The sequence below is a fragment of the Microtus oregoni genome, unplaced genomic scaffold (assembly GCF_018167655.1).
Source record: "Microtus oregoni isolate MIOR12 unplaced genomic scaffold, Mior012 000050F_ref0000143, whole genome shotgun sequence".
NCBI lineage: Eukaryota > Metazoa > Chordata > Mammalia > Rodentia > Cricetidae > Microtus > Microtus oregoni.
Genome location: NW_024543256.1, coordinates 14,278,261 through 14,404,244, shown reverse-complemented (window position 1 = coordinate 14,404,244; position 125,984 = coordinate 14,278,261). Strand labels below are relative to the sequence as shown.

The window sequence follows — 125,984 nt, the reverse complement described above, 5'->3', positions numbered from 1 at the left end:
AAAAAGATGCATCAGTGCATAAAGGTGCTTACTGTCAGCCCTGAAGAGGCAGGTTCAGTCCCTAGGACGCACCGGGTAGAAGGAAATGATGGACTCTCACAAGTTGTCCTCTGATCTCTCCACACTGCTATGCCATGAACATACATGCACTCACAACTTTTTAATGTAGAAAAATATACCATATTAGAGATTTTTGTTGAAGAGGTAGATTTCACTTGCCTATTTAAAAAGTATTTTAAAAAGGAAGTACTTGGGGCTAGAGAAATGGCTCAGCGGTCAAGAGAGCACTTAATTCTTTATTGTTATGACCCAGGTTTGGATCCCAGAACCCACACTGGGCAGCTCACAGACACCTATATGCCAAAGGATCTAACACACTCTTCTGGCCTCCTCAGATGGACATATGCAGAGACACCCAGACACAAACAAACACACATACACAGACACACTAAAAATCTATTTTAAATGACCATTCTCTTGAAAACCAAGTTAGCTTTGCCTTTCTGTGCCGTGCTGAGGGTAGAGCTCAGAACCTTCCGTGTGCTAGGCAGCGCTTTGGCAACTGAGCTATCCTTCCCAGTCCACCTTCTCCTTTAAGCCTATATGTTGGCGTAGGATAGAAAATTTCAGTCTCCTTTAATTAAATCTCCTTCTAGCAAAGAGGATGAGAGTGAATTTCGATCAGTGGTATGGGTGCGAAGGAAACAAGAAGGCAGGGTGCTGGCCAGAGGCCAGGAAGACCCTTGGGTCCGCCTCCCTGTTCCTGAAAGGGAGTAGTGATCCTCCACGGAGCAGCCCCAGAGCTTCGTGGTTTCCAAAGAAAGGCTGGGATGGAGAAGGTTGTGCATGTCCCATTTGAGAGGAACTGACAGAAGCTGCCTCTGCCTGACAGGAATAGATATTTGGAGGAAACAGGCCCTCAGTCTTGTTTGGGCCCAGTTTCTAGTTGCAGGAGCCCAGCGCAAGCTTAATTAGTTTCTGTGGCCCAACTGCAAATGGGGCAGCTTGATTTGCACTTGTTAAACTGGTACGGCTAGGAGTCAGGATTTTTATAGCTGCTTTTTCAGCAGCACCTCATTAATCCTCACAGCAGCAGAGGGAGGCTGAAGACTCCGTCATCTTCATTTTAGAGAACGGTCCCAAAGAGCTGAAATGACTTGAACCCCATCATCTAGCAAGACAGCCACTGTGCTGAAAATAGAACCAAGCTGGGATTCGGGGGTGAACTTCTCAAGTCTGTCCACAAGTCATCCCTGCTTTGTGCACTGCGGATGCAGCAATCTCCCTCTTGCTAGGGAACCTACATCACCTTACTCTCTGCTCCAGGCTGACCCTCTGCTTAAATCTATTGTAGAGCTAAACATGATGGCGCTTAAATGTAACCCCAGCATTCAGGAGCCACCCTGGGATACACACACACACACACACACACACACACACACACACAGAGAGAGAGAGAGAGAGAGAGAGAGAGAGAGAGAGAGAGAGAGAGAGAGAGAAATCTTGTTTCAAAATAACAAGTGTGTAAGGGGCAACATTAGGAGGTTTGTTTGATGGGTATTTATTTTATTTTATTTTATTTTAAGACAGGGTTGCTCTGTAGCTTTGGAGCCAATTCTGGCCCTCGCTCTGTAGATCAGGCTGGCCTCCAACTCACAAAGTGCCTCTTGCCTCTGCCTCTCAAGTGCTGGGATTAAAGGCATGCACCACCACCGTCCGGCTTGGTTTGCTGTGCCTTAGTGTTTCTTCCTGGCTCATTCCTCTAGGGTCTGTATCTCTGAGGTGCTTGATCTCTACTTGGTCTCAGCTTTGTGGAAACGAGTCAGTCCTAGACAGCCTGGCTCTGGGATCTGTGCCACCAGCTCATCTCATTCATCTGCTAGAAATGGAATATATATATATTCTGTCAAAGCATGTCTAGGAATCGGGAAGAATGGAGATGGATGCCATGTAGTTAGGTAAGGAAATGCAGCCAGAGTTATTAGACAGGTTTAGAGTGTATTTGAAATGCTAAGTAATCTTTAAAAGTAGCCAAACAGTCCTGCAGTGGTGGAGCACAATTTTAATCCTAGCACTAGGGAGGCAAAGCAAGTTCCAGGACAGGCTCCAAAGCTGCAGAGAAACCGTGTCTTGAAAAACAAACCAAACAAGCAAACAAAAAAGGAGCAAAATAGCCAAGTTAAACAAAAGGAAGAAAGAGAAGACAATGTCAGTCAACGTTTATGTTTTTCACCATGATTTCCTGTTGGTTTTGGTGTTTGAGGGGCGAGTTCTTAGACATGGCAGAGCCTCACATAGCCTAAGCTGGTCTTGAACTCCTGTCTCCACATGCTGAGTCCTGGGATTCTAAGCATGAGTCACCACACCCAGATTTTTTGTTGTCATGTTACTTTTAGCGTCATGATATCTTTTTTTTTTTTTTTGGTTTTTTTGAGACAGGGTTTCTCTGTGGTTTTGGAGCCTGTCCTGGAACTAGCTCTTGTAGACCAGGCTGGTCTCGGACTCACAGAGATCCGCCTGCCTCTGCCTCCCGAGTGCTGGGATTAAAGGCGTGTGCCACCACTGCCTGGCAGCGTCATGATATCTTTATTTAAAATACTTAATATGTCATACAAATGGTATTTTCCTTCCAGATTTATATGGTTTTTTATTTCAAGACAATGTTTTGGTAGCTTTGGAGCCTGTCCTGGAACTAGTTTTTGTAGACCAGTCTGGCCTCAAACTCACAGAGATTTGCTTGCCTCTGCCTCCCAAATGCTGGGATTAAAGGTGTGTGCCACCACTGCCCGGCACTTATATGACTTTTGAGACAATCTCATGTGTCAGGAATATGGGCCACACTAACTATGGTGCTTGGCTATGTCAGCCAGCATACTGTCACATACCCTTAGACACTCAGAACCCAGACTGAGGATCATAAGTGGCCCCGTAACACTGGGCAGATGGAAGAAGTTAAGGGACTACTGGTAGCTCACATGCTATTTTGTTTGTGGCTTTGGAAAACACAACTGCTATATTCACAAATGACCATTTCCATAAGCTTGCAACACCCTTGGTTCCTTGGAAGGCAACTGGCACAAGCACAGGCTGGTAGAGTGAGGCCAGGGCCAGGCTGGCTCCCAGCACCCTGCATTTCGCCCTTGCTGGTTATCCACACCTGCTGCGGTTGCCTAGGCCACGAGCAGTAATTACGTGCCATTTTCCAATGAGTGTGGCCGCATTCATGCCTGTGTATCCATGGGGATGCTTCAAATGTGGGGCCAGGCTGAGCACTGAGGAAGAGCAGTTGAAAGCATGGGCTGGGTAGAAAAATGACTATCTTTGTCCCATCTGTGAGATCTTGAGATAGCGACTAAACCTCTGTGGGCTTCAATTTTCTTCTCTGAGCAAGGGGGATAGATGATTATCACCTCTCTCACGGGAGTGTTGTGAAGATAAAAAGGGATCATGCATGTACAGTACTTAGGCGGCTGCCTAGCATATGGCAAATGTTCAGACACAGGGTTTTTTTTTCCTTCCAATTTAATGGCAGGGATAATTTTTTATTAATTTCTCTCTCTCTCTCTCTCTCTCTCTCTCTCTGTGTGTGTGTGTGTGTGTGTATACTTGTGGGAACTCCTGTGTCATGGTGTATGTGGATGTGGACGGAAACCTTGTAGGATTCAGTTCTCCTTTTCCACCAGATAAGTCTCAGGGATCAAACTCAGTTTACTAGGGCTGACAGCAAATGCCTTCTCCCACTGAGGCATCTTGCTGTGCCTCAAGTGTGTGTGTGTGTGTGTTGCAGAAGGAAATAAAAATAAGCCATCAACACCTAGAGCATCATAGACAAGAGAGCAATGAAGCCACATGGGAGCTCACCCCTGAGGGGTAGGTCTGAATGAAAACTATAGGCCTATGCCTAGGGCATGTCTTCACTGGGGACTTGGTACATGGAAATGTGGGGGCCTTCAGGAGCCACTGGCAGCACAGGTGCCAGTAAAACAAGCAGTCTGTCCCTATGAGAAGGCACCTGCATTATTCCCACCTAATTGTGGTTTGCAGCAGGATGGGGGCTGTCCACCTGAGAGACCTTTTGGACCCAGAGCCGAACCCTCAAACTCACTTTCTCCTGTTCCAGGGAGGACGTCCTCCTTGTTTCAGTTGCTCGGCCCCAGTCTGGCTTTCAGGCTACAGGACTGGGAAGGGGATAGAGTTATTCTTCTCATCGCATTGACTGCTAGAAGAAATTTGATACCAAGTTATAAAAGTACACCCCTTTCCAGTGCTGGCAAATGATTTTCTCCTATCCTTTTGGCAGCAAAAATTCTGGCTGAGGCAGGTCTTTTCAATTCATAGCTGATTAAATTGCCTATTATCCACAATGTCTTGACAACAGCTTGAAAAAAATGTGACTGTGCCAGCCCCGACCAGCCCTCTGGGCCCAGGCCAACTGTCTGAACGCATTTTTACTTAATTGGCTGCAGTCAGAAAGGCAGGAGTCAGGTTCTGAGGGAGTTGCATTGCGCCATTGGGTAGCATCAGCTCCAGGTCCCAGCTCCAACTCAAGATGACCAGGAAGATGCTGGTGGGACTATGTCCTCCCCCAGTGCTCCAAGCTCCTGCAGGGAGTGACCCTGGGTCCACACAAAGTGAGACAACAGTCACTTCAGGAGAGTTCAGAAGTTGGGGGAAGAACTTGGTTAAATTCAGCTAAACTGATGGGTCACTGGGTTATAGCATCAACACCTGTGCCATTTTATTTTCAAAGAGGGTTGGCTATATAGCCCTGGTTGGCCGAGAACTCACCATTTAAACTAGGCTAGCCTCAAATTTGGTGTCCCAGTTTCCTGAGTGCTGGGATTACAAGCATGTGCCACCATGCCTGGTTTCCAGCTTCTCTCCTCTCTCATTTCTATCTCTCTCTGAGACAAGGTCTTATATAATCCAAGCCTAACACATACCTACTTTCCCAGGATGTCCCTGAACTGATTCTTCTGTCTCTACCTCCTAAATGTTGAGTTGAGATTAACACCACCACACCAAGGTTTTAAAAATGATTCATTTTTGTTCCTCTCTCTCTGTGTCTCTGTCTCTGTCTCTCTCTCTCTCTCTCTCTCTCTCTCTCACCACACACACACAAGAGTGTCCACAGAGGCAAGAAGAAGGTGTCAGATTATAAGTCGCCTGACATGGGTGCTGGGAATTATACTCAAGTCCCCTGGAAGAGCAGTATGTACTTTTAACTGCTGAGCCCTCCCTCCAGTCCCTCTGCCCAGTTTGTATGCAGTGCTGCTGATTCACCACACCTGGGGTTTTCTTTGTGTGTGCTAACACATCCTCTACCAATTAAACCACAACTCCAACCCCCAGCTCTTCTTCTAATAGAATGCCAGATTGCACAGCCATGTCTCAACTGCATTACCCTGGACTACTGATTCCCTGGGGAGAATGTGTCCTTTTCACATAGTACAGAAGATTGAAGGGGCTCTTTGATGATAGCCATCTAATCTGACATCCATTTACACAGCAGACCTTTATGAAGACCTACTATGTGCTGGTTCTATGTGTGCAAAGATCCAAATATAGAACCGAGTAAGATCACCGGGCTCTTGCAGTGTGACTGGTGCAGGGCCTGACACTCATTTTGGGTGTTATCTACTTTCACTGTAAACGAGTGTTCCTCTATATGCAAACCTTGGTGTCTGAAGCAGCATCCAGAAGAGCTCTGCTATCAGTGTCCATGATTTCTCCCACATATGCATCAGAGAATCTGCAGAGTGGCCCAAACAGACTGTGCTGCCTCCAGCTCCTTCTCTCTCAATTCTTTGCTTCCAAGCCTTTTAGCCAGGACCTCTGCAGACACAACAAATGTAAATTTTCGCTAGAAGGATTTTGTGTGTGTGTGTGTGTGTGTGTGTGTGTGTGTGTGTGTGTGACTCCTCAGGGCCACTGTATGTGATGTCAACAAGGTAATGGAACTGGATGGAGCTGAAATCAGCAGGTCATGTGTCCTGGGGTTATCATCACTCAGAAGGAGGTTTTTCTACCTTGTCATGGGTAGGCATGCAGCAGGATAACCTACCTGCATTTGTCATTTGTGCAAAGGGACCCTAGAGTTACTGGGAACCCGCCTCTCTCTCTCTCTCTCTCTCTCTCTCTCTCTCTCTCTCTCTCTCTCTCCCCCTTGGGTTTTCGAGACAGGATTTCTCTGTAGCTTCGGAGCCTGTCCTGAAACTAGCTCTTGTAGACCAGGCTGGCCTTAAACTCACAGAGTTCCACCTGCCTCTGCCTCCTGAGTGCTGGGATTAAAGATTTATGCCAATACCTCCTGGCAGGATTCTGATACTTCTATCCTATCTAAACCAACCCCACCTCCCACTGCAAAATCATCCAGAGCCTGTTGCAGGAGATTTCCCCATCCTAAATGCCAGAAAACCAGAGCTGAGCTCAGAACTGGTCCTCTAACTCTCAGACTCTTTGATCCACTAGGAGCGGAGCACACTGTGCTTTTGTTGAGACAAAACCCTTCATTTTTGAGGTCACAACTGTGGGGCCAGGCAAACCAGAGGTTCCATGACAGATAGAAAGTAAGAAACATCTTACATTTGTAGCCATCAGGTGTTTTCTAAGAGAAACAAGGATCCACTGTGCGTGGGAGGAGTGCGATCCTTCGCTCTTATCACCCAACTGAGCCCATGTACCAGGGGACAAAGATGCAGGAGGAACCAAGGTCTACTCCCAATTAACAGTTCAAGGAGACAAGGACATCCAGAGAAAGGCACTCCAAAGACTTATTGGGATCATAAGATGAATAGATTTAATCATTCTTGTTGGAAAAACAAGACATAAATTAGTGTAATATATAATTTATATATTTATGTAGTATATATATTATATACAGACATTTAGAAAATGTTCCCTCTCCGTGAGGCTGAGGGAGAGGTGAATGACCGCGATGAAATGACAGTGGCAGGGTCTGAGTGGCGAAGGTGTAGGTAGGATCAAGAAGTTGGGAGAAGAGGAAGACCATGCCAGAACTCTGCTGGCAGTGGTCGGGCGGGAAAGGGTTCCCCACTGGCTGCATCTCTGGCCCATTAAACATTTTGGTCCTGTGGGGGGAGAGACAGGGAAGGGAGGCTGGCTTCTGTAAAAGGGTGACCCTCCTCCTTGCGGGGAGACCTTGCCACTCAGGAGGCTTTATTGCGCGGGGATTACAAGGATAGGCAGGGGCTCGGCACAGTGTACATCTTATAAAACTCACATAAGAACAAGAGATTTCACATAGGCCTCTCACACAGTGATGAAAGAGAGACCGACACTGGGTGGGAGTGTGTGGGAAACAAGCAGTGATGGAGAAGTGGACAAGAAGCAATCTATACAGAAGAAACATTGGCTTTCTTTGCCTCCTACAGTAGGATAACTGTAGGGACTCCGTGTCTTCACTCCCAGAAGGGCTGGGGCGGGGTGGGGGGTGGGGGTGATGGCGGCAGCGGCAGCAGTGGTGGCAGCAGTGACGGTGTTGGTGTTGGTGGTAGTGGAAGCAGCGGCAATAGATGAGTGTCAAGGAGATACTACACTGTGAATTCCCTTCCAGATGGTTCCAGAGAGGGAGAGGTGCTGGTCTGCACCGGGTAAGGCGCTCAGCTTCTTTTCTTAGAGACACAAATCCACAGGGTCAATACACAGCCAAAAGCATATACTCAGGATTAACATATCACGCTAGCTTCCAGAAGTTTAAGATATAGTCATCAACACCCCCACCCCTCCCCCCTCCCCCCACCCCCCATCCCAATCCGTAGCTACGTCAAACTCCTAACTCTATCTGGTAGAGATGTTGAAAGAGGAGCCACATACCTCAGGCAACAGCTCCTGCACAGGGCTGGGCTGAGCCGGGCAGGCTCGGACACCTGCGCTGGGGTTCCCCAGAGCAGACATTTTCACCAGGTACCTTACCCAAAACAAGTGAGGTGATCTCAGAGGCTTGCTCCCTAATGAACTGAGCTGTCCTGCCCATCAGTGAGGGGCAGGGCACTTTGGGGTTGGCTGGTATAGAGCTATTGAACCTGGGGGCAAGGGCTCCCAAGGCTGCCAGCCTGTTGAGCCAGCCACTGACAACCCGTAGTGGCTGTATTCTGCACATCTCCCACCTGGGCACTGGCCCTTGAAGTGGCTCCTGCCAGATGCTAGGGAGCCCATGGTGGGTTGGAGCATCTGGAACAAGCTCCCTCTCTCCTTGGCTTGGCGCTGTGGCCTACTGCTATTGTCACTGCCCTCTGTGAGGCAACAGATGCTAGGAGGAGCTCCAGGTTCTGGCTCCCCTGGTGCCCAACTCAGAGCAGGATGTGAACCTGATGTCACCTACCAGCCCCAGAGAAGAGATAAAATACAACTCTTTGGTGGGCATAATGGCGAGGGGCCTTTGCCCTCACAGTGACGCCCAGAGGCCAAGAAGGGGTGAGGACACCCAGGGCAGCAGCTAAGCCTGCAGCCCTTAATAAAGAGCCTTGGTCTAGGGAGTTTTCACTCCTCAGAGACTGTTAGGCTCTTGGACCCTGACTGGCCCAACACACACACACACACACACACACACACACACACACACACACACTCACCACAAGATGCAAAGACCACAAAGCTCAAACCTGGGACCAATGGGTGGGGAGGGGACAAGCCTAGGCAAGTGCCCTACTTAATAAGGGTTTTTAAGGAGTGTGTGAATGTGCTCATAACAGTCGATGATGGGGAGCCTGGTGGGTGCCCTGTGGCTGCTGGCAGCGACAGTGGTGGCAGCGCTGGCTGCTGCTGCTGCTGCTGCTGTTGTTGCTGTTGCTGTTGCTGCTGCTGCTGCTGCTGCTGCTGCTGCTGCTGCTGCTGCTGCTGCTGCTGGTTAAGGTTCCTGGCTGTGGACTCCTCAGCTGCATGCAGCAGGAAGGTGTAATTCCTCACGACTTCTTCTACTTTGGCCAGCAGCTCCTGGCGCTGGGCCTCCGAGCGCACGATCAACACCAGCCGCACAAAGGTCTCAATGAGGCTGCTCAGCACCTGGAAGCTGCCTGTGATGGCCGCCAGCATGTGAGTGGGGCTCTTGTCCACATTGGCTACCCGGCGGCAGGAGGCCCGGAGCTCCTTGAACTTGAGAGCTAGCTCAAGCTTGTACTCAGAAATCTGAGAGACATAGGGCTTGGGGGCACGTGCCTCGGGGCTGGCCACACACTGCCGCAAGACTGTCAGCAGCTCATTGGTGTCCAGGCGGGCTGCCAGGAAGCCGTCAGGGAGGCCATAGGCATGAGCCCGTAACGCATTGATTTTAGCCAGGCTCCCCTCAAAGGTGGAAACCTGAAGGTCGATTTCCTGGGTGTGAGAGGCCTCGGGGCTGCTGCTGCAGGTGGCGGCATCCAGGACCTGCAGGGTTCTGCTCACCACAGGCACCACCTGCTCGTCCAACTTCATGCCAGGCAGAATCTTCATGGGAATGGAATAGGAGAGCTCGTCCTTGCCGTCGCTGGCATCATCTGCCATGTCACACTTGCGGTAATAGAAGCAGTAGCGGATAGAACAGCACTTGCTGGTTTCACTGTCCTCATCTAGATCGGCTGGCCTGCGGTATACCTCCTCTGGCAGTGAAAACACAGCCATTTGCCTGGGGCCTTTGCTCTCAGGGGCCACTTGGACGTAGGAGGGCTCTCCAAGAGTTGGTGACTCTGCACGCTTGCCTTTTGGACCCAAGACTAGTGGGAGGCCTGTATCTATCTCCTTGACCTCTCTAGGCAGCATTCCCAAGGGGGGGTGCGGGTAGACATCTGAGGTCAGGGAGGCCCTGTCACCCTGGTCCAGCTCACTGTTACTGTAGCGGTGCATCAGTTTCCTGTAGTTGGGGTCTCCCAAACACTCACCCCCCGAGGCACAGGTGCTCAGGCAAGAAACACCACTCTCAGGGTCTGACCGGCACTCACGGGACTCCAGACTGGTAGAACGGATGCGCTGGGCATTGATGGGACTACCAAGGATCAAGCCTGGGCCAGCTTCTGGCTGCCTCTGGGTAGGCAGGACCCTCTCCCTCTCCCGAAGGCCAGCAGGCACTGGGGTCTGGGCAGCTTGAGGCCGTCCTCCTCGGCAGATGCGCTTGCAGTCACAGCTGCGTCTCTGTTCACGAGACATGCCAGGTCCCTGCTGCACAGGGCTACTACGCAGCTGGCAGCTGCAGCGGCCAGGTGCTGGGGGTTGCAGGTACTCTGTGCCTGAAATATCCCCCTGGCTTGGTGGCTTTAGAAGTTCCTCAAGGAACTCCAATTCATACTGCTTTACCTTCTGCAGCTGGGCCTGTTGCTCATCTGTTTCTTTCTTCTGGCGGGTAGGAAAGGTGGCAGAGAATAAGTTGCGCAGTCGGAAAGGACCTCGGGATGACTTGGGCTTTGTGGGGCCTTCAGAGGCCGCATGGGCTCCATCCAGGGTCGTTTCAAGCTTCCTAGAGGGCATGGTGCTGACCTGACGGCTGGTGGCCAGAGGCCTCATTGGGCTCTGGCCTCTAGGATGGTAGCTGGGACTGGGGCCACGGGCCAGGCTGCTGGGGCTGTGGCTTCGAGCCTGGCAGCTAGGGCTGTAGCTTCGAGCCTGGCAGCTAGGGCTGTAGCTTCGAGCCTGGCAGCTAGGGCTCTGCAGAGCCATGGGATAGCCAGCCCGGGGAACTAGGCTGGTCTCCTCAAACTTGCTGCTTTTGGATATGCTCTCCAGGTGCCCTTTCTCCCCAAGGCCAGAGACTGTGCTCTGCTTGTTAGGGGGAGGCTTAGCACCCTCTGGCCCAAGCTTGCCTGCCACCTCCCCGGTAGCTTGCTTGCCCACCGAGTCTCGACTTGCTCTGGATAGATAGCTCTTAGGAGGGAAACTTTGAACAGGAAACCTGTCCTCTTGTGGGGAAAGGTGGAGGTTGTCAGGCCGGCTGCTTGTGGATGCTCTGGGGCTGGCAGAGATCTCTGCGCCCAGCTGCTGCTGAGAATTCCGTGTGGTCTCCAGGGCACCAGGGCTCATTTTAAACTTCAGATTCTTGTTGGCATTGCTGCTCATCAGGCTAACTTCTGGCCTGCTCATGGTGACCTCAGGCCTCCCCATGCCAGCCTCTAGCCTTCTCTCCCCTCTGTTGGAGGGTGTTGCCAAGGCTGTGCCAGGAGTGGCTAGACCCTTACTGTGTACTACCTGCTGTAGGGTAGCCGAGATGATGGCTGGGGTCACATTGCCTTTTGGGTCCAGCATAAGCTTAGGGCTCAACCTGACTTCCTTGGGCAAGTTTTCCCTTAGCTCTGAGACCTGCTCTTCACCGAGGGATGGTGTGGCTGCTCTCAGTGACATCTCTAGGCCTGCCCTAGTGTGGCCTGGCCCTTTGTCCTCAGGAACTGGGGGAAGCAGGCTCAGATTCTTCTGCTCACTAAGTTGTGGGGACAGGGCTGGATGCACGGCCAGGGAGTATGTTCTCTCTCCCTGCACCTGGGCTTCTGACTGAGGCAGCTTTCTCCAGGCACCAGGGGGACCAGGACTCTGGCCAGTGACAGCTGGCTGGAGGGATGGGTTGGGATCTGGGGGCCCAAGGGCATAAGGGGCGGTGAGCACAGCCTGAGCTGAGCAGCTCTGGATTCTGAAGGGCAGGTCCTTTCGGGCAAGGAGGCTGTCCTTGTTGAGGTGCTGGGCCAGGAAGTAGGTGGCATTCTGGTGCTGCTTCATGGCCGACATCATCTCTGACATATCTGTGAGCTCTGAAGAGTTGGTTTCATGGCCCGAGTCCAGCGATGATTCAGGAGTGATTGTGGCCAGCACAATCAGACCTAGAGGAACAAGAATGGGACTTGTCACGTTTACTAGTATCGAGGTCTTTTCCAACCATATCTCGAGTGTTCCTGGAGAAGTGGTAGGTAGCAGCAGTATTTCACGCTGGGGAAAACCCAGTCAAGCCAGAGAAAACTGTAGGGCTGAGGGGGAGGAGCCAAGAAGAGTGCACACAAAGCGGAACAAGATGTGAGAAGGGGGTGTGAAAGGTTGGAATCCAAAAAAAGGAATACCAAAAAAGAAGATCTTGGCAGTTTGGTGGTAAATTAACATGTAAAACAACATGCCAATCAGTGCTGTTTTTAGATTCAACAGCTAGGAAATTTCTGTTAATTGTCCTGAAGAGAGTTGGCAAAGAGAGGTGCTGTTCGGCTCCTCCTCATCTGGCCAGGCCTGTCTACAGTTCTTGCAGCTGAGGCCGTTTAGCCGAGCTTCTCTCTCTGGCAGTCACGTGGGCCTTGGACCTGGACACCAGTTTTGGAGCACCTGATGTGTGAAGACCAATGCCAGCCTGGGTTGGGGACAAACATTCAGGGGGCTACCCAAAGATAAGGTTTTTAAAAAGGTGTGTGTGTGTGTGTGTACACATATGTGTGCCTTTCAGGAGATGGATTTGCAGACATCTATAATAGAGAATAACAAGCATGCAGCATGGTTCTTCTACCAATTAATAGTTAACAGATAGCTACTGATTATTGATCCCTCACTGGGGGGGGGGGTGGTAGTGCGACTAAGTGTTCTGTCTGAGTGATGTCATTTAATCTTCATGCTGTGTGTTGCAATTGCCATGGTGACACACCCAAGAGAGTAAGTGCCTTGCCATGAGTCGCACTGCCTGTGAGTAAAGAAACTAGGACTCTGTTGCATGTGCCTCAGAGTTCATGTTCTCAGACAGGCTAAAGACCCCAGCCCTGCGTAGAGATAGCTCTTGGCAGTCCTGATCACAGGTCATTTTGGAAATGAATTGGTCTTTTGGAGCATGTTGCTGTTCTTTGTCTGTTTTTTGGGTCTCTTCTATCTTCCTGTTCCTCAGTCCTGGCCTTGATCTATAGCTATTGTGGGTTCCATGTGCAATAACTGTCTAGAGATATGCGATCATGAGGGACAGAGCTCTAACTAGAACTGCATCTCTTCTCTGCAGCTTCCTTTTTCTTAGACCTAAGCTATTGCTGCCAATTCATTGCCTTTGATATGCCATCGTCACTCAAACAACTGTTTGAAAAGAAGCAGTGCTACCTACTGGACATTCCTGGACCAGAAGAAGGAAGAGTCAAGAAGAAGGAAGACTGGGCTATTTATTACCTGCAGTCTGTTGGGGTGGAGGATGGGGTCCATCCTCTGAAGCAGCCAGGGCTTCTAGAGCCTGCAGAGTAGACACCAGAGCATCATCCAGCTCCTGGGCATGATCTTGTACTGTCCGGGTCTGTACACTGTCAATCAGCGTCACTGGAATCTCATCATACAGGAGCCCACGCAGGTGACGTCCTTGCTCCTGACTTTGAACAGCTCTGCGCTTGGAATCATCCTCATCAGAGCTGTTGTCTCGGAAACCAGGGGGTGGAGCTGCAATGGCAGGCAACAGAGAAGTTGTCTCATCTTCCTCTTCCTCTTCTTCCTCACTTCCTGGTGGTGGGAGGGACATTAGGTCTACCATATTGTCCCGAGAGGAGCCAGGCCTCCCACCTTTTCGAGGCCCCTGCTGCTCCTGGAGTTTGACTTTGCAAGAGTCACAGTAGAAATTCAGGGCTTCAGCCCCAAGGGAATTGTCCAAAGTGTAGGACCGGGCCCTGCTGGCACAGGGTTCATGGTCTAGGCTGGCTGCATCGAAGTCATCAGGAATCATCTCATAACCTTGGCCAGAGCTTTTGGATGTGGGGTCCGATTTGGTCCGGGGTCTGGTTTCTTCAAAGAAGATTAGGTTCTCGTTGACATCTGTCCTGCTTTCTTGCTCCTTCCTTTGTTCCCGCATGTGGAGGTAGCAGAAGCTGACAAGCTCAGGGTCGGCAGGTGGGGTCGCGCATCGGCTCGACTTCCTAGGGCTGGTGCCCACGCTGCCCACATAACTACTCTCCTTTTTCCCCAGGTGGCCCCCAGTGACAGGGCGATGGGCGCTGTGCATGGGATCTAAAAACCAAAAACAAAAAAAGCATGGTTGAGCCTGCTGCTGAGGATGGTAGCTGAGCCCCTTCGGCAAAGAGAGAGAGAGAGGAAGAGAGAGAGAGAGAGAGAGAGAGAGGAGGGGGGAAGGAGGGAGAGAGAGAGGGAGGGAGGGAGGGAGGGAGGGAGGGAGAGGGAGGGAGGGGGGAGGGAGGGAGGGAGAGAGGGAGAGGGAGGGAGGGAGAGAGGGAGGAAGGGAGGGAGGGAGGGAAGGAGGGAGAGAGGGAGGGGGAGGGAGGGAGGGGGAGGGAGGGAGGGAGGGATGGAGAGAGAGAGAGAGAGCCTACTGCTAGAGATCTAGAGATTAGGGAGAGGGGATCAGATGGACCATGTCACTGCTGATACTGAAAGCAGAGTGAATAAAATGTGATGGCCAGGGATGCAAAAGTCTCATCAGCTCTGAAAAGGGAAAAGCATGCTTTGAGGTCAGATACCACAAGATTTTCCGTGGATCTGGCTGTTTGAGAATCTGCTGGAAACATACCTAAGGAGATGAGGTTTGCTTTATGTTTATGTTAGGATCTGTTCCCTTTTCTGTCACTGCCCCTATACTCTTTGTCAAGCCATACCTACTGCCAATACTCTGTAGCTCTCCTGTTATCTTGGATCTCTTCTAGTCCAAGAAATTGCTAATGAGAAGTTACTGTGTTTGCTGAGAAGGTGTTAAACCGGCTAGTACAAGCTGAGCATGGTAGCTCACACTTAGAAGACTGATGGAGAAGGACTACCATGTGTTTGAGGTAACCCTAGGCTACACTGTAAGCTGCAGCCTGGGCTATGATATGAGACTGTGTCTCAGAAACCAAGGAGACAAACAAGCAAAAAAAATCAAAATTAAGCTGGGCGGTGGTGGCGCACGCCTTTAATCCCAGCACTCGGGAGGCAAAGGCAGGCGGATCTCTCCGAGTTCGAGGCCAGCCTGGTCTACAAGAGCTAGCTCCAGGACAGGCTCGAAAGCTACAGAGAAACCCTGTCTTGAAAAACCAAAAAAAAAAAAATTCAAAACTAAACAGACAAACCTCCAACCTGGCTAGTACAAGTCCCAAGAACTTGCATTTCAAAAGTGCCTATGCCAGGAGCCCATCAGAATTTGTAGTGTGTAAGAGAGGTATGGTGGGGTGTTGTATGTGGAATGAGCATGGGACATGATTCCTATAATCCTTAAAGCTTACTACTGTCCTGTATTCATGCTCTTGATAGCAGGTATGTGCATCCGAGCCCTATCCGCAGCAAATTCTATCTCTGAGTATGTTCTCTATCATACTGTTTTGGGAACTCATCTCACATCATCTAGGAGGCTACACTCAGGCGATGCAAGCCTGCTCTGCTAGCCGCAGACAGGTGAAAAGCCATCACAAAGCTGGCCGTGATAGCACATGCCTGTAATCCCACATCTTGGGAAGTATAGGTAAAATGATCAGGAGTCATTCAAGGAAGTCCTCGGCTACACAGTGAGTTTGAAACCAGTTTGGGATTCAGATGACCTTGTTTCAAACAAACAAACAAACAAACAAAACCAAACTAACTAATCAAGACACGATAAATTACATGTAATCCCATTCTTTATTCCCAAACCAGTGAGGCAGGTATCAATATCCCCATTTAACAAAGGAAGGGACAGACATAAGGTCACATGAGTTTTAAGCAGCAACCTAAGATTGAGTCCAGGTTGGAGAGGCTTCAGAATTTGTATAGCTAATCATCATGGTGGCCATGGTATTGGAAAACCAAATATTAAATGCTTTTCAAACTCCAGATCAAGGCCAGATCAATGTGTCAGTGTTACCTTTTACTAACATGTATAGCTAGGACAGAAACATATAGTACAGGCACCCAGCAATTGAGTCCCTAATACATGATGGTAAAACTGGTCTGAATTGAAAGAAGTACCTGCAATTCAAGTAGATAGAGTCTTAAGAATACTGTGTTTCTGAAACTGGCCTTGAACTCCTGCCCTTTTGTTTTCACCATCCAGCACTGGAGAGACTGAGGCAGAAAGATCACCATGAACTAATCAGAGGCCAGCCTAAGCTATATAGTGAGTCCTGGGCCAGTCTTGGCTATAGCGAGGCACTGTCTTCAAAATAAAACAAGGAGAAAAGTAAAAGGGGGCCAAAATACCCCTCAGCTATTCTGAGGCTAGTATTATCTTAATACAAAAACCGAAGAAAGACATCACAATTAAACTATAGACCACTGTATCTTACAAGCAAAATGTCTACAAATATAGACACAAAATCCATCAACAAAATACCAGCAAATGGAACCTAGAAACACATAAAAAGAATTACTTAGCAGTAATTGCATACTAGTGGGTATTTACTGCATCAATGCAAAGTCGTTTTGACATGAAAAATCAATTATTTTAAAAATTTATTTTATGGGGCTGGAGAGATGGCTCAGTGGTTAAGAGCATTGCCTGCTCTTCCAAAGGTCCTGAGTTCAATTCCCAGCAACCACATGGAGGCTCACAACCATCTGTAATGAGGTCTGGTGCCCTCTTCTGGCCTGCAGACATACACACAGACAGAACATTGTATACATAATAAATAAATAAATATTTAAAAAAAAATTTATTTTATGTGTATGGGTATTTTGCCTGCATAATGTCTATATATCACTTGAGTGCCTGGTGCCCATGGAAGCCAGAAAAGAGTATTAGACCCCCTGGGACTAGAGTTACAGAGGGTTGTGAGATGTCAGATATCTGCTGGGAATCAAACTTGCGTTTTCTAGAAGGGTAGCCAGTGGTGCTCTTAACCACTGGCCAATCTCTTGAGCCCTGAAAAATCAATTATTAATTCATGCAATATAGCATGATAATAGAGAATAAAATAGACATGCTCATTTTGAAAGGTATAAAAACATTTGAAAAAAACCAGAGCCTTATAGGGATAAAGCTCAACAAACTAGACTCGAAGGGAATTTCTTCAACATAGTAAATGTTATTTGTTAAAAAAGCCCTTGACAGGCTGTGGTGGCCTTTAATCCCAGCACTTGGGAGGCAGAGGCAGGTGAATCTCTGTGAGTTCAAGACCAGTCTGGTCTACAGAGTGAGTTCTAGGACAGATAAGGTTACATAGACAAACCCTGTCTCAAAAAAACAAAAAAGAAAAAAAAAGCTTTCCCAGGAGTCTTAGGATATAGCTCAGCTGGGAGTGCAGTTGCTTTGCATGCACCCAACCCTGGGTTTGTTGCCTGCACCACATTTAAAAAAAGAAGAAAGCTGGTTAAAATGCCGCATGCCTATAATCACAGCATTCGGGAGGTGGAGGCAGGAGGATCAGGAGTTGAAGATAATCCTGTCATCTTTGGCTATCCAGCAAGTTCAAGGAAATTTTAGAATATATAAGACTCTGTTTCTGCTAGGCATGAAATCAAAGGGGGGGGGGAGAAAAAAAAGGAAGAAACGTGATACATATACACAGTGGAATTGGTTCTGTTTTTTGAGACAGGGTCTTTTGTTTCCAGGGATGTTCTTGAACTTCTGATCCTCTTTCCTCTGTTTCATGGAAGCTGATGTCATCGTTAGATATCATCACACCCAGTTAGTGTAGTGCTGGGCATTGAAGTCAGGGTTTTATGTATACGAAGCAAGCACTCTACCAATTGAGCTATATTCTTAACCCTTGGTGTGTGTGTGTGTGTGTGTGTGTGTGTGTGTGTGTGTGTTTGTGTGTGTATGCACTTGAACAAATGGAGGCCAGAGGTCAATGTTAGGTGTATTCCTCAACTTCTCTCCTCCTATTTTACACTTATTTATTCATTCAAAAAATATTTTAAATTACATCCTCCCCATTGTGTGTGCATATGAATGCGTGTGTGTGTGTTCATGCGCACATCAAACATACTTGCTCATATGCATGCATGCATGCCACAATGTGCTTATGGGGGTCAAAGGGCAATTTGCAGAAGTTGGTTCTCTCCTTTCATCCTGTGGGTTCCAGGAATGGAACTCAGGTTGTCAGACTTGGTGGCAGGTACCTTTACCAACTGAGCCATCCTGCCAACTCTCTGGTTCTTAAGATAAGGTCTCTCACAGAACCTGAAGTTCATTAATTTAGCTAGACTCACTGGCCACCTTGTCCCACAGCCTCCTGCCTTCGCCTCCCCAGTGCTGGGATTATAGATACATGCCACTGTGCCTAGCCCTTACGTGGGAACTGTGAATCAAATTCAGATCCTTGCTTTCATGGTAAGTAATTAATGGATATCACCTCTGCTTTTCCCCATAACCCTTGGAGGGATAACAAGGTCTGCTATGTATTTCTGACTGACCTAGAATAAAGGAAATGAGTGAAAGATGAGGGGGGTATGGGAGGATAGTGGGGAGAGTTATTGATGAAATTATAACAATATGTACACATGAAAACGATGTAATGAGAACTATTATTTTGTATGTCAATTAAAAATATTTTTTTTTGTTGAGACAGGGTCTTTCTCCATGGTCCTGGCTGCCCTGGACCTCACTATTTAGACCACATTGGCCTTTAACTGAGATATTTCCCCTGCCCTGTCTCCTGAGTGCTGAGATTATAGGTATATACCACCATGTCTGGCATGAAAAATGTTTTTTGAAAAGTAAAATATTCGAAAATGTTTGATAAATCTTTAAATATTATACATGATTGCTATAATCACAGATGTCACAAACCAGTGGACAGGGAAGATGGAGAAGGGTCTTGGGCTTTTGTAGGTGAGGCAAGGACCTAGGTCAGGAAATTTGGCCTACACTATGAGATGACCTTAGTGGAGCAAGATTTCACTTATTTTGTGTTTGGTCATTTCTTGGTTTTGAGATAAGGTCTTGTGTAGCTCAGGCCAACCATGAACTGCTGTGTAGCAGAGGATGGCCCTGAAACTCCTGGTTCTTCTGCTTCTGTCTTTCAAGCTCATTGGCTTGCATACCTCGACTTGCTTGGTTTAAGATTTCACCTCTGTCTGACTCTCAAGCCCCCATGTGCTCACTGTGGCCCCTGATGCATCATCCCAGAATTATTGATGTTATTGTTGCCTGATGTGGGTGCCCCTCTGTATGCTGTGAATGTGTTTTATTACCATAGTTAATACAGAAGTTGCTTTGCCCATGGCAGGACAGAGCATAGCCAGGCATGGAATCTAAGCAGAGATAAAGGGAGAAAGAAGGTGGAGTCAGGGAGAAGCAAGATGTGAGGTAACAAGCCATGAGCCTCATGGTAAAATATAGAATAATAGAAATGGGTTAATTCAAGTTGTAAGAGCTAGTTAATAATAAGCCTGAACTAATAGGTCAAACAGTTTGTAATTAATATTAAGCCTCAGAATGCTTATTTAGAAACTGGTGGGTGGGATATAGCATTCTTATAGTATGCTATAAAAAGTGTTAAATCATTATTTAAAAACATACTTTCTTTTGAGACAGGGTAACATCACTGGATGGCCTGGAACTTGCTGTGTAGACCAAATTAGCCTTGAACTCATGCAGATTTGCCTGTTTCTACCTCCTCAGTACTAGTATTAAAGGTGTATGTCACCATACTGAACCTAAAAATACATTATTTATAAACCCATATCAATATAAGAAAATGATTTTTGAGCTGATAGTTCTGTGAAACTTTGAGCTCAAAAGAATAGTTAAATGACTTACTACACATAATGAGTATCAAACACTTGGAACATTTTTTTAAAAAAAATAGCAAGACTTGTATACTGAAGTTTGTAAGGCATTAGTGAAACAAATTAGACAAGTAAGTGGAAAAATTCTACATTCACGGACTAGCAGGCTTCATATTGCACCACTGTCAACTTAAGATGGCAATACATCTCGAACTGATCTACTGACTCAACATAATCCTTATCAGAATCCCAGCTGACTTTGTAGAAAATTGACAAGTCAATTCTAAGAGTCACATTGAATCTCAAAGTACACAGAATAAACTAAAACAATCTTGAAAAAGGAGAAAAAGGAATGAAGATAATGATTTCAAAATTTGCTACAAAGCAATAATAATCAAGATAATATAATATTGACAGTCAGTGCAATAGCATTAAATGTGCATAAACAAACTAACATATTTATGACCAATGGTCCAATTTAAAAATGTACAAAGGTTTTGAATGGATATGTCACTAAAGAAGACACATTGAGGCTGAGGAATTCCATCTGGACGGAACCTTAATCTGGCGATGGATGGAGATAGAGACAGAGATCCACACTGGAGTACTGGACTGAGCTCCCAAAGTCCCAATGAGGAACAGAAGGAGGGAGAAGACGAGCAAGGAAGTCAGGACCAAGAGGGGTGCACCCACCCACGGAGACAGTGGGGCTGATCTATTGGGAGCTCACCAAGGCCAGCTGGACTGTGACTGAAAAAGCAGGGGATAAAACCGGACTCTCTGAATATGGCGGACAATGAGGGCTGCTGAGAAGCCAAGGACAATGGCACTGGGTTTTGATCCTACTTCATGTTCTGGCTGTGTGGGAGCCTAGCCAGTTTGGATGTTCACCTTCCTAAACCAGGATGGGGGGGGAGGACTTTGGACTTTCCACAGGGCAAGGAACCCTGACTGCTCTTCAGACTTGAGAGGGAGGGGGAGAGGAGTGGGGGGAGAGGGAGAGGAGTGGGGGACGGGGAGAGGAGTGGGGGGGGAGGAGTGGGAGGCTGGGAGGAGGCGGAAATTGTTTTTTTCTCAATAAAACAAAAAAACAACCCAAAAAAAACAAAACAAAAAAAAGAAGACACATTGAAGGCCAATGAACCCATGAAAGATGCTCAATATCATTGACCACTCACGAACTGCAAATAAACATCAGTAGCTGTCTCTTCTATCCACTATGATGACTGTAACAAGACAAGTAATAACAAATATTGGTGAAGATCTGATGAAGTTATTCTTCTCTACTATTATTGGTAGGATTTATCATTTGACTGTATGCTCTGCACCTAGGCTTATAATGAAGAGAAATAAAAACCTACATCCTCAAAAAAAGTTGGACATGAATGTCCAACATCATTATTTTTAATAGTTAAAAGGTAAAAGCAACCCAAATGTCTATCAACCAATGAACCGATAAATAAGATGTATTCTATATAAGCATATTATATAATTAAAAGGGAACAAAGTATAGCTGTATGATATAACATGAATAACCTTTGAAAATACTATGCTAAGTGAAATAGCAAAGCACAAAAGACTATTGCATGATAACATTTATGTAAAACACTCAGAACAAGCAACATTATAGAGAGAAAGCTTCAGAGCAGTGGCTGCTTGGCATGGGTAGCAGACAGGATACAATATGTGGAGGGATTCTTATTCCTGCATATTGGGTTTTTTTCTCTTTAGGAGCGGTAAATTTTTTTTTATACTTGGGGTTGAACCTGATGCATCATGCATGCTCTTGTTACTTCTTATTTTGAGACAAGCTAACAGTAACTTACTCAGGTTGGCCTTGAACTCACTTTATAGCCCATGTAGTCCTTGATATTCCATACTCAGCCTAACCAGTAGATGTGATTACAGGACTGTGCTATCAGACCCAGCTTAAGTGATAAAAATGGTCTAAACTAGATGGTTGCTGACCCTATAAACATGCTAAATATACATTACATTAATATAATATATTTATATATGTATATTTATAATATATATATATATATATATATTCTCCGTGTAATATAGCTCTAAGCTGTCCTAGAACTCGCTTTGTAGAGCAGGCTGGCCTAGAACTCACAAAGATCTACTGCCTCTGCCTCCTGAGTGCTAGGATTAAAGGCATGTGCCATTGCTGCCTGGCTATACTAAATATACTAAAAATGGGACTGTACCCAGGCATGTTGGCACAGGCCTTTAATCTTGCACTGGGGAAGCAGAGGCAGCAAATTTTTGTGAGTTTGAGGTCAGGCTGGTCAACATAGCGAGTTCCATGCAATCCAGGGATACATAGTGAGACCCTGTCTCAAAACAAATGGATCTATAAATTTTAAATGAAACATTTTTTTATGGCTTGGAGATTATATATGGATAATTCTGCTTGTAAAAATAAAACCTCTCATCCAGGCATGGTGGCACATGCCTTTAATGCCAGCACTTAGAATAGAGATGAATGGATCTTTGTGAGTTCAAGAATAGCCTGGTCTATATAGTGAGTTCCGGACCAGCCAGGATAATATAGTGAGACCATTGCTCAAAAACAACAACAACAAACAAACAAACAAACTGTAGTGAGCCAGACAGGATCGCCATTACAAGATGGCGCTGACATCCTGTCTTGTTGGAAATAAACAATTCCATATTTGGCTATGCCTTTGAGAGCTGCGTGTCCCCCACTTCCCACATGCGCGGTGGATGAGGATCCTTGAGCCTATCCCGATGCGGTCTGGTGTCAGCTGTTGGTGGCAGCCAATCACAGGGTGACCCATGTGCCAATTCCCTATTTAAGCAGCTGCCTTACTGCCCTTCGCCCCTTCGCTTCATGCTGTCTCTCCCCTTAGCTCCCTGCCCCTTCGCTTCCTACCCTTCCCTTCCTGCCCCTCGTTTCCTGCCCCTTTTGTTTCATGCTCCCCATCAATCAAGGGTACTCCAGTAAAGCGTGATCTGAGTGGAATCCTGATGTGGTGGTTGTTTTTTCTCGCCGGTTGAGAAGTCCGCCACAAACAAACAAAAGCCTGATTCCTCCACAGATCTGGGTGTGGTGTCATACTCCTTTCCCAACTTTTCTTGGATCTTCCCCACTTCTTTATCTACCAAGAAATCTTCAAAAACGAAAGTTAAAAAACAAAACCAAAAAACGTGGTGACTTGGCACATGATGAACTTTGAACTCTTAAGAAAAGATTTTTTTTTAAAAAGTGTTTTGCATTGTGAAAGGACTTTATGTAGTTTATGTCACGTTATCTTGTCAAATCTCTCAGAAGGTGTGTAGTGTCTATATTATTATTACTCCCCCATTTTAATGACAGGTAAACTGAGGCTGTTTATGTGATCTGTCCATGTATATACAGTGAAGGTACGACGGAGAAGGGATTGGGACCCAAGTCTCTCTGCCTTTACATGCCAAGAGTTTTCTATAGAGCATGTTATTCACCTTTATTTTATTTTTTAAATTTATTTATTATGTATACAGTGTTCTGTCTGTCTGTATTCTTGCTGGCCAGAAGAGGACACCAGATCTCATTACAGATGACTGTGAGCCACCATGTGGGTGCTGGGAATTGAACTCAGGACCTCTGGAAGAGCAGGCAATGCTCTTAACTCTGAGCCATCTCTCCAGCCCCTGTTATTCACCTTTATACAGATTCAATGTAATCACACTGTGTGGGCTTGATTCATGTCTTACTGGCGGATGCAGGAAACCCTGGATCAGTTGAGGAATTAGTTCTTAACGATCCACCTTCCATCCAGGCCTCTGAGAGTTAAGGAAGTGCAAAAGGGCAATAAGCCCTTGGTTTATGATGTGTCTCTAGCTGAAGGCATCATCTGCAGGACTAGAAAAGCTCCAGATGATAACTACCTAGGAGACAACTGAGCCATCAGGGTAGCCACCTGGCAACGCGCTGCTATCAGAGGTGGCTCCCATGGCTATAGCCAATAAGCAAGTGACAACTCTTGTCTCTTAGATAAAGACTGGAGTTCTAAAGATGGTTGGCTTCCCTGAAGGAAGAAATATTTTCCCATACTACCCTGCCAAGGTCAGGTGATGTCTAGCCCACCATTGGTATTATGACTTCCAGGAGAGAATGTGTCTAGGGAATCCCGAGTCTCCTCTAGACAGGTTACAAGTACCGGGGTAAAGTCAGGTGCATTTGGTTGATGGTTGGGACAGCTTGCCTCTCACCTTGTAAATCTATCTGAATTGCTCATCAGCTTTCCCTAAGCAGGGGGGTGGAGGTGCCCTAGTTTACCCGTCTGTACTCAGTCACTCACAAGGTCGACTCAAAATTGCTTGCAAAGAATAGGGCAGAGAATTGACTAGAATTATGCTAATATATATGCTATGAATATACAATATATACATGAGACATGCACATATTTACACTATACATACAGCCAATACAAGTTTGACTCAAGCAGCTTTGTAGACTTGGCCCCGGTGTATTTTTATAGTGTCGTGTTCATTGGTCATACTCATGACATAGAAGCCTTGCAAGAATCTCATGGTCTTTCTGAATCATCAAAAAAAAGAAGAAAAGAAAAGAAAAGAGTACTATGTTCACTCTAACTTTCTACGAATGTTTCTGGGTGTTTTTTTGGAGGGTGGGGTGGGGGCAGGATCTCATTTTGTAGCCTAGGCTGGTTTTGAATTTGTAATCCTCCTACACCAGCCTCCTGGGTGTTGTGATCATAGACATGAATCACCACACTCAGCTTGCTGGCTTATATGTACATGAAAACTGGTAATGTCTGCATATACATATAGACATACATATGTGTATACAAAATAAGACGATTCAGTGCAGCACAGTAAACTGTTTCTAAACATGTTAGAAAATGTAGAGTGAGTTTCTCTAACTGATATCCTAAAGGGGATTTCCAAAGGCTTATTTTCTTAGGTTACCCAGCGGAAACAGGGACCTCAGGGCTGGGAAGAGATGGAAGCTGTCTGTGTGCATGCATGAGTGTATTCATGTAGGTGCATGGGTACAACATGTGCATGGTGGGGGTTGGCTCTCTCCTTCCACCATGTGGGTCCTGGGGATTGAATTTAGGCCTTCAATCTTGGTGGCGTGTGCCTGTACTGAGCTATCTTGCTGGCCCTGCTTCTGGATTTCTTGCCACTTCAGTGGGTCTTTGGCTCTCAAATGCAGGTGCTATTAGGGCTGCTGCATTCGTTCGATGTAAATGACAAGCGACTTACTGTACTGTCCTCATACCTGAACCATCTGCCATCTTTTCCCCACTAGACTGTAAGCTATGTGAAGGCAACCACCAAAAGGATCACAGCTGTCATGCCCAGCTGTATTCCCAATGTCTGTCATGGCGGGTCCTTGAGAAACATCTGTTTAGCAAATAAGGGAAATGTTTGCTTTGGTCAAGTGCTGTGAGGGAGTGGATTCCTTCCCTACCATCCTCCCATTCTTCTGTTTTTCCAGGTTTGCAAAGAAGCGGTGCTTCCTGCCCCTGGTGCAGGGTTAACAACATCCTTTTGGCCTGGTAGACTGAGTCCTGAGCTTGGCTAGTTAGGAACCAACAGCTTCTGTGAGGCCAGACTTTTTCCTCCTTTCCACAGAGACCGTGGCCTGAGGGGATTTTTGACTTTGGTGCCTGGGAAAAGCCCAGCCCAAGCTGTGAGAACACCTCTTCTTTCCGTAGGCCTGGTGTTGAGGCAGACCTTGAACTTGCAATCTTTGTGCCTCAACCTTCAAAGAAGCTGGGATTATGTGCCTTTACCACTAGGCATGGCTAGATGCCTCTCCGCTACAGCCTTTGCTAAAGGATCATGGTGGGCACTGGAACTTCTGTTCTAGAATGTAAGTGTGAGCCCATGGAAGAAAACCACCTCAGCTTTGGAAGGTCATCGTAAAGGTCTCCAAGGCCAAGAAGGAACTATGAATCCATTGCAACTTGAGCTGAAGTCCTCAGTGGTACTCTTCTCTTCTTAGTGGGCACAAGAAAAGATGTGCAGATCAGCCTGGCATTTGCTGAATTGGGGTCAAGCCAGGAGGGTCACGTAGCAAGAACACTGTTAGTTCCTGCTATCAACCTGGCACTTAGCCATTCAGAAGGTCAAGAAACTGGCTCCAAACGCCTGCCCAGTCTCCATGGAGGTGCTATCCAGCATAAGTTCCTAGCTTTCTGGTCTGAAGAAAGAGGAACAGAGCTTTTCTATTTGCTTCTGCCTCTGAGCTACCTCTTTCCATTCTAAGGAGGAACTTGGTAAAGCTGCGGCACCACAGTGGCTCCTTATGGAGACACAGGCCCATTTGCTAGGGAAGTCCTGAACTTCTGCCACTCTGCAGCTGTGCAAGGAGCTTCTCAGTAATTGCAGGCTTGAAGATGGGGTGGGAAAGTCATGCCTAGCTTCAAGAGAATCCAGGAAAGCAGACCCGGCTTTGACAGAGCAACACGGAAGACACATGGAAGATGCTCAGTGAGGCCGAAGGGACATGTGCAGCCCGTGTACTGGCCCTGGTGCCACAGTCTCCATAGTAAGGGAAATATTGGCAACCAGCATTAGCTAGGGTGCTGATGGCATGGCAGATAATTGTCCCACAGAGCGGGACTGCATAACCATGCCGACTGCCCTCTCAGAGGGGAGAAACCTGGACCGCTTTCACTATTCCATCCGGTCCAACCTCGACTGGCCCCAGGTTCATCCTTCTGCCTTATCCTTTCTTTTGTCCCTTCCCTTCCTGCTCAGTAAGAGGCACAGTTTACTTGGATGTGATTAGCCAGAAGAGGGCCACAGGTGACAATGAGAATGTGAACAATAGTTTCTTCCAACATCTGACCATCTGTGTAGAAGTTTGAAAAGCCCAGACACTTCTTGGAGCTAGTCATCTGGAGGCAGGCAAACCCTCACCCCCAGTTTCTTCCTGCTCCAATTCAGTTCCTTTCATCTACGATGTGGACAGCAGTTTCTTTGGGACCAGCAATCCTCTTCCAAATCTGCATGTGATGAGCTGCCTTTCAACTGCTGTGAACAGTGACCTGAGATTGAAAGCTGGACCTGCTATGCGTGAGGCAGGCGGATCTCTGTGAGTTCGAGGCCAGCCTGGTCTAGAAGCTACGGAGAAACCCTGTCTCGAAAAATCAATAAAAAAAAAAGAACAATGTTTAAAATGGGAGATAATGAGCCCTCTAGGAGCTGGGTTTCTATTCTCAGATACCATGATCTCCAGCAGGTGCAGTGAGCCCAAACCAAGAAGCTTTGAAGGTTTAATAGCGGTCAAGTGGCAAGGGTGAATGGAGACAGTGTCCAGTTTATGGCAAGGGTGAACTCTGGGTGCTGCTTACGTTCTGACAGTGATGCTTGGGCCAGGAAGACTTACTGTGCATAGGTGAGCAAGCCTGAGATCTAACACATGGAGAGCCCAGCTCTCTGTCACCCTCTGCTCCTCCCACTTGTTTTGAGCAGGAGCACCTGGGCTGGACAGCTTTTTTGTTTCAAGGCCTCTGTACCATCACCAGAACATCTGTGAGAAGTAGCCATACTAGATTGCCTAACTGGGACGCCTGCTTAGAAGCTGCATTTGTTCTTTATGGACCTCCCCTTCTATTTCCAAGACTTCTTTTGGGCATGCCCAGTCTCCCCTACTCCCAGCCTTCAGTGATTTCGTATTCCAGATACTTCTGTCAATCTGCAATATGATGAACAAAAAGGAAGGTCTTATTTTCATTTTCAACGTTATTTCAATGAAGCCAGAAGAGGCACAAATCTCTCCTAGATTACTAAAGCTGTGTCTTAGAGTCAATCTAATCCTTTTTGAGAAAGCTTTTTTTTTTTTTTTTTTTTTTAAAAAATGTAGTCTTGGCTGGCCTTGAACTCTTTCTGCCTCTGCCTCCTCAGTAGCTGGCATTACAATCATGTACCATTACACATATGTGCTATCATACCTGGCCAGTGCAATTCTTTTTTAAAAAAATTTTTATTTTATGTACATTGGTATTTTGCCTGCTTGTGTGTCTGCGTGAGGAAGTCGAATCCCCTGGAACTGGAGTTACAGACAGATGTGAGCTGCCATGTGGGTGCTAGAATTAATCCTGGGCCCTCTGGAAGAGCAGCAAGTGCTTTTAACCACTGAGCCATCTCTCTAGTCCCCCAGTGCAATTTTTTTGATTGACTGTATCATGTTATTACCGCTTTCACCTTACATACATCCACGGACTCAACCACAGTGTGTCGTCAATGGCATCCTTTGTGGAATAGGTACATGTGAATGTTATATGTGCTTGCCAGTGAGGTGTATCAGTAGTGTGTGTGTGTGCTATACTTCTGGCTGTTGCTAAGCAGGCTGGCACTGGTGGCACACGCTGCACACTAGGGCGGTGGAAGCCCCCCTCCATGACTTCAGAGTCTGGAGGGCCTCAGACACACCAAAACCCAAACCTAAAACCAAAACCAAAAAACTGATGCAGAGCCCTACCTGCTTTGACCATAGGAGGTGGAAGAGGCTGGTTGGCAGGCCTGGAGAAGACCATCTTCCTGGAATCCAGCAGAAGGCGGCAGTACCCCGCAATCAGGCAGGCAAAGTTGGTGGCTTCAGACCACTCCATCAACAGCACCAGAGGCTGTGGAAGAGATGGTTCAAAACATAAGGACATGGAAAGGCAGGAGAGAGGCGAGAGAGAGGCAGGTGCAATTCTGGGAGGACAGCAACAAAGAAAAGACACGGAGTAGTTACAGGAAGCGCATTCCAAACCCTCCTCGAGGTCCATGGCCAGGCAGTTTCTTCTGTCACGAACATTCCTTTGTAGTAATGGCTTCTCTAGGCGTCAGCATTAAACAAGCCTTTGCTCACACATTTAATGAACCACCTTTACTGAAAAACCCTAGAATTATGTAAGACCATGTGACTGCTGTGTGGCTGTATTTGTGTTTGTCAGAGCTCAGCAGATGTGTGGGCCAGCTGGGAGAGTGGGGGTGAAACTGGGAATCTAGGCTAGGGATGGCCTGGAATATCCTTGAATGTAAGCACCTTGGCTGCTTGAAGTATCCTTTGCTCCTCTCCATATGCCCTGACAACATCCAGACAAGTCCATAGGAGTCCTGACTGTGACTTTAGGGACAAAACCTTTCTGCTCCAAATCCTGCTTAAGCCTTCCTGATCTCCCCTCTATTTCCTGTATTTTCCAAAGTAGCCTGAAAATGTCCACTGGTTTTTCTTTTCTTTTCTTGGACACACATTTTTCACTCTGTAGCTCTGGCTAGTCTGGAATTCACTTTGTAGCCCAGGCTGGCCTCAGACTCATAGCAATCCTTTTGTCTTTGTCTTATGAGTGATGGAATTACATGCATGAGCCACCATGACAGTTTATTCGTCCTCCTTCCTTCCTTCCTTCCTTCCTTCTTTTCTTTTCTTTTCTTTCCTTTTTTCAGACACAGTATCTCTGTGTAACCCTGGCTGTCTTGGAACTCACTCTGTAGACTTGGCTAGCCTCGAACTCTGCCTAGGATTAAAGGCATGTGGCTGTTTATTGGTGTTTCTTCAAAGAGCCCCGTGGTCTGGAGCTAAGGGTGGAAGGTTGAACAAGCGCTGCAGATAAATTTCGCTCTGGAAATTCTAAGATCTTATGATATATTAACCAATATATTCCATGAAACATCAAAGATTTTAGTATTTCAGATTCATTTAACCTCAAAGATCTCTTTTTTTTCCTTACAAAAAATTTCATACCAACAGCATTCTTGTTATTTTTTTTTTCAATGCTAGAGATGGAATCTAGGACCTTGTGCATTCTGGGCAAAGACTCTACAATCAAACTACTCCCCCCGCCCCATTTGTTGCTGTTTTTAAACCTTACAATGGGAAATATTATCACATTCTGCTAATTGATCCTGGAGTTAACTCCTTAACTGTTTCAGAGATTCCTACAATGATAAACAAAACAGCAGTGCACTTTTATGAAACCTTTAAATTTGTTCTATCATTTTAAAGGTGTCATGTGAGTAAGTTGGATCAAATCAAAGTGGGACTGGCTGAGGAGGGAGTCATGGGCTCTGGGTAGCCATGACCTTTTGCGATTGCTAGAGGGCATTGTTAAGAACTAACAGAAAGTCGGGGGAGGTGTAGCAGTGCCCAGCATCCTAGTGTTTGGAGGTGAAGCTAGGAAGACCAGGAGTTCAGGGTCACCTTTGGATGCCTAGTGAGTTTGAGGTCAGCCTGGGTTGCAATAAACCCTGTTTCAAACCGGGGGTATGACTCAGTAGTAGATTGTTTGCCTAACACAAGTAAGCCCCTAGGTTTGATTTCCAGCACCGCAAAATAAAAGCCCAGAAGAATTAAGAAGGAACATCCTGTGTTCTATTGAATATTTGTAGAGGCAGGAGGTGGGTTAAAGTCAGCTTCCAGAGCACAGTTTGATCTATTCAACACACCTTGTAACTTGCTACATTTTGTTTATTTGAGACAGCAGTTTTATTTGGTTTGGTTTTGAGACAAGATTTCACTATGCAGCCCAGGCTGGCCTGGAACTCATAATCTTTCCTCCTCAGCTTCTCATTAACCTTGATGCTTTTGTCAACAGTGATTACCTTCTGCTTGGGACATTCGTCCGTGGTCTCTGTTTCTGTGAGGTGACACTGTCTTCTGGTTATGTGAATCCTGACCATCTTTGCATTGGTCTCTCTCTTTTTAAAGATTTACTTTTATTTATGTCAATATGTCTGCATGGTAGCATACACTCATTCCATTCATACAGGTGCCAAGGAAGGCACAAGAGGCGACAGGTCCTCTGGAACTGAAATTACAGGTGATTGTGGGCTGCCTGGTGTGGCTGCCAGGAAATGAACTCAGGTCCTCTGGAAGAGCAGCAAGTGCCTTCAACCACTGAGGCATCTCCCCAGCCCTGTCCATATTGCTCTTTAGCTAGCTCTTCTTGTGTAGTGTTTTCTCTATGTAGGCTCCAAGCTTCGTCTACAATTCTTGAGTCTTCCCCATGGTGGGTCAGCTTTGACCTCTGTGTTGAGATTCTTGAGTCAGTGTTTCATTTTATTTCCCCTTGAGCCCCTTTCCTTTCTCAAAACATATATAGTGCTATAAGGCAAATACCTTTTTGAGACAAGGTCTCATCCTGAAGCCTAGGTTGGCCTGTATTATGTAGCCCGTATTGGTCCCATACTGCAGAAATTCTCTGGCCTCAGCCTCTAGAGTGTCCCTGCACCCAGCTTGATTCATTAAGTAGTGTTTGAATATCCAGTTCCTGTGTATGTTACAATAAGGCATTTGGAGTGTCACTGAAAGAACAAATTAATGACTAATGATGCGTCTATTAAATTCATGAATTACCATGGGGAGGAAAAAGTCAATACACATTGAGGAGCAATGGCTCTTTTCTCCACTAAGAGAGTAGCCACAGATTAAATGTTATCCAGTCATTATTAGCAAAGGACACTGGTGATGGTTGTACTTCCAGTTAATGGAAACTCCTCAGTCACAATAGATTGGTCAGCCCTACATAAGACAGACAACTAAGAGGGTAGAATGGGGCAGGGGAGTCAGATATGCCCTCTAGCCTCACCCTGTCATCTTTAGCAGAAAGACACACAGAGGTTTGGATGTTGACAGTTGCTGCAATCATTACTGGAAGAACTCAAGATTCACTAGGTGTGACTCAGGGCACTCATGAACACTATGGACATTTCCATTGCTATGACTTTATTTTAGGATCTCACTGACTTTTCCTTACTTCTCAAGCTATGTGATGATGCTGAGATTTGGGGCGGGGGCTCTCAGCCTGGGGGTCCTTGTGTCTCTGGTCCCAAGCTGCTTCCGCTGTGTGTATTTATGCCTCACCTGTGGGTATGTTTTGTCATTCAAATTGTGACTTCTCATAATCTGGACAATAACTTAAGGACCTCCAGTAACACCCTAACTGGCTTTTCTTCTTCCAGTGTCTTCCTACTGCACTTTCCTATTTCTACTTAAGGGATCTTTCTAAAGCACAACTCTTACTATAACTGAGCCTTGTCAATAGCGATGAAACCCAGTTACCTTACAAGAGCGTTCAAGACCCTTCGGGATTTGGACCTATCCTATATCTTCAACCACGTGTCTCATCTTGGTTTATGTCCTTTCCTCACGTCACCACTCCTCGCCTTGTGTTCAAACAATGGCATATACTTTATTTTTTATTAATTTATTATTAATTATATATATTAACTTATTTGCCAAGCTAGTTCATCCCTTCCACACTTCAGCCTGTGTTGCTCCCTCTAGCTAAAATATGCATGTGTTCCATCAAGCCCACCCAGCCAGCTGACACAGTATGAGCCCCTCCTGAAGAGCCAACTCATCTGACAGCTGTAGTCACTCATTCCAGAACACCACAACCAGGTCCTTGCCTTTGTGGAGCTCACAATGTAGCTGGCAATAAGTCATGCACCAAATAATCTTAGAACCAAATGTGGTCATGAGGTGTGATAAGATGTACGGAGGGAAATTACAGAGTTACCGGAACGTAGACTGTCCGGGAGCAGTGTGTGCATGGGCGTGAACATGTGTGCATGTGACATTCGGTCTCAGAAGCCAGAAGAAGCTCCTTTGCGGCCATGGCATTGGCTGACAAATTGAATACAGGACTATTTGCCCACTGCCTAGGCGGAGTGGCTGACTGGTAGATGGACAGATTGATGGGCTGGCTGCTTGCGGAGCAGTCTGACTCACTTGAACCCTGGCTGACAAACGGGCTGCAGGGCAGCCAGAATGCCAGACAGTCTCACATTTGGATTGTTTAGCTAACTGACTGGCTGCCTGTCTGACTACAGACAGAATTACTGACTGGAGTCTCACTGACTGACTGGCTTAACTGATTTCACATCAGTTTCCCCGTACACCCATGTAGTGCAATATCATCAATAAAACAGCAAGAAGGCAAAGTCCTGTGCTCTGAGAAGGCTAAGCACATCAAGAGGTGGCTCAGGACAGACAGCACAGCCCATCACATTAGTAGCCTTTCGAGGTAGCCAACTGGGCCCCAACATAGGCTAAGCGTGGCTTGTGGAAGGAACGCAGATGAGCTTTTCGCCAACAGGGGTGCAAATCAAATTAAGGGAAGGTGAAAAGAGGTTGGATAGGTTTCTTATAAAAGTTCAAAACCACCCATTTACCTTAAATAGGATTTTAATGATCATGATGCCTCATGTAACACTTGCCCATACAGAAAACACTAAAGCAATAAAGCTCAAGGAGAAGAACGGGAAGCATGCTGGGCCAGAGATCCCATGGGACATTCCTTTGATGGTTCCTTTCCAACCTTATGAGCTTCTGTAGCAGCGGAGTAGGGTAATAGCCCTGTGGTGTCTGTTTCAGTCTGCTGTCTCTTGAAGAACAATATGTGAACACTACTTCATGTTCTCTCTACTATGAACAAGTAAGCTGAGTGAAAACTGTAACTAAATACACCCAGGCCATCTTCAAGTGGAAAATAAGATAAGGAGAATGGAGTTTAAAGCACGAGCCAGGCAGGAGAAGCTACAGCAGGGATTAATTTGACATGCTCCAGCTGTATCTCCTTCCTGGGATGCCCTGGTATAGAGCTGGCTCACTCCAGCATCTCTGGCAAGAGAAAAAGGATGGGAAGCATCCCGGAGAGGCAAGGTTACCAGATGGGGGGTCCGGGAGTCCCAGGGGATCAGTCCATTTGAGTTCTTGCCTCCGTAACACTGGGAAAGGCTAATTGGACAGAGCCAGACAATTTCGAGGTGAGGCTGAATATTGCTTTAAAGCAATGGTTTTCAGACCAGCTGTACATTATAGTCATCCAGGAGTCTAGAAAGACTTAGCTATCCCTGCACCCACCCCTAGAAACGCTGCTTTCAATGATCTGGGAGGGACAGCCGGAGTAGCCAGTGATTTTAAATCTTTACACATGAGCCGGATGTTGGGGAGAAGGGCATGCCTGTGATCCCTTCATTTGGGAAGGTAGAGGAGGTAGGATCAGAAGTTCAAGGTCATCCTTTAAGGCCTGTGCGAATTACATGAGAACCTGTTTCAGAAACAAAACTGAAAATCTTTGGGCATGATTCTTACAGTTAGTTATTGTGATAGTTTGAATGTAATTGAAATTTACATATGCTCACAGGGAGTGGCACTATTAGGAGTTGTGACTTTGTTGGGAGCGGGTATGGCCTAGTTGGAGGAAGTGTGTCACTGTGAAGGTGGGCTTTGAGATTTCCTATGCTCAGGATACCCACCCGTGTGTCGGTTGACTTCCTGTTTCCTGCAAGTCAAGATGTAGGCAGCACGGCATCCGCCTGCACACTGCCATGCTCCCTGTCATGATCATAATGGACTGAACCTCTGAAACTGTAAGCACGCCACCCCAATTAAATATTTTCTTTATAAGAGTCACTGTGGTCATGTTGTCTCTTCATGGCAATGAAAATCCTAACTTACACTGTCATGGTTGAGACAGCAAACCCTCCCAGAACATTCTTAGGCCATAGTGGGCTATCTATGAAGAAATGGACTAAGTTTGGTTGCTAACTTCCATGTCCTCTACTAAGGAAACTCAAGAAGCTGAAATGGAAGATTCCATGTGTAGTGGTGTACTCATCTTACAGCCAGATTCTCTCCTGTTTGGTTATCTTACATGTATTTGTTCTGTATGCATGTCTCTCTCTGTGCACCAGGGCATGAGTGTGGAAATCAGAGGATAGTTTATAGGAGTTGGTTCTCTTCTTTCATTGTGTAGAATCTGGGGATTAAACTCAGGTTCTTAGGACTTGGTAGATGGCTTCTTTACCCCCTGAGCTGTCTCACTTACCTTCCCCACTTCTTTTTGAGCTAGGTCCTCCCTATATAACCCAGGCTGGCCTTAAACTTCCGATCCCCTTGCATTAGCCTTCTAAGCGCTGAGGACCCATCCTTCCTTCTGGGACTCCTGGCAATTAATAGCTACTGGGGGAGGAATGTCATTTTCTTCAGTAGTGTAGCTATGGATAAATTACTATTGCTCCAGAAAATAACCTTCCACCCATAGTAAGCAAGAAACTTGTAATTAAACTCAGGGAGAGATGGGGGCACTACAGATGGTCTCAACAAGCATTGTTCTTTCAGAAGACATGACCTTGGTTCAGTTCCGAGCACTGACAAGATGGCTAACCACTGTCTGTCACTCCAGTTCCACCCTCTATTGGCTCCTGCTCTACATATGTGGTATGCAAACATGCTCTCAAGCACACAAACACATGCACATGAAACCAAACAATATTTAAACTCAGTAGGCCACACACAAAAAGAAGTCATGAAAGTTGCATTGGGCCAGGTGGGGGTGGGTGGCACATGCCTTTAATCTCAGCACTTGGGAGGCTGAGAGGTAGTGAGTTTGAGGCCAGCCTGGTCTACAAAAGATAGTTCCCCGGATAGGCTCCAAAGCTACAGAGAAACCCCCTCTTGAAAAACAAAAACAAACAAACAAAAATTTCTATTTTCAGGGCTAGCCAGTTCTTTCAAATAGGCCAAAAACCTATAAACCATATTTTAAGGATACTTAGCTTTAATAAAAATAAAACGTTGAAACCCAAATTTTAAAAAAAGGAAAGTAGTATTGGGGTAAGAGATACATTGAGGTGTGGAGAGATGGCTTAGCAGTTAAGAGCACTGGCTACTCTTCCAGAGGTCCTGAGTTCAATCCCCAGCAGCCCTAGGGTGGTTTACAAACTTCTCTACCTGTAGTCCCATGGGATATGATCCTAGGCATTCATCATCCTTCACAATTGCAACCAGTTCTTTTACCTCTAATCAATGCATTTGTTGATTTCTGTGCTATCTATATTCCAACAAAGCTATTAGCATGATGTTGTCATTCATCTTCATATTCATGTGGAAAGAGATTAAATGTTGCTATACCCATTTCATAGAGTATGGATTAGTAGTCCACAGAGCATACATCACTCATGCTTTCTGGTACCAAAAGCTGGCTGCAAATGGTATGCTTGTCAGTCAATAGTATCTTTATTACAGCATAAGAGAACTGGGGATGTAGCTCAGTTAGTAGAGTGCATCACAGCTTGCTTACCATTTATAAAATCCTGGGTGTGGTTGTTGGGGCATATTATTTTAACTGTGTAAAGGTGTGTTACATTGGTTTCTGCTGCCTTTGTTAATGATGCATGGATGTGTTGCATTCTTTTATGTTGCATTTGTTGAACTCTGTGAAGCTGTGTTACTTTGCCTGTCTAAAATACCTGACTGGTCTAATAAAGAGCTTAATGGCCAAGAGCAAGTCAGGAGAGAGAAATAGGTGGGGCTGGCAGGCAGAGAATAACTAGGAGGAGAAATCTGGGGACGAGAAGAGTGAGAAGCAAGAACAGGAGGAGGAGAGGAGGATGCCAGGGGTCAGCCACCCAGCCACACAGTCAGCCACTGAGTAAGAAGGAAAGAAAGACATATAGAATAAAGAAAGGTAAAAAGCCCAGAGACAAAACATAGTTAAAGAGAAATGGGATAATTTAGGTTAGAAAAGTTGGCTAGAAACAAGTCAAGCTAAGGCGAGGCATTCATAAGTAAGAATAAGTCTCTGTGTATTTATTTGGGAACTGAGTGGTGGACCTCCAAAGAGTAAAAATAAAAGACTAAACAAAACAAAAAACAAAACAACTACATGTGGTGGCACATAAGTTGTGCATGGTGGCACACAACTTTAACCACGGTGCTTGGGAAGTAGAGGCAGGAAAATCATGAATTCATGGCCATCTTATTATCTCAGCTATATAGGAAGTTTAAAGCCAGCTAGAGATACATGAAACCCTGTCTCAAAAGTAAAATAAAATAAGGAAAGGAAAGAAAAAGAAAAATGTAATATATATGAGTACTTGCTATGTGAAAAACATCATGGCATTGATTTTTTTATTGCCACTATAATACAGGACTCCAAATTTAGTAGTTTAAGTAATACACATTTATTCCTTACAGTCTGGACGGTCAGAGTTTTGATACAAGCTTTACTGGGTTAAAAATCAAGTGCAGGACCATGTCACTTTTGTGGTCTGGAGTTGAATCTATTCCTTCCCTTTCCTGATCCTGGAAGTTACCACACTCCTTGGTTCTTGGTCTCTTCCCTAATGAAGGCTAGCAAGGGTGAGCTGAATCCTCTCATCACATCCCTTTCTCTAACTTCCAGAGTCTGTTCCACGTACACTGACTCTATTGACTACATTAGTCCTAGTTGAATAATTCATGCTAATCTCCCTATTTTAAGGTCAGTTGATTAGCAATCTTAATTGTGTCTGCACTTTTTATTCCTCTCTGTCATAGCATATTCACAGGTTCTGAGGATTATGGAATATACATATTTAGGAGAGGATTATTCTACCTATTGTACATGGTAAATCCTATTACAGAGAATAGCAATTATGACACCAAGTGGCTAATTCTGAAGTTTTCTTTCACATATTATTTGTTGCTCTTAATGGGGTATACCTGAACCCCTTATCACTTGGTTACACCTCTGCGCACTCATCATCCACCTGACTATTGGTCACCATTCACTCCTAAACTACCTTTTAATGTCTCATCAAGACAACAAACACAATGTATTTATACCCAACGGTAGTGTCATCTCACTGATGTGGGAGGTCCTTCTGTCTATGTGTTGTTTTTATTGGTTAATGAATAAAGAAACTGCCTTGGCCTGTTGAGAGGGCAGAACTTAGGTGTGTGTGGGGGGGAACTAAACTAAATGCTGGGAGAAAGAAGGGCGGAGTCAGAGAGAAGCCATGGAGCTGCTGCCAGAGACAGACATGCTGAAACTTTGTTGGTAGGCCATGGCCTTGTGGTGATACACAGATTAATGGAGATGGGTTAAATTAAGATGTAAGAGTTAGCCAATAAGAAGCTAGAGCTAATGGGACAAGCAGTAATTTAAATAATACAGTTTCTGTGTGATGATTTTGGGATTAAGTAGCTGGGAACTAACTAGAGGCCTCCTTACAACATCTCACCACTTACTCATGACCTGCTAGAGTCCTTTTTTTAAAAAAAATTATTTTATTATTATTATGTTCATGGGTATGAGGGTCAGATGCCCTGGAACTGGGGTTACAGACAGTTGTGAGCTGCCATGTGGGTGCTGGGAATTGAACTCAGGACCTCTGGAAGAGCAACCAGTGCTCTTAACTGCTGAGCCATCTCTCCAGCCCTTTTTTTTGAGACAGGGTTTCTCTGTAGCTTTGGAACCTGTCCTGGAACTCACTCTGTAGACCAGGCTGGCCTCGAACTCACAGAGATTCTCCTGCCTCTGCCTCCTGAGTGCTGGGATTAAAGGTGTGTGCCACCACCACCTGGCTTTGACCTGCTAGAGTCCTTTACACCTAACACTGCTATTTAGTGCACGTTGGATAAGTGCAGTAGGCAATAGGGGGAGGAATAAGAAAACACATGCATTGCCAGGCAGTGGTGGCACATGCCTTTAATTCTAGCACTTGGGAGGCAGAGGCAGGTGAATCTCTGTGTGTTCAAATTCAGCCTGGTCTATAGAGAGAGTTCCAGGACAGGTTCCAAAGCTACAGAGAAACGCTGTCTCAAAAAACTGAAAAAGAAAAGGAAAGAAAACGCATTTATTGTGTGCAACACAGGAGGGGCCAGCCATGCCCATCTTAATACAACACATGTTGCACATCTGCTCCTTGGCTTCACAATTGTCTTGCTTCCGCCCTTCTTTCATGCTGGCCCAAATCAGCTTTCATTCTGTTACCCTTCTGCTCAAGGACCAACAGTACATTCTTACTAATCAACCACATTGAATCTAAATTCCTCAAACCGGCCTGGGAGGCTTTTAACGGACTTGTTCTGCCCGCCCCTAATCTCTCCAATCTCTCCTCTCCTTATTTTCCTCTCCAGCCAAGCGACTATGCTTATCGACCTGCACATATGGCTTGCTTATTTCCGTGCTTGCTCCTTGCCTTTCTTTGAACACATCCCACTCCTCTCTGCTAATTCATGCCTATCACTTCAAGATCCAGCTCAAAACACCCTCTCGAGGAAGCTAGTTCTGGTTAACTCCTTCTCGTTCTTTTCATTTCATATTCCATACCACATTTATCTATGACATTTGCTTCATCCTGCTTTTTTAGAAAGAGATGTATTTTAGTTTTGTATTTGTGTGTGTGTGTGTGTGTGTGTGTGTGTGGCTTCCCCAAGAGGGTGAACTTCATCTGATTCCAGAGTTGTGTAGGGGTTCTCATGCTGTGTCAAGGAAGGTCAAGCATGCTTGTGATTGTAGTCACCCTGATAAAAGCGTAGTTTTTCTGAAATGTTCATTCATGTTCACCACTGTGGGTGGATCACTTTCAGAAATAAGCAGTGTGCTCCTCACTCGGGAGAAACATACTGAGCCTAGCTCAGCCTCTTTCCTCCCAGACCTCTGATCATATAGGTAGTCTTCAACCTGGGCTCACTCTAATTCATTGTGTTACAATATCCATTTGGAGAAAATAAAATAAAAAGTAAATACATCCTCATGCCCAGGTAGTTCTTCTAACCAATGAAATCATCAGTTTTAGCCAGGCAGTGGTAGTGCACATCTTTAATCCCAGCACTCAGGAGGCAAGAGGTAGTCAGATCTCTTGTGAGTTCAAGGCCAGCCTGGTCTATAGCGTGAGTTCCAGGACAGCCAGGGCTACACAGAGAAATCCTGTCTCCAAAAGGTGGGGGACATCAGTTTTCAGAGTCGGACCCTGGTGTTCTTATTGTTTAAAACCTCTCATGGGATTTCTCTTGTGCTGCTGACATGAAAAACTCACTCTTGAAATGCTGAAGGTTGAAAAACAAAAGCTAAAAGCTGTTTCTCTGCTTTAAACCATGTCTATATCTCTGTGACCCACACTTCCCCGGGCGTGTCTTGTCCTTTTTTTCCCCTTCCCTTACCAGTTCATTTGGCTTTTTACCCGACCACATCTGAGGAGAGTAGCAACCAGTGGTTGGGAAAGTGGCCACAACCCAATTAAACATCAGCACCAGGCCGGTCCCCAAACCAAGGAGAATACCACGGATCACAGGTGGAAAGATTAGCATATTAAAGCTTCCTGGGTTTTACAAACACAAAAATAAGTAATTGGTTCTTTTAGAAACAGCAAAACACTCCACTGCTTAATCTGTTAACTACACGTCCTTCTGGGAAATCCTTTAAGAAAGGAAAGCTGTACCTCCCACCGAGAGAGCCTCTGCCAGCTGGCAGGAAGGCCTGCCCCCTGCCCACACTGGTCACTGTGTTCAAACAGGAGAACTGTGGAGGGGGTGGCTGGTCATGGCTACCAGACTTCTGTGATAGCTGCTTTGCCAGTCTGAAGGTGTTGATCTATGGGGAAGGTTCTGAGGTTCTAGGAGAGCTGGACTCTGGGAGATGAGATGGCACGTCGGCTCTAATTGTCCCCCCACTCCCCAGAACCACTGTCAATGCACAGACACACCTCTTACGTAGTTCAAAGTGGATGTTCCCCAACCAATATACAGGTGGGATGGGCAGAGATGGGTTAAGTCATTCATTTCTTTAATCTCTGAGGCAGACAGACAGGGCCTGAGGTGGCCAGAGTCTCCCTCTAAGGCTGCTCCATTTAGCTTGAAGTTCCATGTGAGTGCGATGTCCTTTGTTGACATTTTGCAATGCTAGGGATGGGATCTAGGGTCTTGCCCATGCCAGTCAAGCGCTCTATTACTGAGCTTCCTCACCAGCTGTGAGCTCCCGTTTCCCCCCAAGGGCTGGGAAGATGGCCCAGGGAGCAAACTGCAAGCATGAGAACCTAGGTACCAACGCTAACATCCACGTAAACAAACAGGGTGGGATAGCAATGCACCTGCAATCCAAGTGCTGAGAAGGAGAATCTAGGAGGATCTTTGGGCCTTGCTGCTCAGCCAGCCTAGCCAGTTGAGACAAAAATGGGCCTGTCTCAAAAAGTAAGGTCGAGAGCACCTGAGGAAGACACCTCTGGACTCCACTTGCATGTGTGCATACAGCTGTACACACTGGACACACACATATTTTGAGACAAAGACTCATTCCCTGTGTAGCCAAAACATGCCGTGAAATTTAATCTTCCTCTCGGCCTACCAAGTGGCTATGAATACAGACAGGGTTGCAACACCATACGCAGCTGTATGAATTTCATAATTATTTTTTTAATATTTGAGATAGGAGCTAACTGTATAGCCTAGGCTGAACTTGTAATCACCATGTAGGCAGTAATGCTCCTGCCTCAACTTTTTGAATACTGGAATTACAAGTCACCATGATACCCATAAATTCAAATTTTTGTGTGTGCTATGACAAGAATAATTGTGAAACGATGGGTTAGGGAGCTCCTGTTCTCTGCCGAGAACCTACTCAGGTTAACCCAACCCTTCCTAGCCCTACATAGTGCTGCATAGTAGTTGCAATGAGAATGGTCTCCATAGGTTCATGTTTGAATACCTCGACATCTCCAACTGATAGTGCTGTTTGGGAAGGATTAGAAGGTATGGCCTTCTCGGAGGAGGTGTGTCACTAGGGGTGGGTTTCGAAGTTTCAAAAGCCCATATCATTCCCAGTTAGCTCTTCGTGCCTTCTACTTGTGTCTCAAGATGTGAGCATTCAGTTACTGGGTCAGTGCCATGCCTGCCTGTCTGTTGCCATGCTCCATGCCATGACTGTCATGGACTCTAACCCTCGGAAACTGTAAGTGACAAGTAAACGCATTGTTTTATAAGTTTTCTTGGTCGTGCTATCTTAATGACAGCAATAGAACAGTAGCTAAGGTGTGCTGACAAACCATCTTAGATTATCCAAGTCCTAGAAGGTGGAGAAGGGAAATATGAAGACAAAGAGTTCTATGGAGAAGTCATTTCAGAATCTCTGAGCCTCAAATCACATGCTCCAACTCTTTCCTTGTCCCCCAGGGCTGTTCTGGAAAGAAGCGGCACCTCAAAGAAGTGCTCACCTTGGCATCCATGATGCTGGTCTCCACTCGGGCCACGCCCTGGTTCTCCCGGAACAGCTGGATCTTGCTGATCTTGCTGAACTCGGACAGCACAGTGGTGAGGTTGGTCTTGAGGTCAATAACATGACTGATGCCGTGACGGGGTCCCACCAGGAGAGTGGTGGCTGACTGCTTTTCGTCCTAGTGCCCAAGTGTGCCAGGCAGACAACGTTCACAGACAGATGTGGAGAGAAGGACCAGGGAGAAGAGGCAGTGAAGAAGAGAAAATATGTATTATGTAGGTTCTGCTGGAGTACGCGAGGAGTAGGGGAAGGGAGGAGAAATACCTGAGGCTCAGTGCCAAGGTTAAAAACGCAACCTTGAGAGGAAAACAGTCTGGAACCTCCCTGGTACAGGATCCTAGATCCTCAGCCTAAATCACCCCTTAGCTACAGCAATAAGTTAACTGAGCAGCATCAGGGCTGGCTCTAACAAAATTATAAGGTAGGTGAAGTATGTCCTTTCTAGTGCTTTTGGAGAACTCTCCGTTATCAAGTACCAAGGTACTTTTCACAGTTGTTGAAAGCCATCCAAAACTCTTAGCCAGTGCTTTTGCCTGACTAGGCAGCATTATGTCTGGCTTTTACCCACCCTCCACCAACTTGCACTTCTCACCCTGTGCCAAAGCCATAGTGAAAAAATAACTTCGCCTAAGGCATGCAGGGTTGTTTAGGTGCTTAATGAAGGGCTCCCTAGATTTACCCTTTAATAGGTACTCCAGCAGCCTTGACTCAAAGGAACAACCAATAGGCATTTGAGCAATGTCAGGCTGGTGGAAGAGAGATTTCAGGGTGTGTGTGGGGGTGGAGGGAGGGGCCAGGGGGCTTTCAGTGATCTCCAAATCCCAGTGTATAAATGGCTGCTCCGAGGTCTGACAGGCCAGATTCCCTTAAATGGGGCAGACAAACTCCTTGAAGTCATCAAACCTGAGCCTTCCGCTGACCCACTCCCTGCTATTAACATCACCCGGGAACCGCTTATGTCTGCCTACAGGCACTGTGATAAGCAGATTTTCTCCAGTGTGCCGTGCTAGCACGACAGCGTGTTCCACAGGGCATGACAAGCACCTGAAGCCAATCAGCAAGATGATTTGAATTTCCTTCTACCAGAGGCAACTGGACTGGAGCAGTCTTAGGGACTGTGCCAGCTGAGCCTTAGCCCAGAGCATCACAGTGCAGTGCAGGTCCTGAGTAGGCAGGGGGCAGTATGGAGAGATGGGAAACCGGGGCTAGGGGACTATGGGAGTTGTGTACATGTAGAGGCAAACAAACAGGGTTGGGGTTGGCAAACTCTGGCCCACGGGCCAAATATGGCCCCTCACCTGTTTCAAACACCTCAATGGTGAAAAATGAAAACTTAGAACATTTTTAAAAGTTGGAAAGAAGTCAAAAGAGCCATATTTTTGACACATGGAAATTCTTTGAAATTCAAATTTCTGTGTCTCTAAATAGTTATTGGCAGGGTGTAACACCCATTTGTTAACACGCTGTGGTTGTTTTCATGCTAACACAGCAGTGCTGACTGGCTGCTACCGAGATCCGTTTGACCCACCAACAAAAGGCAAGCATATTTTCTATCTGGCCCTCTACAGACATGGGTTGTCAAACCCTGGAATATAGGGAAGGGGAACAAAAGGACTGATAATGGGCATTGAAAGTAGATGGAGTTGACCCCCATTATCTATAGGGGACTGCTTTCATGGGTGCTTAGTTCCTACATAAAAGGATATAACATTTGTATATCGTTTGCATGGATATTCTTATGTACTTCTTAGAAAGGGTCTTATATATGCAGGAATGGCCTCGATCTTGAACTTGTGATCCTTGTTCTTCAGCCTCTAGAGTGCTGGGATTACAAGCATGCACTGTCATATCTGACCCTAATGTATGCTTTAAATCATCTCAGAAATCTTACAATACCTAACATAGTGCCAATACTGTATAAATTGTTGTTATACTATTATGTCTAGAGAATAATGGCAAGAAAAATATCTATACATGCTCAGTACCAACACAGTTTTTTTTTTCTTAGACTATTTTTGATCTACACTTGGTTGAACCCATGGATGTAGTGGATGCTTTGAATATGAAAGCTAACTGATTTTGTCCCTCCAATAAAGGGCTGGTTCCCTCCCCTTGGCCCCACGCTCTGCCCCTCCCCGAATCCCTTAGTCCCACTGACCAGTCCTACAGTGTTGAATAAAACACCAGTGAAGGTCGGAAGTTCATTCAGAATTCGAAGGTACTGGAGCTTTGCTTGAACGGCGGAGCCCTGTGGAAACAACCCACCTTGAAATAAGAATCTAGAGGAGCAGAGAGAAACATCCCACATCCTCCAAGTGGAGGCTCAAGGTCTTATGGCAGGAGCTAGTCATCAGCCTACTCCATGGAAATGAGAAAGGCCTGGGTAAAGCTGGAAGGAAGTTCCCGCTCGGATGGCTTTCACCTTCAGCGTTCCACCTACCTCCCCGAGCACTCCTCAGACCTCTTGGTCCCAATACCTAAAGTAGCATTCGAATCTGTTGGTCTTTCAGTAATTCAAGCCCCTTTCCACAAACTCTGACATCCACTTAATCTATGCACCTCTCCTAAGTTCCTTCAGATCCTTAGAGCCTCACTGATAGTGCCACATGCAATCATGGGGTACCACTTAGTGCTTTCATACTGAACACATCCAAGTCCCAAGCTTGTTCTTCATCTGGGCTTCCAGGTCTCCGCCAGCATGTCTGGGGCAACTGAGCTAGAAACCTGTGAGGGACACAGGACTCTCCCTTCATCCTGTCATCTGAGGGCCATCAGTCACCAAATCACATTTATTTTACCCCCTGACTTCCTCTTGAATGGATCTACCTATTTCTTTTGCCTTATACCATTTCTTTGACATTCCTTCCTATATCAGGGCTTTGGGTACTCAGCTTCGTCCCCTCAGTTACATACACCCAGTGTTTGGTAGTGGTAACATCCTGAAACAGTAAATTTAATCACGCCAGTTTCCTGCTTCAACTCCTCCATGGCTCCTTGCTGTTTATAGGATTGTGTGCAGCCCCTTCCTGTGACACAGAAAGCCCTCACAGAAAGAACTGGTTCCTGCCATCCTCCTGTCTCTGCCTCCGCCAGATTTGTGTCTCATATTCTGTGGCTTTGCATAGGCTGAACCGTTTATGTCCTTTCCCCTGCTACCACGACTCACCTGGCTGGCTTCTATAGAGAGAGATCTCCTGGTGGAGGGAAGTTTTCCTCTTAGGACTGCTTCTAGCAATTCATCTAGACAAGCTCTTATGTGTCTATCTTTCACGTCTCAGCTCTGGTACTAAATATACCAGTTCTCCCTCTCCTAGCCTGGGCTTGGCATCTGTCTCTCCTGAATACTTGTCGAGTACCAGTGCCTGCTGCTTTGTGTTGGGAATTATGGTTTTATTTCCCTACTTGACTGTGCCCGACTCAAGGGCTAAAGCCAGGCTTTCTTCAGCAAAGCACTGGGGTGCATAGAAAAAAAAAATCTTTGCTGTGGAGATGGTGGTGAGCACTGGTGCTCTCAGCCAAGAAAAAAAAAACCATTCTGATTAAGCATGCACAGTAAGGTGGGAATGGCTTAGCTCTCTGGGGGAAATTTGCATCTTAAAAGGGAAGCTAGTTGGTAATTCAAGAAATCTGGAATGGGTGGCATATATAGGGTGATTGTGTCTCCTGTCTACATCTGCATGCCGATTCTAGTATTTGTCACCATCCTCCAGCCTCTTGGGCAGGAAGCACAAGCAGATGGCATCTTAGCGGCCTAAGAAGGCCCAGCAGGGCCAGGGGAGGTGGGGAGAGAAGCCTCTCCGAGGTAAAGACTGCTGCCTCTTAGTATTCAGAAGACAGCCCAGCTCTGCGTTGCACCTTCATCTCCTAAAATTCTCTGTTTTAGGACTGACAGATTAGGAATCTCGTGAGGGACAGAGCAGTCACTCTCATGGAAAATCTGTGCCTCTCTTAGGAGCCAATGCCTTTCACAGGACAGGTGCTCCATTAGGGCTAATTGGCAAAAGACCCCAAGCATGACTTTCTTTATAGCTCCTTTGTTTTGAGGACACAGTGGCTTGCAGTGATGTGTCGCTAAGGCTATTTGAGCAATGTTTGAGTCTGGAGCAAACTCCTTTGCATAGCTGCCTCACACCTGGTCACCCAAGATGTGTACCCAAGTCAGGAAGAATGATGGGGTGTGCACCCAAGAAGGAATGGCTCAGTGTGCACCCAAGAAGGAATGGCTCAGTGTGCACCTGAATCAGAAGAGTGCTCGAAACCCCCAGGGTACCATTCAGGACCTCTCTGAGGCCTCTAGAGTTTAAAGGTAGTGCCCGATGGCCTCCTCTGGGTGGGTACCTTGGTGCTGCAAGAAGGATGCATTTGGTGGGCCTTCAGTTGTTGAGAGAGAGACTTCCGAAGGTTCTTCTCTTTGATGCCCTGCAGGAGGGAGGGGGGAAGAAAGGGTTCCAGGCCCCACTCCTTCCTAAAAACAGAAGAAGAGCAAGAGATTAGTGAGAGAGACAAAGTGGGAACGAGGGAGGGAGATGGTCAGAAAGAACCTGAGTAACTCCAAGAGGCAGAGATGGAGAAACGGACTAGGAAAAAGAGAAAGAAGGGGAAGGACAGGCAAACTGTGGCCGTGCATACCCTACCAGTAGAAACCATAGCTTGAAAGCATGGGAGGTTAGGCATCAGGAATTCAAGTTCTTACCCCCGTAGGATGGCTATGACCTTGAAAAGCAGAGCAGAGCTCAACAACTGCACCTTCTTATGGACAGCAATTTGTCCCCTCCAGGAGGGCCCTTTCACAACTCACTCCACGTTCTTGAGTGTGATCTTCTGACTAGGCCGAGTAGCTGAGACAGTGATATAGATGTGGAGGGCAGCAAGATCCAAAAGCATCTCTGGCTTGGGTTCCATTCCAAAGCGTTCTTGGATAACATCATTACGACTCTGTGAGAGAGGGCAGACCGAATCCATCAGTTAAAGGAGACATCGCTTCTTTCTTTCTCTACTCCCCAGCTATGCCCTTGGATCCCAGAAAAGAATCACGCCACCAGCAAGACATAATGATTCAAGTGAAAGAAAGGGCTACTGCCCTTAGGGAAGAGACAACAGGGGAGCCATGGGTCACAGAGACACTACGTGCTTGTTTCAGCAAATATTAGATGCTCTTCTCAGTGGCAGGTCACACAACAGAAAGACACAGTGGGCAGAAAACTCCGGGTTACTGTACAAGTGAGACCTGGTTCATTTCCTTTCTTTCTTCTGTTATAAGAGAAATGTCACCCTTCCGGGGTGGGGGTTCCGTACTCAACTACTAGCCATACCAGACTCTTCTAATAGTCCAGATGAGAATAAGGAAAGAAAGACAATGGGAGAGGCTCTCTGTGGGACTCTGTTCCAGAAGCCCAGGGTGAGAGATAGCTTGCAGGGATGGAGCAGACATTCTGTTCCTTGAGATGGCAAAAACATTTTGCTGCCCTAGAGGGAATACCTTGTAGGTGATAGTCAAGAGTATGATAACCTTCCAAACTCTAAGGCCAGCACCCCAGCTAGCAATGACTCCACCTTCATTTGAACAGTTGTCCTTTGCTTGAGGTTGTACCACAATGGGCCTTGGGACTAGGGAGTCACAGTGGTATCACTCTAGCAAAGGAAAAGAACAGAAAAAGGATTCTTCAGCCAAGAGTGGTGGCCTCACAACTGTAAATAAATCCACTCTGGAGGCAGAGGCCTGAGAATTGGAAGGCCAGCCTGGGCTACACTGTGAGTTTTAGGCTGACCTTGTCTATAGATCAAGACTGTATCAAAAGTGGGGGAGTGAGAAGAAAATGAACACTTAGTGTTTATCTATAAAGAAAATCTAGTAGAATCTACAAAAACCCATTAAAACTATTCGTTGAGTACAGCAAAGTTGCAAGGCATAAAAATCACTGTAAAAATGTATTTCTATATGATACCAATGGACAACTGGAAATTGAATTACAAATCTAAATCATTGCTGAGTATGGTGGCTCATACCTATAATCCTGGTACTTTCGAGGCCAAGGTAGGAAGATGGCTCACTAGTTCAGTACTAGCCTGGGCTACACAGCTCCAGACCAGCCTGAGTTATATAGAATTAGACTATGTCTCAAAAACAGCAGCAGCAACAGCAGCAATAAAGATAAAAATCATTTATTATGGCATCAAAATAAGAAATAATTAGGAATAAATGTGACAAAATATGTAAAAAAATACATTAAAAACTTATAAAACTGCTGAAGAAAATGAAAGACCTTGATCAATGTAATTTGCTCATGGGCTGGAAGACTCAGTATTGTTAACAAATCAATTCTCCCTTAATCAATCTACAGACTCTGCACAATTCCAATCTGAATCATGGTAGGATTTTTAGTAAAAATTGACAGGCTGATTCTATAATTCCTATGAAAAATGCAGAGGACCTAGAATGAAAACAATTTTTCAAAGGAAGAACGAAGTCGGGGACAAACACTACTTGATTTTAAGACTTATTATAAAGCTCTAGTTATCAATAGTGTGTGGTTGGCATTGGGCTAGACTGGCTGATCAATAGAATGGAATAGAGGTTCAGAAATAGACTACAGATAGACTGACAACTGCTTTCCCACCAGATCTAGATGTTTTATTACTTACACAGACTGCTCTGTAATAAAAGTATGAAGACAATTCAGTGAGGAAAGGATAGGCTTTTCAATGAGTGGAACCTCAACAAATGTGTGTCTATATCTACATGCCAACATGCACACACACATGTACGCACACACATGCATGAATATACACAGATACACTGGATAGACAGATATATCCTAGATATGATACCAGAAGTACTATCTGTAAAAGAAAACATTAACAAACTGGACTTCATCAAAATTCAAACATCTGCTCTGTGAAAGACACTGTTTAGAGACCAAAAAGGCCAGACACAGACTGGGAGGAAATAATTGCAAATAACATATCCAACAAATGACTTGTTTCCAGAATACATAAAGAACTCTCAAAACTTGATAATAAGAAAACAAATAACCCAATAAAAAGGCAGCAGATGATTTGGACAGACATTTCATCACGGAAGACACACAACAGTGAATACATGAAAAATTATCCAACACCACTAGTGACCTAGGAAAATGGAAATGGAAGCCTTAAAGAGACAGTGCTATATAATACTAGAATGACTAGGGTGAAAAAAAAAAAGACTGACTACACCAAGAGATGATAAAACTGGAGAAGCTAAAATGTAATATGTGATGGATAGGAGTGTTAGATGGTGCAACCACTTTGGAAAATAGCATTAGAATTTCTTTTAGAAAACAGTCAAACCATCCTTTTATTAGTTATTTACTCAAGAGCAAAGAAAGCTCACATCTATGCGAAAACTTGGGCATGAATACTCATAGAAATTTCATTTGTAATTGTACAAATCTGGAAGTACCCCAAATGTCCATCAACATGTGTAACCAATTCTGGTTCTGTGAATATTACTCAACAAGAAAAATGGCTGGGATGTGGTGGCGCACGCCTTTAATCCCAGCACTTGGGAGGCAGAGGCAGGTGGATCTCTGTGAGTTTGAGGCCAGCCTGGTCTACAGAGTGAGTCCAGGACAGGCTCCAAAGCTACACAGAGAAACCCTGTCTTGAAAAACCAAACCAAACCAAAACAACAAAACAAAACAAAAACCCAAATAAACCTGAGGAAAACCACCCAGTTCAAAATAAATATACGTATCATATGGTTTAATTTACATAAACTCTTGGAAAGGAAAACAAATCTATAGTGACAGAAAGCCAGAAATCACAAAGGAGCCCAAGGAAATGTCAGTGAATATTGAATATGTTCAATATTTTGATTGTGGTTGTGGCTGTGGGTGACAATTTATTGTAGTATTCACTTTGAACATGTGCAGTTTGTTATGTATCAATTAGACTTCAGTTTAAAAAAAAGCAAAAATCAAAAAACTGATTTTTAAAAAAAGGAATAATCCAGATGAAGTTCATATTATCACAAAGTGGAGAAATATGCTGGGCACGATCTTACCATCAAATTCCAAAATATGAGAACCGAGGCAATCCCCAGAAATTTGAGTGAAGAAATTCAGGACAAACAAAATGAGAACTAAACTAAAAACCACACAACCCATTGTCCCCCCTAGAGGTTTGGCCGAGGAACACGAGGCTGAGAAATGTTTCTAGCATTTTAGGTTGTCAGAAAGGGCAGAAAGGACAACTGCAGTGTCTCTCATTGCAGTCCCAGGTGTCACTCGCGGAAACAGAGAAGTTTGGTTTTTTATTTCTTTTTTCTTTTTCTCAACAAGGACTGCATATGTCCTGTGGGTACCTAAAAGCCAACATGGCCTAAAATGAACTTATCCTGTCTCCAAGCTCATGACACTCTTTATTCGCCAATGTGAAGACTGATACCATCTCTACCAATACTCAGCCAATCCAAACCTTTACATATCCCTGAAATCCCACTCCAAATACCGCATCGTTCACAAGCCTGACTTTGGGCATCACTTTTCCTTTGGCTAATGACCAGGTGACTCTCCTTTTGGCACTCTTACCCACTCCTCAGCAGGATTTCTTTACCTTGAATGCACTTTAGAATAAGTTGAGATAATTAGAAAAACACAAACTCCCAGACTTGGGGTGAGGCAGAACAGATTTTTTCCCAGATAATTGTAAAAAAAGCCTTTTAGATAGTTCATTTTTTTTAAAAAATTATTTTATGTGTGTGTGTGTTTGCCTATGTAATTGTCTGTATACCATACACATGCCTAGGCCTTAGGTCCCCTGGAAGTGGTGTTACAGATGGTTGTGAACCCATGTGGGTACTAGGAATTGAATCCAGCTTTCTTCAAAGAGCAGCCAATGTTCTTAACCACCAAGCCATTTTGCCAGCCCCCTCCCAGATAGTTCCGATGTTCAGGTAGGGTTAAGGAACCACTGTTCTGGAGTGGTTCCACTGTCTCCAAAGCTTTGGCATGAGGTGGAGGGTATTCAGCTCTCATGGAGACCTGGATGTGGTTGGTGATACCTGTCTATAAGTCCAGTACCTGGAAGTTGATGGTGGGAGAATCAGAGGCTCAAGGTTATCCTTAAGGTACATAGTTCATTTGGGGTCTGCCTGAGCTACATGAGACTCTGTTGTTTTGTTTTCATCTCATTGAGCTTGTTAAAAGAAATAATTGGTATAAGGCCCAAGAATCTGCATCTCTAACAAGCTTCCAGTTAATGATGCTGTTGGTTCAGGGTCCACATTCTGAGAAACACTTCCCAGCTTCCGGAATCAAGTCTGCTCTCCGTGGCCTACCAAGAATTCACTCTCTGGTTCTCAGCTCTCCGATTTCATTTTCTATTGCTTCTTAAACATTACATCCTGTACTGAAGTTGCAAAAATCACTTGCATTTTTTTTCTCATCAGCATGCCGTTGAAAAGGCAAGGGCTCTTGCTTGGGATATGACCCCTCTTTTCCATCTTACTATGTAGCAAATATCTACTCATTCTACACAGCTAAGAGTGTACACAGATCTTCTCCTCTGTGAAGCCTTCACTGTCTTTCTCTCAGGCAGGGCTGGCAGACTGCTCCCTGGGTGTCATTATGAACACTGAAGCCTGTTGTGGTTCTATTTACGAATATATGAACTCTGGTGAGCAAAGTCTATCCTTTCTGCCCCTCTGATTGTCAGGACCCAGGGTATGGGTTCAATAAATATTTCTGGATGGAGTGAGATCAGAACCACCTCCTCACTGAACCTAGGTATTGGTGGTTGACAGTTCATGGAACCCAAAAGAGCTTGTAAAACCTTGGGATTCTGTGGAAGCACCAGAGTTCCTAGGGTTGCTCATTTCTGAAAACTATTGGGCTCTGGTGGACAAGTAGACGATACTTTGACAGTCAAATTCAAATCAGCCAACTTGACACAATGAACTCCAATAGGAGCAAGGAAGGAACGGGCCTTCAGAGCAAGCTGAAGGTTGAACATACAGAGCAACTCCATTGTGATGGCAGAACAGCCTGCCTGCTTGTTTCTCCACTGGTCTATCTTTGTGTCCCCAAGCCAGACTCTACCTGGATGTATAGGTACTCGAAAGCAGCAGGATCCCGACGTAGCAGCTCCACGGGGTCTTTGGGAAAGAAGCTTATTCGGAAGAGGCATTTCATCCCATGATAGTGTGTCCGCTGTACCACCTAAAACCCCAGGAGGAGAGGGTGGAGAAGAAACCATAGAATTAATGACTGTGACGGGGCAGGCAGCTTGGTGGCTTCTTAACGTAGGCTTAGGGATAAGCTAGGCTGTTGTTTCCCACTCTTGCTTCCTGCCTGGCAAATTCATTTCGAGAATTCCTCTCTCATCTCGGGTTTTACTTTCCCTGGTTTTAGTTGTCCATGGACGACCTCAGTCAAAAATAGAAAATTCAGGAAATAAACAATTCATAACTCTTACTATAGTATAGTTTTATAACTACCCTGTTTTTATATTGTTAATTTATCAGTGAAGCTTATTTTTTGAGACAGGGACTCACTTTGTAGACCTGGTTGGTCTGGAATTTGCTATGTAGACAGGCTGGCTTTGAACTCACACAGATCTCCCTTCCTCTGCTTCCTGAGTGCTAAGATTAAAGGCATGCGCCACCATACCTGGCTGTGGCTAGAATATCTTAATCACCTTTTAAGGACATGGTCTCTATTAAGAATGAGGTCTACGAAGTAGCTCATGCCTATAATCCCCGTACTTGGGAGGCTGAGGCAGGAAGATCATCACAAGTTTGAGGGCAATGTGGGATACATAGCAAGACCCTGTTGTTTCATTGCCCCCAAAACAAACCGAGTCTAAGTGCCAAGAGCGGAGTTAGGGAGAGCGGGCTCCTGAGAATGTATCAGATTCTTCTTGCAGACAGGCTTAGCATCTAACAGACTAATTGATGTCTAGAGAGTTCAAATCAAAGGCTGGGACCTCTTTTGGAGATACAGATGAAGCATGCTGGTAATTGTTGAAGGTGGAGATGGATAATAGGGTTTATCATATGCTAGTCCATATATATTGTGTATGTCTGAAAATTTTTCATAATAAAGAAGTTTGAAATTCCATTTGGCACAAGCAGCCCATTTGACCCAGAGGATTGTTTCTTGGCTAGGATAGGAGGTGCTTCAACTCTAGGCAGATACCACCTTTCCTTTCCTACCCGGATTGTATTTGAGCTGAAACGTGAATGTTTCCTTTGAAAACTGCTTTCTTTTCTGTGTGCATCTGATTTGTTTGTTTGAGACAGTGTCTCCTGTATCTAAGGCTGGCCTTGCACTCAAATTTGTTGTTTAATCAAGGATGACTTTGAATTTCTGATCCTCCTATCTCTACTTCCAAGGGTTGGGATTACGGGTGCACATCACTGTGACCCAGCTTATACAGCAATAGGGATCAAAAGGGTCTGAATGCTGGCTAAATATTGTACTAACAAGCTTCATTGCCAGCCTTGTTTCTTTGCTTTGTAGCCCAAGTTACCACAGTACTCTTTATGTAGTCCAGGCTGACCTTCCAGATTCTCCTGCCTCAACTTCTTATGTACTAGATTCCAGAAGTGTGCTATCATGCTGGTCTGGGTTTGATGAGTTTTGTTTGGCTTCCATACACTTTCTAAAAGCTATTTTTTCTTAACTGTCCCCCTTCAGCTCTTTTCTACCCTATCAGGGAATGCTGAGTGGCCCTGCTCACCTCTCTGATGCTCCCTGGTCATTTGATATGGGTGGCATCCTATATAACAATCCTATTTTAAATAGTATTTTCCCATACAGTGTGGCCAGAAGGATGAGCAAGTTTGTCCTCCTCTACTTTGGAAGATGATGAAGATGATGTGCTACCTATTCTGACCCCACGCAGTTCATTCCCAACTACCACTGAGTCTAGTTCTGACCTTTTTGTATCACGGCCCTCATCTAAGAGGTCAATTTTCTTCTTAGAAAGCAAAAGTGGCTAGCAGGCAGTGTTTCCAGGAAACAGGAGAGTTGCCAATAGAGACCAAGACAAATGCCTTTGTTAGGTCACAAAGGATATTGTCAAAGGTTCTCTGGAGATGAATAGTAAGCCCCTCAGGTAAGGCTGGACTGTCACTCAGAGGAACAGTGATGTTCAAGTCTTTTGGTTCTACTCACAGCAGTACACACACACACACATAAACACATACATATAAGCACATACATACACACACATATATGCATGCATTCACATATACTTGCATACACACATATACACATATGCACACATAATACATATACATACATAAATACCTACATACAGATATATACACAGACATATACATACGCACATTCCACCCGAGGTTGGAACTGTGACTTCTGAGAGCTGATTGACTACATACACCACGATGAATTTTCTAGTTAAGCAGCTTCATGGGTACTCTTATCTAGCACTGGTTACATGCAGCAACACAGCCAGGATAAAGGGGTGACTTACATAAGCCAGGGACTGCTTGTCCTGGAGAATCAGGAACTTGTGATTCTGTTCCGGCCCAGTATACTCAAGGACAAGAGCAAAATGCTCAATGTATCTCAGGGAGAGACGGTCCTGTAAGGTCACCATCACATCCTGTAGAAGAAAAAGAGCCTTGAGAGGGGGCGTCTTTCTGACTCTAAGTTACTCAAAGTAATGAATACATGAGGAAAAACTGGGAATTAAAAATTAAATGAGAAAATATTGGAAATCAAGCACAATAGTCCTGTGGAAAAGGCTTCGGGGTGGCCCAGATATGAGTTCTGGGACCAGTGAAAGGCCTTGTGCATGTTGTCCAGTGGCTTGGGCCCTGGGGAACACCAAAGGTTCAGGAGGTGAATGTATGTGTCCCCTCATTTCGTCTGGTCAGACACCTGGTAAGTGACATTTCCCTCCTCCTCTTGTCCTGTCACCTCATCCCTCCCTCCTCCTATTCTGTCTTTCCCTCTATTCGAGAACGCATGTCCTGAATGCTTGTGGCATTCAAGCACCGTGCTGGTTTTCCTCTCCCCTCTCTTAAGTCAGAATTTTCATTTGGGTTTGTCTGTCAACTCTTAGGAATGAGCAAAAGCCAAAGCCACATTTCGGTGATTAAAAAGTATACTATTTCCGGATTCATAATCTAAATCAAATGGCTTGAGCTACTGGCAAAATGTTCATTTTTGGCCATAGCTAGCTTTTATAGACGATCAATTTAGCAACTTGAAAAATGTGTCCACAAAGAGGAACAATGCCACGTGTCTGCAGTACAGTCATAGATCTGACTACTTTTGAGCTCCGTCTGCTCTGCTGCCCTACTTTTAATACTAGGGCGTCTGAGAGCATATTGGTGGGGGCTGCCCAAATGTCAGCTTTGGGGCGTCTGCCATCTATTTGCTGTGGCTTCAGCATACACACTGCGGTGTGTACGTTTACAAAGTCAGCATGCCTTAACCCTCAAAACCTGGAGGGAAGCAGGCTGGGGAGTTCAGAACTCTCCGACGGACAGAACTGCCAAAGTATCCCCTCTATGTGAGATGCTCAGTCACTTGAGCAAAGGACCACAAAGTGCTGGGCATTTGAGAGGATTTCTTTGTGCTATTCACACAGTCACAAAGGCTTGAGCATCACTAGAATCCTGGTACAGATAGACGCGGGTTTCTTTGCGGTTAAGTGGCATTGAGATTGTGGACAGCCAAGCCACTTGTTGTCAACTGGTGTTAAAGGTGTAACTGCCACTATGTGAGACTGTCACTTCATCCAGGTACCTCTTTGTCACAAGTGGCTTGAAAGGCTATCAGGGTTCTAATAACTAGCCATGCACCTTCCCTGAGGTGCAGAGTGAGCCTGAGTGTCAAAGGTTGGCCCTGCCTGGATGCCACATCCGTAGTGGCAGTGAGAGGTAGGGAGTGCTCGAAACCTCTAAGAAGAAGAGAGGTTGGCCAGTGCTCTGGGCTATTGACAAATCTACAATGAGTATATTAACACCTGAAGAAATGCCAAGGAAGATTCTGGCATCTAGGTGGTCTAGTTCTGTCTCAACATTTCCAAGACACTCCATAGCCGAGACAGTGCCATAGCTTCCTAAGACACTTGGGTCTTAGGCTCCTTAGAGATACCTACCTAGGCCTAAGCTTTCCAAAGAAATTTTGGGTAGGACAATGATTTCAGGGACTATTCTGTCTCCTGGAGGACACTTAACATCTCTGACCTTGAGAGACTAAATGCCAGTAGCATGACATACCATGGGATGATCCCAAAATACTTTTAGATATTCCTCAAACCAATACACGAACAATCTGTAAAGTTTAGTAGAAAAATACTGGGAAGGCCATTCTGAACACCTTGTTCCTCTGAACAAGGTTTCTCCTTGTAGCACAGACTGGCCTTGAACCTGTATTTTCTGTATTTAGTCTCCAGAGTAATAGGTTTACAGGCTTGTGTCACCATGCCTGATGGATTCTTTATTTGTAAAGTTATCTTGGCTCTTGCATGGGAGCCGCAGGACAGCTGTGGGCAAGGTAATTTTCCTGGGCAGGTGTCGTGACTGCCCAACAATTTGGGAAGCACTGGTTGTATAAGAACATTCATCCCTGGGATGGTATTCTCCCAGCAAGAGTCCAGAAGAATCAGGGATAGATATTTCTGTCCCAGTGCAGAGTGAACCTCAGGGTAAAATTGCATCACCACCTCTACTCTTCAGGACTAAGAGAATCACTAGGACTTCATGACGCCTGGCTGAACTGTTAAGAATCACAGTTCAGTAATTGCTCTTCCTGTGAAAACAATAGCCAAAGGGCTATGGCTGGACTTCTCAAATCTTGCTTCAGTGCCTAAGATTTTGGTTGTTGTTTAAAAAGCAAGACAGGGCTAAGCTAATCTCCCAAGAGATCACATTTGTTTATTTTGGTGTGTAAACTTGCGTAAGTGTTATTGTATCAATATAGATCATATTGGCTTTATAAATGATTTAATGATCTTCACATGGCTTAGCTCCCAAGAGTCCTGAAGGACCCAGTATAGTATGAACACAAAGTAGTTGACAAGCAGATGTGCATTCATGTGCACGTGTGTGCATGCACACACACATTTTTTTTACACTATTTAGCGCACAGCTGAGCATGCAATTTTCTACTGCCAGCCTCAGCTGAGGGTTACATTTTTGCAGCCTCACACTTCAGAGCACAGATCAAAGGTAATCTTGTCCCAGCAGTCAGTGAAGCCACTGTGTGCAATTTCAAAGGGACACAAACAGCTACTCTAGGTGAGGGGTCTCCCTATGTACCTTAACAGTGGTCCGGCCATCAAATGTGAATGACTTGATCTGCCCATTTTCTAGAAAAACCTTCAGGACATTGGGGATGAGGAGGAGAGCTTCCTTCTTCATCATTTTCTGTGGACACACAGGAAAGGGAGGAAAGTGGGGGTTTGTGGAAAGGAAGGGAAAGAAGGTGAGAGAGGTAGGGAGCCAAAGGGGTGTGAGAACAAAGAGAGAGGAAAGACAAGATCAATAATAATGCTACGTGCAGATCAGAACAAAATCCCCAAGAAGACATTTAGTCATATCCAAAGTCCGCTTCTCATTTTCTATCATGGTGTATTTGCATTCTGCTGCAGTCTGAAGCTCAGTAGCATCACAGAGCACTGGATCAGTAGAGATCGTTACACACAGCATGAAGGTTCATGAAGAGTCTGCTCTGGGACTACTTCACACAGCCCAGTTTATCTCCAGATGCTTCTTTTCCCACTAGGACCTTCCCAAGCCCATCTTTATCCTGCCATTCTCTGGTGCTTGGGATGGTGCACAGAGCCTTGCCCATGCTAGACGAGTACTCTGAGCCACTTTGCTTTCTCCTTAGGCTGCCCTCTTTCTTTTTCTTTGACTTTTAGAGATGGGTGCCACCATGCCTAGTTCTTCAGGTCCTTTTTGACCTGGATCCTGTCTACCCCTCTGGATTCATGTCTTATTATTGCTAGAAGCCTTACTATGTCTCTAACAATTCATCATTCCTTGCCTTCTCCCTTTCAGGGCTCTCAGTGTCTCTCTCCCTGTGACACTAAGTGTCCATAGCACACATACAAAAATCATTCGGAAAACCAAAACCACACTCAAATATTCCCCCAAACACTTCGAAATCATTGATCCTGATTTAGAACTACTGGCAGAGCCCATTTCTCAACACCTGATAATTCCTTAGTAGAAGCTTGCTGGGCATAGGGCTTCATTTATAAATGATGAATGTAAATTTCCCAATGAACAGAAATTCAATTCAATAATGGTCATTCTCCCTAGCTTCCTCTTTCTCTCCCTGGCAAACTCCTGTTCAACCTTCAAATTCAAGCTCAAATAAGTATTTTGTAAAGCCTTGGTCCAATATCATGGGATCTAATCTTCCCATGTTTTCCTATAGCAACTTACTTCTTTCTCAGTGACACACACACACACACACACACACACACACACACACACACTCACACAGCCCTTTTGTGACAAGGTCTTCCTATGTTGTCTAGACTGGTCTCAAACTCACAGCTCTCCTTTTTCTAACTCCAAAGTGCTAAAATTACAGGTATGAGATACCATGCATGATAATCATTTATTTATTTTGAGACAGGGTTTTATTATACAGCCCAGACTAACTGGCTATATAGCCTAGGGTGGTTCCCTTTTTTTTAAACCTCTGAGTACTAGGACTACAGACACACATCATCATTTAAAGAACACTTGTCATTTACAATCAAACAATAAACTCAGAGCACAGAGACCACATCTAGTCATCTTTGTGGTGCCAACAACGAATAGCATGCCTGGAAAATAGTTGGTGTTGGAGAAGTGACTGCTAAATGAATGAACGATGGGTCCTTGCTATGTGCTTACTTGAATGATTAGATTCACCAGGAGGATGCACACAGCATGGACCAGCAGCAACCATTCTACGGGTACTTGTAGTGTATGGCCAGGTTCTTTAACTAAATGATAGCCACAGAGCCTCCATTGCACACTCAGCTGATACTGAACACCCAGGGAGCTATAGCAAAAGTAGAGGTCCTGAGATGGTAAAGCGATTGAGAGGTACAGGCTGGTAGATCGCTATGAGTTGGAGATCAGCCTGGTCTACATAGGGAGTTCCAGGACAACCCAGGCTATACAGTGAGACTCTGTTTGAGAGAGAGAGAGAGAGAGAGAGAGAGAGAGAGAGAGAGAGAGAGAGCACAGGTCTAACTTGCACTCTTCCTGTCATCCCCTGACGTGTCTGGATGTTATGAACCTCAAACAAACTAGCTAGTATAAGGCAGGTGAAGCTTCTATGTAAGGCTAATTGGGTTCTGAGTTTTGAATGAGATAGTTGGTATGGATTATCAAAGAAGCCTGGGTACAACAGTTCAGATCCAACCGCTGTTGTGGACAAAGTATCAAAAAGCAAGGCCTCCTGAGCTTGGGTGTAGCTGACAGTGATGGGGAGCCAGGAGGCAAGTTTGGAGGGGGTCAAACCAAGGAGGAAAGCCATGGGTATCAATTTGGAAATGTGTGATGATGATGTCCAGGCTGCTCTGATTGTGAAAGGCCCCATTCCTGCCAGGCCCAGGCCCGGCTCCCCAGGCTGATGACGCTCAGTGGTGGCGAGTTTTATTTAGCACACTGGGTTGGACTTAGATAATTACTTAATTGATTTTACTTAAAAATAGAGTTGGCAAGGAACGCCCACAGGATTTATTTTTGTTCCGGCTGCTTAATAAAGCCTTGGAATACAAGGGGAAGGGGATGATGGGGCAGCTTGGAGTCACCTGGGCCTGGACTCCCAAAATCTCAACAGACAGCTATGGTGCACACAGACAGCAACCATGGGGGCTGGAAGACAGATGTGTTTTCTCTCCTGGACAGAGTCTCAAGCCAAGCTTGGTGCCTGTCTGAGAGGGAAGTAAACTCTGGATAAGTTCTAACTGCCCTGTTGTGGGCGGAGGTATTAGGATGGTTGAACTAGACGTGGCTCGTCATTCTGCCTGTGGCCTAGCTGCAAGGCATGGAACTTGGAGAATGGAAGGAAGAAAGGGAGAGAAGAGGCAGAGGAGAGCAGGAGTTCTTCACTGACTGTCCGGCCTTCACTGGAGTTTTGAGGTGGGATGGGCTGTATCCGTCCATATTTGCAAACTCAATGCTTATGCCCTCAGAATTGTCAACAGTTCAGGACACCAATGTCTCATCAGTGACTTGGACCTTGCAGTCTGTTTCACTCTGACCTACAGGGCTCCATCCTGTTCCCTCTCCATGCCAATCATCAATCCTCACATTCTCTTTAGCCATTTCTCTTGGGATTAACATGGATCCTGAGTGTTAATCAGACCGTCTTCTGGTTGTCCAAGTCTTCCTCACACAGGAATACCGGACGTTGTGGGCTGGGTTTGCAGAAGAGAGGCACGGGGGAAGAGAAGATGGATGATACTCCTGCCCCCGCATCTTTCTTCCGGGTGGGGCTACCTCTGAGAACTACACAAACGCCCAGCATCCTGCTCATTTTTCTGCTCATTCTGGGACTGCTGTTATGTCTCTCAACAACTGCAGCTGTGTCTTAGTGCATACATGATCAGGCTTCCGGACAGCCCATCTCACCACTGCCTACAAAAGCACCCCAGTGCTTGCTAGCTGCAACTGTCTCTCCTCCCTCCGGGACATCACCAACTTCTACAGATTTCTGGGGGACTCTGTACCTGCTGTACACACTGCCTTCTACTCTCTGCCTACCTTTTATTTTCATATGCACATCTGGGGTGGATGGCTCACTGCATGCACACCCCACAAAAAGACAAGAAACCCGTGGGCTGGCCATGAATCCCTAGATTGGCAGCTGCGTGCCATGGGCTCCCACCTTAGCTGCTATTTGAGATGATAGCACACAGCATGAGAATTTCTATAGTCTCAGTCTGTACCTCTTGGGCCCACCCCACCCCCCAGAAGGTAGCCATTGGCAGGGAGCAGGTATTCCTTTTGGATCCCTTCTGGTGCCTAGGAAAACTTTAGCGACTTAAGGAGAGTCTGTCATTTCTGGTAGGTGGCTACCCATCAGCACAGTCATCTCCAGTCAAGATGTGGAATTGCAGGGCCACTTAAATGTGAAGAGAGTTCAATTTCACCAGCCACTTGTTCTCTGGGTCTTCACAAAACCATCACTTTCTCCCTGCTTCTATCAAGCAGCCAAAAGATGTTTATGGAACACTTGCCCTGAGTGTACGCTCTTGTGCTCTGGACGGAAATTTCTCTAAGCACCATGAAGATCCAGAGTGAATCAATATGTTGTTTTCCCTCCCTCCCTATCCTCTCTGGATGCTACACACTCCTCTCTCTTCAGTACCCGCTCGCTCAGAGCACAGCGATCCTTCTGCTCCAACCCCTGGGCGCCCACTGCCAGAAGACCTGATTGAGACCTCAATAGCCAGGTTGATTCTGGCCAAGGAGAGAGGAGGGAAGCCAAGGCTGTACTTACTGCATCTGTTTCTCCAACTGCCACCTGCTCAGAAAATCGGACCTTTGCAGGATTGGACCTCAGCTTGGCCTTCTTTGCAGCACTGATGAAGGCAAATTTGGGAGACTGGAAAAAGAACAAAAGACTGGTGAGGTCTTCATTCCTTTGTAATGTTAGAGTTAAGATGTCTCGGTGCAACCAAGTGTGGTCGTACATAACCGCTATCCCAAGAACTCAGGCAGCTGAGCATGCGGACCGTGAGCTTGAGACCAACCTGGACTACCATTGTGACACACTGTCTCAAAAATAAACTGTCCAAGTACAGAGCTATTTGCCATACTGATCCATGAGTCAATAGCTAAGTATTGATTACCTATTAAGTGGAAGGTAATGTGCTATGAGGCAATGTGCTAATTGTCTCCCTGAATGATTGATTGGTGTGTTGGATAAAAGCTGGACATGAATTGAATTTGGATAAACTGAATCCCATTATGAATGTTCTAAGCCTAAGGAGGTTTGCAAAAAAAAAAAACAAAACAAAACAAAACAAAACAAAAACACTCTCCAGTAATCATATACAGTGAATTTTTACATATTTGGTTTTCTTAAAATGAGATTGACTTTAATGGTAGACTTTATTGTGTGTGAATACACACTTTCCAGAGGATTTACAGAAACAATCTTATTCATCTCACAGATATGCTCCTAGAAAGGAAACTTTTCACAAACAGTTTTGAGATCTGCGAGAGAAGAAACCCAGCCCTCCGAAATGACTCGTCCACACTTTCTGAACTCTTTGGGAAGAGAGATAGGAGCGCTTTAGCTCAGAGCCCCTGGCTTCCTGCTTCTCAATGCTGTATCACATTGTTTACACAGTTCTACAGAAATGCCCAAAGAACCAGCCAGGCTCTCTTATTCTTGAAAACTTTCCCAAAATTTCAGCAGGAAGCATGATTAACACACACTGTAAAGCACAGTCAGCCCTTGTTACCCACAGCTTTGCATCCTTGCATCTCAACCAGGCACTGATTAAAAATACATGAAACAACAACAATATCAAACCCTCTGTACTGAGCACGTACAGACATTTTTTCTTGCCTTCATTTCCCAAACAACCCAGTGTAACAACTATTTACATAGTATTTACTGTGTATTCAGAATCTGAAGTCATCTAGAGATGATTTGAAGTATATTAGATGATATGGGCAGGTTCCAAAAGGGCTTGCGCATCCATGGATTTAGGTATCTATGGGGATGTCCTGAACCCAATCCCCTGCAAAGACCGACGGAAGTGTTCTTCAGATTCTAGTTTTCGGCGGAGTTTCAGGCAGCCTAGCAACCAGAAAATACAAGAATCACACTGAAGGGCATTCTTTAGGGGTATTTACTTCTTTATTTATTTGATTAATTTAGGGGCATTATCATTTGCTTGGCAATGTTCTAGGTGATGGGGGGATACAGGAGTAAGTATGACTGACCAAATTCCTTGGCCTGATGGTCTTTATGGTGCGACTATTCTATCAGGAACAGAGGCAATTACGTGTTTTTTTTTTTGATAGGCTATCACTATATATTCCAGGCTGGCTTTGAACTTGTGATACTCTTGTCTTTATGTCCTAAGTGCTAGGACTGCAAATGTGTAGCACTATGTCTAGCTAATAAATATCTTTTATGTAGAACATAACTGCTGTAGTTCTCCTTTCTGCAATTTTATGTTTTTTTCTTTTGATACAGGGTATCATGCAACCCAGACAGGCTTTGGACTCACTATGGAGCCAAGGATGACCTAACCCCACTATCCGAGTTCTGGAATTGTAGGCATGTGCCATTATGCCCAGCTTCCAGTTTCACTGTAGTTTCAGTGACTGATTATTAACTTCAGTTCAAAAGTATAACATGGAAAATTCCAGAAGCAAACAATTAACACATTTTAAATAAAATTTATTACAGTACATTGTTATAATTGTTCTCTCTCTTTCTCCCCTCTCCCATTTTTTTTTTGAGACAGTCTCTCTGGTAGCCCTGACTGTCCTGGAACTCATTCTGTACAACAGGCTGTCCTTGAACTCACAGAGATCCATCTGCCTCTGCCTCCCGAGTGCTAGGATTAAAAGTATACGCCATACTTGTCTCTTAATAGCTTTATTTCATAATGTTATTGTTGTTAATCTTTTACTATGCCTAATTTATAAATCAAATCTTATTCTCTCTATATGGAAAGGATATATGGTTCTGTATTGTGCATGTTATAGGCATACACCTGGGGCCTAGGAATATCCTTGCAGATAAGGAGGTACTACTGTAAGAAAAAATAAAGCAGGGCATAGAGGACTACACAAGCGAATGGCAAGGATGGGTACAGCGGGCTTGTTATTTCAGCAGTTTTGAGACCTGAAATTGCATTATTCTTAACTTTGCACTAGATCTAAAATAATGAATGTTCTCTACACTGTACTCTGAACAGCATCGTACCATACTCTCTCCCCCCTCTTGCTCCCAGCTCTTAGTAACCACTGTTCTACTCTGCTTCTGTAGTTCTCCTATTTTTGGATTTCAGATATCAATGAGATCATCAGGTCTTTGTCTTTCTGTGCCTGGCTTATTTCATGGAACACAATGTCCTCCATGTTCATCCATGTAAGAAATGACAGAATTCTCTTTTGATTCTCCTTGCAATGCTGAAAAACTGAACCCAGGGCCTTCAGAAACTTCCCTTTCTTTAAATCAGAATAATATTCTGTCATATAGATGTACCACAATTTTTTTGCCTATTCTGTCTGTGGACACTTAGATTGATCCCATATCTTGAAGATTGTGAACAGTTCTATAGGGAACATGGGTATGAGTATCTCCTCAAGACATTGCTTTTTATTTCTTTGGGGACACATGTATTGGATACAAACACACATGTACACATACACAAACACTTTCAAGGGGAGGGGAAGCATTTTACATATTCCGGTTAGGGAAGACATTATCTGGGAAGGTGACATGTATCAGAGACGTAAGGGAAACAAGGCAGAGATTGTGATGAGGTTATTCGGAGAGAAAGAGGCTTCTGAGGCAGGCATAGGATTGAGGTGGATAGGAATACAGTGCTAGAATGGGGACCAGAGGGAGTGTGCCCCAAGAGGCAGCTGAAAGCTGAGTCATGCAGGGCCTTGTAAGTCATGGTGGGAACTCTGGATTTCATTCCACCGGTGAGTTTGAAGAAGATGGGGTGTGATGTATATGTATGCTTCTGGCTGCTGTGAGGAAAATGGAGTGTAGGAGGCTAATGGGAAGACCAGTTATGTGTGGTTCAATGCAGTTATTTGTGATTACAGAGAGAGACTTAAAATGTAATGCTGGCATGGGCTAGGATGATGGGAATGAAATGATCAAAGTGGGTACATATTGGACGCATTTTGAAGACTGAACTGAGATTATACATTGATGGGTTAGATATGGGGAGTGAGAAAGAGAGAAGTCCACAGGAAGAGCAGGGTTGTCATTTACTGAGATGAGGACTGAGGGCTGTGTCAGGTTTGGGAGCACTTTAAATGACCTCTCCCATGGGCCTTGCCATAAAGCTTATGAGTCCTTCAATCAGGAATTCCTTTGTATTAAACCCCAAAGCTCCATGGCGGCTGCACATTAAGGCAGTACATTAAGCTATTATATACCATTTACGCTGTGGCTAGGATTCTCTTACTGGACCAGCTGCAGGAGGGCTGGGCCCTAAGAAAAAGACACATCAAAAACAAATTGTCCTCATCATGCCAGTTTTGGGCCTAGCTATGTTCGATGGGGTCAGCAATCACATCTCCCACAGAGCACCGATCATAAAAATTCACTTCTTCTACCAAGTCCAGCAGGAAATCCAGCACTGGGGCTTGGTTCTGGCCAAATGGAAGAAATGCTCAGAGGAGGTTATAAAAGCCTCCAAAGTCTAGGCCCCACCCCAGGCCCTGTGTCAGGGCCAGAATATCAATATCAGTCAGTGTGTGTATGTGTGCACATTTGTGCGCACCAGGTCCAGAACATCAGTGTGTATGTGCGTGCATGTCAGGACCAGAACATCAGCATGTGTGTGTGCGTGTGTGTGTGTGTGTGTGACATCAGTGTGTGTGCGTGCGCCAGGTCCAGAACATCAGTGTGTATGTGCGTGCATGTCAGGGCCAGAACATCAGCATGTGTGTGTGCGCGTGCATGCGTGTGTGTGTGTGAGAGAGATATCAGTGTGGTGTGTGCCAGGGCCAGAACATCAGTCAGTGTGTGTGTGTGTGTGTGTGTGTGTGTGCCAGGGCCAGAAAATCAGCATGTGTGTGTGTGCATGCATGTGTACGTGTGTGTGTTTTGAGACAGAATCTCGTGTCCAATATTTTTTAAAAGCTTCTGATAGTTCCAAACTGCAGCCAAGGAATTTCAGACTTCTCATCCTGAGGCACAGGAATGAGGGGCAATTTGGTGGCAACAGAAAATATAAAATTGAGACTGGAGATGGATGCTGAAAGTGATTACAGTAGTGATTGTTGATGAGATCAATGCCTTTGTATGTTGCACATCTGGGTGCTCAAATTCTGGGGGTGTGTGGGGAGGGTGCTTCAGGCCTAGACAGAAGCAAAGGTAATGGGCCTGCTAAATCTGTAACTTTCTCTGTTTGGACAACTCTGCTTGATTCAGTTTTCAGTAGCCTGTTTTTCACTAAGGAGCAGCAAACACGAAGCTGGTGGGCTTGGTCATAGCTGTCCATTCACCCCCTTTCTCTAAAATCTCTTGCAATCAGTTTACTCCATGGTACAGAGTGGAGCAAGGCATCTTTGGGACCGGAGTGGGTCACACGGTCTATCCTGTTTTATATGTGAAACAGAGTCTCAGAAAAAGGAGGCTAGGGCTGCCTCAGTATATCCAAAGAGGCAGAACTCTATTTCCTGACTGTCCTCCCTGCAGCAGGCTGAAGTTGGAAGTCCACTCCTGACATTTCATTCACAGGCTCGCATTCTCCCTTTGTCCTATGCAATAGATTTGCAGGAGGACCATGTTATTTTATGTATATACACATATGCAGAGGCCAGCAGTTTTGCTGTTCCTACAAAACAATTCTAAATCACATCCAGTCCTAGGAACGTTTATACTACCACAAGGAAAAGATTCAGGTATTTACAGGAGCAGACCCACAAAGGACGCAGAGTTGCCAGAGTTTTCGGGAGTTATAATCATTTCTCTGTGTCTGTTTCAGAGCTATTTTCAGCTTGTTGATGCCTCGTTCCTCATTGACCCTTGTCATCTTGGTCCCGAAGATTCCGTCCTATTCTGAGTCTTGAGTCTCAGTTGCCGATGGTGACTCACTCGTTGCCTGCTGCTCTCTGCTAGATGTCACAGAGTCACGTCTAGCCTGATGCTTGGATCCAGGTGAGGTCTGACTTCCAGGCGGATACAAAGTAGCTCTCAAAGGTCTTCCTGTCCCACCTCACCTGCTTAGCTGTGGGGCCTGAAGTTTACAATACTTTGACTTAAAACACCAAAAAGTGCAAGCCAATCCTTTAGGGCCCAGTGAATGATAGATCTGCCTGCATTTATAAATAAATTTTGATTTGATCTTCACTTATGTATCATCTGTGGCTGCTTTGGGGTTAATGTGTTTATTTTACGAATACTAAAATATTTACTATATAGCTCTTTACAAACATATTCAGCCCCACTATTTCTACAACTTGCGCAATAATAAGAACCACTGGACAATTGTTATTAAAATACAAAAACCTAGACCCATGCCCATGCCACTTCGAAATCAGAATCCCTGAGAGAGGGGGGCCCAAGAATCTATACTGGTGAAGATGTCCTAACCCATTAAGCATAGATTAATTGAGTACCTTAAAGATGAAACATCTGAGCTCTTCACTGACCCTATTTCTCCTCCCGGCATCTGGGAGTCTAATTTTGCAACAAGCACCCTTTCTGGCTAAGATGAATTTTGGCTTGAAACACGGGACTAGAATTGCTAAGTACCTCTGGGGCCACTGCAAGCCCCTTGAAGCAAATATGAAGCCAGAAGCTAGGTGGAATAAGGAATTGAAGAGAGAGCCTGCCTCTCCCTCCGGGCTGAATTCAGCAGCTGCTGATTCTCTGAGCATTTGTTTTAATTTGGTGGCTCTATTAGTACAGATTTCAGGGTTGCGATCACTCATATTTTGGTCGAAGTCAAGTATATAGGGGCCAAATGTTACTATTTCATGACAAGAGAGGGCTCCGGTTTTATAACTTTTTTTTGATGCATAGTAGTTATGCATATTTAGGAGTGCAGTGTGATATTTTGATGCATGTATACATGCACACTGATCAGATCAGAGTAACCAAAACCTCACTCTTGTCATTTCTTTATGGCAAAATCTTTCCAGTCATCTATGGCGGTATTTTGAAATATACACCCTTATTAATTACAGTCACTCTGTGCAATACTATGCCACAACTTATTGCTTCTATGTAGCTGCAGAATCCAAAAATGGTGCTATCACAAGAGTAGAGACGAACATAGCGGACAATGAGGACTACTGAGAACACAAGAACAATGGCAATGGGTTTTTGATCCTACTGCACGTACTGGCTTTGTGGGAGCCTAGGCAGTTTGGATGCCCACCTTACTAGACCTGGATGGAGGTGGGTGGTCCTTGGACTTCCCAAAGGGCAGGGAACCCTGATTGCTCTTCGAGCTGATGAGGGAGGGGGACTTGATTGGGGGAGGGGGAGGAAAATGGGAGGCGGTGGCGGGGAAGAGACAGAAATCTTTAATAAATAAATAAATTAAAAAATATATTAAAAAAAAAGAAATAAAAAAGAAAAAAAATGGTGGCTACCAGAGGCTCAGAGGGCAGGAGACATTGGGAGCAGTGGGTGAAGGCTACGTTTTGATTCCTGCAAGAGGGAGCTCAGGCTCTTTCCTGAATCTTTACTGGCTTCCTGATTGGCCTTTCTGTTGCCTCATTGTCTTTGACACCGGAGCCTACTTACAATTAATTCCCATGGCAACCACTGTGGACTTCTAGGATAAAGGAAGGCCATCCAGGTTAGGCCAGATGGGAATCAGGCTGCCTGCCTTTCAGCACTCAGGACTACCTAGTGATGGATGTATCCTCTCCTGACTTGCCAGCTTCCCTACATTTTACCCAGCCTCATTCCTCCTACCTCCAGTATCATCGCTGGTGGTACTTGGTGATTTCGGTTAGCTCCCTGCACAAAGTGGGCTTGTTTCCACTTTAGGCCCGCTTCACACCACCTCCTCCTCATTCCTACCTTTTGGAAACTCCAATATTCCTTTTGACCGGCTACATACTGTCCTGTCATTAAAACCTAGCTCTAAGCCGGGCGGTGGTGGCGCACACCTTTAATCCAGCACTAGGGAGGCAGAGGCAGGTGGATCTCTGTGAGTTCGAGACCAGCCTGGTTTACAAGAGCTAGTTCCAGGACAGGCTCCAAAGCTACAGAGAAACCCTGTCTCGAAAAAGCCAAAAGAAAAAAAAATCTAGCTCTAACAGAGTGTGGTGACACACACCTGTAATTCTAGTGCTTAGGAGGTAAAGCAGGAAGGGGAGCAGGAAGGTTTAGGCCAGCCTGTGCTACAAAATAAGACTAATCAGGAACAACAGCAACAACAAATCTGAAAAAATAGAGCAAAGCAACAACAATAAAACCACTCCAATTCTTTGTTCTGGACTCTTCCTCGGGTCTGCAGTTCACTTTCTTGCATTTCCTTCAATATTTTGGTTAATCAGCTGCCATAGTTTATCTGCTCAATCAGGTTCTAAAAGATAGTATTTAACATCATGGTGTCTCTTCTAGCACCAAGTGCATGGTAGACTCAACATAGAAGAGACTGGTTTGACTGCTATAATTAATAATGAATTAGTTTATGAATCCAGAAAGTATGATTTGGATGCTCATCATCTGCTGAGAACCACACCGCAAAAACACAGGACTAGAATTGCTAAGCACCCCAAACTGCTCCGTGGAAAACCATTTCTATAGTCATTTTCATTATTTTGAGCTGTTTCTGGGAAGATGGCTCTAAGAAGAAGGAGTTCTGGCTCTTTGGGTTGCTCTTATTTGACCCTCCTTTGGAAGTAACTATCTCTATTTGCTTTATTAAGGCTATTCGAGGTTACAACCTAGTACTTTATTTAAAATTTAACATTTGTTGAGGGCATATCATGTGATAAAGTCTACAGATATTATGATTAATAAACGGTCACGGGGAGCTAGTTGGTCATCAAAAGATTAAAGAAAGTCTTAATGCATGGATATATATGCAAGATAGGTGGAGGCATGGTGACCTCTTCCCACAATGGTCTGCTGTAGTATAATTTATTCTGTTAAGAGGAAAATGTCAAATGAAAGAGACGAGAATCATTTGGGGGAGCCTTTTCAAAAGTCCAAGACCAAGACCCCATCCCCAGATCTTGTAATTCAATTAGTTATGGCTAAAACTTGAACGTAAATGGTTTTAAGAGCTTCTCTGATGGTTCTGAGGAATAGTCAGGGCCAGGAACCATTACCAGGCACCAAATGAAGGAGCAGACTTTAGACCATTTTCAGCCAGAGCAGGGAGGAGCCTTAGAGATTATCTGGTTCAGTGCTTCCTAACTCCCACTAATCATCACCAGAACCACCTATGGAATGCCTTTATAAATAGTGAGTTGTCTGCTCAATCCTAGACCTAACAGAGAGCTACTTTCTGGAAGATTTAGTAATCAAACGTTAACATGGCAAGATTCCATTAAGAGACGGTAGTCTCCTTGTACCTCTAAAATGCTAAGTTTCTGCTTGATATGGGGGTATAATATTGAGTGTATACTGGGACCTTCAAGAAATGCTCACTATAGCCTGAGAGAGAAGACTGTCTTTGTTGAATATTGGTATATATTGAATTAGTTGAATATCGTTCTATACAGCTGTGAACACTGAATTAGTGTGTGGTAAACAGTTGCTGGGATATTCACATAGATTATAATCTTAAATCCTGAAAAGAACTCACCCTGGCAGACTTTATTTTCTTTATTTCAGGAGGAGAAGCTGAAAATCACGACTGTTAAGTGTCTTACTCGATGCCACCTCATTTATAGGTTCCAGACTCAGGACTCAAGTTCTACTAACTGGTCCTACAGGAGAAGCATTTCCCACACTGCATCACGTCCTCCTAGCTTCATCCTTTAGGGATCTTTCTTTCACTCTCACTCTATTTGAATTTGTCTCTCTCTCCCACCTTGGGGATTCACTCTGTAGCCCACACTGGCCTAGAACTATGTCGCTAAGGCTGACCTCAAACTCACAGTGATCATTCTGCCTCAGGCTCCCAGCACTTGGGATGCATGAACCATATCCCTGCTCCTCTTAGTATCTCTTTATGAGGACTGGCATAAGAAAGCACAATGCTCACTTCCTTACTTGACCTTAGTTGGGAACCATGTATCAGACAATCCACAATTTCATGTCCTGCACATGTTCACAAGTAACCAGGAAAGCACCAAGGATATTGACTTGGGAGGTCATAAATAAAATCCAAGACCTAGGCAATTTTGTGTACACAAAGCCTTCAAGAAGGATGGACTAGACATGCATGTGTGCAAGGCTGCCTTTCAGTTGGAATGTACAAATTCGGCTATACTGGTAATTGAATATTTAGGTATTCTTTTGCACTGGTTGGTAAGTAGCTGCTTCCTTAATTTTCCTGGGTGCCACTTGACTTCTTCTCTGAGAAAATTTTACAAATATAAAAGCAGATAAAGGGTTAACATCTGGTTCAACTAGGAGACTTCCAAGACTGGTTGGTTCCTAAAGGCTTTGATTACTACACCACTTCTATGCTCCTACCACGTGCCAACCTACTCCTATGCTCCCAGGATTTGGGGAGAACAAAGCCAAGAACTAGAATGTGGGCTACCCGAGGGCAGGAGCCGTGCCTGTTTTCTGCACAGCTCTTTTACCAGTCTATGTAAGTGGCCAGAATAGCAGACATTTGAGTAATGTTCCATGGGTGAGTGAATGAGTTAGAAGCTCTCATCCTGTTTAGTCAGGCAATTCTGTTTGAAAGATAGACATAATCAAGCCAGGTTTGAAAGGAAATGAACACTGTTAGAAGAGATGTCAGGTAACACAAGAATACGCAGAAGGGCAGTAGGAGCTAAGAGATGCACAAGGAGAAGGAAAGTAGCCTGGCCATCACAAAGGGGCCACGAGGTGGAGAAGCTGTGGCATCAGATGTGGGTAGAGTGGGAGGAAGGTTAGGATGGATATGGGGAGAACATTAGATTCTCATTCCGCATAGCACTTTAGTTGAGTTCGAGTCTAGGTTGTTGAGATGGCTGGAATCTGGGCTTCCTTCCTCCAACCAGTATTGATTAACACCTCTTTTGTGCCAGATGCTGTTCTAGGTGTTTGGGATAGAGCAGTAAGAAAACATAGTCTCCACCCTTTCTACTGAGGGACATAGGTAACAAATGTATTAACCTAATGTTTCAAGGGAGTGTAAGATGATAAAGCCACTTTGGAAGACCAATCTGGTAGTTATTTAAACTAAACACACACTTACTATATGACCCAGCAATCACACTCTTGAGCATTTATCCCAGAGGAGTGAGTTCTTATGCGCACAAGAAACACAAATGTTTATAGCAGCTTTATTCATAATAGCCTCAAATTAGATGTAACCCAGAGGCCCTTCACTGGTGGATGATTAACTAAACTGGTGTGCTCACACCATGGGATACTATTCTATAATAAAGGCAACAAAATATCGCTGCACACAATTTGAATGAATCTCAAGGGCAATATGCTGAGTGAAACAAAGCTAAGTCCCAATGGTTCCATGTGATATTATGCCATATTGTTCCATTTTCGTGGTATTGTTGAACTAATACAGAAATGGAGACTAGATTAGTGTTTAATGGGGATTTCAGATGGAGTGGGAGGAGAAGGTGTGTCTATGTAAGGGCATCATTAGGAATCTTTCTGTTGTAGAGTTTGCCAGCATTTTCATTGTATTGGTGGATGTATACCACTGATAAATTCACATGAAACTGTGCACACGTATAGGAGCAGTGCTGTAATCCTGAAAAAAAGTTATGTGTGTTTACTCTTTTTGGAGCAGGGTCTAGATATGTAGCTTACGGGTGATGCCTATTATTGGCTGTTAACTTGACTACATCTGGAATGACCTAAAACCCCAGTGGCTGATTACACCTGTGAAGAATTTTTTAAATTAAGACCCACCTTAAATCTGGGCCACGCCTTCTGCTGGCAGCCTGTATAAAGGACATGGGAGAAGGAAGCTTGTTTTCTTTGCCTGCTTGCTCTCGCCTAGCTAGCAAGTCCATCCCTTCATTGGCATTGGAGTAGACACTAAAGACCAGCTGAGACATCTGGCCTTGTGGACTATAAGTTCTGTTCCTCTAGAGAACCCTGACTAATGCGTCATGCTGCTTTCCTGTCACACAAAATTTCTTTCCTCAACTTTTTTTGTTTGTTTTCAAGACAGGGTTTCTCTGTGTAGCAGCCCCGACTGTCCTAGAACTAGCTCTTGTAGACCAAGCTGCCCTCGAACTCAGAGATCTGCCTGTCTCTGTCTCCCAAGTGCTGGGATTAAAGGCGTCTGCTAACACTGCCCGGTGCCTGAACTTTTGAAGTGCTGAGATTGCAGGAATGAGCCATTGATTTCCCAATTTGGGTATTATGTTCTATAGTTATCGAAGATGTAATCATTAGTAACAACAGGCTATATAATACATACGATGTTTCTATATTAATTTTGTAACTCTCTGTGATTACAATTAATTCAAAAGAAAATGATTTAAAATACAGTATTTGTTCTGGACAGTGGTGGCACACACCTTTAATCCCAGCACTTGGGAGGCAGAGGCAGGTGGATCTCTGTTAGTCTGAGGCTGGTCTACAGACTGAATTCCAGAACAGTCAGGGATATACACAGAAAAACCCTGTCTCAAAAACCCAAACCAAAGCAAAAACATCAACAAAAAACTGCTTGTGACCGGCAGAAAGCAAAGTAAATGAGATTCCTTAAGATATTCTGCTCTACTTGTAGACTGGAGTGAGCCTAGCATAATCATCAGAGAGACTGCATCCAACAACTGATGGGAGCAGATGCAGAGACCCATAGCCAAACATTAGGCAGAGCTAGAGGAGTCCTGCAGAGGAAGGGGAGGAAGAATCAGGGGATCCTGAGGGGTCAGGGACACCACAAAAACCTGGTCTTCAGAATCAATAGTCTGAGACTCATTGGTGCTCTCAGAGATAAGGGAGCCTGTAGGGGACTGAGCTAGATTCTCTGCATATATGTTATGACTGAGTGTAGCTTGGTGTTTTGGTGGGACTCTTAACAGTGGGAGTGGGAAAGAGTCTCTGACTCTTTTGCCTGCTCTTGAGACCCTTTTCCTCCTACTGGGTTGCCTTGTCTAGACTTAATATGAGGGGAGTTGCCTAGTCTTTTTTGTTGTTGTTGCTGTTGTTTGAGACAAGGTTTCTCTGTAGCTTTGGAGCCTATCATCCTAGAACTAGCTCTAGAACTAGAACTAGCCTAGAAGAGGCTGGCCTCGAACTCACAGAGATCCGCCTGCCTCTGCCTCCCAAATTCTGGGATTAAAGGCATGTGCTACAACCACCCAGCTACTCTTATTAGAATTTGTTAGGCCTTTTTGGTTGATATCCCTCAAGGGGTGGGGTTTTCTTTTCTGAAGGGAAAAAGGGGAGGAGTGGATCTGGGGAGAAAGGAAGTATGTGTGTGTTTGGAAAACTGGGAAGAGTGGAGGGAGGGGAAACTGTGGTTAGGGTGTAATATATAAGAGAAGAATAAAAAAGTCAACACAAAGAATAGTTTCTGAACTTTGAGGAAAAATTAAGCAGTATCCAGAGATAATGATGGGTAGATGCTATCTTAGAAAGGATAATCAAGCAAAGCATCTGTGAGAAAGGTGACATTTGAAAAGTCCAGATCAACAGAGTAACTCACAATGTAGCTCTGGTCAGAGTAGCAAATTCTTTTTACTACTGGGCTCAGGGAGAGTGGACAGAGACCCAGGCTGGCCTTGAGCACATCATATAGCTGAGATTGCCTTTCAACTGATCCTCCTCCCTTTGCCTTCTGAGCACTGGGATTATAGGTGTGGACTATCACGCCTGGCTCAGCATAGTAAATTCTAGCCTTACAAAATGCATGCTTTGAGGGTAGAACTAGTTGCTGTTTTCAAGACAGGGCACGTAGGGCTTGACTGTCCATGGCTCACCAGGCAACTGCCCATTGAGCAGTCAAGTGGGAAAAGACTATTCATAATACCCACAGAGGGCTAGGGTTTGTCTTTCAGAAGTAGACAAATGCACATACCTAAGGCCTGTTTGCCTGGTGCATTGTGCGTGTTGTAGTTAGTGTGTGAGTGTTATATGTGTGTGTTGAACATGTGTGTATATGCAAGTGCCTGTGTGTATATGTGTGTGTTCACATGTATGTGTAAGCCTGAAAAGAACTGGGCACCATAGAGCAAGGTAGTGGTTCCTGGATCACTCTGAACCATTCTTCTTGACTTTTGAGCCTAGGCTTGCACCAGTGCTCCATTTCCTGCTTTACATACAAACATGCCTCTCATTGAACAATCCTTCTCTCTGTCTGTGTCTGGTGTCTGTGAAATCCTGCCCTTTCTTAAGGTCCGACTTTGGTTGGGTCTCCTTCAATGGGGCGGGCCGTCAGTGCTACGGTGCAAGAAAGTTTTATGACACTATTTCCTTTCCGGACAGATGGGCTGGAGGTGGAGTGAGGACTGGAGATTTTACACATGGAAGGCTTGCACCTGGGTCTGTGATTTAAGTTAAGGTTGCTGTAAGGATATATGCTAGTGAGGGACACTGACAAAACCCAATCCCTAGGAGAGGGAAACGGGAGATTGTCCTTCTAATACCAGTAGTGTTGATTATTATGACAATGCATTTTTAGCACACATTGTCCACCTTCAAACCTCGATTTACAGATCAAGGAACAGATTAGAAAAGGGGACTCCCTCAAGGCTACACAGCCAGCTACTGAATGTATCGGGAGATAATTGATGTTCTGGTCCTACTGTATCTCACTGTGTAACTCTGGCTGCCTTGAAACTGGGCTAGGGCAACTTAGAAATCACAGAGATCAACCTTCCGCTGCCTTCCAAGTGCTTGGGTTAAAGGTGCGAGCCAGCCCACCGGTATAAGTTCATTTTCCCACTAATTAATTGTTTGTGTGGTCCTGGGAGTCAAACCCATGACACTGAGCATGCTAGACAAATAGTTTATCGTTATCATCCCCGGCCATTCCGGCAATTTTATCTGAAGTGCTTCAAATACAGTGCTAGGTCTCACACGTCAAAGGTCAGTTAGTCTTTATGTGGATAAATAAAAGCACCCACTACCTGGCAGAACGTCATGGGAGATGGTCATGTGCAGGTGGAGCATAGCAAAAACATGGTGGGAGACAGACTCTAAGCTGAGGCAGGTGGGCAATTTAACTTGGTAAAGCAGAGGACATGTAACAGAGCACAGCACTGCAAATCTTTTCAAAATCTTCAGCCCTGGATATGGCAGTAGATAGCATGTTTAAATTCACTCCTAAATCTGGGCCTCTCTGGTCTGCTCTATATTCTTATCCCTCTTTCCTCCTAGGTCTCTGATCCCTTTTCCATCCTCGGCTGCCACTTGCCAAGATGGAGTCATGTCTTCTTAGGCAGGAGGCAGGATGAAGGGCAGATGACACACAGACACTCACCTGATGAGTGTGCAGAACTGTAAGAACGACAGATTCCTTAGCACTCCTACAGAGAAAAGAGGGAGCAGGAGAGCAGTATAGCATGCACTAGGTATTCATCTCGCACAAGAAGCACCACCAGAATGTTCCCCTGGGTTGCATTCCAGTATATGGATTAGGACAGAGGGTAATCTGAGGATCTGCATGGATGCCTCGCCGCCGATCATTTGTGAAATCGGACACAAAACCGTCCATATTAGTTCACAGGGCGCCCAGCAATGGTATTAGCGTTACCTCTGGGGTTGCCATTTTTCAGATTTTCTTCTCATAGTCCTTCTCACATCCGCTGCAGAAATCACTAAGCCGTAGGTGTGATTTTATCTGTAGGCTAGAAAATTCTCAAGGAAAACTACAGGCCTGAATTATAGAACTCAAAGGGCACACAGCCGGAGAGTCCTGGGAACCATGTATGACGATTATTGGCAATTTGGTATTTAAGCAAGAAGAAAAACTCAAAGGAAAGACCCAAAGGAGGTCATTTGGTCATTGTGACTCATACTCAGCAGATTTATTTTAATTGAGGGACCAAAAAATGAGAGCCAAGGAGCAAGAGATGGAAGCCCAGACTCTCCAGATAGCAAATATTCAAAAGGATGAAGAATCCAAAACTCTTCCAACCAGAATTATGCCAAGGATCAAAGAGGCTGTGGGGTATGAAAATTCTCTCGCAGGAATACATAATCTTTTATTTATTTTTTTTTATTGAGAAAAGAAGAAAAAAAACATAAACAAAAAAACAAGTTTCCACCTCCTCCCAGCCTCCCATTTCCCTCCCCCTCCTCCCACACTTCTCCCCCTCCTCCCACCCTTCTCCCCCTCCCCCCACTCCTCTCCCCCTCCCTCTCCAGTCCACAGAGCAGTCCGGGTTCCCTGCCCTGTGGTAAGTCCTAGGTCCTCCCCCCTCCGTCCATATCTAGGAAGGTGAACATCCAAACTGGCTAGGCTTCCACAAAGCCAGCACATTAAGTAGGATCAAAACCCCTTGCCATTGTCCTTGGCGTCTCATCAGCCCTCATTGTTCGCCATGTTCAGAGAGTCCGGTTTTATCCCATGCTTTTTCGGTCACAGTCCAGCTGGCCTTGGTGAGCTCCCCGTAGATCAGCTCCACTGTCTCAGTGGGTGGGTGCACGCCTCGTGGTCCCTACTTCTTTGCTCATGTTCTCCCTCCTTCTGCTCCTCATTGGGACCTTGGGAGTTCAGTCCAGTGCTCATGTGTGGGTCTCTGTCTCTATCTCTATCCATCACCAGATGAAGGTTCTATGATGATATGCAAGATATTCGTCAGTATTGCTCTAGGATAGGGTCATTTAAGGTTCCCAATCCTCAGCTGCCCAAGGAACTAACTGGGAACCTCATCTTGGGCACTTGGGAGCCCCTCTAGGGTCAAGTCTCTTGCCCACCCTAAACTGGCTCCCTTAACTAAGAATTGTGGTTCCGTGCTCCCCTATGAACCTTTCCTTTATCCCAATTCTCCTGATTCCCCAAGTCCCCCCTCCTTCCCTTCTAACTTTTCTCTCCCCATCTCCCCTTACCCCCATCCCACCCCACCCCCAAGATCCTAATTTTCTCCCCGGCAATTTGGTCTACTTCCCTTAGCCAAGAGGATAACTATATGTTTTTCCTTGGTTTCACCTTCTTACTTAGCTTCTTTAGGTTCACCTATTCTTTTAAAATAGCCGAGTGAAATGGGAATAATTTTCCCTGAAGGAGTTTTCCCTCTCCTTGTTGGCCTTTTTCAGATGTTTACAGGGACAAAGGCATTCAAGGAGAGTCCTGCTGGCTCTGACACCACACACCTACAATTCTAGCACTTAGGTGACCGAGGTGGGAAGATAATGAGGCCATGCTGGATTCCATAGCAGGACCTTGTCTCAAATACCACCACTGCTGCCACCACCTCCACCACCTCCTCCAGGAGCAGCAGCAACAACAATATCAAAGCTACCTTAATTTTGGTTATTCATTTTTGCCTAAGACTCCTGCCTAAGGACTTTAAATGAACATTTCCCACATTTGTTGAGGCAAAGTCCATTGATCAATCAGCTCCAAGATCTTGGAAGTTAGTAGAACAAAGAATTGTATTATAGGAAGAATCTTTGGGGGAGCAGTTTATCTTGACTAGGGAAGGGACATGCAGTCACCTACTCCAGTCTGCCAGTTTTCTCCTATCCATTACGAAGAAAGCCAGTTTTTACAATGTCTTACAGGGGTCTCCACAATCTGTATTTATCTGTCACAACGTTCCCCACATTATCTAATCAGACTCTTGGGATGTTTCCCCTGTTTCTCCTTCAGGGCAGACACAGTTCTCTCTCTCTCTCTCTCTCTCTCTCTCTCTCTCTCTCTCTCTTGAATTTTTGAGACAGGGTTTCTCCGTAGCTTTTTGGTGCCTGTCCTGGAACTAGCTCTTGTAGACTAGGCTGGCCTAGAACTCACAGAGATCCACTTGCCTCTGCCTCCCGAGTGCTGGGATTAAAGGCGTGCGCCACCACCGCCCAGCCACAGTGCTCTCTTAAGGGCCTTAACACTAGCTCTTCTTTCTCCAGTGTATTTGCCTCCAAGTCTTCCTTCCCATGTCCCATTCTCAATAAAGTCAATACTCGGCATTGTGTTTAAAATTACATTTTTTTTTACCATTGGTCCCAGCAATTTGGTCTTCTTTACCCTATATATTTTCTATTCTTCAAATTTTTTTTATTTACTTATTTATTGTGCACACAGTTATTCACCCTGTCCACTGTTTGTGGTGTTTCTTTTTACTATACTGCAAATGCTAATAAGCCAAGACGTTTTGTGTCTTGTTCACTGTTGTGTCTTCAATGGCTAAAGTAGTATCTGGGGCATAGCAGACAACAAAACATATTCATTGAATGAATGGATGGATGGATGGATGGATGGATGAGCCATTAGCACCTGAGTTATCAAAGGAGGAAGGTTTGTTTGGGCACAGAAGGAGCTCCAGAAACCCTCACCAAATGAGACTACTTTGCTCTCGACCACAAAGACATCAAGTAGAAGCAAAGGAGGACTTCTGAGGGGGACATAGCCGAACGAACTCCAGCATATACTGATGGGGTGAAAGGGAGCTCTCCCATACTGGTCTGCTAGTGGAGAGCAAAGGGCCCAGTGAGAAGAGTGGGACAATACAATGGACAAAAGTCATCAGAGAGCAGAGACATTTGGAGGCATTGAGCTGCAGGGGGAGTGTGGCAAAGAGCTATTCTGGACTTCGGGACAGAGCGTTCCAATACCGCTCAGGCAGTTGGAGAGTGTTGTGCTACACACAAAATGCAAAGTCTGCTTCTAAAAGCCAAGGAGTGTTTTCGGGGACAGGCAGGCTTCTGGGAGGTCCAGAAAGATGAATAGAAGGAAGACACTCTGAACCAAGTACAGTAGAAGGAGACAGAAGCAAAGATGAAGGCAGATTATGCAAGGCAGAAAGAGCAAGTGAGTGAGTAAGCTTGAGAGACAGAGAGACAGAGAGATAGATGAGAGACAGGGAGTTCCCCAAACAGGTTAGCTCACTGACTTCAGCCTCCACTTCTATCCTGTGTTTCTTCTCAAGACAACTCTGCAAAGGTGTGAGAATGTGGTGTGGGAACAAGGAGTGCGTGTGTGTGCGTATGTGTGCATGTGCGTGCGTGTGTGTGCGTGTGTGTTTTTGCTTGCACTGTGCTTATCTCAGAGTGTTCTTTTAATGGCATATTGGATTCTCATCAGTCACTTGGCCTGCCCCACTGGACTGTAACTCCAAAACTCCAAAGGGCTTGGATGCGGAGACAAGTTGGGGAGGGCAGAGCTGAGGCTGGAGCAGAAAGGCTCTTTTTTGTTGATTCATGCGGCTGGCAGAGGATATGAGGCCCGTGATGACCCTTACTGACGGATGCCCACTAGCCCTGGCTAGAGCTGATCTGCCTGGGAAGGCTGCTCTCTAGGGCCTTGAATAGTGGTAGCCCTTTGCCACTGGTGGGTCACAGGTGGGGACATGGCTCAGCTCCTGTCAAGGCCTCAGAGGCCCCTGTTACCTGATGAGTTCTATGAACCTCTCCCTGGGGGCTTCACTCACGTCCTCCTCATTAATAGCCACAATCTGGTCACCAGTCAGGAGCTTGTCCTCAGAGGGGCCTCCTGCAGTGGAGAGGAGAGAGGCATGAGGGCTCAGAGGTGCTGCCAGGGAAAGGGCAAGCCTGGGCAGAAGCCACATTGCCTGAGGGCTTCAAGCCAAGAGAGAGAGAGAGAGAGAGAGAGAGAGAGAGAGAGAGAGAGAGAGAGAGAGACAGAGGCTCTAGTAGAGGCCTTCAGATGATGCAGACTGAGGCAAGGTGGTGGAGGTGTTGCTCCAGCTTGGGCTTCTACGCATGGAGGGCAGAGGAATGAAGAGAGAGGACGGAGTAGAGAGCAGAGAGTAGAGCCTATTTAACACAGCATGACACAGGAGCAAAAGGCCCTAGGCTCAGGTGCAGTTGTTAGGTGTCTGGTTGGCTTGATTCTAAAGAAGGACAGAGACTTCTGTCTCATTTGAGGGGTTTCCTTAGGCCACATGAACGACTTCTAGACTGCTGGAAATGGTACAAGTGGCAAGAGTAGGGGAAGGAATCTTCTCACTTGAATATTATTCATATTTATTCTGGAATGGTTTGGGCATTCATGTGCTTGGAGATAGGGGGATTGACTTCAAAACTTAAAGGGCTTCATTTTTTTTCCAACACTGAGAGGTGCTGTCCCCTACAAATGTATAAACAAAGTACAGGTTCCCCCCCAACCCCGGGGTAGTAGGAAATCTGCTTGCTGCCTTCCCATCTCCAATGGTAAGGCTAAGAAATGATCTGTGGGAAAGGTACAAGTCTTGCTTAAGGCAAAAGATAGGGACAGAGAGCTGTCACAGACGGTAATGCTTCTGATATCTAGGAAACTTCCTCCCTCCCTCCCTCCCTCCCTTCCTTCCTTCCTTCCTTCCTTCCTTCCTTCCTTCCCTGAGAAAAGCTTTTCAGAGACAGAGAAAGAAGTCAGATTCAGCATGACTCAAACCCTAAAGAAAAGCTAAATGGTATGTCCCATTCTCAAACTGGCCTTGGTTACTATTTGTGGCCATTTTGAAAAGGCCAGATGCCAGCTTTTCTCTTCACAAAGAAGTGCACCGCTCATTTACTTCTCGAACACATACATAGCAAATATGTCACCAAAGGCACAGGCCTGTAATCCCAACTGCTGGGGAGGCCGAGACAGGAAGATCTGAAGTTCAACGGTGCTGGGGCTACTAAGTAAGTCCAAGGCTAGTCTGGGAAACTTAGCAAGACCCCGAGTCAAGATAAAAAAGTGAAGTCAGTCAAGAGGTGAGATTTTATGGCCCAGCATACATGGGGTCCAATCCCAAGTGCAAAAATAGTCACCTGACCATATCTCAGTGGCTCTGGCACCTGGGACTCGTGTGTGGAGGACACCTAAGCCAGCACAGCCTGCAGGAGTCACCAATGAAACAGCAACAACATCGGCGAGGCCATGCCTCATAACAGCTCCGTGATTTCGGGAATTGTGGGTATGGGGTTGACAATCATATTCTTGCAGCTCCGAAGAACTGCGCTCTAATCCTGTAGTTGTAATTTACTGTGTGACCTTGAGTGAGATGCCTAGTGGCTCCCAGTCACTTATCTGTTAACTAAGAAGATGACAGTACCTATACATCATAAGAATGTAGGGATGGCAAATGAGTTGATGAACATACAGTATTTAAAATAGCCAATTAAGTCAGGTAAAGTGGCCCACACCTGTAATCTTAGTACTTGGGAATTGAAGGCAGAAGGATTAGGAGTTCAAGGTCAGTCTTAACTATGTGGCGATTTAAAGGTCATTTTACATTGCATAAGAATCTGTCTCAAAAAAAAAAAACAGAACAAAACAAAGAATACAAAATAGCTGATCACTACCCATGAGAGCTGAATAAATGATGGTTATTGGATCCTCCCAGGGATAATTCCTTCCCTTTGTGTCAAAACCAACTATTTTTGTCTAGGAATGTAAGGCCGTTGGTGGACTGCTTGCTTTGCTTATGCTCAGCCATAGGGCTCACTCCCCAGAATCACATAAACTGGACGCGCTGGTGCATACCTATAATCCTAACACTCGAGAGACAGAGGGAAGACAATTACTTTAAGGCCAAAGCCAGCCTGGGCTACATAGCTGATATCAGGCTAGCCAGGGACACACCAGACCCTGTTTCTAAAACAAACAAGTACAAACGCCAACAAAATGAAAATAACAACCTCTTAGGTGGAGGCTACTTTCTTTATTTCCCTTCCTTCTTCTCCCCCTCTCCATAGCTTGTAATGGAAGAGGCCCAGCTTCCTTCCTGGGCCTCCGGCCTGTACATGTCACTGGTGATAATGATCTATCTTTTGCACAAATGGTTTGTGGGCCTTTGGAGCTATGACTGACACTCTATAGGATTCTTCATCTTTTCTTATGGCCTTATATGGGCTCAAATATCCTCTGCATCTAGTAGCTGCGTGAATCAGCCCATCTTTTACATGGTAGGGCCTGTCAGCCCCTAGCTGTTTTGTGACTCTATCATGGGACTTTTCTTTCTTTCTTTTTTTTTTAAATTTAATGTGCATTGATGTCCAGTCTCCTGGAACAGGGATTACAGACAGTTGTGAGCTACCATGTGGGTGCTGAGTATTGAATCTGGGTCCTCTGGAAGAGCAGTCAGTGCTCTTAACCACTGAGCCATCGCTCCAGGCCCAGGAATTTTCTTTTCATCCCTTCACCTCCTTCTGCTTTAAGACAGGAATGAGATAGAGGAGGGTTTTGTCCAGTCTTCAAACTCTGTTTACTTTGAAGTTAAAGTCGGGGGCTCCTGGTGGTCTATTGTTAGACTAAGTTTCACTTATTCCCTCTTCCCAAGACAAATTTGGTTTCTGATCAGAAGACAGAACTCTTTTGCCAACTGTATGGCTGACTCAGGAGCCTTAGGTTATCCACAGACTCCTGTATTGAATTTTGTTTACTTGTGCCCTCTAGTTGAAGAGAGCTTACAGAATTTTTTTTTTCCTTTTCCTTTGAGGATAGCGAAATTCATCAAATTTCTGCAAGACCAGTTTGTAATCTGCTGCTCCTTTTTACTGACTGAGCCACTGTTGTAAACATCTCAAGCCTCAGGCCTAGCCAGTGAGGAATAAAGCCCTTTCCTGTCAATGCAAAGAGAATTCAAACACAACAGCGCTTGGGCTCTATCTCACTGACAATGGCAGGGGTTCATACTTGGGGGCAGGGTGCTTCTTCCTTTTCCTATCCCATGCATTCTCTTTCAAGCCCACCTTGCCCCTCACCAACTCAGACAGGCTCTGAGCAAACGCTTGTTCAGCTGCTTCCTGGTTGAGTGGCCCTGCTGTGCCTCAGTTTCCTCATTTGTAAAATGGGAGTGGTTCCTCTTACCTTGCCGACTTGGCTGTGAGAACTAGACAAAATGATTTCTTTTCCCCTTTGGTTTTTTTTGAGACAGGATTTCTCTGTGTAACAGTACTGGCTGTACTGGGTTCACTCTGTAGACCAGGCTGGCCTCAGACTCACTGAGATCCACCTGTCTCTGCCTCCTAAGTGCTGGGATTAAGGGCGTGCGCCACCACGGCCTGGCTGAGAACTAGACAAAATGAAAAAAAAAGGACATAGAAGATGCTTTGTCAATGGGAGCTTTGACTACTGCCAGTCTGGCCTTGAGACAGTTCGCTCTCCCTTTCCTATCCTACCAGGGGTCTCAGTCCTGATTCTGGTCTCCACTAACTCATCCTTCGCATCCTTCCTAGCCTGAAGATAAAATTCTTTGTGTGTATGTGTGACAGGTAAGTATGGACACACGCATGCCATTGTGCACGGGCAGATGTCAAAGAAGAATTTTGTGGCTTTGACTCTTTCCTTCCACATTTATGGACTCCAGGGATCAAACTTAGGTCATCAGGTTGGCACAGCGAGCGCTTTTCTTCGCTAAGCTTGTCTGTCTCTCTGGCCCCCAATTCTTGAGGATAGGAGCTGTGTTTTGTGCTTCCTTGCGGCACTGCTGGGCTTAGAGTAGGCATTCTATAAATACTTGTTGAATTAAATTGAATGGTACTTTCGTATCCAAGGTATGATGTATCTCCTATGCATGCTCTCTGCAAAGGCAAGGTTTTTTCCCCCAAATCCTCTTAATTGCAGCCACCTCGATGGATTGGTATTAGTTGACAAATCTTTACCCACGCTTGGTAAATTACTTAGTAAGCCCATATACTTAGAAGCTCTGCTCTCTGGGAAGATACGTAGGTATTGGAGACAAAAGCCAAGGGTTGGGGACACCCTCTAAGGGGTACCTACCTGGCCTCACAGATCGAATCACCACAGGCCTCTCACTGCCGGCTACGAAGCCAAAGCCATATATAGGGTCCCGGTGGATGGCCACTTGTCGTAGTGTCTCTGCTGGCAGCTGTACACATTCCATATCATTTGCACTCTTTTCCTGCATCACATGACTGGGGGAAGGGGAAGATTGGAGCAAAACAAGATGCAAAGGGAACTAAGCCTCAACAGCAGTTGGGAGGAGCATCAGTTCTGGGTCTGGCTACGATAGCTGGGAGATGGAAGCTTAATTTCCTTCATGCTTTGGGAGTAGTAGAAGCGATGACAACCTCACAGTTCATACTGGTAAGAGGGAGCTGGGTGGTGGAGGGGGAGAAGTTACTTGTCTTCAGGAGAAACTGGTGACATGGGAATTGCAAGTCACACTCCTTCTCTATGATGCTGGGACTCTACAAGAAGCCTACATGCAAATGCAGTGTTCTGAAGTCAACTGGTATCACCTATCTTAATTGGCTATTAACTCCCTCAAGGAAACGAAGCCCCCCAGGGAACAGACCACGAAAGCAGGCGAATAAGTGGGAAAGGAAATGTGAAGTCATTCCGGAATGAGGCGCAGCTTCACGAAGTCCTCGTGCAATTTTAAACTTTAATGTCTATTAGGTGATATATAAAAAGGAGCTATTTAGGTGGCATATATAAACAAGCGTGCTAATGTTCGGGACCATTACTTTACACAATTGTACATAATGCCAACTTATTTCACTTAATGGGACAGCTGGAAAATGGCTCCTGTGGCCAGAAGGGGAGCATCTTCTTGAGGTTGCTGACAGATCTGAAACTCAGTCAAGCCTGGGGAAGAGGAAACACTTCCCTCACACCTGGGGGGAGAGTCCACATCATTCTCTCAGCACCTACAACTTAAGCTCCTGAAGGTAAGCCATTCCCCAGAGCTGTATAAAGTTTCTACGCCAAGGGCCAGGGTGAGGTATATTTCAGGCATTTGGATGAAGAGTCCTGGGTAGTGGGGGTGTGAATTTGAAAGTGGAGTTTGTGGGGGCACTGAGTGCTAGGTACACCTGAGAGAGAATAAAGTAGGGAATGGTTGTCTAGAAGAAGGGCAAAGCAGGCAGAGATGAAAAAGAGAGAGGACCAGGGCCAAGGGACTTAGGTCTTAGCTACCTGATTTGACTCCCCCATACCCTCAGTCTTTCAGTTATGGTGGATGAACCTAGGTTTCTTCCCTCACATATCTGTTCTCTAGAGCAAGAGTTCTAGCCAGTGCTCTTCAAGACAGATGACTAGGACAAGGTTTGTAAAGATGTGGGAGGCTTTGACTCCGAGAGCGAGGCATTTGTTGACTAGCTAAGAACTCCAAACTCTTCGGTGCCAGGTGGGTTCTAACAGCTAGCTTGTTTATCAGGAGCTGACTAACGAGAGCAGAGCTTTAGAATGTTTGTGGGGGAGGCGAGGCTTGGAGTAATTATATGAAAGATAAATGAGAGTCCAGCAAGGCCCCCGCAGCTGTTTCCATCGCAGCAGACCAAGGCTGATAGGAATCAGCAGCATGTGCTCTAGCTGTACCCAGTGCGGCCTGGAGACCGTCTTCATCCCTCAGGGAGGTGGAAAGGGATGTTAGTACCGGGCAAGTCTCTAGACAGCAAACTTGGAGGTCTCTAGAAGGCAAATTTAGAAGTTGGCTCCCTCCCATCTTCCTACCCTAATAAGACAAAGGGACACTTTCTAACAGAAAGGCATGAAGCAGCTGGAAGGTGGCTTGACTGTTGTCCTGAATAGGTATTTTTGGGGTACAGGATATCTTTGAGGGTGACCTGAGGTACTTCCCTGACTTCTGTTCAGAAGGAAGCCAGAAAGCATTGTCTTATGCTGCCATCTTGCCTCAGCCTTGAGGTTGCTACTCAATTGAGCCTTTGTTTCTGCTCCCTAGTCTCGAGGACAGTAAGAAGCCCCTACTTGGGACTCCATGAGCTGGTTGCTGATGTGGGCATCCACTGGGGCGGGTTGGATGCTTGAGAACCTGTTGGGCTGCACAGCCCCTGGCATGGGGAGCAAAGAGACTGCAGGTATGCCATGGAAGTACCTGGCACTGTCCTGTACTCACCCTCCCATCCCAAGGACCAACAATCCAGATTTGCCCTTCCTTTTCATTTCGTGAAGCTGGGGACACTTCAGCCTCCAGTGGGTCTTGAGGTACCTCCATTACTGATGAAAACAATCGCTCTTGGAGCCAGAGCAACTGACAAGTCGAAAACCTTTTGTGACATGTTTTCCTTTATTCTTCTGACTCACATCGGCCAATCAACGAGTATTTATGGAGTACCGACTCAGGCAGTCCAGATCCCTGAGGACAACAGAAGCTCTAGGACATTGGCTTCAGAGAGCTACCAGTCCAGCTTGAAAGGAAAAGGCAAGGGTCCAATGCACACAGGAATTAGAGTGTGATTGAGACCAGTAGATGAACTTGACAACCAAGCCAACCTTGTATATTCAGAGGAAAGGGTGGAAAAGCTGGAGAAGGTGCTAGAGAGGGTGTGGGAATGGTTCTGGCGGGCTAGGAAAAGACACACTGTGGAGAGAGACGGGAACCCATGCTCTCTCTCACAGGAGACCCAGCTATTCTCCCCCATACAAGGCACGTCTCCAGGTGAAACGGAATCATGCTTTGTTCCTCACTAGAATTGTTCCTGAGCTGGCTAACTGTCCCTAGCTGGAACCTTCTCAATTCTACAAGTGTACAATGCCTCACGATGCCCAGGCCTTCCCACATATCTTGAGGCAGGGGAGAAACCTCTATTAACAGACCTAGGAGGCCACTTTCTAATCCAATGGAAGGTCTTCCTTCCCTCCTGAGGGCTGCAGCCCAGTCCCTCTGAAATTTGCTAAGTGTCTGTCCCGAGACAGGAGTGACACTGGAGGCAAGCAGTGATGGATGACAGGAGCACAGCTGGCCAAGGGTCACATGACCGCCTTCCCAGGGAAACTAGGCAATTTGACTTTGAAAGCCATTTGACTTCTGGTCTCACCAAACAGGGTAACCCTGAGAAAATTACAAAGCAGCCAAAGCTCATGAGTCCCCCCCCCCCGCATTGCTTTCTTTCTGACATCTGCTATTTTCTTCTGTTGTTTGCCCCAAATATGCAACACCTTTATCCTGTGCCCTTTGATACACAATGTCTCTCAAGTATCTGCTCACCCTACACCAGGGTGGCCCTCTTCATTCAGTGATCCAAGAGAAAGTTCTAACCTTTTCTTTCCGCCTCATAGTAACAAGCCTTTAGGTCCACGTGCTTCTTTGCATACTGACACCTATTACCTCACATCCGTTATCTCCTCACAGCTGCTATCTGTCCTGCCAAAGAGGTGAGGTTACCACTCCTCCCCGAGTCCTCAAGGTAGAAGGAGCAGACATGCAGAGAGACGGAGCACATCCTTGGTCCAGCTGGGGCCAAATCTCCTTGGCAAGTCCCTAAATCCCAGCACCATCAACTACATGCTCTCGAAGTCCTGGATCCCTGATTACCCAGAATCTCCAACCCTGTGAATAGTAACATGTCATGTCCTGGCCGGGCCTGGATGCTTGGCACACATGATAATTAACCCGTCTCTGATCCTGTTCCCTTTCTGTTGTTGGGAGAATGAAATGAGATCATGGTTACAGAAGAAAAGCGCTTAGAAGGTTAAGTATAGCATGCGATTGTAGAGGAGACAATATTACGGGTAGCATTATTCAAGGTGGCCGGAGGAAGAGAGAAAAAGGGAGCCAAAAATGAACCTTCACCCAAAGCCATTGCAGCTTTGGGGCCTTCCCACGCTCTTTCTTTTAAAGAGACAGCTCTGCAATCAATGTACTCTGCTCCTTTGTTAGCGGGGCAGCCCATTTCCTGGCCCAAACTATCAGACAATCTGACTCCATTTGAATGCTTTGATTGCTTTGTGAACCAACTTGACCTCCATCACTGGTCAAAGAGAAACCAGGAGCTGGAGTTCACACTAACAACTGTTGCTAGGCAGGATGAGGCAAAAGACAGATGAACTGACAGGGCAATGAAATGCGTCTGTGCTAATGCTCTATCTCTCTGTGCTTTGGGGCAGGAGGACTAAAATGTTACAGTTACATTTCCAGGCATTGGCTTTTAGTTCTCGTCCCTCCTGGCCATTGGCTTTTTTTTTTTCTTTACATTTGGTTGGCTCCTTGGGGAGTCTTGTCATTCTCCTTGAAACTGGCAGGATTTGGAGCCATGTGGCGCCAATTAGCCCTCTGATTCCAGTAACTGGAGCCTGACTCTCCTGGAAACTCCAAAGATTCAGCACAGCAGGCAAGCAGCTGGGTACCTATGAGATGCCACGGGCTCCAGGTGGCAATAACGGGAGTCCCATCTCCAGAGCTCTGCAAGAGCAGCTCCTCTGGGTGGAAAGCTCTTTCCCTTGGAAAGGTGCTTTCACCCCTCATTTTAGCTAGCTGCGTCTTCCTATGGAGTGCTGCTCAAATTTTAATGTGCACATGGCTCATGTGGGGGGTATTACCAAATTATTCCGAGGCAGCCAGTCTGTAGTCAGCTCTGACAGTCTGACCTATTCCAGGGTGATACCACTGCCGACTATAATTTGGGATGCAAGGCTGTTATCCTTAGATAATGGGAGACCCACAGGCAGATGGGAGGCACTGAAATGCTTTTACTCTGGTTTTTTTCACCATTGAAGGTCCCAGATAAAATGTAACTGCTGCCAGGGGTAGTGGCATGCATGTGTAATCCAAGGAGTTGGGACAAAGAGACAGTAAAATCAAGAGTTCAAGGTCATTCTCAGCTACAGAGGCCAGCCCCATCTGCATGAGACCTTGTTTTGAAAATACAAAAAACCAAATCAGTAAAAACCCATTATCATCTATCATGGACACATTAATTTTTGTAAACAAGGCTCTGGATGGCTGAATCAGATATATCTGAGGGATAAATACGGAGAGCTCAAAACATTTATGAAATGAGACAGGCAAGGTCACTTTGGGGCAAGGAGAGAAAAGATATGGATCGATTTGGCTCTACTGAAGAATGTGGTCATCCCAAGGACTAGAGACATCCGGGAGTCAGGTAGTTAGATACAGCAAAGTAACAGAGCTAGGAGTTTATTGAGGACTTACCATGTTCCAGGATCTATTGACATATTACCCTCCTCCATCTTTATGGCAACCTCCTGAACTTGACTATTTGACAGATGAGGAAACTGATTTGACAAAAGAGATCATATAAATTGCTAAGGAATGTCCACTTAGAAGCCATGCGGAACTCAACATGAACCCAGGTCTGCCAATTAGTCTACGATTTTTGTCAAGAACCTATGAGCCTAATAGATTATCAAAATGTTATGAGGTCACCTCGGTGGACTGTTCCTTCCCAAGTGAAGGGAGGGCTGTTTCAGTGCTGTCGTTAAGAGTAGCCATCTTGGAAGCCACTATGCCAGTAAGCAACATCAGGGATGGTAGGCACAGAACTGACCTCCTCTTATTAGTGGAGGATACATTATAAGATCAAGGTTTTTCTCACCTTAAATCAAAGTTACCTTAAATCAAAGATAATATCAAACTCTCTATATATTGTGGTTATTTTTCTGTATGTACATCACTATGAACAAGTTTAATTTAATGAGTGAGGCACAGTAAAAAAAAATAACAATGATAAAAGAGAAGATGGGTTTATTGGTACACATCGGTAATCCCAGTACTACAGAGGTTAAAGCTACAGGATGAGGAGTTCGTGGCCAGTCTAGCTACATAACGAGTTTCAGGTCAACCTGGGGTATACAGTAAGAGTCCTGACTAAAAGGAAAGAAGAGAGAGAGAGAGAGAGAGAGAGAGAGAGAGAGAGGAAGAAGGAAGGAAAGGAATGAGACTTCCTTCCTATAACAATGTACTTGTGACAGTTTGAATGAGAATGGCCCCACAGGCTCATATATTTGAATGCTTGCTCTCTTGTTGGTGAAACTGTTAGGAGTTGTGGCCTTGTTGAAGGAGGTTTGTCACCAGGGGTAGGCTCTGAGGGTTCAAAAGCCCCTGTCAGACCCAGTTTCTCTCTCTGCCTCCAACTTGAGGATCAGGATGCAAGTTCTTAGCTACTGCTCCAGTGCCATGCCTAACTGCCTGCTGCCCTCCTCCCTGCCATGGTGGTCATGGGCTCACCCTCTGAAACAGTAAGCAAGCTCCCAATTAAATGCATTCTTTTAGAAGTTGCCTTACTATGGTGTCTCTTCACAGCAACAGAACAGTAACTAAGACAGTACTATAATAAAAATCTTTTGAAGGTATGAATTGTTTACTCTTGGGATCTTTCACTTGGCGTTGTTGGGCTCTTGTTAAATGAAGGCAACTAAAACTGCAGAAAGTGAAGCCATTGGCTGAGAGGGGGTTACTGAAATGACCTGTCCATGATCTAATACCACACTTTGTCCCTTCCTTTGTGGCCTCTGGAGCTCCTAGTTAACAGCTTGCTCTCCTGTACCCTCAATTTTTCTTCTGAAACTGCCATCTCCTTTCCAAACTGAGACTTGAGGCTATCTCTTTCCAATCTGTCCTTCTGTTTCTGTGTCAGTGGGTAGGGGATAAAAGAAAGCAAAACCCACTCCCTTCCCTTGATGGCTGGATGTTTTAAGTGTTTTTGGTGCCTTGGATGGTTCCCCTCTCCTCATTTTGGATCAGTCATCTTAGCCAAAGAAAGGTGAACTGGCAGGCCTATGACTCCAGACAAACATACTTAGGACTGGTCAGCTGGGAGGGGAGCTCGGCCGGCAGGAGAAAAAGTCTACCAGGCATTTATCTCGGGTCAGGAGGGTGAGTAACAGCTCAGATGTTTCCTGGCTTTCTTCTGGATCTGCGGTGCCTTTCCTCATCTGTCTGCTTGTCAGGGATCTGTCCAACTCCTAGCCCCTCATTTTGAAGTGGAAGCTGCTTATTTTTGAAAATTGTTTTTGTTTCTCTCTCTCTGGGATCTCAGCTGTTCAGGACCTGCAGGGGAGGGGCTCTCTTTAGGCCATTAGCTCTTTCTTCTGAAATGCCCCCTCCTTTCGAAGCACCTGCTTCTTACCAGCCACCCTCCCTTCCTGGTGTTACCTGTAAACTTTCCTGCGGGCCCCAAGGTCACTGAGGACTTTCATTCCTAATCATATGTGATTCCCCCATCCACGCTTTTTAAAAAGAAGTCTTGGTAGAATATACATAACATAAAATGTACAGCTTCAGCCATTCCCACTTGTACAATTAGTCCTGTGACATTAAAATCACTCGCATTGTTTCGCAACTCTCGCAACCATCCATTTCCAGAAAGCTTTCCTCTTCACAAACAGAAACTTACGTGGTCGGCATATTTCAGAGAGAAGAATGTCTTCAGGATTCAGCCATATTGTAGCCTGTGTCGGCACCTCCTTCCTCTTAAGATTCAATCATATTCTATGTATGCGCCACATTTTATTCATCTGTTGATGGACACTGATTGTTCTCAACATTTGCTTACTTCGAATAATGCTGCTATGAATACAGATGTAGAAATTTCGGCCGCATCCTTGATTTCACTTTTAGGGGGAGCATACCCATGTCTTGGTTTCTCCTAAAGGCTCATGTCTCCAGGTCTTGGTTGCTATTTGGAAAGTGATTAAATTCTAGGAATCTGAGTCAACCAAAGGATCGATCCCTTGATGGATATATAATGCGATGGTGTTATTGGGAGGGGGTAGAGCATGGGAGGTGGGGGCCTTGCTTGAATGAGTAAAGAAGTCTCTAGAAGAGTACTCCAGAGAGACACAATCTTGTCCCTTTTTTGCTTCTCTCTTTGTTTTCTGGCTGCCATGGTGTGTGCACCTTTCTCCATGGTGCTTCTGCTGTACCATGGGCCTAAAGTCAGTGGAACCAGCCAGTTGTGTACTGAAATCTATGAGACCATGCTACAAAACAAATTTGTCCTCTTTTAAAATTATTTCTCTGAAAGAAACATTTCGTGCAGCAATGAAAAAGTGACTAACCCAACTTAGAAGTGGGATTCCCAGATATTAAGAGAACTCTAATTTTCTTTTAGGAATGGCCATAGTATTTCCTACAGTGGGTACACCACTTCCCTCTAGCTATGACTTCTTTTCTGCTTATTGCTTTGTTTTTGTAATAGCTATGAAACGGTGGGCCCACTCCTACTTTTGATATCACTATTGGTGAATTCAACATCTACAAGGTGATAGGGGAAGCCACTAAAAACAAATTCTTTCCCTGAGCTCCCTTCATTGTCAAACCTAGACACTCTCAAGTATTGTACTAACTCTCACATCTCCAGTGCTGACACCCCACTATATACTATGCTCTCTATTCTACTTCCGGTTTTCTTCCAAAGGGTTCCCATTGCAGGATGCAGCAGAATGTATGATGATAACTTATTCGCTGTCCACACTCCTTGTAAATCTCCTTCCCCATTTTTTCTTTTTTCTTTTTTTTTAACAATTTTTTTTATTAAGAAAAGAAGAAAAAAAAACATAAACAAAAAACAAGTTTCCACCTCCTCCCAGCCTCCCATTTCCCTCCCCCTCCTCCCACCCTTCTCCCCCTCCTTCCACACTTCTACCCCTCCCCCCACTCCTCTCCCCCTCCCTCTCCAGTCCACAGAGCAGTCCAGGTTCCCTGCCCTGTGGTAAGTCCTAGGTCCTCCCCCCTCCGTCCATATCTAGGAAGGTGAACATCCAAACTGGCTAGGCTTCCACAAAGCCAGCACATTAAGTAGGATCAAAACCCCGTGCCATTTTCCTTGGTGTCTCATCAGCCCTCATTGTTCGCCATGTTCAGAGAGTCCGGTTTTATCCCATGCTTTTTCGGTCACAGTCCAGCTGGCCTTGGTGAGCTCCCAGTAGATCAGCTCCACTGTCTCAGTGGGTGGGTGCACGCCTCGTGGTCCCGACTTCTTTGCTCATGTTCTCCCTCCTTCTGCTCCTCATTGGGACCTTGGGAGCTCAGTCCAGTGCTCCAGTGTGGGTCTCTGTCTCTGTCTCCATCCATCACCAGATGAAGGTTCTTAGCCAAGAGGATAACTATATGTTTTTCCTTGGGTTCACCTTCTTACTTAGCTTCTTTAGGTTCACCTATTGTAGACTCTGTGGCCCTAATTTATGGCTAGAAACCAATTATGAGCGAGTACATCCCATGTTCATCTTTTTGGGTCTGGGACACCTCACTCAGGATAGTGTTTTCTATTTCCATCCATTTGCCTGCAAAATTCGAGAAGTCATTGTTTTTTACCGCAGCGTAGTACTCTAGCGTGTATATATTCCATACTTTCTTCATCCATTCTTCCATTGAAGGGCATCTAGGTTGTTTCCAGGTTCTGGCTATTACAAATAATACTGCTATGAACATAGTTGAACAAATGCTTTTGTCATATGATAGAGCATCTCTTGGGTATATTCCCAGGAGTGGTATTGCTGGGTCCAGGGGTAAGTTGATCCCGAATTTCCTGAGAAACCGAAACACTGACTTCCACAGTGGTTGCACAAGATGGCATTCCCACCAGCAATGGATGAGGGTACCCGTTCCTCCACAGCCTCTCCAGCAAAGGTTATCCTTGGTGTTTTTGACTTTAGCCATTCTGACAGGTGTAAGATGATATCTCAAAGTTGTTTTGATTTGCATTTCCCTGATTGCTAAGGAAGTTGAGCACGACTTTAAGTGTCTTTTGGCCATTTGAACTTCCTCTGCTGAGAATTCTCTGTTCAGTTCAGTGCCCCATTTTTTAATTGGGTTAATTAGCATTTTAAAGTCTAGTTTCTTGAGTTCTTTATATATTTTGGAGATCAGACCTTTGTCTGTTGTAGGGTTGGTGAAGATCTTCTCCCAATCAGTAGGTTGCCTTTGTGTCTTATTGACTATGTCCTTTGCTTTACAGAAGCTTCTCAGTTTAAGTAGGTCCCATTTATTCAATGTTGCCCTTAATGTCTGTGCTTCTGGGGTTATACATAGGAAGCGATCTCCTGTGCCCAGCTCCTGTAGGGTACTTCCCACTTTCTCTTCTATCAGGTTCAGTGTGTTCGGGCTGATATTGAGGTCTTTAATCCATTTGGACTTGAGTTTTGTGCACGGTGATAGATAAGGGTCTATTTTCATTCTTCTACAAGATGACATCCAGTTGTGCCAGCACCATTTGTTGAAGATGCTTTCTTTCTTCCATTTTATACTTTTAGCTCCTTTATCGAAAATCAGGTGTTCATAGGTTTGTGGGATAAAATCCGGGTCTTCTATACGATTCCATTGGTCGACTTCTCTGTTTTTATGCCAGTACCACACTGTTTTCATTACTGTAGCTCTGTAATAGAGTTTGAAGTCAGGGATGGTAATGCCTCGAGAAGATCCTTTATTGTATAGGATTGTTTTGGCTATCCTGGGTTTTTTGTTTTTCCATATAAAGTTGATTATTGTCCTCTCCAGATCTGTGAAGAATTTTGATGGGATCTTGATGGGGATTGCATTGAATCTATAAATAGCCTTTGGTAGAATTGCCATTTTTACTATGTTGATCCTCCCAATCCAAGAGCAAGGGAGGTCCATCCATTTTTTGGTATCCTCTTCAATTTCTTTCTTCAATGCCTTAAAGTTCTTGTCAAATAGATCTTTCACTTCCTTGGTTAGATGTACCCCAAGATATTTTATGCTGTTTTTGGCTATTGTGAATGGTGAAGCTTCTCTGATTTCCCTCTCTGCTTCCATATCCTTTGTGTATAAGAGGGCGACTGATTTTTTGGAGTTGATCTTGTATCCTGCCACATTACTAAAGCTGTTTATCAGCTGTAGGAGTTCTTTGGTGGAGTTTTTGGGGTCGCTTATGTACACTATCATATCATCTGCAAATAACGAAAGTTTAACTTCTTCCTTTCCAATTCGAATCCCCTTGATTCCATTATGTTGTCTTATTGCTATTGCTAGAACTTCAAGCACTATATTGAAGAGGTATGGGGAGAGTGGACAGCCTTGTCGTGTTCCTGAGTTAAGTGGGATGGCTTTGAGTTTCTCTCCGTTTAATTTGATGTTAGCTGTCGGCTTGCTGTATATAGCTTTTATTATATTTAGGTATGACCCTTGTATCCCTAATCTCTCCAAGACTTTTAACATAAATGGATGTTGAATTTTGTCAAATGCTTTTTCAGCATCTAATGAAATGATCATATGGTTTTTTTCTTTCAGTTTATTTATATGCTGGATTACATTGATAGATTTTCGTATGTTGAACCAGCCCTGCATCTCAGGAATGAAGCCTACTTGATCATAATGGATAATTTTTCGGATGTGTTCTTGGATTCGATTTGCCAGTATTTTGTTGAGGATTTTTGCGTCGATATTCATGAGTGAGATTGGCCTGTAGTTCTCTTTCCTGGTTGAGTCTTTGAGTGGTTTTGGTATCATAGTAATTGTGGCTTCATAAAAGGAGTTTGGTAATGACCCTTCTGTTTCTATCTTGTGGAATACATTAAGGAGTATAGGTATTAGATCTTCTTGGAAGATCTGGTAGAATTCCGCATTGAAACCATCTGGTCCTGGGCTTTTTTTGGTAGGGAGGTTTTTGATAACCTCTTCTAATTCTTCGCGACTAACAGGTCTATTTAGATTGTTCACCAGGTCCTGATTTAACTTTGGTATATGATATTTATCTAAAAAAGTATCCATTTCCTTTACATTTTCCAATTTTGTGGCATATAGGCTTTTGTAGTAAGATCTAATGATTCTCTGAATTTCCTCTGTGTCTGTGGTTATGTCCCCCTTTTCATTTCTGATCTTATTAATTTGCAAATTCTCTCTCTGCCATTTGATTAGCTTGGATAGTGGTTTGTCAATCTTGTTGATTTTCTCCAGGAACCAGCTTTTTGTTTCATTGATTTTTTGTATTGTTTTCTGTGTTTCTATTTTGTTGATTTCAGCCCTCATTTTGATTATTTCCAGTCTTCTACTCCTCCTAGGTGAGTCTGCTTCTTTTTTTTCTAGAGCTTTCAGGTGGGCTGTTAAGTCTCCAATGTGAGCTTTCTCTGTTTTCTTTAAGTGGGCACTTAGTGCTATGAACTTTCCCCTTAGGACTGCTTTCATAGTGTCCCATAAGTTTGAGTATGTTGTTTCTTTATTTTCATTGAATTCCAGGAAGACTTTAATTTCTTTCTTTATTTCTTCTTTAATCCAGCTATGGTTCAATAGTTGACTGTTCAGTTTCCATGACTTTGTATGCTTTCTGGGGGTAGCATTATTGTTGAATTCTAACTTTAATCCATGGTGATCTGATAAGACACAGGTGGTTACTAATATTTTTTTGTAACTGTGGATGTTTGCTTTGTTACCGACTATGTGGTCGATTTTCGAGAAGGTTCCATGAGCTGCAGAGAAGAAGGTATATTCTTTCCTATTTGGATGGAATGTTCTATAGATGTCTGTTAAGTCCATTTGATTCATTACCTCCACTAATTCTCTTATTTCTCTGTTAGGTTCCTGTCTGATTGACCTGTCCATTGGTGAGAGAGGAGTGTTGAAGTCTCCTACTATTAGTGTGTGCGGTTTGATGGCTGCCTTGAATTTTAGCAATGTTTCTTTTATGTACGTGGGTGCTTTTATATTAGGGGCATAGATGTTCAGGACTGAGACTTCATCCTGATGAACTGTTCCTGTTATGAGTATAAAATGCCCCTCTCCATCTCTTCTGATTGATTTAAGTTTAAAGTCAACTTTGTTAGAGATTAGTATGGCCACACCTGCCTGTTTCTTAGGTCCATTTGCTTGATAGGCCTTTTCCCAGCCCTTTACTCTGAGTAGGTGCCTGTCTTTGTGGTTGAGGTGTGTTTCTTGTAAACAGCAGAATGTTCGATCCTGTTTTCTTATCCAATCTCTTAGCCTGTGCCTTTTTATAGGTGAGTTGAGTCCATTGACATTAAGTGATATTAATGACCAGTGGTTGTTATCTCTGGTCATTTTTTTTTAGTCGTAGAGTTTGTGTGTTTCCCTTCTTTGTTTTGTGTTGGTGAAGGGTCTCTAGATGTCCGAGTTATTGTGGTCATTGTTGGACTCCTTGGTTAGTGATTTTCCTTCAATTACTTTCTGTAAGGCTGGATTTGTGGCTGCGTATTGTTTAAATTTGTTTTTATCCTGGAAAATTTTGTTTTCTCCATTTATAGTGAATGAAAGCTTGGCTGGGTATAGTAATCTGGGCTTGCACCCATGGTCTCTCAGTTTCTGCAGTACATCTATCCAGGACCTTCTGGCTTTCATGGTTTCCATGGAGAAGTCAGGTGTAAGTCTGATAGGTTTACCTTTATAAGTAATTTGGCCTTTTTCCTTTGCAGCTCTTAATATTCTTTCCTTATTCTGTATGCTTTGTGTTTTGATAATTATATGGCGAGGGGATGTTTTTTTTTGATCCAGCCTATTCGGTGTTCTGTATGCTTCTTGCACCTTCATAGGAAAATCTTTCCTTAGGTTGGGAAAGTTTTCTTCTATAATTTTATTAAATAGATTTTCTGGACCATTGAGCTGCCCTTCTTCTCCTTCTTCTACTCCTATTATTCTTAGGTTTGGTCTTTTTATTGTGTCCCATATTTCCTGAATGTTTTGTGATGAGAGTTTGTTGGACTTGCTGTTTTCTTTGATCAGTGTGTTTATTTTCTCTATGGTATCTTCAGAATCCGAGAGTCTTTCTTCTATCTCTTGTATTCTGCTGGTTATGCTTGTTTCTGTAGTCTCTATTCGTTTACCTAGATTTTCCATGTCCAGACGGCCCTCTGTTTGTGTTTTCTTCTTTGCCTCCATTTCAGTTTTCAGGTCTTGAACTGTTTCCATTATCTGTTTGATTGTTTTTCCTTGGTTTTCTAGGCTATCATTCACTGATTTATTCAATTCTTCAAACTTTCTGTTATATTTCTCATCCATTTCTATAAGGGCGTTTTTTACATGCTGTTTAAGGGTGTCAATCACTTTCATGAAGTCAATCTTTTCTCCTTCCTCTTGATTAAGGGGTTCTTGTCCTCCCGTTGTGAGGTCGCTTGTTTCTGGTAGCTTCATGTTGCTTTTCAGCTTGTTGGGCGAATTCTTGCCTTGACGTCGGCCCATCTCTTCTTCCAAATGCTCCCTATGGATCTTCTTTTACCGGATTAGGTCTCCTTGCCTACCAAACGCTGTCTCTCCCCAATGTTGGCTCTCCCAATGCTGGGTCTCCTGGCGCTGAAAGATCAGGCCTCCGTGCTGGTTGGGCAGCTCGCAGACAAAGCGCCTACCCCGCTTGGTGCAGGCAGGCCACAGAAACAAAGGAACTGCTGCCCGCCCGGGAGCCCCGGATACTCGGACCCAGCGCCCAGATAGGCTGGGCTGGGCGATGCCACGCGCCTAAAGAGGGCAGTGGGGGCGAAGTGGGGAGGGCTCTGGACGGAAGCTGGGTGGGCCAGGAAGAAAGAGGCAGCACCCGGGGAGTAGAGGCCCTGCAGAGAGCCCAAGCAGGACACGGGGCCAAGAAACCCCCGAGCTCCCCGTCCCAGGCTGGCGCCGTGGGCCAGAAACTCACCCCAATGCTGGGTCTCCTGGCGCCGAAAGATCAGGCCTCCGTGCTGGTTGGGCAGCTCGCAGACAAAGCGCCTACCCCGCTTGGTGCAGGCAGGCCACAGAAACAAAGGAACTGCTGCCCCCCGGGAGCCCCGGGTACTCGGACTCAGCGCTCAGATAGGCTGGGCTGGGCGATGCCACGCGCCAAAAGAGGGCAGTGGGGGCGAAGTGGGGAGGGCTCTGGACGGAAGCTGGGTGGGCCAGGAAGAAAGAGGCAGCACCCGGGGAGTAGAGGCCCTGCAGAGAGCCCAAGCAGGACAGGGGGCCAAGAAACCCCCGAGCTCCCCGTCCTTCCCCATTTTTTCTTGAGCCAACTTTCTATCTACTAGCTCTCAAATATCATATCGTCCTGCTTATTCACCATTTTTATTCTTCAAGCTCTTTCTTAGCTTCAAGTCCTCTTTTCTACAGACTGTAAATTTTTGGTCTTCCACTATGGTAATTCTCTCTCAAACACCTTCAACACTTCTTTCCTCTCCCTCTGCCAGAATCGCCAGGTAAAACCTCACCCTTGATGAATGCAATCCTATGTAGTCTTAACAGTTGTTGGAGGAAGCTTCAGACAAACTATACAGCTGGGTGGCTGGCTCTCACGCTAACCTAGCGATCTTAAATCTGGTGCCCGTTTTCACTGATGGATGGCCACTACTTTCTCACTCTCTAGTATGCGTCTTTTATAGCTCCTCTTCTTTTCTCCCAGTCTTCCTATCAGCTCAATTGGAAACTTCAAGATTTCTCAGCTGATGAGGCAAAAAAGGCAGAAATTATCACATAGATCACCCCCATCTCACTACCATTAAATGGATACACCAACACATGTATACAACTTTACCTTGGTAAAGTGAAGGATTTTTTTTTCTATCAATGGCAAACCTTGTCCCTTATGTCCTGGTATCAACCTCTCTCACCTTAACAAGCATTTTACCCTCTTGGGAATCCACTCACTCTCTTCCTTAAGATATTCATTTCCAAAATCATGCTGCCGTGTTGATGAAAACTGTCTATCCTTATTAAAACAAAACAAACCCACCTCCTTCTACTACACAATCTCTTGGAAGTTACTGATCCATTTCCTGCTCCCTTTCACAGAAAAATTCCTCAACAACAAAACAAAACAAAACCAAACTTCCACACATACTTTCTCATCTCATTGTTTCCCTCCTTGATCACGGAATGTCTGGCTTTCACATCCGTCACCCCACTTTTGCTCTTTTAAGGGACTCTTCTGTCTTCCATAGACATCCACTCTCCAGTTCTGCCCTTCCACCTCTCACCAAATGTAGACAAAGATGGCTGCTCTCCCCCTCTGGAAATGCTCTTCTGCGTGGTTTCTGTGACTAGTTCATGATTGCCTTTCTACTTCTCCCATTACTTTTCTATAGTCTCTTGTAGGGTTTTCTTTCTTCAATCAGCACTAAATCTTGGAGTTCTTTGGATCGCTGGCCTGTATTTCTCCTTCCTCTCTCTTCTCTTTCCTGGGGTGATGCCATGTAGCACCCTGGCTCTAAATATAACCAACATGTAGATACTCTCTCCAAACTTACATTCTACTCAGTCTTCTTCAGGAGCGCCCTCAAACTCTTCGACATTTCTATTTTTATATCTCTCAAGAATCTCAAACTTAATGTGGCTGAAGCCGAACTCTTGATTTTTTTTCCCTCTAAAACCTCATTCAGCATTCTTCATCTCTGTGCACGGCACTGAGTCAAGCTGGAAACCCGAGTCTTTCTTGAAGCCTGTCTTTCCATCTTCAACCCTGACATCCAATTTCTCAGTAAGTATTGTCAGCTGTCACTTCAAAACACATCCAGAATCTGTCCGATTCTCTCCATCTCCATGGCTGTCACTGATGCAAGTCACCATCAGTTCTCCTGTGGATTGCTGCATCTGCCTCTTTATTGGCCTTCCAGTATCACTGCTGTCCCCTTCTAAATTTGACATTTACAAGTGTTGCAATAGTTGAGACTAGAGCCAGTAATTCCCTTGTTTAAAACCCTTCAGACATTCTCCATTGCTGGTAAATAGTATTGAAACTTATTTTCCATGGCTCACCTGCCTTCTTCCCCAATGCTATTCTTATTATTGACTATTACAATATGGCCCCATTAGCTACCTTTGAGTTTCTCATCATACCAAACAAGTCTTTGCCATTTCAAGGCCTTCCCACTTTGTATTCTATTTTCCTGGAAACCTCTTTCCCTATTTTCCACATGGCTGATCATTCATCCTTTATTTCTATGCTTAAATATCACTCCCTCACAAATGCCTTTCCTGGAAACTGCTCTATTATTGTGACCTGTCATTTCCTTCATGAGACTCATCACACTTCAGAATTATGCATTTTGTGGCTCTTTTGCTATAAACTCTATGAATTGGGATTGGGTCGCTTTTGTTTAACAGTATACCTATTATGGTGTTTGGCACACAGTTGGTGCTTGCTGTTGTTTTCCAAGTGAACGGGTGCATAAGTGAGTAGAAGTAATTTTGAGGCACACAGAGTAGAAGTCTCTGGCCATTCCATACAATCCATTGTCAATGGCCACTGGGTATGGTTCACCCTGTGAAAGTCAGATCCATAGATGGTGATCGTATTGGTCAGACTCTTGTTTCTATATTAGATACCTGAGAAAAACAATCTAAAAAGAGGAACACCTATTTTTGGTCCCTGGTTTTGCAGGTTTTAGTTCATGCTTACATGGTATGCACTCCATCCTTTCGTGGAAATCTCTTTCCTCATTCTTTGCATGGATGCTCTTTCATCCTTTAGCTCTCTGCTTAAATATCATTTCCTCGCATAGGCCCTGCTGCGTTTCAGGCTTGTGGTGAGGATGTGGCTTATGGTGGAGAGAACGTAACAGAACAAAGCAACTCTTCTCGTGGCAAACAAGAAGCATAAAGACAGGAAGGGACAGACGACAGGACACATCTGTGCAGCATATGTACCCATTGACCCACTTCTTGCAATGAGGGCCTTTTTGTCATCTCCTCCAAAACCATAGCTTTATGAATACACCAGGTATTGATGCATTGATCAGATTAGGTATCTTAGGAACTAATCAGATCTGCCAGTTGAGCACTAAACCTTCAATTTATGCATCTTTGGGAGATATATGTCATATCCGAATCCCGGCAGTCGATCTGGTCCCAAAGAGACATTCCTCAATGTATCTGGCCAAAGACCAATGTAGGGAGAGAACGGAGTCCAAGCAAGAGTCCAAGACTACAATACGGGGGGGGGGGGGGAGAGACAACAGGGCTACAAGTCCCTTGAGGGTTAGAAATAGAACGGGTATGCAATCACCTTTTCAGAATGGCCAGAAGCAGTGGGGTGGGTAGGCAGAGTCTATGGTTCTTCCCACTCCCGAGAGTCCCTGGGTTGCTGAGTTGGTTATTTTCCTTGTGCTAATTCCCTCTTCCTTCCCAGGTCTTTATGGCCTTGCAATTGCCTCTTCAGTTGAGCCTGAAGAAGCATCTTTGGGAAAACTTGTTGTTATCTGGATTCTTTTCTTTGATTGTCTAGACCAGCTTTCCCCCAGTGGGCTGCAATAACTGTTATCTGTCATAAGAGGGAAAAGAGTAGTGTCCAAAGTCATCTGTTCTTCTACAAACATTTGGGAGCTTGGGGTGATTTTTGCCAAAGACCTGGCCTAAAATGTCTCTCAAAGGAAGCTCTAGAGGACCCTCTCTGCAGCTGCCCCCTTGCCTTCCTCTCTTCTCCTCAGGGGCTATGCATGCAGTAGATCCCGACATGCTGCCTAATAGGTCCAGACATGCTCCTAAACTCTCCTTGTTGGGCTTGCCAGTCTGGTGACAGATGTTAGGGCTGTTCCAGATGTGAGCCTGATGCCATATGGCATTCTGGGTCACAAGATCTGAAGCCGCTGCCACTGAGCTGTGGCAGAGTTAGTGGGGGAGATCCTTGCATTTTAGCCCCCTCTCACCTGTCACTGGCTGAGGCAGTGAGGGGGAACTAGAGCGATGAAATATTCATGGGAGCTTGAACGAGTTGTCATGTCATTCTAAAGAACACTGGGCACCCCAGCCCCACCTCCGTGTTCAACACCAAGTATTTCTGAAGGAGGCCAAGACAGATTGACTGAGCCAGAGGGAAAGAGATGAGGAATGAAGGGGAAAACAAGCAAGAAGAGAAGACAGCTGAACAGGAAAGGGGGCCGTCAGAGCCAAGAGGGAAAGAGGCAGTGACAACATGACAGAGGAGAAACAGGACAGAAAGACCTTGGAGACCTTGAAGGCAAAAGGACAGGCTTAGGGAAGGCAAACATTACAGACACCATCTCTAGTGACCTTAACTTTTCGGAGGCCCTTTCCAATTCTTCCCTTGTCCTCTAGATGCCTGCCAGTGGCCCCCAGTGTTATCATTAGGGCGTCCACTACCGCTCAAGGACCATATGGCAATGAGAGCCTTCAGATAGGGCACTTCAGAGGACAGAACTCTTCTGGAAGGAGAATTGCTATTATGCCAAACGGACAGTATGATGCTCCTACCCAGTTCAGATGGGGATGCAGTGGGCAAGTAAGAAGTGGGAAACACTTATGAGGGAAAGGCCCAGGATACTTTGCTGACTTAGGCCAATTTTCCAGGCACCAGAAACTGGATTTTTGCTGTGAAAGAGGAGATCAAGAGAAGCCAAACAGGACTGGGAGAGAACTGTAGAAAGTAAGAGGGCATAATCGTGGTGAGAAAAAAAAATTAGAGTTGGCAGGGAAAGGAACAGCAGGCCTGGATTGTTCCCCTTGGTGCACACTTTCTTTGATGCCAGGCTGGACCATAGAGCTCTGGCACAAAAAGCCAAGCCAGGAGAGGGTCCCTGGCTACCCAGTTTTCTTTCTTCTCTTGGATCCCAGCCTTTAGTCTGTGAAGGGCTGAACTGTAAACAAAGCTTGGAGGACAGACAAGGGAGCAGGTGTGGTCAGGAGTTTCTGGGAACTTCCCAAGTAGCTGCCTCCAGCAGCAAAGACCTGGGACTCATATAGCACCTCCCTGGGGCATGGTTGGCAGGCACTGACTGCACAGGGCTCTGGGCAAAGCCTCTAGAAGCTAAAAGAGGGCCTATTCAGCTGTTGGGCTGTGCCAAGACCCTTCTCTTTATGAGACTGCTAAACATCAATGGCCTAAGCCACCAGCCTTGGATGCCCCCAGCCTCTGATTTTGGTCAACTCCAGGACAATCTCAGAGTTGGCAAGGACCATGCAAGTTATTTACTTGCTCTTATTGCACCCCTGCTAATTTCCAGAAACAGGAGGGGAAGGCTAGGACTGCAGCTGGGTCCTGGGGGATGCGCCAGACCTGGGACAGAAGAGAGGGAGGGCACAAAGGACAGGCCCAGAGACCAAATCATTCAGGAAATATGTAGCAGAAGGCATGAGATGAACTCAAGTACAGGCTAACAAGAAAGCAAAAGGCTATAGTTAACTCAGTGAGCAGGACTTTCCCACATTCTGTCTCTCATGTCTGACTTTGCAGGGGCACAGGATTCTCCCCTCAGTGTTTTCTCAGGGAGCTTCTGAGAAGACAGTAAAGTACATCTCTACCCTGGTGCGTGGCCGAGATGCCTGAAATGGGTGTCTTCAGCATAGGACTTATGACCAACAGGCACCAGGCTGACGTGGGAGAGAGCAGCCCCTAGCTCCTTCTCATGTGTCACCTCAGACCTATTCAATCAGTCCACCCCAGATGCAAGGCAGAAATTAGGTCAAGAAGCCACTAGACAATGGAAAGGATGTGAATAGAGGCCTGGTTAACTCCTAACACCCTGCCAGGCGGTGTCCAGAGATGTTAACTGCAGCCTCAGGACAATGAGACACCTTTTATTCTGCCTAATTGCATCTTCCTGCTGCGAGAGAAAAAGGAATTTTAAGGTCTTTCCTGAACTGGGGTCAGAAAGAAAAGTGAAGTTGATGAACATTCTGCCTAAGAATAAAAGCAACAGGCAGAAATACCTGCCAAATGCTACAATCCATATAACCATAGAGGTGAGGCATAGAGAAAGGGATTTTGGGGAAGAAGGAAGGCTCTCCCTAGAAAAGGAAAATGGAGCATACAGTCATGGAGAGCCAGGAGACAGACTGTAATGAAGGCTAAAATGAGGAGAGGAAAGGAGGAGGAGGGTAAGGGGGAAATACAGCGAGGGACAACTAACAGCAAGACCACATGAACACCTACTACAGTAGAAGCTTCTTAAAATATATACATACAAGAGAGAAATCTAAAAAGAGTCATCAAATAATGGGGAGGCAATGCCCCAACTAGACATCTTCCACCAAGTGAAACCCCCAGTACAAGGAATAGGTTGCATCTAGTTGAGTCATTGGCCAAAGGGGTCCCATGGGAACCCCCAAACAACCCAGGCGATTGCCAAGGCTGTTGGTTGCTCTCCACAAACTGATGGTAAGTCCCTACTGCTGAAGATAACACCTATACAGCTCACTGAATGTGGCAATGTAGAGCAGGTGCCTACCCTTACTGACCAGTGTTCATGGTACTGGAAGTACTCTGTATGCTACCAGAGGAGAAAGGTAACCATCAACCCAGCCATAAACCCTGTGACCTACAACGGTGACCTGCCTGTAATAGTGGCACAAAAATTGTGGGATTAACTAACCACTATCTGATTGGATTTAAGGCCCACACCATGAGATAAAGCCTGTGCCGACACTGCTCTGGTGGCCAAGAGCCTGAGACTCGGGAGGCATGGGCCTAGGGAAAACAAATTCTACTGTTCTGCCAAGGGAGCACTGATAAAATGACTCCTAATGACATTCTGCTATACCCATAGGTAAATGTCATATTCAGCCATTATCAGAGAAGCTTCCTTCTGAGGTAGATGGGAACAAATACAGAGACCCACAATTGGACAACACGCAGACAGTGAGAGACCTTGAAACACTCAAACCTAAATGGGATGTCTCCATCAAATCCCTCCCCTTGGAACTCAGGGAACCCTGCAGAAAAAGGGGCAGAAAGATTGTAAGAGCCAGAGGGGATGGAGGACACCAAATGAACAAAGTCTTCTAGACACAGCAGGACATATATTCATACGAACTCACAGAGACTGTGGCAGCATGCACAGGGGACGCATCGGTTCAGATGGGGCCCCAGTGCCGAGAGGGGAAAGAACACACACCCCCATCCCCACCAATAAGCTATTTAATTGACAACTGATTACAAAGAAAAAACAGTTTTCTCTAATGGAGTCCCATTGCGTATAAAAAACACACTTAAGGGCAGGCTCCACGCCCAACAGTAGATAGTCATCACAAAATAATGTGGTTTTGTAGATTTTTTAAAATCTCATATCGCTTTGTTTGGGCACTTTTTAAAACCTCACTGGTCTTTTATACATATTATGGCTTCCAACTTTGTGGTTTTATAGGGTTTGGGGTATGTGTGTTGTGCTTTTGCTCTGTTTATTTTATATTTTGTTTTTTTTTATCTACCTGTTTGCTTTCTAAAGAGAGAAAGAAGGGTGGAGTTGGATATGTGGGGTGGTGAAGAGGATTTGGGAGGAGATGGGGAGGGAAAACCATGATCAGAATATATTGTATGAATTCTCAATTTAAAAAAACTAACTTACTTAGTTACTGTACCCGAGTAGCCTATTAACCAAGAGAGCCCTTTCCTGAGACTTCAGGTGTTGGCATTATAGTGTATTTTGTTTTGATGGATTAAGCCCCACAGAGTCAGGGCTTTCTTGAAGAATAGTGCAAGTTCTCTTTCTGTTCACCTTCTTAGAAAGGCAAGGCTGGCGTAATTCCTTGCTGTGAACGAGGGGCTCTTCTCTTCGGTTTTTGGATAGTATTAACTCACTCCTTCATTTGTATATGCACCAAAAATTCGTCTTCTCTGTACCCAGCCTCTCCCTCCAGGGAGACTACAGTCTTAATGTGGAGACAGTCATGTAAACAAACACAAACCCACATGTTACCTGGCTGCACAGAGGGCAGCAGCAGACGCTGCGGGAACACAGAGGAATGTATCTCCCAGCAGAGTTCCCCTACCCTGGCAGTGTGGGGAAGGTGAGAAGGACATTCCAGGAAAGGAATGTCAAATGTGACAGCAAATGAATAGTTAGGAAGAGTCAGCAAAGAGGGAGACCTCTGGGTACTTAAGTCACTGCAATTAGAAGAAATTACAGAATAAATTCAAGCAGAACTTTAACTTGAGCACAGTTCCCCACTGACTCCTTTCACGTAGCTTTATGAAATGATGCAACAGACTCGGATGAGAGCGCAGAGAGGAGAGTCAGAGCCCTGCAAACACTGGGGCTGCCAGTGCATCTCTCATGCACCACCCGGGAACTATCCATGGAAGGCCCCTCTCGTAGGAACAGCAGGAAAGGTAGGCTGACAGCAGGTTCCATAAGATCCAGCCATAGTCCTAGAGACCAAAGGCAAGGAGCTCACACACCCTATTTTGTCCATATTGAAGAGGGTCTATTCAATGCTAGCTCTCTGGATGTGCTGGGGAAATAGTAGCAAATCACAAGGAACCCAATTAAAGGGTTAGATATGACCCAGGAACAGCCTCGAGGGATTTAGTTACATATAGATTTCAGCTCACAGGGACCATGCTGGGAGTGTGGTGCAACAATGATATTATGCATGTATAGGCTGCAGCTTCTGCTACTAAAGTTGTAGTTTCAAAACAAGAACCCCCTCTCCTTAGAGGATACAAAGACAGTTTTGCCCATCACTGCAAATACGTTTAAAAAATAACCTCCTAACAGAAGTACTCAGATAGAGCCATAATATTGGATTAATAACCTCAAGTCAGTAAACCAGACACTTGTTTAATTAATAAAACTTATAAAGCATAACAACTTATTGATGTTACAGGCATGGCACTTATTGCAACAACAAAACCCAAATCCATCCGGAACACTCTAGCTTCTTCTGGAAGCCTGCTCTCCACCAATCTATGCAATTCCGGCTTTAGTGTAAAAGGAGCTGAGAAATGAGAAAGACAGTGCCGAGTTCTGGGCAGCCAGCTGGGGAACTGCAGTAAGAACAAACTCCTGTTTGCGAGCACTGATCTGCCAAGGGGTGGGTCCAGCTCGCTCTGGGTTTGCAGTTATTGGATCTGGATTCGAAGCCCAACTCTTAAGCCTCAATTTCTTTATCTATAAAGTGAGAGTCCTCATAGGACGCTCTTCAAAACGCCGCTACAAAAATTTAACACATGAAATATGCTGGCAAAGTAAGTGCTCATTTATAGGCGCTACTAACAATTATTATTATCATTGGGCATCAAGTAATAGGATCTGCGGGGTTGTTCTGGCCCAGTGTTTGTCTTTCTCCACAGTTTGTAATTGGGGTGATTTGGAAAATTGATTCAACATTCATTAGGACTGGGCCCTGACTTCAGAACTAAAGAATTAAAATAAGTTTTGCCACAGGGAAATCAGCCTGTTTTTTTTTTTTTTTGGTTACTTCATCAAAGTCAGCTTGTCATCATCATGTGTCCCAGAGTTACCAATGGGGATGTGTATGAAGAAAGATTAAAGAGGTAGGGTTAAAAATCCTACCTCTGCACCTCTGCCTTTCACTAGTTGTAGGGTCATGGCCTCAAAGGCCTGCCTCTCTCTGCCTCAGTTTCCTCTTTTGTCAAATATGAATAATGCTAGTATTCACCTTACAGGATTTTTGTGAAGATAGAACAGAATAATGCAAGCTCCAAGCAAACCACAGCTAGTATTGTTATTATTGCATATGACTTAGTATTGCTGGGAGGTTAAGAGCTTAGTGAGCCAACCCATGTAGCTAAGGGTGGAAAAATAGAAGAGAGGTAGATACTGGTCTTTGTGATCTCAGGCCTGACACCCTCTGAATTTTACAGTCAAGAGAGAAATAGTGACAGCTATGTTCCTGCCCATTCTCATTTGCTAATGGATGATACGTCTGTAGATAATGTACCACCAGGTGGGTACAGTGGTCATGGCCCTCAGCCTGGCCGTGCTTGGAGGACACTCAGGTCTCAGCTGTCCCCTCCCCACAATGCAATCAGCATCCGCTGTGCACCCTCCCCTACCTTCAAAGCCCCCCCCTGCAACCTGGGGGACGGGCAATTAGAAGCCCAGATCTTTCCCCAATGGACTCGCAGCTGCTTGCAAGGGGAACCAAAGCTCTCACCTGGAGAGGATCCTAGAGGATCTGGCTGCTGGCAGGGGGCTTGGGTTCCAACACGTAGAGGGGCTGCCCTCCCCTCCAGCTTTCGGCTCTCCTAGCCTCTCTTCACCCTCTTCGCTCCAGCTCCCCGCCCCCCACCCTCAGCAGGAAAACTTCCCGCTCCTGCTGCCACTTTGCAATCAACATCCAAACCTTTGTCCCGCATGCATCTTGCCTTGCAATTTCCTGCTCCGTGGCACCGCGAACCGACCCGAGGGCCTCTTGGCAACTGGAAGGAATCCTTGGGGGGCTCGAGGTGGAGGATGGAGAGGAATGCCACCCCCCAAAGCGCCAACGCTGTAATCCTCTGTCCTCTCCCAGGGAAGCTAGGAAGGGAGTGTGCCCAGAAGGAAGGGGCGCGTGCCAGAGCTGCCCCCAAGTCACTCTGAGGTAATGAGGACCCTAACAATCCCCGCGGACCTCACAACCCTACACATGCCTGGCTATATGACCCTTTCCCAGGTGAGCCCTAGCCTGGCTGCTGGGGTCTCAGTACTTACTGTTGGAGACCCTTTCCAACCCCTGGTTGCGTGACTGCTGCGGAGCCAGGAACCCTCCCGCGCGCCGTCTCTCCCACGCGCTCGCGCTGCCCCTGCCTGTGCCCAGCGCAGACACTAGCAGCAGCGGCGGGCGTCTGTAGGAAGAGAAAGATCACGCCTGCCTTAGAAACCCAGCCCCTGCTGTGACCAGAATCTTAAAGAAGGAGGCGACTGGCTCGGCCCAGAGCTGGGGCTGAGGTGATGAACTAAGCACAGAACTGGTAAACACTGTCTTAAACCCTCTTTTCCACCTGGATTCTGGCCTCACGAACATTCTGGTGCCCCCGAGGGACCCCTCCCTCCAGGAACAGAGGTGTGCGGATAATCCAGCTGCCGCTTGGCTGAACTGGACGCTGCTTTGCATTCATTTCTCATTCCAGAGCCCTCTTCATTGTACAGAACACAAAACTGAGGCTGGGGGAAGCAAAACAAATGCCCCCTGGATTTCAGGAGACTCGAAGTGGTGGGGCCAAGGATAGAAACCACAGGGATCTTAAATGAGGGGCACAAACTCCACTTTCTATTCCTGCAAAGTAGCATTTGAAAACCAGTGTCTTTACCTCTCCTTTCTCCCATTTTTCTAACTGGATGAAGGACATCCTTCTTTAGCACAGACAGTCCATTTCTTAGCATTTGATAGGTACCTACTATGTGCCAGGCTCTATGGGAGACAAAAAAAGGTGTGTGTGTGTGTGTGTGTGTGTGTGTGTGTTTGTCTGGATCCAGGTGGTCTTCTCTGAGACAGGTTCAGAGTCTCTGAGGTCTGAAAGAGGAGCATGCTCAGATCCTAAAGATGAGAGCAGCCAGTGTTCTCAGGTAACACTCACAGCAGATCTTCAGAGAGCCACTGGTGGGGACCAGAGAGAAGCTTCTAGAAACAATTTGGGGCAGATCTTGCAGTGAGGCTGATTCTCCTTCCTGCTACTGGATTTAGGGTCCATGGGACCCAGTACTCTGTGAAGGATGCCTGGAAGGCAGCTTTGTTAGGAGAGTAAGCCCCATTGCTTTCCCTATAGGTGTCACACTTGCTTTTCTTTGGCATTGACATTAGTGAACTGGGCAAGATCATGTACTCCTCCCTTCCTGGTCAAAACGATCAAATAATGTAACATATTTGTTCTATTTTAATTGCTTAAAAAGATCAGTAGAGGTGGGTGTAGTTGGTCATATCGATAGCCTCGGATATTTTGGAAGCTGAGTATAGAGAATCACGTGAGCCCAGGAATTCAAGGATAGCCTGGGTGATATGGTGAGACCATTTTTCAAAACAACGAAAAGAAGAACCATTGTAGAACTTATCTTTCTCCCTTCCTTGCTTATCCATTCAGCCATTCATGCAGCAAACATTTATTAGCTTCTCTGTGCGCTGGGTGTGCTAGGCACTGACCTCCATAGTCCTGTAGGAGAGTCCACCTTGCAAGGCAGAAGGATCACAAGACTGGAAGTTAGGAAACATTTAAAATCCGAGTTCTTTGACTAAATGACTGCGTGACCCTGAATGAGTCATGTATTCCTTTGAGACCTCAGTTTTCTTGTTGGTCAAACAGGGATAATAACACCTCCAGGCCAGCTTTCTGGGGGTGTTTGTGATGCTGGAGGGAAGTAATGGATGTGAAGGAGCTTTGAAAAGTATAAAGCCACTAGACAAATGTCAGGGATTAGTCTGTCTCCAAGATGGGAGGGGGTTACCGGGAGGTAAAGCTGAAAAGAAATCCTGCCTGACTCTCCCAGATTGATTGCACTGAATTTCATCTTTCCAGAACTACCGAGCCTGCACCGAGGCAGTCCCTGCTCTGAGAAATAGCGCTCTCCCTCAGCGGTGCCTCTGACACACCAGTTAGTAATGATCTGCCTTAAACTGGGGAGACTGTTTGGGGGGCTTGAATGGAGCCAGCAGAACTGTCCTGGCTCTGGATCTCTAATGAATGGCAATAGCAGCCTCCTCCTCCTCCTCTCATGAGATTATCCAGCCTCAGGATTGCGAGTGTCTTGAGGCTCCCAAGATACCTTCCATTCAGAAAGCACAGAGCTCATGTCAGACAACAGATGCTGGTCAAGAGGCTGAAGGCTTGCCTTTGCTCTTAGCTGAGGTTCTGTGTTCTGCCCAAGTAGCCGAGACCTGCAACAAAACTAGGAAGAACTCTGGGAGGGTCTTTCTCTTCTTTAGCTCATTCCTTGGACTACCCCAAATATCTCTACAATCTAAATTACAACATAATTGTATCTACAGGGAAGGTTTCAGGACTCCAACAGATCAACAGATACCAAGATGCAAGGATGCTCATCTCCCTTATTTAAAATAACACAGTATTTGCATATAGTCTATGCACATCTTCTTGTATACTTTAAATCACTTCTATATTACTTAAAAATCCAATACAATGTAAAAGTTATGTGAGTAGTTGTCATACCATATTGGTGAGTGAAGAATGACAAGAAATAAAATTCAACACAAACATAATTCTTTTCAGCATTTCTTTTTTTTGTGTTTTTTGCAAAAGAAGCAAGATTTTATTCTTTGGATCATTTTGACTGACAGTTGGTTAAATCTGAGAATCTAAACCCCAAGGGCACAGACTGTAGTATGTCTGCTATGCAACTGGATCTTCAAGACACGTTCCAAATTTCCAGGTGCACTCACCTTTACCCACCCCCACCCCTGGCTATGTGAGGCAAGGAAACAGGGAGTCCTGATAAGCAAAACCAGTTCCTAGGCAAATCTGCTCACTTCTTCCCTTCCAGTCTCCCTTCCTGTCAGATTGTCATCAAGATCTGGCTCTGAGAATGCTAGAGCTGATAGAAGATTAAGGGAAGGCCCGGGAACCTAGGAAGCAGAGCCAAGCCCAGAGCTGCCCCGAACAGCTCTGGAGAACTAGAAAGAAAGCCAGAGGGACGCAGTGCAAGCACTTTGGCCTCAGGCCACAGCACCTGCAACACGGTCCCTGGGGAAGACACGGAACAGACACAACCCACACCCAGCCTGCCTTGGCAGCCATAGAGCCCATCCCTCTTGTGGCTGGGGCTCTTCCAGATGTCTTCATAGATTCCCTTGTCACATCCATTTCGCCCAGGCTGCTTCTCTTAATAAAGTGCCCCTGCCGCCACTCCAGACAGCCTGATGTTATCCTTCACTCTCGCATCCTTCTCCCTCGCCAGCAGTGATTCAAGCTTCCTGGGTTACATTATAGTTTTCTGGGCGAAAAACTCCCTGGGTGTCCACGCTTGTGACTTGAGGATAGCTTAGGTGCATTCGCAATCAAATTCTCTTTCTTTACCTCAGCAACAGTGGTCTACGCCCCAGATTCAGACGCTTGCCCTGGGTTCTTCGCCTCTGTCTGGCCTGTATTTTATCTCTTAGACCAGTTGCTGCTGTTCTCTTCAAGCCTACAGCGTGCCTCTAATTTACAATGCCTTTCCCTCAGCAACTGTCAACAACGCTCCCCATCCCCTTGTTTATACTCGATCCCCAAAGAGTAGAAAGCCTCCAGATCCAAAATTTCCGGCACAGTGACAGGCAATCAAGGAGACACACTTGATCACATGGTGTTTACCTATGTGTAAGGCTGGCCCTGAAGATATTCTGGCATTTTTGCTCAAATATAATGAAGAGCTGAGATAATAACAAAGAAGGAAAGAGAAACATCCTAGGCTGTGAACATGGACATTTTGCTGTTCACCTCAGCTCTGGCAGCAAACAGACATCTCTGGCCTTACACTTTCCCTTTCTAAGTCTCGCTTTCCCCACACATTAAATGATAATGCTGGATTAGCTGATTCCATGGTTCCTCCCTGCTTAAATAAACACAGACTCTAAGCTCTGTGACCCTGGAACTGCTCTTCTTGTAAGGGTAGGGTTCCGATCACAGGGCAGCAGGTATATTAGCACTATTCATGCAGGGGAGTTAGACAAAGGGTTGGCACTGTGACCATGGACCCCATACTGCTGCTGAACAGTTTGGGCACTATCTAATGTACCTTTGTTATAGAAGCAAAGCAGAAAAAAAATGGTCTCCTGGGTTTCCAGAGGTGGGTATCTGCCCCCCGCCGCTCTTATTACTTCACTTGCCTCATATTTTCAATGACTTTTGAAATGATTTACTTAAATTTTTTTACATACAAAATATTTTGATCATATTTTCTCTCCCCTAACTCCTCCCAGGTCCTCCCTACCTCCCTAACAACCCAATTTCATGTTCTCTTTAAACCCCTTCCCTGTCAAATAACAACAAAAAAAAATCAGAACAAACTATGTGTGTGTGTACATGTCTGTATGTCTATAAATGTGTGCATTGCCCACAGAGGCCAAAAGTGGGTGTTGGATTGCCTGGAATTGAAGTTACAAATAGTTGTGAGCCAACTACTGTGGATGCTGGGAATTGAACCCAGGTCCTATGTGAGAGCAGCAAGTGTTCCTAATCTCTAGGCCATTTTCTAGCCCCTTAATGATTTTTTTTATTGTTAACATATAAAAATAAATTGTTTTTATTGTTAATATATGAAAATTGTCCTGACAAGATGGCTGCCAAGACTGATGACCTAAGTTTGATCCCTAGAACCTACATAATGGAAGGAGAGCACTAAATTCCACAAACTGTCTATACACACACACACACACACACACACACACACACACACAAATCTGTCAATAAATAAATGTTATTTTATTGTAAAAATACTTAGATCTCATGTGAGGATCCACATTTTTGGCTTCTCTTGAAAAAAAAAAACCAACATCCTACTGGTAACGCAGTGCTTTAAGGATCCACCAAATCCTAATTTGATGGAACTGAGTGATAGTGTCCCTGTTGGATGAGAGACTCTCTGGGTCCCCCCAGTGCCCTTCGTTCCTTCTGTAGTCTCATTATAGGGTGAAGTGTCAGCTTCCATTTACTATTGTACTTAAACTCCTGGGCTGTTTTTATTAAAAGAACAATTAAAAAGGGAAAGAGAACACTCCTTGGGCATGATATCTGATCTCCTCCTAATGAGTACATTGACTCTTTCAGTCTTGGCTGTTTGGGCATCTGAGTTTATAATCCCATCTCTCCCCTCTGTCATTTCTTTAACGTGGTGAGAGGATAAGCTGAGCGCCCCTGTTACAGATTGGTCCAGAGTCGTCTCCTCGGTGGAGGGTGCACCCATGTAAGCAGTTGGAGTTACAGACAACCTCTGACCCATGTAGGCAGGCCTGGAACCAGCAAGGAAGAACAAGTCCCCAGAACCTCATCAATGGAAGAGAGCTGAGTTATACCTCTGAGACTGATGGACTTGTTCAGCTTCTTGTCGATCATCTATGAAATGGGTAGAGTGGGAATAACATTACCCATTATCAATGTTATTTATATTACTAATGTATGTACTCCATGGTGATATTATGAAGAGTATATGTGATGTGCCTGGCTCCAAAAAATTCTTAATAAATGCTAGCTATTTTTATTCCTATTATTCTTCATGTTGGTTTCTCTTGTTACCACCAACATGCTTTCCTTTGCTCTCTTCTCTGTGGCTGTTACTGTCCTGAAGATGAACTCCAGAAGCTGATGCCTACAACACAAATGCTCTGTCACTAAGATGCATGCCTGCCCAGCCCACACCCCAGCCTTTAACATACGGTTTTGCCGAAAAGTGTCATCCTGATGTCGATAATGGTGCCAAGTAGAGAAATCTGTTTACAGATACTTCTTTCTGGGACAGTGTTTTTTTTTTTTTTTCAGGGCCACTCGTGGAAATTTGGGGTGATATTTTTTTTTTTTGGTTTTTCAAGACAAGGTTTCTCTGTGTAACAGTCCTAGCTATCCTGGAACTCGCTTTGTAGACCAGGCTGGCCTCGAACTCACAGAGATTCGCCTGCCTCTGCCTCCTGCGTGCTAGGATTAAAGGCGTACGCCATCCACCGTCTGGCTTGGGGTGATGTTTTACTGAGCAAAATTGCATTTACTGCTTTAAAATGGGGATCACACTAAGTGTCTCCTTTCACACTTACACTTACTTTGCTATGCCTTTTCTCAGAATGCTCTCTGCCACCTTGACTGCCTGGAAATCTCTAACATCACCTTCTAGACTCAACTGAAGTCACCTTGCCTGAGAAGCCTTTCTAAACCTCATCTTTCCCTAGGCAGAATTAAATAGCCTCCGTTAGAACGTGTGTTCTTGGAGGGCAGGACAAGACCTTTGTTTTGCTCACCATATCCCCAGACCCAGTGTTTTGCTTTTAATTTTTAGACAGGCTTCACTATATAGACTGGCCTGGAACTCAATATGTAACCAAGGCTGGCCTTAAATCTACCATCCCGCTTCTCACCCTCACCATTGCTGGGTTTGCAGGCATGAACCACTACCCCTGCTCTTAAAAAAAATTTACACTTACTGATTTCATTTTGTGTGTATGAAATTTTTGCCTGCATATATGTCTTTGCACCATGTTTGTGTCCCATGACCTTGGAAGCCAGAAGAGGGTGTTGAATTCCTTGGAACTGGAGTCACAGACGTTTGTGAGTTACTGTGTTGGTGCCTGGAATTGAACCTCGGTCCTTTGGAAGAGCAGCCAGTGATCTTAACCGCTAACTCATTCCTCCAGCCCCAGTGAATCTCCTGTGAATGAACGGGCAGGGGAGGGGAGGGGAGGGCGCCAGATCTCAGTACAGATGGTTGTGAGCCACCATGTGGTTGCTGGGAATTGAACTCAGGACCTCTGGAAGAGCAGCCAGTGCTCTTAACCTCTGAGCCATCTCTCCAGCCCTCGGGCAGGGGAGATTGTGATGAAGAGGACTGTTGGAGACACGTTAGCAGTCCCACTTTCTGGGGGTGCAGCTCTCTTAACTATCTCTGTTGAACATCCCATGTTCTTCCATCTAAGATAAATCTCTTTTCTAAAATTTTCTTGTAAGATCGGTAAGCAAAACCAGTTTGGAGCTTTTCTAAACTTGTAGCATGCCTTCATTTTTTTGGGTAGGCATCACCGTGATGGATACAGATGCTTCTCCAACCCAGGTTTTCAGAGGGTCCCCTGAAGCATTAGGAATTTCCTGAAGATCCCTCCTGAGCACCAAAGAATGGGGGCTTTATATTCTCATTCTCTTTAAGATCGCCTAATAAGTCTTTCTTCTCAGCACATATTTGAATTTCCCATGCTTCTACCTAAAGGAGATGTGTTACCCTGAGATGTTAGCTACTTCTGGGTGCAGTTCTAACACCCCTTCAGTCACTCCCCCAGTTTGTCCTCTAAATCAGGCAAGGATTTTCTTCAAATGATTGGTTGTACCAGTCTCTTGTGGAGATTGGGCTAATACAGTTTGGGTCACCAAGCCTGCCAGTAGTCATAAGAGTAACATCTGATAGTCATGCTCACCAATCGCTCCCATCCCCCAGTGTGGTACAGTAACCATCTCCACCTCAAGGTAATTTTCCCATTCTGTTTCTTCCAGACACAGATCACGGGCATGCAAAAACAATTTGAGAACCATTAAGTCAAAAGTACATCTTTCCAAAAAGGCCAGATGATCCGGAGTCATTTAAAGACACCTTGGTGCTTCTGTCTCAGGAGGAGTTAATGTCACATAAGATGGCTGGCACTAGGCCAAGCAGTGCTCTGTGCAGGAGCCCTCCAAGTGGGGAACACATGCCCTAGGATTCAGGGTGTGCCAGAAGATCCAGGTGAGATTAGGAGACAGTGGGAAGACCAAGGAAGTAAGTTTCCATAAAGTACCTATCCCAGTACTGTGTGTATATGCACTGGTGCATGCACGCACATGAGTGTTAGCGCGCGTGCACACACCCCCAAACATAGGCAGGGCCACAAGTTGGCAGGAAAACACCACCCACACTCTTGCTATAAGATCCACATGTGATTTGCCAACAAATTGCAAATTAACCTCCTAGTGAACAGATTAATGGTATTCATGGTAATTTACAGTCCAAGTTTCATAGCAACAGACTTTGAGCATTCTGGTTGTCTAAGAATTCAAGGATTTTTAAGTTCCTGGAGACATTGCAGTAATTAACCTAATAAGCCTATGCAAATTAGCCCCAATTTGACACTGTCATTTCTGAATTCAATATCCAAAGTATTGGCTCAGAAGGTTGCTGGTTGCTGCTCTAGATCCTTGGCTTAAGGTGCTAAGATGACAGATGCCAGTCTGCGTTTGTTGATGCAAATGAGGCCACAGAGCAGAACTCCCCATCAGGCCAAGGGAAGGACCAGACAATTACAAATGGTCTTCTGCATGACAAGGAGAATGGAATTGATGCTCTGGGAGAAATGATGATGGGGCACTAGTGGATCTATCTGTATAAGACCGGCAGGGGTATTTTAAGGTCCTTGGTTTGGGACACAAATCTCTGGTGTGTGCAGGAGTTTGGACTGAAGGTCAAGAAGAAGCAGCCTTTTTGTGGCGTACTGCCATGTGCTACTGAAGGGTTTTTTTCCCCCCAGAAAGATCGGTTTCCTAAAATAAACCCAGAAGCTGGGATTCCCAGTTTCTTCCCTAGGAAGGTGAGGTTTAATTGGCTCTGTTGCCCATTCTTAGCAAAAAAAATCACAGAATATGCTCAACTCCCTCATCAAATTAATCAGCCTAGAGCACAGCTTGTGAGCTCTCTCCGTAGGTGAACTAGTTCCTATCCAATAATGTGTAGCTTCAGGGGGTGGCCACTTCTCCTTACCCTCACAGATCTCCATACTTGACCTCCTTCTTATCAGATCTCTTGAACCCCCAGGACTCACTAGGCTCCTTGGTTAATCTTTTCTATGATTTGAGCTCTTCAGGGCAGAGCAATGACAGACAGAGGAGAAAGCATCACTGCCTAGCACTAAGTGCGGCTGCCCAGCTTAGCAGTCCAGGACCTTTCAAAAAGCCTTCCTGAGTTTTCATTTGGGGTAGGGGATGAACAGGGATATATTGAAGAGAAACTGTTCAGGTCACCCATAAACAACCTTCTAGTGATGGGTTAGTGCCTGGCACTAAGACTTCTTTCTATAATGCGAAGCCTGATAAGGTAAAGATGAAAGCAGCCTCACTACAGGTGAAGAGCATACACTCCAGGGCGATAAGATGCTTGCCATTTATAGCAAGGTCCTTCGGTGATTACTATCTTTAACTGTCTTTCTCAGCAACTGTTAGCTAAATCAGTATTTGAAAAGCACTGGAAGGCCTTCTTGTAGCTGCTGGCTTCTGCTCTTAAATGTGTACATCTAGCTATCCTCCTGAAATGATGCTCATCGCTGACTTTGTTCTGGTATCCCTCCCCATTCTAACTATGCTTAGGTCCCCTAGCTGCCAGGGCGCAATCCACCTCTAAAAATGTTTTGTAAGGGCTGGAGAGATGGCTCAGAGGTTAAGAGCATTGTCTGCTCTTCCAAAAGTCCCAAGTTCAATTCCCAGCAACCACATACATGGTGGCTCACACCCATCTGTAATGGGGTCTGGTGCCCTCTTCTGGCCTGCAGACATACACACAGACAGAATATTGTATACATAATAAATAAATAAATATTTTGAAAAAAATGCTTTGTAAGGTGTTGCTCTTGGTGGCGGGTTACTATGCAGTCAATGCTGACTGGAACTCACTAGCTGCTCTAGAACTAACAGTCTTCCTGATTCAGTCTCTCAAGTTCTAGGATTAAAGGTGTGTGCAACCACACCCAACCTCCCACCCATTTTCTTTGACTGTTAGGGATACCTTGTGCCAGCTGCATTGGCTCCTAGAACTGCAGGTTCAGGACTTTGAGGTTCTACAAGAGGGATGCAAGTTGGTATACATGGAACTATTATGTGAGTTCTCACATAATGACTCACAATGATGATGACAATGACAGCTTTTGATTGGGGAGCAGTATCTGAGTTCTCAAATAATGATCAATGATGATGGTGACTTTTAAATTGGGGAGCTCTGACTACATCCTAGTCACTTTACACAGGCTGCCCATGCAGTGACTCATTCGATTTTCATAACAACTCTCTGAACTTGAGTCTTCCTATTTTCCTTGTAAAGATAAGGGCACTGAGGTCAAGGTTTAATTAACGTCCTCAGGATCACACAGATAATAAGAGACAATGCTAGAAGTCAAACTCTGGCCAAGATATGCCAGACACTTAAGTATTTATCTTAAAGCATTGCACCAAATTACATATCCCTGTTTTCCGAGCATTAGGCCAGTGCGAGAATGATTAAAGAAATCTATATTTATTTTAAGATATGTCTCAGTGTGGTAGTACATACCTGTAATCTCAGCTCTCAGGTGGCTGAGGCAGGACTGCCAATTTGAAGTCAGTCTAGGCTACACAATTAGACTGTTTATAAATAAACACAGCCACAAATTTAGATGAATTCATCACCACTATTCATTTCTCAATCACCAGATAGTAAGAGTAAAACTGCTGTGAAGAGGCACTAGAATATGGATGCTTGGCTTTTGTCATTTGGGACATGAACTACTTCCCCTCTGTGTCTTCTTACCTGTGAAGTCACACATCTCTTACCTGATCACCTGCTATTTTATCTCCAAGGCCATGGCCCACTCTGTAGATATGACACAGGCAGGGAACCATGTTGAAAGCTATCTTCATAGTCAATCATTCATCATACAAATAGTTATTGAGCTTCTACAACATGCCAGAGGTAGTGCTTGAACCTCAGGATAGATACTACACTAAACAAAAGATTTAACAACAACAACAAAAAAGCTCTGCCCTTGTATGCCTTGCATTCTACTGAGAAGACACAGACAATAAATAAATTTGTAGGTACAATTCTATGCTAGCGCAGAAAATAAGTCTTTGGGGGAGAGGGGAAACAAAGGAAGAGAAAGACAGCAGAGAAGGCGGCAACTGAGCAAAGTGCTGGAGGAAGAGAGGAAGTGGGTGTTGTAAGCACAGGGCAGCGAGTGTGAAGGCTTGAGTAGAGCATACTTAGTTTAAGCAAGCACCGTGAAGAAGACTGGCATTGCTGGATGATGGGGTATGAGGTGGATTTTAGGAACTGGCTCTGTTGGTAATTCTTCAAGTCAGCTATTCGGATTCCTGGAATCTCAGTTGCTTTCAGGGTAGCCCTAAAATGATGAGGCAAACACATGTGTTTAGTAATTTCTTTTTGGATTCTTTGGTGACTTCTGTGATCCTTCAGCCCAAGGAGTAAAGGATACAACTTGGAAGTTCTACAGACTGGGACTCGCTCCAAGGTTCTACCTCTTAGCTGTGCGACTTTCTACTTCTCCGAACCTCAACTTCCTAATCTAGATAAAGTGATAATGCAAATAAAAGTGCCAGGACCAGTGCCAAGTATACAGAGAATGTTCAAGAAATAGTAGCTGCTGGTATTTATTTTCACCTAGCAATGAATGACAGAGTTAAGTCTATGTGACCTTGCTGAGCTGAAAGGTCCATGGATTTCTAGCAGGGGAAAACCTCCTAATCCATGGCAAGAGTGGGTTATCAGTAGAGAGAAGACTTCCTGTAGAATAATCCACTATTATGGAATGTGCCCTGATAGTAATACTTAGAAGGGTTAGGAACCATTGTGGTTCACTTTTCAGTGAGTTTGCATGTCCCTTTAAAGGATGAGACCCTGGACCATAGCACTTCTGGTATCTTTGAACTACTGAGAAATTCGGATGAAGCCTCAAATCTCCTGTATGATGAGGTGTTTCTATAGTCTAGTCCCCTTTACACTGTTGTTTCTGCTTCAGTGGGAGTATGAGACAGGGCAGTCAGCGGGGGTAGGAGACAGGGCAGTCAGTGGGAGTAGGAGATAGGGCAGTCAGTGGGAGTAGGAGACAGGGCAGTCAGCGGGGGTAGGAGACAGGGCAGTCAGTGGGAGTAGGAGACAGGGCAGTCAGTGGGAGTAGGAGACAGGGCAGTCAGTGGGAGTAGGAGACAGGGCAGTCAGTGGGAGTAGGAGACAGGGCAGTCAGTGGGAGTAGGAGACAGGGCAGTCAATGGGACTATGAAAAAAGTCAGGAGCACTGTTTGCCCAACAGTGGGCAGCCTCAGGAGTTGGCATTCTTCCTCAAGTTCAAATATTTTTAAGTGCTATCCTTCTGGTCATTTTATCTAGTCTCCCTAGTCTCTAAACACACAATCCTGTCCGGCCGCAGAAAGTGGCCATGACAAAGACACCCGTGATAACCTTCAAAGAAACCACCCTGAGACCTTTGCCTGTGTCTGACCCAGAGTCTAGGCACAGATGGACCCACTGTACAGAAGAGTTGCATCTCGGGCAATTTTCTTGCAAAAGCAATTTTCACATTCCAAAACTTATTTTCCTTTTAACTTTTAACATAAAACTGGAGATTTTTTTTCCTTCATGGGAAGAGAAAGAAAGAAAGAACAGGAGAAAGAAAGAAAGAAAGAAAGAACAGGAGAAAGAAAGAAAGAAAGAAAGAAAGAAAGAAAAAACCAGGGCTCCAAGACTTAATAAAAATCGTGTTTATGAATGCAACAGAGCAACACACTTGAAAATCACAAATATGAATGGAAAAAAGAGAATTTTCTTATAAAATATTAACAATGCCCCCAAATGAGTTGCAAGATCTGAATACAAAATAGCTAGTGTTATTTTGATGTTTGGCACAATAGCTTAAAGGCCTAAAAGAAAAACAACGACAGCTTAACTGAACAGAACACACCGGACTGAAAAGTTGCCTAGCTTCAAGAAAATTGTCTTTGTAATGATTTCCAGCAGGGGATCATGGAACATTCTTTGCATGCTCGGATTCTGAGCTCTGGCACCCAGGAGAAGCTGCTGGGTTTAAGAAACGAACAAGTTGATTTGGGCCAGAGAACAGACCAAGAAGCCATGGCATTGCTTAAAATGCCCCGGGAAATGAGTTAATTGGGAACAAGGGGGATGGAAGGACTTTCTGGTGACACAAGATTCAGAAGACATGGAACTGCTGTAAAATCAATCTTTAGGTGCCGTACAACCAACCAGTCCCCCAGATTATAAATGTGGGGGTTAGCCCCCATTTCTTTAGAAAAAAAATTCTATGAAGGACTTTCTAGCCTTGGTATTTCTCTGAAGAACATTCCTGAAGAGGCTATATAAAGGGGTCCTAGGGACAAAAAAAAATGTTTGAGAAATGCTATCTACTCTAAATTGGTGCCGCTCAGAATTTAATGCGCAGACAACTCCCCTGATGATCTTGTCACGATGCCAGTTCTGGCTGGGAAAGTGTGGGGTGGAGGCTTCAGCTCCTGCATGTCTAACAAGCTCCCAGGTGATGCCTATTCTGCCAGTCCTCAGATCACACTTCGAATGGAAAAACCTCTAAATGTCCGTTTGGAGATTCATGACGCTCATTAGTATATTAAAAGCTCGGCAAAATCCTGTAGTAGAACTTAGCTCATCTAACTCAGTACTTATCAAAGTCATTTATACCCAGAAACCCTTTTCTCCCCGTGGTACCTATTAATCCCTCACACGTGGAAGACCATAGAAGTCAATTTTGGAAATGCTAATCAAGCTAACACTACTTCACCTGGAGTGACTTTTCCCCCTCCCCGCAAGAATTGTACATTTGGGGTCATGGCCACAAACCCCATCTGTCCCCATCTGTAACTACCTAATAGCACTGCAAACACAAAGATTTACCAGGGCTGCGAATTACTATTGGTTTTCAAAGTCCAATGAAAGAAAAATATCCCCAAACTCTATTTACCAGCTTGCTATACTCACTACTTTCCAAAGTGCTTCACAGCCTTAATGTGGCTTGAGCTGAAATAAAAGAAGGGAAAAGTAAAGACATTTACAGGGGAAAGGAGCTGGCATTTTCAAAAAGAGAAAAATGGGATAATAGGCAAAGAACACTGAAATCAGACAGGAGGTAAGGGATTCAGGTGAGTTAGGGTTAGGAGAAAGAAGAAGGCCCTGCTAGGAGATGCTGGTGGGCAGGGCCCACTAGCAGTTTTGTCATGAAGGTAATTTGTGCTTACAGAGTCCTGCTGGACCAGATGCAGAGGAAGAAAATACAAAGAGAAGGATCATCTTGTTTGCCAGGCTTCCATCTACAGATATTAGCTGCTATATTTTTTCAAAGTTCTTTTATAAAAATTGATTGGCCCAGAAGCCCTGTGAGCATATTCCCTATTCTTAAGGCATGGACTGCCAGATGAAAATAGTCTTGGTCCATCAGGAGGGCATATCCAGTCACATCCATGGTGGTCTGCTCTTCCAGCCCCATCCCAGTTAGGAGATGGCTTTGAGACATTTCCAGTCATCAGAAGCCAATGGCAGGCAACAAGGTTAAAATAACTCAAGTGTTATTCATCACCCATTATTGTTATTAAGGGAATTTTAGCACAAAGGAAGGCTTTGACAGCCGATATGATGACAAGATGACAATGATCACGATGACAACAATGGTGTTACTGTTCTTGATGAGGAGGGAACTTTGGTAGTTGATGTCAGGAAGCATCACACTTTGAAAGGTGCTAGGGTGCTGGGTTTGAATCCTCATGCTGGTACCTAATAGGAACTAGTATCAGTTTCTCAGTAGTAAAATACATTCCTACCGATGCGAAAATGAAATAAATGGCCATGTGTGCAATAGAGGGCCCAGTGCCTAGTCCAGTAGAAGCAACCACAGCTCTCAGTGAGTTAGCTAGTGATCAGGCATCTTTGACATTTTTTGAGATAGAGTCTTAGCTTGTCACCCATTCTGGAATGGAACTCACTATGTAACCCAGGCTGGCTTTAACTTATGGAAATCTTTCTGATTCAGCTTCCTAAATGCTAGCGTTAGTGGAGAGAGCAACCATGCTGGATCATTGTCTAGTAATCTGAAGGAGCATCGGGAAGGAAAATATAGAGTTAAAAAGTGCTCTCACAATCCTATCTGGGAATCTTATACATGTCTGTAGGACTTACATACATCCCATGCATTTTCCTGTATATAACCATTGCATATACATGGTAAATAATGTGTTTGGGTCCATATGCAAAATGAGCCTGTTTGTTGAGTAAATTTTCCAGTATATAGAGATTCATAATTTAGGGCTTAATGTGTTTTTGCCCACCCTAGATGGTACCTTTTATTTCAAGAAGGGTTGTTCAAAATGTGAATTCATAAAATCTTCTAGGCCAAGCTGTTAATGTCAGGCTTGAAGGTCTGAGTCACCATCAAATCCAAAGCATGTAGCTCGGAGGCTAAGGTATGACAGTGCACAATAATTATCTACTGTCTAAAATGTTACATTTTCATCACAAAGCATTTTTGTAGCAAGCCTTTCCCTCTTATTCTCCCTTCCCCCTACCCATCTCCCTCTCTTGCCTCGCTTTTAGGTCATAAATAAGGATGCTTTCATGTGCACTTAGAAAAATCTCGTCAGCCTGCAAATGGACTTAATTTGAATATTAGCCATAAGGGCTAAACACCCACAAGTACACAAAGACTCCCTCAAGTGAATACACAAACAGTCACTCTCCAAACGCTTTGCCAGCTCTGGGCCTCCTTTGCAAGATCTGGGTCCTGCTTCTTCAGATGGAAATAGAAGAGCATGTCTTTGTGATGGTTTCCAGAGCCAGTGGAGATAGAATGAGGAGACCGTTTTGGGTCCTTGTTGAAACCATGTGGATCTGGGGTGAAATTTCAGTCATAGCACCAGCTGGTTCCAGAATCCTTTTTGGAGAGGGAATTGGGACTGTTTTAAAAGATTGTCTTAAGCTGATTGCCTTGACTACTTGGATAGGCACAAGACAGGAATCGGAGGTGAGAGCTTAATACTGTTCAGGAACACTGAGGGGTTGTGGAAGGAAGAAGAGGAGGTGATGGTGATGGAGGAAGGGGAGGAGAAGAGGAGGAGAATAAGGGGGCAGGGAAGGGGAGAGGAGGAGAGGACAGGAGAGGACAGGGGAACTGAAGAACAGAATGGGTAGCTGGAACCTGATTAAGAAAATGACTGATGGAGGAGGGTCATCTTTCTATCTGTTGTTTCATTGGTTAAGTAATAAAGAAACTGCTTGGCCTCTAATTAATAGGACAGAAAATTAGGTAGGCGGAGTAGACAGAACAGAATGCTGGGAGAAAGAAGCTGAGTCAGGCAGTCACCATGATTCTCCCACTCCAGACAGACGCAGGTTAAGATCTTCCCTGGTAAGCCACCTCATGGGCTACACAGATTATTAGAAATGGGTTAGATCAATATGTAAGAGCTAGCCAATAAGAGGCTGGAACTAATGGGCCAGGCAGTGTTTAAAAGAATACAGTTTCCGTGTAATTGTTTCAGGGCATAAGCTAGCCATGCGGGCAGCCGGGTGCCAGGGACACAGCCCGCCTCTCCCTATTACAACAAATGACCAAGGGATTTCTTAGGCCCAGGATTCTAAACTTTAATGTAGTTGTCTTCCCACAGCTACCTTCTACACCCACTCCTTGGGGAAATGGTTATTTGGGTGGAGTTAAGGAAGACAGTAAAGCTCCACATTTTGGTGGACTTGGAAAAAATACAACAAGTAAACCATTTAAACCCACAATTCCTCAATGCTGGCTGGACATTCGAATCACACAGGTGAAGT

The 125,984-nt window shown here is 45.1% G+C and overlaps 1 protein-coding gene across 1 annotated transcript; it reads right to left on the bottom strand.

The window, feature by feature from the left end:
* Nucleotides 1–8,400: 8,400 nt before the first annotated feature.
* On the bottom strand, nucleotides 8,401–84,322 carry LOC121437046 (FERM and PDZ domain-containing protein 3-like). The gene is made up of 14 exons (XM_041636909.1): nucleotides 84,174–84,322; nucleotides 79,856–79,958; nucleotides 75,792–75,837; nucleotides 61,040–61,144; nucleotides 56,845–56,952; nucleotides 54,045–54,176; nucleotides 51,647–51,766; nucleotides 46,366–46,502; nucleotides 45,906–46,032; nucleotides 43,726–43,815; nucleotides 41,506–41,685; nucleotides 28,019–28,163; nucleotides 13,099–13,920; nucleotides 8,401–11,795 (listed from the first exon to the last, which is right to left on the bottom strand). The coding sequence occupies exons 1-14, from the start codon at nucleotides 84,319–84,321 to the stop codon at nucleotides 8,668–8,670; spliced, it is 5,391 nt and encodes a 1,796-aa protein (XP_041492843.1). The 5' UTR covers nucleotide 84,322; the 3' UTR covers nucleotides 8,401–8,667.
* Between the last annotated feature and the right edge of the window lie 41,662 nt (nucleotides 84,323–125,984).

Excerpts from the sequence above, each read along its gene's own strand:
- LOC121437046 (XM_041636909.1), bottom strand. The coding sequence starts at position 84,321 with ATGCAGGAAAAGAGTGCAAATGATATGGAATGTGTACAGCTGCCAGCA. Across the intron at positions 79,959-84,173 it reads GATTCGATCTGTGAGGCCAG|GAGGCCCCTCTGAGGACAAG; the intron begins GTAGGTACCCCT and ends TCTCCACTGCAG. Across the intron at positions 61,145-75,791 it reads CAGTTCTGCACACTCATCAG|TCTCCCAAATTTGCCTTCAT; the intron begins GTGAGTGTCTGT and ends TTCTTTTTCCAG.